At 43.7% G+C, this 144,179-nt stretch overlaps 3 protein-coding genes across 13 annotated transcripts; 1 reads left to right on the forward strand and 2 right to left on the reverse strand.

The window, feature by feature from the left end:
• Nucleotides 1-5,840: 5,840 nt before the first annotated feature.
• Nucleotides 5,841-66,179, forward strand: LOC121536666 (glutaminase kidney isoform, mitochondrial). Of its 7 annotated transcripts, none has more exons than XM_041844080.2 (18): nucleotides 5,841-6,269; nucleotides 21,093-21,189; nucleotides 22,775-22,896; nucleotides 28,279-28,435; nucleotides 28,912-28,991; nucleotides 30,642-30,805; nucleotides 37,342-37,400; nucleotides 47,778-47,810; nucleotides 47,990-48,048; nucleotides 48,452-48,518; nucleotides 49,051-49,101; nucleotides 49,772-49,948; nucleotides 51,129-51,260; nucleotides 53,987-54,079; nucleotides 62,490-62,551; nucleotides 62,765-62,841; nucleotides 63,083-63,146; nucleotides 63,377-66,179. In XM_041844080.2, the coding sequence occupies exons 1-18, from the start codon at nucleotides 5,950-5,952 to the stop codon at nucleotides 63,525-63,527; spliced, it is 1,965 nt and encodes a 654-aa protein (XP_041700014.1). In that variant the 5' UTR covers nucleotides 5,841-5,949; the 3' UTR covers nucleotides 63,528-66,179. The 7 variants fall into 7 exon arrangements, with proteins under 7 accessions (XP_041700014.1, XP_041700015.1, XP_041700016.1 ...); XM_041844081.2 differs by having other exon boundaries at nucleotides 47,781-47,810; XM_041844082.2 differs by having other exon boundaries at nucleotides 28,279-28,408.
• Nucleotides 66,180-66,584: 405 nt separating this feature from the next.
• LOC121536664 (signal transducer and activator of transcription 1-alpha/beta) lies at nucleotides 66,585-98,961 on the reverse strand. 3 transcript variants are annotated; one of them, XM_041844078.2, is made up of 26 exons: nucleotides 98,771-98,961; nucleotides 98,293-98,553; nucleotides 94,868-94,995; nucleotides 92,516-92,660; nucleotides 90,405-90,500; nucleotides 89,935-90,024; nucleotides 89,656-89,734; nucleotides 87,466-87,575; nucleotides 87,179-87,330; nucleotides 86,872-87,030; nucleotides 80,374-80,466; nucleotides 80,159-80,218; nucleotides 79,849-79,878; nucleotides 79,668-79,758; nucleotides 78,458-78,499; nucleotides 78,241-78,324; nucleotides 78,012-78,110; nucleotides 77,732-77,867; nucleotides 75,869-75,924; nucleotides 75,693-75,784; nucleotides 75,383-75,522; nucleotides 75,014-75,199; nucleotides 74,691-74,766; nucleotides 74,212-74,247; nucleotides 67,146-67,239; nucleotides 66,585-66,937 (listed from the first exon to the last, which is right to left on the reverse strand). In XM_041844078.2, exons 3-26 carry the CDS (start codon nucleotides 94,993-94,995, stop codon nucleotides 66,914-66,916), a joined length of 2,298 nt encoding a protein of 765 aa, XP_041700012.1. In that variant the 5' UTR covers nucleotides 98,293-98,553; nucleotides 98,771-98,961; the 3' UTR covers nucleotides 66,585-66,913. The 3 variants fall into 3 exon arrangements, with proteins under 3 accessions (XP_041700012.1, XP_041700013.1, XP_045062484.1); XM_041844079.2 differs by lacking the exon at nucleotides 74,212-74,247; XM_045206549.1 differs by lacking the exon at nucleotides 98,771-98,961 and having other exon boundaries at nucleotides 98,293-98,615.
• An 8,731-nt stretch (nucleotides 98,962-107,692) lies between these two features.
• On the reverse strand, nucleotides 107,693-131,282 carry LOC121536667 (signal transducer and activator of transcription 4). Of its 3 annotated transcripts, none has more exons than XM_041844089.2 (23): nucleotides 131,151-131,282; nucleotides 130,488-130,616; nucleotides 129,352-129,487; nucleotides 120,786-120,884; nucleotides 120,189-120,360; nucleotides 119,650-119,735; nucleotides 118,743-118,894; nucleotides 118,324-118,482; nucleotides 117,805-117,897; nucleotides 117,620-117,679; nucleotides 117,334-117,354; nucleotides 116,912-117,005; nucleotides 116,555-116,596; nucleotides 115,351-115,434; nucleotides 114,363-114,461; nucleotides 114,090-114,225; nucleotides 113,727-113,779; nucleotides 113,410-113,504; nucleotides 112,203-112,339; nucleotides 111,644-111,838; nucleotides 111,316-111,359; nucleotides 108,328-108,419; nucleotides 107,693-108,100 (listed from the first exon to the last, which is right to left on the reverse strand). In XM_041844089.2, exons 2-22 carry the CDS (start codon nucleotides 130,613-130,615, stop codon nucleotides 108,351-108,353), a joined length of 2,154 nt encoding a protein of 717 aa, XP_041700023.2. In that variant the 5' UTR covers nucleotide 130,616; nucleotides 131,151-131,282; the 3' UTR covers nucleotides 107,693-108,100; nucleotides 108,328-108,350. The 3 variants fall into 3 exon arrangements, with proteins under 3 accessions (XP_041700023.2, XP_041700022.2, XP_041700021.2); XM_041844088.2 differs by having other exon boundaries at nucleotides 111,644-111,835; nucleotides 116,555-116,599; XM_041844087.2 differs by having other exon boundaries at nucleotides 116,555-116,599.
• Between the last annotated feature and the right edge of the window lie 12,897 nt (nucleotides 131,283-144,179).

Below are 144,179 nucleotides of genomic sequence, written 5' to 3' on the forward strand. Positions count from 1 at the left end.
TAGGTAGAGGTAAAGTGACTATGTATATATAATAAACAGCGAGTAGCAGCAGAGTAAAAAAAGAAAGGGGGGGGGGGTAGCCATTTGATTAGCTGTTCAGCAGTCTTATGGCTTGGGGGTAGAAGCTGCTAAGAAGCCTTTTGGACTTGGCGCTCCGGTACCGCTTGCCGTAGCAGAGAGAACAGTCTATGACTAGGGTGGCTGGGGTCTTTGGCAATTTTTAGGGCCTTCCTCTGACACCGCCTGGTATAGAGGTTCTGGATGGCAGGAAGCTTTGCCCCAGTGATGTACTGGGCCATACGCACTACCCTCTGTAGCGCCTTGCGGTCGGAGGCAGAGCAGTTGCCATATCAGACGGTGATGCAACCAGTCAGGATACTCTCGATGGTGTAGCTGTATAACTTTTTGAGGATCTGGGGACCCATGCCAAATCTTTTCAGTCTCCTGAGGGGGAATAGGAATTGTTGTGTCCTCTTCCCGACTGTCTAGGTGTGTTTGGAACATGATAGTTTGTTGGTGATGTGAACACCAAGGAACTTGAAGCTCTCAACCTGCTCCACTACAGCCATGTCAATGAGAATGGGGGCGTGCTCGGCCCTCCTATTCCTGTAGTCCACAATCATCTCCTTTGTCTTGATCACGTTGAGGGAGAGGTGGTTGTCCTGGAACCACACTGCCAGGTCTCTGACCTCCTCCCTATAGGCTGTCTCATCGTTGTCGGTGATCAGGCCTACCACCGTTGTCACGCCCTGACTCAGAGGACGCTTATATGTTGAGTCAGGGTGTGTATATTCCTTGTTGTGATGTTCTATGTTGTATTTTCTATGTTTAGATCTAGTATGTCTAGATCTATGTTGGCCGGTGTGGTTCCCAATCAGAGGCAGCTGTCGCTCGTTGTCTCTGATTGGGGACCATACTTAGGCAGCCTATTGGCACTAGTGGGTTGTGGGATCTTGTTCCAGTTAAGGTATGTTGTGTTGTGCTGCCTTGGACTTCACGTTTCGTTTTGTTTGTTGTTTTGTCATTGTGTTGAATATTTAATAAACATGTACGCATATCACGCTGCGCCTTGGTCCGTCCTGTCGATGAACGAACGTGACAGAAGATCCCACCAAACGAGGACCAAGCAGCGTGCCCAGGAAGAGCGAATAGCCATGTCACAGGTGGGCAAATGGTGGTCATGGGAGGAGATATTTGCGGGGAAAGGGCCATGGGCGAAGGTAGATGCCCAGGCAGGAGAGGAGAAACGGCGCCAACCGTGCCGACGACGGAGACCCGAGAGGCAACCCCAAGAAAATTTTTGGGGGGGCACACGGGGTGGATGACGAGGCTACAGGAGGCTAAAAGGGAGAAGGAAAGTGTAGAGGCACGGTGAGAGGAGCTGGTTAGGCAGCAGAAGGAGTGGTGCGTGTCGCCAGTCCGGTCCGGCCTGTTCCTGCTCCCCGCACTAAGCCAGTGGTGCGCATCGCCAGACCGGTCCGGCCTGTTCCTGTTCCTCGCACCAAGCCAGTGGTGCGCGTCGCCAGCCCGGTCCGGCCTGTTCCTATCCCTCGCACCAAGCCAGTGGTGCGCGTCGCCAGCCCGGTCCGGCCTGTTCCTGACCCTCGCACCAAGCCAGTGGTGCGCGTCGCCAGCCCGGCCCGGCCTGTTCCTGCCCCTCGCACCAAGCCAGTGGTGCGCGTCGCCAGCCCGGCCCGGCCTGTTCCTGCCCCTCGCACCAAGCCAGTGGTGCGCGTCGCCAGCCCGGCCCGGCCTGTTCCTGTTCCTCGCACCAAGCCAGTGGTGCGCGTCGCCAGCCCGGTCCGGCCTGTTCCTGACCCTCGCACCAAGCCAGTGGTGCTCGTCGCCGGCCCAGCCTGTTCCTGCCCCTCGCACCAAGCCAGTGGTGCGTGTCGCCAGCCCGGTCCGGCCCGTTCCCTCCCCTCGCACCAAGCCAGTGGTGCGCGTCGCCAGCCCTGCCCGGCCTGTTCCTGTCCCTCGCACAAAGCCAGTGGTGCGCGTCGCCGGCCCGGCCTGTTCCTGACCCTCGCACCAAGCCAGTGGTGCGCGTCGCCAGCCCGGTCCGGCCTGTTCCTACGCCTCGCACCAAGCCAGTGGTGCGCGTCGCCAGCCCGGTCCGGCCTGTTCCTGCTCCTCGCACCAAGCCAGTGATGCGTGTGTCCAGTCCGGCACGGCCCGTGCCTGTTCCACCAGTGCCTGGTTCGGCACCGGTCAGCTGTTTTACTCCGGAGCCAGAGCAGTCCGCTCCACCGGTGCCCAGTTCAGCTCCGGTCAGCTGCTCCACTCCGGAGCCAGAGCAATTCGCTTCTCCGGGGTCCAGTCCAGCTCCGGTCAGCGGCTCCACTCCGGAGCCAGAGCAGTCCGCTCCACCGGTGCCTGATCCAGCTCCGGTCAGCTGCTCCAATCCGGAGCCAGAGCAGTCCGCTCCACCGGGGTCCAGTCCAGATCCGGTCAGCGGCTCCACTCCGGAGGCAGAGCAGTCCGCTCCACTGGTGCCTGATCCAGCTCCGGTCAGCTGCTCCACTCCGGAGCCAGAGCAGTCCGCTCCACCGGGGTCCAGTTCAGCTCCGGTCAGCGGCTCCACTCCGGAGCCAGAGCAGTCCGCTCCACCGGTGCCTGATCCAGCTCCGGTCAGCTGCTCCACTCTGGAGCCAGAGCAGTCCGCTCCACCGGGGTCCAGTCCAGATCCGGTCAGCGGCTCCACTCCGGAGCCAGAGCAGTCCGCTCCACCGGGGTTCAGTCCAGATCCGGTCAGCGGCTCCACTCCGGAGCCAGAGCAGTCCGCTCCACCGGTGCCTGATCCAGCTCCGGTCAGCGGCTCCACTCCGGAGCCAGAGCAGTCCGCTCCACCGGGGTCCAGTCCATATCCGGTCAGCGACTTCACTCCGGAGCCAGAGCAGTCCGCTCCACCGGTGCCCGGTCCAGCTCCGGTCAGCGGTTCCAGTCCAGACCCAGACGTCAGCCCCTCTCCAGGTTCGGGGTCTCCCACACCAGGGTCCAGACAGGGCTTGGAGTATAGTGGGAGGAAGGAGAGGGGAAGCAACGCGCCGAGGTCTAGACCAGACCAGGGGCGCAACAGGGAGGCGAAGAGTGAGAGGTCGTCACGCCCTGAACCGGATCCGCCTCCGAGGCGGAATGCCCACCCGGCCCCTACCCTGTTATGTGTATGTTGTGCGGTCGGAGTCCGCACCTTTGGGGGGGGGTACTGTCACGCCCTGACTCAGAGGACGCTTATATGTTGAGTCAGGGTGTGTATATTCCTTGTTGTGATGTTCTATGTTGTATTTTCTATGTTTAGATCTAGTATGTCTAGATCTATGTTGGCCGGTGTGGTTCCCAATCAGAGGCAGCTGTCGCTCGTTGTCTCTGATTGGGGGCATACTTAGGCAGCCTATTGGCACTAGTGGGTTGTGGGATCTTGTTCCAGTTAAGGTATGTTGTGTTGCCTTGGACGTCATGTTTCGTTTTGTTTGTTGTTTTGTCGTTGTGTTAAATATTTAATAAACATGTACGCATATCACGCTGTGCCTTGGTCCGTCCCGTCGATGAACGAACGTGACAACCGTTGTGTCATCGGCAAACTTAATGATGGTGTTGGAGTCGTGCTTGGCCACTCAGTCATGGGTGAACGGGGAGTACAGGAGGCCTCTTCTCTGTTTCTCACACAGCACTTTAACAGTGAGCTAACAAGACTGTACAATACATTCCTAAGATATTTTGGTGCTGACAGAGTATTGTCCAATTTAAAATGTCAATATAAGTATGCCAAATTCCATGGTTGAGGAATGGAACTGACACTGTATTTGACCAGCTGGGGGAGAAAGAGTGCAGTAGTAAAGTAGTATAGTTGATTCAAAAACCACTGTAGCATTATGACTATAGAGTGTGCTTCTAGGTATATGCACATTTCTCTGTGAGATGGCAGTGCGAGACCATTACATCTACATAAAAAAGTAATTGCAGTACCCATTCTAAAAGAGAGGGAGCACCCTTTTGTCTCTAATCACGTACATACCAGTTAGGGGCACCCTCGGAAAGAAAGGAGTGAGACCTTTCTAGAAAAGGAACGACTGTGACGCATGCCTCATTTCTCTGTAACCGCAGAAGCAAAAGAGCTCATGGTGTGTGTGTGAGTACTCTTTCAAAAGGAAACCCCTTTACACAGTCTCCCTTCCTCTCTCCATTGACAGAAATGGGTTAGTTGGGTTTTATAAGGTCGTAAAATATACACCCTTATGGTGGTGAATAATGGTTAATGCAGTGTTCCAGCCCACATAGTATTAGACTGGAGAAGTATTAGACTTTAACCCAGTAATGAGTTGGCACTGTGAGAACTTAACTCCAACACACAACACTAAATTTCACTATATCAGCTGATCAACTGATAGTAGCTAGACAGGAAGTGCACTTTACTGCACACTCTGAAGAGAGAGACAGAAAGTGTGAGAAAGGTGTGTGTGGGGGGAGAGAGAATACAGTAACACCTTATTTGAAAGTAAAGTAAGTGCCTCTCCTTCTCGCCATCCTTCCCCTTTCTCTTCTACAGCCGTCAGCGATAAGAGGCTTTGCCCTAAAACGGTCTGCAATCCAATTTCCTCATTTGGGCACCTCATCTGCATGTAGTGTTTTCCAGTGGCGCTGCCTGGCCGTCACAGCAAGAAGCAAAGCTATATAATACATCAGCAGGCATGTGGTCCTGTGGGACTGATCCAGCCAATGTCACGTCATTGAGAGAATGTGTGATGTATAGGATGGTCATGGTCATCATGGCCATACTGTTCATTATTCAGTCAAGTTCAAGTTTCAAGTTTTCTTGTCACGTGCACAAGCACAGTGAAATGCCAGTCAGCCTTCCCTTCTATGAGAGGGCTGACTGAACAATATAGAGGCCTCTTCTCTGTTTCTCACACAGCACTTTAACAGTGAGCCAACAAGACTACAATACATTGCTAATATATTTTGGTGCTGACAGAGTATTGTCCAATTTAAAATGTAAATCTAAGTATGCCAAATTCCATGGTTGAGGATGGGAACTGACACTGTATTTATCCAGCTGGGGGAGAAAGAGCCTGCTTCAATCTGTCTCTCCCAGTAGACAAGGGTTTGTTGTCACAACTCACTGCTCCATGGCTGAATGATAATAGCTGAGCTTTTATATGTTTTACTTCTGAGAGTAGGCTGGTATATTCGGCCTAGGCTTACATTATTAGGCTATCATTAGATGTAGCCCCCTGTAGCTCAGTTGGTAGAGCATGGCGCTTGCAACGTCAGGGTTGTGGGATCGTTTCCCACAGGGTGCCAGTATGATAAATGTATGCACTCACTAACTGTAAGTAAGCAGTTAGCTTCTGCTAAATGACTTAAATGTAATGATGTACATTTGTTTCCATTCATCATCTATGTTATATTGAAAGTCTTTCAAGATATTCTTAGATTACGTTCATTTGAAAAGAGCAACTAAAGCTACAGTAGACCTAGCTACTGTAACATTTTCTGTACAAACTGAATGACCTCCACATGGATGTCATCCTTGTTTTGAACATAGTGTTTTATGAATATGAATTGTGTGATTACAGTTTCACATGGGAAATAAATCGGTATTCGGCACGAGCAATAACTTTCATCAATGCCCTTCAATACTTAAAATATTCCCCGCCCCTAGAGAACGCCAATTCGTCAGAGGAAATGATGCAGGACAAAATTATGATAGAAACCAAGACCAGCCAACCAAAGAGCGCAACCAATCCGCCATAAAGACACTTCCACCAATAGGATATTGAGGGGGCGTAAGAGAAGGGATTTTATTCATTTTACAACGCCAGCGGGTTACAGTGCTAGTCATTGCGCTCTCTGAATGTTAACGTGGGACGGTGACTTGCCTATCTTTCAATTTCGGGTTTTAGGATTTTTCAGGCAGAAATTCTCCTCAACTTGCTCGAAAGGATTGAAATGTTACAGTTTAGGTTTTCGACAGTGCTGAAGGAGTTGTTTCAATCCAACCTAAAGCGCCCTTTGACAGGTATTTCAAGAAATAAAACGTCGGTACCAATCCACTACTGCTCCACCAACGCCTCTCTTGATGTCCAAGTCAGCTTCAAATTGAAGCTTCTCGGTGCGGGTGTCCACCGCCCTTTGCTTTGCGCCGCACCTGGGACCCGGACCTACTGCACGAAGACCGAAGGTGCTGCTATACCTGTGACCGAAAGTGCTATACCGGTGACTGACCAGGAGAAGAAAGATGAGACTGCTAAAGAAGCAGCGGCGGAGAAGTAAGTTGAAGGCATTTAGGGTGGGCTCCACATTATCCACAAATTGTAGAATTTGTCATAGTCTAAATGAGTCTATGAATATTTGACTGTAGGCTACCAGTTTTTATAACCGCACAATTTTGTAACAAAGCGCGCCAATTGGTGTCTTTCTATTCCTTTCTTTTGATTACAAACTTGTAGGCTAATTATCCCATTAGCTAGCCAGTGACGTTCCTGAGCTAAGCTACTCAAATCAAATAACATTATTGGTCGCATACAAATATTTTGCAGATGTTATTGCGGGTGTAGCTAAATGCTTGTAAAAATAAATAAATAAAAAAGTGTTATTTTACATGGTCAGCCATAGTAGTACGCTGTTCCTGGCGCAAATTAGGTTTAAGTGCATTGGCCATTGCTCAAGGGCATATTTACAGATTTTTTTTCACCTTGTCGGCTCAGGTATTCGAACCAGCGACCTAACGGTTACTGGCCTAATGTTATAACCGCTAGGCTACCTGCCGCCCTACTGAACTTATCAATGTTAAATTAGGATTTATAATCATGTAATACACTTCTCGAACGTGTATCCACTTTTTCAGTTCTTACAGTGTAGCATGCTTATCTTGATAAGGCCAATACAAGCGCGCGCACGTTTGTTTCCCTCATGGAAGTGTGAGAGGGGAGGGGTACATGGCTGTTATCAAATGGCTCCAGTCCAAGATTGGCTTTGACTTTGTGAACATGGCAGCTTTGGAATGTCAATTGTCATTCCCTTTCCATAAACACAGCCCATATAAAGAAAAAGTTGTTTATCTTGCTGCCAAAACAGCAAAAGGGTGTATTTCAGTGACACCTGATTGCAAACAAGTGACATGGTAGGCAAGGCCTACTCCTGATAAAGGTACATTGAATTATGAAACTTTCAAAAAGAGTGGAAATACACATACTTCGACATGTAGAATGGGAGTCATAGCCCGAAAGTGGCTCTGGAGTATTAGCCGACAGACTTAGCTCATCTTTGGAGATGTCTCCCCCATGTATCCCTCTGCAACTCATTTTCCAGCATGACTCACTCCTAAATAATGCATTGTAAGCTACCACAACACTGGGGTCAATCTGCTGTCCTTCTCTCCACTACATTTCCCCCTAATACTTAACCTTTTAAATGACTCATCAAAACAACTTGTGAAACAACAGTTGCTCATATGAACAATTACTTGGCACCATGGTTTATCAATAGCCAAAGAGGTATTGTTCTGTACTCCTTATCTCGAAGTAGACACTCCATTTGAAGTTTCGATTGGGAGGAGAGGGCACAATGTGTTCTTGACTGACCGTTTGTATAGCGGTTATAAATAAGTACATTTTTATTTCATTTAACCATTATTTAACTAGGCAAGTCAGTTAAGAACACATTCTCATTTACAATGACGGCCTACCCCGGCCAAACCCTCCCCTAACCCGGACGACGCTGGGCCAATTGTGCGCCGCCCTATCACAGCCGGTTGTGATACATCCCGGGATGGAACCCGGGTCTGTAGTGACGCCTCTAGCACTACGATGCAGTGCCTTAGACCGCTGCGCCACTCAGATCCCTTAATGCCTAATCTTAAGAGCTATTTTTTTTGTTGTCACAGGCCAGTGTGTGTAATGCTTTTAATCAGTGGCCTCTTTTCTTCTCATGGGGGAGGGGTGTCTGCGTGTTTGTTGAGAGAGGGGGCAGACACACAAGGTGTGTGTTTGATAAGCATGTTGGGGGTGGGCTGGGAGGGGATGGGCTGGTGGTGGTGTTAGAACAGTAAAAGTGCCTGATCTATTGAGTGCCAGTGTTAGGTGACACACACACACACACACACACTTGCATAGCAGTGTTGTAAATATGGGCATTGCCTGGCCTAAATACAGACGCGCGCGCACACACACACACTTGCCTATTGTTGCTGCTGCTGTAACACAGTGAGGGGATGTGCCCATTGAGGGGTCAGTTCCACCTCAGGCAGGGAACCCTACCCGTGGCCAGGTCATGTAACCAGGCTCATCCCCAGGAAATCAATGCACACAGTCCTCATTTAGTTAAGACTATTGACTCTGCGTAGAGGCCCAGGGGAGAATGAGGGAGGGAGAGAGTGAGTGGTGTGTGCTGTTAAAAGTGGGATGCACGTTTTCATGATATTACTACTAGCGGGGGGGGTCATGAGGGATATGATGTGAGAAAGGTATGACGTTAGTGCTATGTGGATGTTTTGGAGTGGAAAAAGTCATATGAGCGTGCTCCTCACTGCTCCTCACTGCTCCAACTGTTCACAGCTACAGTACATAGAGCAAGCATCACATGTACTGTTGGATCCTACTGACGTGACCTCATGAGACAAGAATGTTATTGAAATCTGGAAAGAAAAGTAAGAACTAAAGCAAATACCGTTCTACGACTCAAGAAGTTAGTGAGTGTTTGTTACACACAGTCAAGTAACACGTTACAATGCTTGAATTGTTTTAGGCATGTAGGCAAAGTAAGGTAACTGTTCAGTGTTAGTTATATAGCCTAGTGTAGTTACTGTGTAGTAACAAGTAGTTAGACCAACACATTCCTCTCTTGTTTAATGCACAATTTAAAGGGGAATTACACACAAAAATTGAAATGTTTTTTTTTTTTTTCATGACGCAGAACATCCGTTTTCGTTGTTTCTCAATGACTAATTGTAATATTGAGAGTAAAAAAACTATAAAAAAAAAAAAGTAAATATTAAACTGAATTATGAAAAATACAAAGTATAATTTTATTGGGCCACCTTTGAGTTGTTTATTAACCATTATTTTACCAGGTATATTGACAGAAAACACATATATTGTACCCCAAGGACCAGGGGAAGAGTTTCAGGGTAGAGGAGAAGAATGTGCCTATTTGAAAGCTATAAAAAACAAAATGGTAGCTTCTGACATATTTCATTATTATTTTTAAGTAGCACTCATGCTAGAAAAGGTTGGAGACTCCTGGACTAGGGCCATAAAAATACTGTAACTGTTACAAATATAACATCGGTTCAGACCTCAGACTAACTACTTTTAGAGCTCTACTCCCAAGAGAATCTGTAATATGAGCTCTGTTGGTGGGGTTGAGTAGCTGGTTTGCGGTGCATCAACTGAAGTTGCAGAGTTTTGTCTCTGTTTATTCTCACACTTTTGACAGAGAAAATGGGAGTGCAATGAGTCCGTGATGCTCACCAGTCCTTTTAAAGGGGATTTCTTGCTACACAGACAGCCATCTCTCTCACAGCCTCAACATGTGCGTCACGTGTGGCTTACGAGGACAGTACTTCATTTTCTAATGAAGGCAGAAAACCGCTGGCCTCAATGGTAGCATTTTACCCCAATTCTTAACGCTTTATTTATTTTTATCGTAGCCGCATGTAGATGTAGTTCATGGATTTGGGTAAAATCCACTGCGTCACAGGCAATGCATGTAAATGCAGATTCACAAACTCCCTAGACTCAGCACATTGCAATTATGTAACAACAAAAAGGGGTTACTGAGATGCGAAAGGGAGTTTCTTTGTGTGTGGTGCAGGTTGCAGGTAGATGGGGTGATTAGCTGTCAGCAACAGCAGCATCTGGGTAAAGATGGCGGACAGATCTCCGGTTAGGATTCAGCCCATAGAAAGCAAGACTTAAACTATTTTGTAAAGTGTATATACAGTGTATTCAGACCCCTTGACTTGTCCACATTTTGTTACGTTACAGCCTTATTCTAAAATGGATGAAATTGTTTTTTCCCCACATCAATCTACACATAATACCCAATAATTACAAAGGAAAAACTGATTTTTAGAAATGTGTGCAAATGTATTAAAAAAAACGGAAATATCACATTTACATAAGTATTCAGACCCTTTACTCAGTACTTAGTTGAAGCACCTTTGGCAGCGATTACAGCTACAAGCTTGGCACACCTGTATTTGGGGAGTTTCTCCCATTCTTCTCTGCAGATCCTCTCAAGCTCTGTCAGGTTGGATGGGGAGTGTCGCTGCGTAGCTATTTTCAGGTCTCTCCAGAGATGTTAGATCGGGTTCAAGTCCTGGCTCTGGCTGGGCCACTCAAGGACATTCAGAGACTTTTCCCGAAGCCACTTCTGCGTTGTGTTGGCTGTGTGCTTAGGGTCATTGTCCTGTTGGAAGTTGAACCTTCGACCAGTCTGAGGTCCTGAGCGCTCTGGAGCAGGTTTTCATCAAGGGTCTCTCTGTACTTTGCTCCTTTCTTCTTTCCCTCGATCCTGACTAGTCTCCCAGTCCCTGCCGCTGAAAAACATCCCCACAGCATGATGCTGCCACCACCATGCTTCACCGTAGGGATGGTGCTAGGTTTCCTCCAGACGTGATGCTTGGCATTCAGGCCAAAGAGTTCAATCTTGGTTTCATCAGACCAGAGAATCTTGTTTCTCATGGTCAGAGTCCTTTAGGGGCCTTTTGGCGAACTCCAAGCGGGCTGTCATGTGCCTTTTAATGAGGAGTGGCTTCCGTATGGCCATTCTACCATAAAGTCCTGATTGGTGGAGTGCTGCAGAGATGGTTGTCCTTCTGGAAGGGTCTCCTATCTCCACAGAGGAGCTCTGTCAGAGCGACCTTGGCCAGCTCTAGGAAGAGTCTTGGTGGTTCCAAACTTCTTCCATTTAAGAATGATAGAGGCCACTGTGTTCTTGGGGACCTTCAATGCTGCAGACATTTTTTGGTACCCTTCCCCAGATCTGTGCCTCAACACAGTCCTGTCTCGTAGCTCTACGGACAATTCCTTCAACCTCATGGCTTGATTTTTGTTCTGACATGCACTGTGGGACCTTTATATAGACAGGTGTGTATCTTTTCAAGTCATGTCCAATCAATTGAATTTACCACAGGTGGACTTCAGTCAAGTTGTAGAAACATCTCAAGAATGGTAAATGGAAACAGGATGCACCTGAGCTCAATTTCGAGTCTCATAGCAAAAGGTCTGAATACTTATGTAAATAACGTATTTCAGTTTTTGTTATTAATTTTGCAAAAAATTCTAAAAACTTGTTTTCGCTTTGGCATTATGAAGTATTGTGTGTAGATTGAGACATTGTTTTATTTAATCAATTTTAGAATAAGGCTGTAACGTAACAACATTTGGAGAACTGTATAATCAGAATGTAGGCTACCTTTCGATCTTGCATAGGCAGAACAGGCTCCCCTGCATAGCCCTGTTGCCGTTAGCCTACACTTGTTGGTTACAATTTGCTATGCTTATCTAATGGTTTCATTCTCCTATCAGTGTAATAGTTATTTTTTATGAGCAGACAAACATCCAACATTTGTATTTCTCACAGTACGGTTTGTAGCACCAGAAAGGTCAGTGTAATTTGTCCTTATCAGTCTGGCTAAGTGTTTGTCCACTCCAGAGCACTAATACAGGATAAGAGCCTTGGAGCAGAATGGCAGTCTTACTGGGGCTATCTGCACTATGTACACTTATGTGGAATACACATTTGTGTAGGTGTGCATAATCTGCAGTATACACTCTTGTGCCATACATACTTGTGCCTTACCCACACACTTATGTCATATCTGTGCAGGATACACACTTGTGCAGTATACGTACTTGTAGAGGATCCACTTCTGCCGGCATATACACACTAACTGGGTGAGTAACTTAGGTCACTAACATCCCGGGGCTCAAATAAGTCAACGTGAACATTGGTGGAACATGCCTAAGTACGTTTTAAATAGAACAAACCTCCGCCAGGTTCCTCTATGTGCTCTCTCAAAGAGATCCACAAAAACAACTGGGAATGACTGGGCCTACAGGAGTCTTCAGACTATTGAATCAAGTCGAGTCATCTTCTTCAGCAGTGAACATTTTAGTTCCAAAAGCATTCCAAAAATGTGCTCTGGTGGAGATTGCTTGACTGAGCTGTACGGTTCTGTGTAGTGCCATGTGTAGTGATTGGAGGTCATTAGCTCAGTATCATTTCTTCCTGGAGGCTGTAGAATAGCCGGGGGGGTTGACTGGTGGACTGCTGCCCTTTCGCCTAATGAGAGGAGTGTTTATGACAGCGGGCCTACACACACACACTCACTGCTCATTGTGTTCGAGGCGACTGAGTGTGAAGACTAGACTTTGTTGGCATCCCCAGAGGCTCCCTTTTTTTCTCTCTTTTCTTCTTTCCCCTCTATTTCTTACACCAACAGACTCATTGGATAGTTACGCAGTTAGTCAGAGGCCAGCTAGCCTGGTTGCTATCTAACCTAGAGCTCACTCAGTGAATAATATATGTATGTGATATTTGTGTTTATGTTTGCTTCCCTTGCTTCCTTCCGCCATGATGTGGCCCATATTCCATTTATAGTACGGGATTAGGCTAGGTAGGAAGCTAGATTTATGCAACAGGACCGGAAGCTATTATAGTACTAAAGATGAGGAGATAAAGCCGTTAGCCCTGAGTCACCCTGCATGCCCGCTACTGGAAGCAAAAAACCCTCTGACAGACAGTTAGGGTGTGTCAGTTAAGTTGGCATAGTGTAAAATCACACACAAACCCATAAAAACACAGACCAAAACATTTGCACAGACACATACTGTACATCCATTAAAATATGCAAGGATCCGAACATATTTGCCTACTACACAGAAAGCACAATTATCTTTTTCACAACACAGAAACTGTTCTCAGCTACAGCCCGAATTGGGAAACATGAGGATTACTGTCAGAGAGCAATTTGTCATTATAAACACACAACACAATAGTGGCGAAGTCAGAGGCTAAGACTGAAAATGAAACCAGTCATTATAACATTAAGTGAGGTGTGGCAGGCTGGGTCAGCTGAGCAGAGTTATTCACAGTGGAGTGTGGCAGTGGCGAGCGCTGTCTCACCCAGCAGCTTCTGAGGCCTAGCTTTTAGTACCCGATCTCCGCAGGGGCCCGGGGGACCCGCGTTAGTGAAAGAGGGACGGAAGAGGATAAAGCCCCAGAGAACAGGAGTAAGAATAGAGGATTGTGGCATTAATGGGGAAGCCATAATGGAGGGAAATGATGCTTGGAAGGAGTGTTGGCAGAGGGGCCATTGGTGCAAGCTTTGTTCTGTATTGCTCATAGTGGATTTTAGTAAATGCAATGTAATCATGCCCAAAGTCTTCCATTGGACAAATGACATGTCCCATAATAACAACGTGTGTATTAGGACACATGGTGGCTATTTAGGGTTTATTGAAATTGTTTGCCCCAATTGGCCTTTGCCTGGGCCAGCTCAAGGGAAAAGTAACATTGGCCACTGAAGTATGGGAAGTATGATATGTAGTAAAGTAGGGCCAATATTTCTTCTGTGGCAAAAATGAAAACACAAAGCAGACCAAACTCTTTGGTCCTTCAAAAACCTGCTCTATGTAAAATATTGTGTGCAAAAGCTTGGAAAATAAATCAATGTGACTCTGGATGACAACATAATGATGTTTGTTTCCAACATTAGGGCTGTTTACCTAAAGAAGTTCAAACCGCTACGTGGTTTGTTTCCTTGCCATGATTCTAACGAGTATCGCGATACTGGTATCGTCGCGGTCCTACAGTGAAGTTTACATGAACTTCCCTCATCTGTCTATGACCACGTCAGAAAGCTTGTCCACATCTCCCGTTTTTAGATTGGGAGTGCGTTTTACTTCACTGCATTTCTACTGCAGGTGTTTGCTGTGTGGAAGAGCTTTTCTCAGACCCATGTTTGTGTGTAGCCTTAAAGCAGAATGCTTGCGTCAGCTGTTCTAATTCTAGAATACAGTGTCTCTCTCTCTCATTCACACTCTCATTCACTCTAAAAGAACAAACACTCGAGCCTGCGCCCGGGCAACCTCGTCCTCAGATGGGCAAACACACTGGAATAGTTTCTAAGGCCCGGTCGATTAGCAGGCCGTCCATCCACTGTAGCCTAATCATTATTGACCTAACATCTGTTGCTAAAACGTCATCCATCTGTTAAGTAAGAGATTGGTCTCTATGGTACAATTAGGAAGAGTATGAGTTTGACATAACATTGTCAACCTCTGAGTCAGACAAATAACAGCTAAAAAAGCTTCTAGGTTAAAGCCCGATAGTTCGTAATTGTTTCCTTTTACATATCTCATTTCATAAAGCATCACAAACACGTGAAGTAACGGGATGACAACTAATGTCAATACTAGTTATTGCTATTAGGCATATATTAGTCATGTACATGTTATGAGATGATTACTAAGTGATTGATTAATCAGACGTCTACTTTACAGCCCGGATTACCCACTTTAGACCACGATCAGACTGAGAATAATTTGGGACAATCTCCAATACTTGTTGTAACACGTGAGCTTGATGAGTCAGAGTGAGTTGTAGGAGTGTGGATGGTGGACGCGATGGCCTATGGTACTGTAGGAGGAACCAGGCAGGAACCAAGCAGGACCCAGGGAGGAAGTGAAGCATGCCAGTCCGGTGTGAACACATCCTGCCCTCAGCCACGCTCCAGGGGGGAGAGAGGTACTTAGTGCAGTACCTGTGTAAAATAACCAGGGCCCCTGTTCCAAGAAATGACACATGTCCTCCGCCCTAGCACTTTCTACTCTCTCCCGCATTTTTTCCTCCCATATTTTGGAGCAAAGGTCCCCTCATGTATGCAGCAGTCATGGAGGCAGATGGTTGGATGCGTTTACTTCCAAGTGACCGCTCGGTGGTCAAATCAAAAGCAAAACACCTTCCGTTTCCTGGTAACCGGGCCTCTGCTTTTGCACTTAGTCGTCGAGGCGTGGTTTTCCACGTTTCGATCTTTTGTTTGTTTTATTTCCTACTGTGTAATTGTCTGTGGTGAAAAAAAAAAAACGGACATTCTGCAAACAACATTGTCGTGTGTTTTAAGAAATTGCCATTGCTAAAATCTCTGCCCTGTCTGTTTTTCTCCTGACATTCTTTCCTCATGTCTCACTGGCCTGTTCTTCTCTTTCTGCCCTTGCACTCTCTTTCGGTGGTCATCCATTTTCTCTTACCATATACAATGATTGTTTAAAGCAAAACTACCTAAACTATTGCTGATGGTGAACCTGAACAATCAAAAGAAATGATATTGTAAGCCCCATTCAGTAGGTATAGCCAGATGAAAGCTGTGTCTCTCCAGTAGCTTACTTTTATTCCCGGTAAAACACAGTTCTCAACAGCGCATAGATGACAATAACCTAGCAAATTACAGGTTGTGACTCAACTAATAATGCCTAAAATCATGCAAGCCATTTTAGCATTTGAATGCTGAAGGTGCAGCGCAGATGTGCAAGATCAGGAACAGCCTACCTGGCGTTGGTTAGCGTGCGAAGCTGGGCACAGTGCACAGTGCACAGTTTGACTAGGCTACTGATATTCCCTAGGGTTGTTCGGCAGGCAAAATGACTTGTAGATCAATGACTGTGTTGACATGCTTATGTTTGCAACACAGTTGCATGCTTATTCGACACTGAAGGAGAAGACGCATCAGTTGTCACAAAAGATGAGGTATCTTCGGAAGGTAGAAAGTAATGGTTTAGTAATGGTATAGTTTTAACCATGGTTTTAGGTTATACAGTGGTTGTTTACTTTTTTTTTTTTTTTACAAACATTGGAGTAAAACAAGCTTCTATTTTGGGATCTGATGGGGTACGACAGTTGAACTAAGCTCATGAGGCATTTATACGTTATATTTTTCAACAATCAATTCATATGAACGTGAACCATTAACATGCACCCCCCCAAAAAAAACATTCTGCCCACTGTTTCCGTGTTTGTCCCTCAAAATCGTCCCGCATTTGTGCTTTTTAGATGTGGTCACCCTAATTTCACCGATGGAAACATTGCTACTGCGATATGTTAACACCATCTTTTCACATGTGAGGAGAATAACATTATTTAAACCCAACAGTTTTCTTACATGTGAAACTGCAAGTTTGATTTTCAAGTGATTTGTTTTTCACATGTGAACTTGCAATTCCACGTGATAAATATTTAAGCTCAACATGTGAACATTTGACATGTGTTTAATTTTTAAGGGTAAACTTGATTAAACTTGTCGTTCGATTTTTCTGTAGGCTATTGATATTGTTCGTTCTCTCTCATTATTAGTCCTCTGGCTACCTTATGTTTCTAGGCTATTCAAATAACATTTTGAGATGGAACGTTACATTCATTGTTTGCTCAGGAGAAAGCCATGCATAAAACAATGAAGCGTAGCCTTCAGTCATATTCACAGCCTTTCGAATGGAGAGTAAAGAGACTATAAGCAAAGTTGTTTTTTAAACAGCTAGACAGAAGATAGTGAAGGAGTGTCCGTTATTAAAATAAAATAAAACGTTTAGCCTATTGCCTAATACTCATGCATCCGACAGAGAGAGGGCTAAACAATATTTTCATGAACATTTATTACTGGGTGTACATTGGCATTGGGCAAGGTCAATACTGTGTCTGTCTGGCGCAGCCCTGTTGGACTTTCTCCAAGCAGAACATCCCCCTACGTGCTGATCTAGGATCAACCTACCACTGGATGGCATTATCTCAACAGGGTTCAGCGCTTTGGAGCAGGAGTCAGTGACCTGCCACGTAATATTTATTTTAGATTTATTTTACAGGGACAATGCACATCGATCAATATTTCTGTAAATGCGCCAGATTCAGTTACCCAATTTGTATCTGTAGTCGATGGCGGTGAACCTCATAGTGAACCCTGGGAAATTATTGGCTGAATCCTATCCTGAATGATCCTAAATGAATACTCTACATACTGTATTTTAATCCTCTAACGGAATTCTTCAGCTAAAACACGACCATAGTCACCTTGACATGAGCCAGCTCTTGGATATTTCTGGCATCTGTGTCTTTGTGACTCAGCAATCTGATGGTTTGGATGTCTGTGGCTGATCTATTGGCAATGCTGTATTAGGGCTCTTCACTGCTGAGGTGCAAGAAACAGTTGGGTTGTCTTATTCTTAGGAAGATGCAACCACCTGGGGCAAAGACTTCAGATCAACGTTAAGTGTTGATTGATACGTGATTCGGTTGTCAACAAACATCAATTCAATTGAACAATTCAACAAACCTTGGAACACTATTATAGATTTGGTTTAAACCTAGGGCAAATTGAGACAAAACCGTTGTATGTTCAGTCAACGTGAATTAATATCTTGATATGGTATGGTGACTCAGCAAGTTTTTTTTCTGCTGGTGGGAAGAGATCCATCCATCTGAGATGTAGCATTTGAGCCATGCTGGTTTTTAGTCAGACTGATGAAAGGACAGTTACCATATCTTCTGAGCAAGGGCAATCAGTGCCTTACTTCTGGCGGTTGTTTGCCAGTCCCACCATTGTAAGGGTTCTGGATTCTGCAGTAGATTATATAAGAATGTATGTCTGCCTGGTAGTTTGTAGCCGGTGGGTCTGGGCTGAGTTGGCTCTGTGGTGTGGTTAGTGGCGTGTGAACGAGACCAGGATGTTGTCTTTATTAATCCCATCAGAAGGGCTGGACTGGCGGGGGCATTCCTGGAATGTTGCTGCTGCACCCTGACGCCACTGATGTGGCATAGAGAGCAATAGTAATGGCGTCTTTTTGTAGGCACTAGCTCCACCATGGTTCGTTAGACAAAGCCTACGGGGAAATGAATTGAGTTTTTGTAGGGTTTTGGGATAAACACCAAAAATAAGGTCTGTGGTAAACAGGTTTAGGAGACCTTGTACGTTTTGTTCTATGAGATAATCTTCATCAGCGAACGTCACTTTCTTTGGTGAATTTTGAAGCATTTATGTAATTTTAAAAAAGCACAGACTTCATCATTCATAAAGGTCATGTTAACTGACTGATATTATCTAATGGAACAAAACGTATATAATATCTCCTAAGCCTGTGTTAACCTCTGACCTTATTTTCAGCTTTTATCCCAAAACATTTTTTCCCCATTAATTTCCCCCATAGGAATGGCTGAACGAACCAGAGGTAACTAATTTTCTATATTTTTGACTACAAGCTGGCGAGCTCTATTGGCAACTGGCAATCCCACATCACAGTGGGGATGGCAGGCTGTGTGTGCTGAACAGCATGCTGTATGTCAACTCTGAGTAAGGGAGTGAACTGGACAGTGTGTGTGTGTGTAACCTATACTCTCAGAGGGGATGTGTGACTCAATCTGCTTTGTACTCAAAGTGGGAGACAATGCTGGGAAAGTAGGCTGGATACTGTGGTGTGTGTGTGTGTGTGTATCGCTCAGTCAGTCTGACCTACAGAGATGAGTGTGTCCTTAGTCACCCCACTGCAGCCAGCCCAGTGCAGTTGTCCCCCTCCCTCTTTCTTCGCTATTCTCTAACTCTGTTCTCTTTGTCTCGCTCTCTCTGTTCTTTTTTGTCTCTCTCCCTCTTCTCTCGCTCTTCTCACTCTTTACTCATGACTAATTTCTCGGTCTAGAAGGACAATACATGGCTGATGTTAAGCCCGTAGCAAAACACAAATGGAACCTTATGACTCAATACTAATATGACTCAAAACTCAATACTTGCTCAATGTGCTCTTTCCACTAATAGCAAGCATAGAGAGAATGTTAGTTTAACTGTGTTTACCTTTGTTTTGGTAGCCACAATTGAACCATAACATATAGGCTTTCCTGATGATTCTCAGAAGGTTTCTGCTGTTTTGTAACTCTTCCAGTGCATGGCTGTTTCTCTCCAGTGGTGGGGTGTCCATATCTGGTGGTACCTCTAGGGAGAGTATGATGATGACACCAATGGTTATTCCCAGGAGCATGACAAAGAGTTGGATTCCTGTTTTGTGTGTTAATGTCTCATTTGTTTTTGGATGTATTCTTTCCCTCTCTTTCTCTCCCTCGTCTTGCTTGCTTTACATTTGTCTGTAAGTATATTATTATTTTTGTCTCTCAGATAGATATCGTTTTTCTGGCTTGCTCTTCTTCCTCCTTCTCCTCTACCTTCCATCTTTCATCCTGCTCCTCATCCTTCCCTCTTGTCTGTGACAATTGTGTGACGTATTTCCCAGTTCCTCACTGCACTGCATACCTATGGATCAGACATCCAGAAGAGATAGCAGAGATTTGATGAAAAGCGCCTCAACCTCCCATCTCCTTGCAACACTAGCCATGCCCAGAAAACCAGATGTGACTTATTCTCAGACACCAGAAACGACAGAAAGTACTCATAACTGCCATGTAAAAACATTACGTCAACTAATGACTTTGAAGGACAGACGCCCTTGGCGAGATTGTATTCAAACAGTGGTAACTCGGCTGGCAAGTGACTGTTTTGACGGGTGCCGTGAAAGTGGTAGACTCGTCTGTCGCTCCTGGTAACTGTGCCACTGCCATACACAGTCAGTCGCTGAGCTACAGGTGGCAGAATGTCACGGCCTTGGCAGCTCCCACTCTGCTTTGCCAATGCAGGCAACCGCAAGCCCTCTCTAATGTGATAGAACATCAATAGGGTTAAGTAACCACTTTATTTAACCACGGGAACACACAGACGCATATATGGACGCTCTCACACATTCAGGCCTTCCAACACGAGCTTCAGAAATCCCTCCCCAAATGTGATAATACCACATCAACAGCCGCTAGATAAGCCCTTTATTTAACCTGCCAAGAATGGATCTGGACACACACACACACACAACTGGTTGGCCACCTTCTGCTATTTTCCTTTCCTCCATTTCCTTTGGTTCATGTAACTCAAAAATGATTATGTATTCCAAGCAAACCTTTTTGGCCAATAAGAAAAACATTTTGGGCTCCAACCATGGAAGTGGAACTGTTATGTCCGGGATAGCCAAAACTTCAACAAGTCGTCTGAGGATCGTCATTTTCCATGACTGCAGTCTTTAGCAGAATCTTCTAGCAGAATCTTCTTTAATACTGCACAAATTATCGAAATGACACTGTCAAACTGAGAATCTGAGATCAATAAAAACGACCTTGTCTTGAATCCATCAATAGCCTAGGTGTGTGGAGACACACGTATTGTACAATATGAGGAGGAAATTATAGTCCCAAAAAACGTTCCAGTTTCACTGACTCACCCAATGATGCTCAGCTCACTCACCGGCGATGGCCAATGCGCTCGTGCCAAAAGCCTATTTCACTTTTGTTTTACTCTGTAAAACAATGCTTTTTGCTCAATAGGCCTATTTAGATGCTGATAAAATGGGGCAGGAGAATTACTGAGGAGGCAACTCAAATGAACTCTGATTGCTTTTATTCCATTTTTTTTTTCATTGCAAACAGTAAAAAAATATAAATAAACTTGTCACGAGAGGTACCGGATCCTGGCAAAATAAGTTCCGGAACGAAACAGTTCAAAACAGCGGTGCCGGACTCTGTTCCGGCAGGATCCGGCTCAAATTAAGCACTAGTGTTTGTGTTGACACAGCATGCTTTTGAATGCAGGATGGGTGTCATGTTTGGCTGATAAATGTACTAAAATGGGAATAAAATTGAAATTTCTACTTCAAATGGATGTCAACACATCAGAGCATGTTGACTTGAATGGGAATATCAGTTGTTTTAAATTACACTGTCAATCTTCCATAGGAAACTTATTGAAATCATAGAAATATAGATAATAGAATAGACATTCCCATGGAAATTGACAATCGGTGGGTGGACCAGCGGCCATCTTTGTGGTAGTAATTTGGTACATCAATTTACGTTTCAATGATGTACCAGCTCAATTGCAGTGGTCTGAAGGGGACATGTCCATTCTATGAGTTATATTTCTATGATTGAAATGACACCCACCCTGTATTTCTAAAGGTATTATTAAAGGGGCTGCTCTCTGACCTCGTGTGTTTCTGTGTGTTCCTCCCCTACAGGAGAAGGAAGGCAGGCATCCTGCCCAGTCTGGAGGACCTGCTCTTCTACACCATCGCAGAGGGCCAGGAGAAGATCCCCGTCCACAAATTTCTCACTGTGAGTCATACACACACCATCCTAACCCATTTTCATTATTAGACACCATTGTTATCAGATGCCATTATTAAAGATTATTTGACGCTGTAACCATCATCTTCATCGATATCATCATTATTATCATTATCATCAATGTTATCATTATCATTGTCATTATATTTACAACATCATATTCAGAGCGACACAATTGCACATCATCACTATCGTAATTACATTTTAATAACATTAACTACATAAGGTTATATTGATCATGCTACATATATCAGCACCACCACACAGTTTTCCATTGTCGCCATCGTACATTATCATATTATTTCTATATACATTATCATGACGAATTTATTTCATAAGAGTTCGATCACTGCTGCCCTATCTCCTGTCTAGAGATAATTGAAGTGAGTCCTCAGACAGAGTGATGGGGAGGTGGTTGAAGGGTGTGAAATCTATTTCCCCCGGCCCTATCACGACATTTAGCCATTTGTCCTCTGTGTCACACATCACAGATTGATGCGCTGCCAAAAGGTTGTTGTGAGAGAGACACACACAGCGTCCTTTATTACTCCAGCTTATCTAATCTTATTGGCCTATTTATCGCCACAGTGTCCTCTTCACTGCTTTCTTTACACTCTTCCCTGGGTAGGAGGAGTGCGTAACAGAACCTTGCACACAGTCATTTATGTTTTTGTGGTAGGGCATTATCCAACGTTCTCATGTGTCTCCTACACAATCCCTTTTTAGGGAACTAGAAACTGTGCCCATCTTCTTAACCAGGGATATTGGGTTGATAGGAACTCTGCCCAGCTTGGATTGAATCATAGTCCCATAGTATATCAATTAGTTGTTGGAACTACTGTAGATGATTGGAATAACAGCTAGAGCAGGCTCTCCCCACTGGTGGGTGTGCTGGACATGCTGTAACATCCTCAAACAAGTGTATGAACATCTAGTTCCAAAACTTAAATACTTTTCTGTTGTGTGCCAAGGGAGTTGTGAATATAGGTGATTCTGTTGGAACTTGCAGTCCAACCCCTCTGACTATTGTTGTTATGATGCCAAGAATCATAATCACCTATATTTACAACAGCCATTGATTATTTCACAATTTCATGAAACAAATCTTATGGGGAAGAAACTATTTTCCTGACAGTTTTTCCCAACACGGCGGCATAGTTAATGGCATAGGAGAAGATGATCTGAGGGCCAGCATCAATCCACACCTAGGACCAACATATGATTTGAACACACTCACGCACCCAAACCAGGTATAAGGCCAATATCGGCTGATAATATTGGTGACACAATATATTGGCCTGGTCTCTAGGTCCCAGATCTGGTTGTACTCTTGCCAACTTCATTGCTGTTTGGCATGACAATCAGTGACAAGGAGTTGCTGTGATAGTACAAACAGACTTGGGCCTCCTTTCCTTCACGATCACAGAGAGCTAATCAGGTCTGATCAGTGCTAATAAAGGAGGAGAGACGAGGAAAGGCCACTTTTCATACGACTTTCAACACCAAGGACGTTTTTATGTTCCACTTTGGGCCCATCAAGGCTAAACCAGTTTTGTTACTATCCCCCCCGCAGGCACTAAAGGCCACAGGATTACGCACAGGAGATCCCCGGCTGAAGGAATGCATGGACACCCTTAAAGTCACCCTGAAGAACACCTCGGACGGAGTCATGCTGGACAGACAGCTCTTCAAGAAGTAAGTCTTGTTCCCCGGTACGAATCAGAGACGCTCAGTAGTGTTAACGATATATGGATCGATAGAGAGTGGGACGTCAATATGCTGTTGCAATTCCAGAGTTGGCTACTCTTTTCACAATATTGTACCCACCCGAACAAGGCTTTTCACATGGTCTCTTTCAGCACTGTTCAAGCAACTATGCTGGATGCGTAACCCGACCAGCTCAGTTTGGCTCAGCTCGGCTCGGGTCAGTAGTGTGAAAAGCCCTAATGAGGGATGATTAAATCATGACTGCGAGTCGTTGTGTCTGTGCAGACAGAGCTCCGGTTCCTGCGTGTTTTCCTCATCTTAACAGCTCTAGCTCATGAATCATTCATCCCGTCTCTACTCTGGGTTAAGATAGAAACCATTATTCACGTCTCGCCCGCCTGTGCCACGCTGGTGGCCACGCTAGAGGAAACCCAGTGACCTACTTCCTGCCACAATGTCACACGGCCCAGATTGGACCTAATTGTTGACATCCTGTCCTGAACCTTGTCACCTCACGTGAAACTAACCAATCCCGGTGATGTCACTTTGTTTCTGTGAGCCACCTGTTTTGAGATGCATTGTAAATACATTATAGGTATTTATACATTGTTATAATTTCTTACGATAAGCCATGATGAGCTATTATGAATGCTTATAGCATGTCTTTAATGTATATTACCACCGCTGAGTAATGCTATATGAATGCATTTGTTGTCTTTAGGCCACAAAAGGCTGTGAAGATGGGCCCTGAGCTGTTATGAATGCTTACGGAAATCTTATAATGCACTATGCCATAGTGAACACGATGTGATAATAGGCAATCTAAAGTGCATTCATAATGCATTATAACGGGTGGCTTACAGAGAGAGTTACCCCAAACCCTTCCAGAACGGGTTGTATCAGACACAGAGACCCCACCAGAGCCAATAGGATGTTGTGTTGTGTCGTTCAGGCAGAAAGCTTCTGCTCATGTATAGAGCCATGACACAGGACATGTGTAGCTAACAGGGTAAAGGATGAACTTACTCAACTCCCACATAAGCAGAAGTTCAACAGTGAGCTACAGTATGTTGTGCCTTGAGCTGTGTAGTTAGCTAATACGTTTTAAGGTGGCGTTAAAGACGTTTTACACGTTCCTACGTGCCAACTCCGACTAGGGTAAGGCCCCCACTAGGTCTCTCACCAAAGCAAAGTGCAATGGACAGCTAAGCTTGACTACGGGAGGAGATCAGGTCACGCGCACACACAAGTGATAGTGATGGGGAAAAATCAATACAGTTACATATCGCAATATTATTTTGGATGATATTATATCGATACTTTGACTCCAAGTATCGATTTGTAGTCTAGTCTATTTGATTTATTTATTTTTGCTGGGTAGTGTTAGCTAGCGTTAGTCGGCTGTACCTATGCCAAAACTCTGGTATTTCTCATCCTATAGATTGTTCTCCATCTTCTCTTTAAATAGTGGGCCAACATGTTTTCAGCACTTTTTTTTATTTCCATGACTGATCAAAACTAATTTTCTCATGTGCTCTGCAGCAGGCATATAGTGAGCAATATGTTTGGAACATCAAATCACAATAAACTCGCAGTATCGAATCGCAATAAATATAGAATTGTGAGAATCGCAATGCATATCGAATTGGCACATACAGTGCATTCGGAAAGTATTCAGACCCCTTGACTTTTTCCACATTATGTTACGTTACAGCCTTATTCTAAAATGGATGAAACTGTTTTTTTCCTTCATCAGTCTACACACAATACCACATAATGACAAAGGAAAAAATGGGTTTTTAGAAATGTTTGCAAATGTATTAAAAATGAAATACCACATTTACATAAGTATTCAGACCCTTTACTCAGTACTTTGTTGAACACCTTTGGCAGCGATTACAGCCTTGAGTCTTCTTGGGTATGACGCTACAAGCTTGGCACACCTGTATTTGGGTTTCTCCCATTCTTCTCTGTAGATCCTCTCAAGCTCTGTCAGGTTGGATGGGGCACATCACTACACAGCTATTTTCAGGTCTCTCCAGAGATGTTCGATCGGGCTTCAGTCCGGGCTGTGGCTGGGCCACTCAAGAACATTCAGAGACTTGTCCCTAAGTCACTCCTGCGTTGTCTTGGCTGTGTGCTTAGGGTCGTTGTCCTGTTGGAAGGTGAACCTTTGCCCCAGTCTGCGGTCCTGAGCGCTCTGGAGCAGGTCATCAAGGATCTCTCTGTACTTTGCTCCGTTCATCTTTCCCTCGGTCCTGACTAGTCTCCCAGTCCCTGCCACTGAAAAACATCCCCACAGCATGATGCTGCCACCACAATGCTTCACTGTAGGGATGGTGTCAGGTTTCCTCCAGATGTGACACTTGGCATTCAGGCCAAAGAGTTCAGTCTTGGTTTCATCAGACCAGAGAATCTTGTGTCTCATGGTCTGAGAGTCCTTTGGGTGCCTTTTGGCAAACTCCAAGCGGGCTGTCATGTGCCTTTTACTGAGGAGGAGCTTCCGTCTGGCCACTCTACCGTAAAGGCCTGATTGGTGGAGTGCTGCAGAGATGGTTGTCCTTCTGGTAGGTTCTCCCATCTCCACAGAGGAACTCTGGAGCTCTGTCAGTGACCATTGGGTTCTTGGTCACCTCCCTGACTAAGACCCTTCTCCCCCGATTGCTCAGTTTGCCCGGAAGAGTCTTGGTGGTTCCAAACTTCTTCAATTTTTAAGAATGATGGAGGCCACTGTGTTCTTGGACCTTCAATGCTGCAGAAAGTTTTTGGTACCCTTCCCCAGATCTGTCGCTCGACACAAGCCTGTCTCTGAGCTCTACAGACAATTCCTTCGACCTCATGGCTTGGTTTTTGCTCTGACATTCACTGTCAACTGTGGGACCTTTATATAGACAGATGTGTTTCTTTCCAAATCATGTCCAATCAATTGAATTTACCACAGGTGGACTGCAAGTTGTAGAAACATCTCAAGGATGATCAATGGAAACAGGATGCACCTGAGCTCAATTTCGAGTCTCATAGCAAAGGGTCTGAATACTTATGTAAATAAGGTATTTCTGTTTTTTATGTTGAATAAATGTGCTAAAAATGGGGTATTGTGTGTAGATTGATGAGGCAAAAAATAATTTAATCAATTTTAAAATAAGGCTGTAACGTAACAAAATGTGGAAAAAGTCAAGGGGTCTGAATACTTTCCGAATGCACTGTAAGTATCGTGATCGTATCGTGAGGTCCCTGGCAATTCCCAGCCGTGGTGTGTACACACACCTGTTACTCAAAGACAAACGAGCTTGTTTATAGCCACAAGCTTGTTTATAGCCACACACAGACACATGCACATGCACACACCGGGCCTGACAGTTGTCATTAGCGGCCAAAGCTGTGTGTCTTATTTATAAGCTTCTGTGACAAAGGGAAATCACTTAGCAGTGCATGAGTACACTCATTCGTTCTCCCTTCCTCATCTTACCTAACATCACGCTCTGGACACCATTAAGCCATACCGGCCACCTAGCACAGGGGTTCCCAATCTTTTTCACTCAGTCCCCCCTTCCGGCAATGTGGAACATCCCACAAACATTACAACAAAATCTATGGGCTAAAAAACCTAGCTAAAAAAATTTTAGTTGACATGGGCTAGTTTATCTGGACAAGTTATAAATAGCTCTCTAAGGTATGCAATGAGGGGGGGTGTTAGGAGGCTGGCCAGGGTAACATTGACAGCCACTGCTGATGGATGGTAGACTAGACAGGGGGTCCGGACCTCCTGGAGAAGCAGAGCCAAACCACAGAAAGTATATGTACTGCAGTGTTAGTTTGTAGGCTCCAATGACTCAGTTGATTGGCGTGCAGTGCTTGCAACACCAGGGTTGTATTCATTAGGGCACACTAGCAAAAGGTTTTGTTATGGAAAACATTTCTTATTGGAGAAGTTCAGGTAGTCCCTCCCTGTTTCCATCAGTTTTCTAACGTTTATTGCCTAATGAATGTGACCCAGGGTTGTGTTCTGAACGTTGCAGATGGTAATGTCTTGTGTAGAGCTCACATGATTGCTCGGCTGGTGCCATGTCATGTGTCGTGTTCGCTGCCTGCTCTTCTGCCCAGTGTCATCCATCACCACAAATGAAACGTAATCCATGGACATAATAAATATCTGTGTGTGTGTGGCGATGATCACCTATTTTAAGACACCGGGGCAAGGTGGCAACGAGGGTTGATGGCACTACTATACAGTCGCACCGAAACTGGTCCGTCTGTCTGGAGTCAAACTGGTCTCCATATCTACACACTGTGCCCAGTTATGCCCATGCCAGTCTTCCTGTTTTCATCTGCATTTAGAGGAAGTGCTGCTTGGTACAATAGGTGTCCTTGTGGTTTCCACATCCGGAAAGGTCAGAAAAGTTTGTGTGTGTACAGTTGTTCTTTCTGGGTGGTTCCCTAAAGACAACACTTCGTTATTTCCCTGTCGTTATTTCCCACCCCCCTGGAATAGTTTGTCCCTAGAACATTTATGTAACTGCAGCCTGCTAGCTGAGTCTCCAAGGCCTAGCCGATAGCTCCCTGAGGGACATGGATGGAGATGGAACTATGGGATGTCTCTGTCTCCTGGATACGCCTGGGTGTTAAATGCTTAAATTTGTTAAATGCTAATAATGGCTAGCAACGCTCTCCTGAGGACTGGCGGCACTTTAAACACAGTATCCTACAAGAAACCATGCATTCAAACCTTTTAGATAAAGTATGGTTATCGATTTGTTCGTCAAGGATGGAAGAGAGAGGCAAGGTCTCAAGGATCTTTTGGAATACAAAACATGTTTATTAGACATTCATAACAAACAAAATCAACAGCTAGCCTAATAAACATGCCACCTCACCTTTTCTTTTTAATAGGCCATATACTGTGCTCATTGAGATAAGCATCTTTATGAATGTTCATGTAGCACTCACAAAGCTACAGTAAGTGAGTTTTGTTTATCTTAAGTTAACCAGTCATGTGACCATGGCGTTGCAGTTGGTGTTAACTGAGAGCATCTGGGAATACTTATATTAGGCCTATGTTGGGACTGCTGGAGTTTTTTTCCCCTCCTACTGGTGTGGTTGTTGCTTTACAGTCATGGAAGGTATGCACTTACCCATAATGTTTTTTGTGTGTGTGTGTGTGTGTGTGTGTGTGTGCATGCGACGCGTTCATGTGTTTTTGTTTGACTATCAATTTCATCCTGTGGTCACATGCAATAAAAAAGTTAGTCAGTTTACAGTGCCTATTTTGTTGCTCACTATGGCTATGTTAGCTCCATGCTAACTACCTGAGCAAAGAGGGACTCATGTCGCGTAATGTCCAAATAACCTCTGCCCTCCTCCTGTCTCCAGGTGTGTCCAGAGCAACATAGTCTTGCTCACCCAGGCCTTCCGCAAGAAGTTCGTCATCCCTGACTTCCAGTCCTTCTCCTCTCACATCGACGAGCTCTACGAGAGTGCCAAAAATCTGACCGAAGGCCAGGTTGGTAATCAGCCCATCCTGGGGGAGGTGGGTGGACGCCATCCTTCTCGTCGTTGCTGTAGTCTGCCCCTTTCACCTTTTCTTTGTCTTCCACCTCCTCTGTGGTATTGTCAATGGCAGATCTTGTGTGTAGCTGGAGTTTTCGTATGTATCCTTTTCTTCTCTGTGTGCTTACCTGTACATGCTTAGAAAAAAGGGTTATTCGGCTGTCCCCATAGGAGAACCCTTTTTGGTTCTAGGTAGAACTGTTTTGGGTTCCATGCAGAACCCTCTGTGGAAAGGGTTTTACATGAACCCAAAAGAGTTCTACCTGGAACCAAATAGGGTTCTTCAAAGGGTTCTTCTATGAGGACAGCCGAAGAACCGTTTTAGGTTCTAGATAGCACCTTTTTTTTCTAAGAGTGGATGTACATTATTAGGGGACAGCAGATATATTTTTGTTAAGGGTCTTACACGAACAGTTTGGATTACAGGTGTTGGAACTATTTCTCTGTCCACCACAGGTTGCAGACTACATTCCCCAGCTTGCCAAATTCAGCCCGGACCTGTGGGCCGTGTCTCTGTGTACCGTGGATGGACAAAGGTTAGACTCCATTATGTACTTATGAAGCTGTTGTTATTATTATTATCTTTAAGACCAACAGTTGGCAACACTGAAAATGCCCACGTGTCCGCTATTTGACAGCTATACATATACCCAGTGATAGGATATCACAAGGCCATCTGAACTGGGATAAGGGCCAGCTAAACTTCCAGTAGAAGCCAAAGATTACGATGTGAGGTCCACAGTTTCGTTCTGGTGCACTCATTGGTAATAGAGATTGTAAATGAACAACCAATCTTAGGGTGTGTGTGTTTGTGTCTGTAAACGACACTATCTCTCCGCTTTATAATGTTTGTTGTAGGATAGAAAGTCATAAAGATAACATTGGAATGAGGTGTTTTGTTATGTTTGGTTTTCATGACTCATGATTTATGATTTACAGCATGCACTAACAGCATGTTGAAACACCATGATGCACTAACAGCATGTTGAAACACCATGATGCACTAACAGCATGTTGAAACACCATGATGCACTAACAGCATGTTGAAACACCATGATGCACTAACAGCATGTTGAAACACCATGATGCACTAACAGCATGTTGAAACACCATGATGCACTAACAGCATGTTGAAACACCATGATGCACTAACAGCATGTTGAAACACCATGATGCACTAACAGCATGTTGAAACACCATGATGCACTAACAGCATGTTGAAACACCATGATGCACTAACAGCATGTTGAAACACCATGATGCACTAACGCATGTTGAAACACCATGATGCACTAACAGCATGTTGAAACACCATGATGCACTAACAGCATGTTGAAACACCATGATGCACTAACAGCATGTTGAAACACCATGATGCACTAACAGCATGTTGAAACACCATGATGCACTAACAGCATGTTGAAACACCATGATGCACTAAATGGGGAGGGGCAGTTATGTGGATGCCTTTTCTTTCTCTGTCTATCTATTCCCTCTCTATCTATCTCTTTCTACCTACCTCTCCCTCTCTGTTTGTCTATTTCCGTTCTTCATCTTTCTTTCCTTCTATCCTGTCTCTTTTTGTTCTGTCTGTATGCCATCAGCCACAATCTCTCTCTCTACCTCTCTTTTTCACTCTCTTCCACCCCCTCCTGAGCGTCTCACTTTTTCTTCTGTCTTCTCTCCCTTCCCCTTTGTTGACGGCCCATGAGTGACGATGTCTGGTCCTAGTGACAGACCTTCTGTAACAATATCTTAACTCGCTCACACCTCCCCCCCCTTGATTATATAGTTTGAAATACAGTGTTGATAGAGTCATCATGCTCTCCAGATATTGCACATTGCTTAGTATTCAGCCTCAGCAAGAAAACCTCCCCGGTTTAATAGTTCCTGCATGCACACAGCCGTTCTTGGCAGAGTTTAGGCAAATATCTGCATTGAAATTATATTTTTATGACACATTTCCTGAGTTCTAACTGTCCTCAAGCCGTTCTTGTGATATCAGTGTTATTATTACCTTAACAGAGCTTCTCTTACATCAGTTATCATGTGAAGTGATGACATGATGTCACTGACACATACAATCAATTAAGGTGTGTGGTTTCTGATGTGTAGGAAGTCTTAAAGATAACAGTTAAGTGGGACTGGATTAACCTGTACTTAAGCCTGCTTTTGTTTCTCCTCAGACACACGGTAGGCGACACCAAGGTCCCCTTCTGCCTGCAGTCGTGTGTGAAGCCGCTGAAGTACGCCATCGCTGTGCATGACCACGGCACCGAGTACGTGCACCGCTTCATCGGGAAGGAGCCCAGCGGCCTGCGCTTCAACAAGCTGTTCCTGGACGAGGACGGTGAGCTGGGAGGGACACACATAGCTCTGTTTCTCAGAGCTGATCCTGCTGGGGCATAGAATTAGACTAGAATGACTAGAATGGGGAAAGCCCCTCAGATCACGCCAGGGACCAGTTTGAATCCAAATCACAATAATGTTGAATCCAGATCACAATGATCCTGTGTTCCGTTCAATTCTATATCCCTGTCATCAAATGTTATTTCAAATCATTACCAGTCAGATAAATATGCAGGTACAACTCTGTGTTGCAGTGGATTGGTTTTTCCACCTGTGTCCAGAAATCTAAAATACAATTTTTATTTTATTTTTCTGAGCAGTATGACGTAGCTAGGTCATAGATCGACGTACTTCATAGCCACTTTGCCTTTGAACGCTCCCCCATCACCCCCGTCCTCTCGCCATCCCTTTCTATTTGATTATTCCTCCTCTAAGTGCTTTTGATGAAGAGCCCACAAGTGATGTCTCTTTCCCCAGTCCCCTCTGTCTACAGATCGATGCTTCGAGCGTCATCATCCATCCAACACGATTATAGATGCCACTGCTTTCTAAGGGCTCTCCAGCTGATGACGCAACCACCGCGGAATACAAGGGGGGCTGTTTGGTTGTAAATGTTGGCATCGCCAATAAAAAGAGTGGGGAGAGGCCGATAAAACGTAATGAAATGAATCAGTGTCTCCTTGAGCTCCCTTACGCCACACCACCCCCAACCGCCTAAGACTATTTTCAGTCCAACCTGGCCTTTCAACAACTGTTGCTATGGCGACGGGATGAAACTTTAATGATTCAGAGGCCATTCCCTCCCTCTGTGCTCAGTAGGGGTTGGCTGACGTATGATGAGGAGTAAGGGATCTCATACCGTGTCCTCCTGCTTGCTTTTCCACCTATGATTGTACGTGTAGCGCCCTCTCGGAATACCAGTAGAAAGATCAATGGTGACCCAGGAATGGAAGAAATAGAACCTGTCAAGAGCCGTTTGTGTGGTCGTCCAGTCCCCCAGTCCCCGTCCCCCCCTAGCTGGCCATATGGAAATCTCAATGTTTTCCTACACACACATTATGTATTCAAAGTAAAGGTGACCTTCGTTCCCTCAACACATTTCACTACCAAATGGAGGATACACTTCACTGCCCTCCTCACCCCAAGAAAGAGGATATGCCTGTGCTGGTAAATCCGAGCAAACGTGCTTAACCTGCTTAACAAGTCACATAATAAGTTGCATGGACTCACTGTTCAATAATAGTGTTTCACATTTGTTTACTACCTCATCTCTGTACCCCACACATAGAATTATCTGTAAGGTCCCTCAGTCGAGCAGTGAATTTCAAACACAGATTCAACCACAAAGACCAGGGAGGTTTTCAAATGCTTCGCAAAGAAGGGCACCTATTTATAACTTAATTTTTCCAGCATAACAGCAAATCCCTTTATTGTATGGGACACTTTTAAATGTGCCTTTTAAACAAAAGCAATTTAGGTCAAAAGAGTCCATACTAACAAAGGAAATAGAAGGTCTAACAGTACAGATATATAGCAATAAAAACTGTAACATAGAGGATCAGAATTAATTACAGAAAAAACAAAAATAAATGGATGAACTTATTCAAGAAAGATCAAGTGTAATATATTATAAAAATAAAGAAAACTGGATGGAATATAGGGAAAAATGCAGAAATGCTACCAAAAATAATTTACTGAAACTTTACAAATTACGGAGTCACCCATGATTCACCAAATCATATTTTGAAGGAGGAAGCAAAGTACTTTAAGCATATGTTTTCGTTTCAGTCGCCTCCATTTCCTCTAACTGAAGCTAATTGTATGGATTTTTTTTCTATTGATAATGTAAAATTAACAGCCATACAGAAATAATCTTGTGAAGGTGAAATTATAGAGGAAGAACTTCTGGATGCAATTAAAGACTTTAAGTTGTCACGCCCTGGCTCTGGGGACTCTGAAATGTTGAGCCAGGGTGTGGATTTTCTATGTTTAGTTTCACGGTGTAGCTGCTATGTTGTGTTTTCTATGTTTTGGGTTTTGTTCTAGATCATATAGATCTATGTTGGTCAGGGTGGTTCCCAATCAGAGGCAGCTGTTGCTCGTTGTCTCTGATTGGGAGCCATACCTAGGTAGGCTGTTTTCAGCTATTCTTTGTGGGATCTTGTTCCTTTTGGTTTGTGTTTGTACCTTAGGACTTCACGTATCGTTTGTTGTTTTGTTCGTGTATCATTATTTAATAAATATGTTCACCTTCCACGCTGCGCCTTGGTCCTCTGTACCCGACGATCGTGACAGAAGATCCCACCAGAACTGGACCAAGCAGCGGGTCCAGGAGCCATCGCCAGGGAAATCCCTAGCGGATATCCAGCGCCTCCTCGACTGGGTCAAGCCGGGTGAGGAAGAGAGGGGCTTGACGTGGAAGCAGAAGGGCGAAAGGCTGGCGAGAAGTATGGAGACCTGGTCCACGGGTAGGAGTGAAGCCCATACATTTTTTAGGGGGGGGGCTAACGCCGTGGACAACGGGCCAGCAGGAGACCGCGACAGAGCGGCCCAGCGGGTTGGCAGAGGAGGCCGCCAGGTTAAGGGGGCCACTGGTCACTAAGGGGAAGGAAAGTGTAGAGGCACGGCGAGAGGTACTGGGGTGTGTTACCAGTCCGGTCCGGCCCGTTCCTGATCCCCGCGTAGGGCCAGGGGTGTGTGTCCCCAGTACGGTCCGGCCTGTTCCTGTCCCTCGCATCGAGCCTGTGGTGCGCGTCGCCAGCCCGGTCCGGCCTGTTCCTGCTCCCCGCATCGAGCCTGTGGTACGCTTCGCCAGCCCGGTCCGGCCCGTTCCTGCTCCCCGCACCAAGTCAGTAGTGCGCTTCGTCAGCCCGGTCCGGCCCGTTCCTGCTCCCCGCACCAAGTCAGTGGTGCGCTTCGTCAGTCCGGCACGGCCCGTGCCTGCTCCCCGCACCAAGACTATGGTGCGCGTCGCTAGCCCGGCCCGGCCCGCTCCTGCTCCCCGCACCAAGCCTATGGTGCGTGTCGCTAGCCCGGCCCGGCCCGCTCCTGCTCCCTGCACCAAGTCAGTGGTGCGCTTCGTCAGCCCGGCTCGGCCTGTTCCTGCTCCCCACACCAAGCCAGTGGTGTGCGTCGTCAGCCCGGCTCGGCCTGTTCCTGCTCCCCACACCAAGCCAGTGGTGTGCGTCGTCAGTCCGGCACAGCCCGTGCCTGTTCCACCGGTGCCTGGTCCGGTACCGGTCAGCTGCTCCACGTCGGAGCTAGAGCAATCCGCTCCACCAGTGTTCAGTCCAGCTCCGGCCAGCAGGGCCAGACCGGACCAGGGGTACTGTGGGGGGTTAGAGAGGGAGTGGGGATCATGCCCAGAGCCGGATCCGCCGCCAAGGCGGAGTGCCCACCCGGTCCCTCCCCTGTGGTGTTCTGTTGGCGCGGTCGGAGTCCGCGCCTTTGGGGGGTACTGTCACGCCCTGGCTCTGGGGACTCTGAAATGTTGAGCCAGGGTGTGGATTTTCTATGTTTAGTTTCACGGTGTAGCTGCTATGTTGTGTTTTCTATGTTTTGGGTTTTGTTCTAGATCATATAGATCTATGTTGGTCAGGGTGGTTCCCAATCAGAGGCAGCTGTTGCTCGTTGTCTCTGATTGGGAGCCATACTTAGGTAGGCTGTTTTCAGCTATTCTTTGTGGGATCTTGTTCCTTTTGGTTTGTGTTTGTACCGTAGGACTTCACGTATCGTTTGTTGTTTTGTTCGTGTATCATTATTTAATAAATATGTTCACCTTCCACGCTGCGCCTTGGTCCTCTGTACCCGACGATCGTGACATAAGTCCGGGAAAACTCCGGTTGGATGGCATACCAGTTGAGGTATACCAAACCTTTTTTGATATACTCAGGGGACCGTTATTAGCATGTTTTAACCAATCCTATGTAAATGGTAGATTATCAGACACTCAAGAAGGTGTTTCATTATTACTGAAACAGAATACAAGTGGGAAATATAAAGATCCTGTCCATTTAAAAAAATTGGAGGCCCCTTACACTTCAGTGTTTTCTAATGATCAATTAGTCTTTTAAAATTATAAACTTGGATTAGCAAACACAACGTGCCATTGGAACACATGACTGATGGTTGCTGATAATGGGGCTCTGTACGCCTATGTAGATACTCCATTAAAAATCAGCAGTTTCCAGCTACAATAGCCATTTACAACATTAACAATGTCTACACTGTACAGTGGGGGGAAAAAGTATTTAGTCAGCCACCAATTGTGCAAGTTCTCCCACTTAAAAAGATGAGAGAGGCCTGTAATTTTCATCATAGGTACACGTCAACTATGACAGACAAATTGAGAAAAAAAATCCAGAAAATCACATTGTAGGATTTTTTATGAATTTATTTGCAAATTATGGTGGAAAATAAGTATTTGGTCACCTACAAACAAGCAAGATTTCTGGCTCTCACAGACCTGTAACTTCTTCTTTAAGAGGCTCCTCTGTCCTCCACTCGTTACCTGTATTAATGGCACCTGTTTGAACTTGTTATCAGTATAAAAGACACCTGTCCACAACCTCAAACAGTCACACTCCAAACTCCACTATGGCCAAGACCAAAGAGCTGTCAAAGGACACCAGAAACAAAATTGTAGACCTGCACCAGGCTGGGAAGACTGAATCTGCAATAGGTAAGCAGCTTGGTTTGAAGAAATCAACTGTGGGAGCAATTATTAGGAAATGGAAGACATACAAGACCACTGATAATCTCCCCTCGATATGGGGCTCCACGCAAGATCTCACCCCGTGGGGTCAAAATGATCACAAGAACGGTGAGCAAAAATCCCAGAACCACACGGGGGGACCTAGTGAATGACCTGCAGAGAGCTGGGACCAAAGTAACAAAGCCTACCATCAGTAACACACTACGCCGCCAGGGACTCAAATCCTGCAGTGCCAGACGTGTCCCCCTGCTTAAGCCAGTACATGTCCAGGCCCGTCTGAAGTTTGCTAGAGTGCATTTGGATGATCCAGAAGAGGATTGGGAGAATGTCATATGGTCAGATGAAACCAAAATAGAACTTTTTGGTAAACACTCAACTCGTCGTGTTTGGAGGACAAAGAATGCTGAGTTGCATCCAAAGAACACCATACCTACTGTGAAGCATGGGGGTGGAAACATCATGCTTTGGGGCTGTTTTTCTGCAAAGGGACCAGGACGACTGATCCGTGTAAAGGAAAGAATGAATGGGGCCATGTATACCAAAATACCAGCAACAGTGTGTGAAAACCTTGTGAAGACTTACAGAAAATGTTTGACCTGTGTCATTGCCAACAAAGGGTATATAATAAAGTATTGAGAAACCTTTGTTATTGACCAAATACTTATTTTCCACCATAATTTGCAAATAAATTCATTAAAAATACTACAATGTGATTTTCTGGATTTTTTTCCCCTCATTTTGTCTGTCATAGTTGACGTGTACCTATGATGAAAATTACAGGCCTCTCTCATCTTTTTAAGTGGGAGAACTTGCACAATTGGTGGCTGACTAAATACTTTTTTCCCCCCACTGTATTTCTGATCAATTTGATGTTATTTTAATGGACAAAAAAAATTGCTTTTCTTTAAAAAAACAAGGACATTTCTAAGTGACCCCAAATTTTTGAACGGTAATGTCTGTGTGTGTGTGTGTGTGTGTGTGTGTGTGTGTGTGTGTGTGTGTGTGTGTGTGTGTGTGTGTGTGTGTGTGTGTGTGTGTGTGTGTGTGTGTGTGTATGTATGTATGGTGCACATCTGCGTAGCAATCTGGGCCCATATCCTCAAAGCTTCTCAGAATAAGAGTGCTGATCTAGGATCAGTTTAGCCTTTTAGATCATAATAAATGTATATGGACAGATCCTAGATCAGCACTCTTTGTGGATACGGGCCCTGGTCTTTATCATCCCCTGGCTGCGTGGGCCGTGTGCCACTGTTCTCAGAATCCCCTGGTGGAGGTGCCAGGATAGCCATGTCAATTTGGTGACCGTTTATGTAAGGGGATTAAGACTCACTGCAGCGAGAGAAGTGGCCTTGACATTTTGACATTGAGCAGGACCCAGATCATTTGATTTGTTTAGTGTTAATTTCACTTTGCCCCTAACCCTGACAAATCTCATTAGTATCTAAGTAGTCCAAAAGAAAGTGTTGGTCTGTCATGTTTGAATAACAATAACAAACCTGATTGATTCAAGTGTAGGCTTGCATCTGTTCTCAGTGCTATATGCCAAATGACATTTGCAGATCCATTTAATTATAATACATTTAAAAAAAGGTTTGCTAGATTATTAATGGATTGTCTAGTGTCGACAGTGGTATGTGTTTGATATGGTTCTATGAATTTGTATGTAATTTTACAATGAAAGCCACGTCTCTCAAACATTCTTCGTAGCAAGAATATCTTAGTCCATTTTTGGAAAGGGTCTGGGAGGAACCCTTCCCACTCGAAGTCAGTGAGATTTGTAATCAATATTTTAAGTTATTGTATTTTGTTGTTTTTTATTCCAGATAAGCCCCACAACCCCATGGTGAACGCCGGCGCTATTGTTTGCACCTCACTGATAAAGGTAAGAATCCACTTGTGTTTCTGTGTATTTTTACTGTCTGTCTTTCATAGTTCATACCAATGACCTCAGGCCCAGATAAGGTACATTTGCCTTGTTCACTCTGTGCCAGCTTCAATATTTGATTAGCGACGAGCACCGCTATCTAACACAGGGGTCTTCAACCTTTTCTTGCCCAGGGACCCCATCATATGTTAGCAATTAGGTGAATGATAATGTCAAGGAGAAGTAATCAACATTTTAAATGAATAGATTTGGTAGATTTGTTTTTAATTATATTGACCTCCCTACAGTATAATTGGAATAGGAAGTGTAAACTCTAACATAGCCTATCATCTAAAAAAGGTAACTCCAAACCATTTTCGCTAATAGCAGCGGTTTAGCTGGTTAAACAAAGGGTCAAGTAAGCTTACCAGCAGCCAGAGGCACTTGCCGTGACTGGTACTAGCAGGTGCTTTTTCAAAGCCTATGTCAGATATAATGAGAGTAATTAACTCCAATGAGGGTAGTTTGCTCAATATTAGAAGTTAAATAAAGTTGGCATCATTAGAAATAAGATATACTCCTCTTTTCTACTGTAAGTATGTAATTCAAAATTAGTTTATTCTGTTATTGCTTCATATATTCATAAAAACAGAGTCAGGTTCAGTGTGGTAGACAGATAACGTGTGACTGTTTGGAACGGTCCATTTCTCAAGGGGGTTAACCTAGTTTGTCATCATCGTGTGTTTGTCTGAGAGAACGACTCTTGACTAAACAGAGAGGTATGAAGTCGACTCCTAGGTGATTGCCATGGCGATTAAGGCCTGTCGTAATCCTCCCTGAGAGGGACTTAGGGCAGCCACACTAGGACATGATTTTGCCGCCCCCGGTGATAATAACCTGGATGGACAAACAGAAAGGCAGACAGACACAGACGAAGCTGTGTCAGAGAGATGATGGAGCGCTTTAGCTGAGCCCGATAAGCAGGGTTTCCGTTATTAACGAACAAGACAAGTAACGAACAGTCAAATCACTAGCCTATGTCAATCTACTATCCCCTATAGTAAAAAAGTTGACCTATTCTATTGGTCAGCTTGTCGTGAAAGAAATAGCCTATTCCAAACAGACAAATTAATACAACCAGTAGGCCTAGGCTACATAAAAATATGTTAAAAAGCAATGAGGCTGATACAACCGATCAGAACGTTTAGCTTAAAATGTTGATAAACTATTATATCTTCAAATTATAAGCGCAGCAATGCAGACAAGGCAGTAGGCTAGGCGCGAATGTTCATTCCATAATGCAATCAGTGGGAAAACACTTGTCAAAAGCACACCACACATGTGAGCGGTTTCATGTGACAGAGATGAAAATATCCATTAGAAATTTAGAAAGAGGGGAGATCTAAAGATGCAAAGACTAGCATGGGTTGCAAATTGATTTGAAAACCAATAGAACATGAGAGAAATAGGCTACTGGTTTCAATGTCTTATGCCACGGATATGGTCGGTTTCGTAATATGTAGTAAAACGTTCACGTTTCAAACAATTAAGTATATGTTTTAAAAATGCATACTGCCTCCAGCTCATTGCAAAGTAGTGTGTGACGTGCTAATGAAACCTGCCTTCTGTTACCTATGCACAGGCGATTGGGAAGCGCGCTTCAATTACCAGTTGAGAAATAAAAATAGTAGCTAATTTTAATCATGGCTATCAAAACTGTTTTTAACACGTGTGTGTGATAAAGAAGATACATAACGAATATACACACACACCAATTTAATTCCACTAAATTATGCAAACTTACCTGTAGACCGATAAGCATGACTGGTCAAATTTATTTCAAAGGCCGGCTATTACCGGCTAACGGAAACCCTGCCGCCAAGGTTATTCCATCTACTTGTTTGTTTCCGTGAAGAAAAGAGAGCGAACCAATCTTTCCTCTTTAAACAGGCATTGATCCTGAGCAGAAGCTAGTCCTAGCTTTTGGTGTCCCTCTGAGGTTTTCTACACTCTTAGAAAAAAAGATACTAGGAACCTTAAATGGTTCTTCAGCTGTCCCCATAGGATAACCCTTTTTGGTTCCAGGTAGAATTATTTTGGTTCAAGGTAGAAGCCTTTTGGGTTCCATGTAAAAACCGTTTCCACAGAGGCTTCTACCTGGAACCCAAAAGGGGCCTACCTGGAACCAAAAAGGGTTCTCCTATGGGGACAGCTGAAAACCCCTTTGGGAACCATTTTTTCTAAGAGTGTAGTCATTAGCTTAGCCCCAGGCTTCTGTGCCTCTCCTCACCCGTCTAGACCTAATAAACTCTCTCTCAACTCATCCTCTCACTGTTGTCGTCTCTCGACTCCTGAAGACAGGAAGGTGTCGCCCCATTTGTCTGCTCTCTGGAGAGGATGGACCAATAGGAACAGAGTAAAAGAGAACTTCACAGAAATTGTCTGTTCTCGTTGCTTGTACCTTTGATGCATGTTGAGACTCATTGAACATTAATATGAGGCTTGTTTTGTTGTGGAATTGACCTTTATGTTGTAGGTGCTCCTCTGAGGACTAGGCTACTGTTTCTGGGACTATAGGACACGTATGTTGTCTGGTAGCCTGGTCTCAGATCTGTTTGTGCGGTCTCCCCATCTTCTATGGTCATTGGCGTGACATTGACTATAGGAGTTGGCAAGACAGCACAAACAGATCTGGGCGCAGGCTTGTTGTTGACCCGCCACTCACTGTCAGACCCCACTCCTCTTGTTGTGTCGTCTCCACACAACTGTGTCCGTCCTGTTTCTCACATTCCCCAGGTAAAGTGACGAGTCTCCTTTATACTGTCGGTAGATACAGTATAATTCAAATCCCATATCTTTATTTTTACTATCTGATCAGGTTATAAAGTTTGTGTCCATTTTCCTGAAGACCTCCATGTTCTCCATAGTACACACAGTAGAGCTTATTTACTGTGGCCCAAAGCGGTCAGTAAGCTCAGAACAGGGATGACAGTGTCCAATCAGAACGTAGAAGGAAGTGTCACCATCTAATCAGTGCCTAATCCGTTACGCCGTGTCCAATCAGACACCAGCCAGAGCCAGACCAGCTCGTGTCAGAGTTCCTCATTAGAGTGATTATATACTGCACATACAGTGCATTCAGAAAGTGTTCAAACCCCTTGACTTTTTCCACATTTTGTTACATTACAACCTTATTCTAAAATTGATTAAATTGTTTTTTCCCATCATCAGTCTACACACAATACCCCATAATGACGAAGCAAAAACCGGTTGTTAGAAATTTTTGCAAATGTATTCAAAATAAAAAACGGAAATATCACATTTACATAAATATTCTGATCCTTTGCTATGAGACTCGAAATTGAGCTCAGATTCAACTCCTTGAGATGTTTCTAAAACTTGATTGGAGTCCACCTGTGGTAAATTCCATTGTTTGGACATGATGTGGAAAGGCGTCTATATAAGGTCCCACAGTTCACAGTGCATGTCCGAGCAAAAACCAAGCCATGAGGTCGAAGGAATTGTCCTTTGAGCTCCAAGACAGGATTGTGTCGAGGCACAGATCTGGGGAAGGGTACCAAAAAAATGTCTGGAGCATTGAAGGTCCCCAAGAACACAGTGGCCTCCATCATTCTTAAATGGAAGAAGTTTGGAACCACCAATACTCTTCCTAGAGCTGGATGCCCGGCCAAAATGAGCAATTCGGGAGAAGGGCCTTGATCAGGGAGTTGACCAAGAAACCGATGGTCACTCTGACAAAGCTCCAGAGTTCCTCTGTGGAGATGGGAGAAACTTCCAGAAGGACAACCATCTCTGCAGCACTCCACCAATCAGGCCTTTATGGTAGAGTGGCCAGACGGAAGCCACTTCTCAGTAAAAGGCACATGACAGTTCGCTTGGAGTTTGCCAAAATGCACCTAAAGGACTCTGACCATGAGAAACAAGATTCTCTGGTCTGATGAAACCAAGATTGAATTCTTTGGCCTGAATGCCAAGTGTCACGTCTGGAGGAAACCTGGCACTATCCCTACGGTGAAGCATGGTGGTGGCAGCATCATGCTGTGGGAATGTTTTTCAGCGGCAGGTACTGGGAGACAAGTCAGGATCAAGGGAAAGATGAACGAAGTAAAGTACAGAGAGATCCTTGATGAAAACCTGCTCCAGAGTGCTCAAGACCTCCGTGGGCGAAGGTTCACCTTCCAACAGGACTACGACCCTAAGCACACAGCCAAGACAACGCAGGAGTGGCTTCGGGACAAGTCTCTGAATGTCCTTGAGTGGCCCAGCCAGAGCCCGGACTTGAACCCGATGGAACATCTCTGGAGAGACCTGAAAATATCGACGCTCCCTATCCAACCTGACAGAGCTTGAGAGGATCTGCAGAGAAGAATGGGAGAAACTCTCCAAATACAGGTGTGCCAAGCTTGTAGCGTCATACCCAAGAAGACTCGAGGCTGTACTCGCTGCCAGAAGTGCTTCAACAAAGTACTGAGTAAAGGTCTGAATACTTATGTAAATGTTATTTCATTGTTTTTAAAAACCTGTTTTTGCTTTGTCATTATGGGGTATTGTGTGTAGATTGATGAGGGAAATTAACAATTTTAATCAATTTTAGAATAAGGCTGTAAAGGTAACAAAATGTGTAAAAACTCAAGGGGTCTGAATACTTTACCGAATGCACTGTACATTACATACATATCTTAAGCCATCATCGTACTGGTCTTTTACTAAATGGAACTCGCTTTTACATGTTTTTATTATGGCAACTCATTCTGATCATGAAACAACTAATCTATTATAATGTCCTCCCTTTCGTTTAAATATTATGCACCATATGATAAACACTGTCGTAGTGTGGTGGCAGATGGAAATGTCCATGACTTTTCCTAGTACTAGTGTGTCCTACCAGACTTAGTGGTGTGTGACTGATGGACACGAATCGGCTATGGAAATCGAGACTCGCATGTAGGCCTACCAAGCAACTAAGTGTATACAGAGTATGCACACACACCCACAGAGAGATACTCCCACATACAGTACTTCTACATGGAAACGAGCACGCACACCACATACTGTACACACACACACACACACACACACACAGATACTGAAAGGGATATGTTTTTATCGGGTTAAGCCACGCATGAAGTTGATTTGAAAGGTGTTGTGTTACCCTGTCTGGGGGTCCATTTTATTCCCATGTGAGTTTTTCCACAACATTACATGTGCAATGTACGTAGAACAGCTACTCGTGAGCAAGCTGCATTCTCCTTTCATTGAAAAGGTCATATAATGTGGGTGGGATCTTTCTGTTCACACATTCATCTGCGAAACGTCGAAAAACCCAGTGGTTTTGTCTTTACTTGTCGTCTATGTGTCAGTTAATACATAACTGTATGTCTGTGTCCCTCTCAATGACCTGTCTCTCTCAGTATGTACCCGCATGTGCATCATACCGTAGCATAGTGTAGAGCTGATTACATCACTCTTAGGAAATATGTCGGGCTTACACACCCCACTGTATGTGTCCATGACAACGCCACCGGGGCCACACCCCGATTATGTAACCATGGTTTTGAAGGCTTCTTGTGTATTTTTTTGTGTATGTTGTTGCATATTTTCCAGACTTAGGAACTGTGGGATATTATGACCACTGCTGCCATGTCGTTGGTAAATGACGTTGGTAATTTTACTTCCTTTTCCATTTTCTCCCTCCCCCCACCATCCCCTCTCATTGAACAAGCCCGGATGGAAAAGATAAATCGATAGCCCCATTTAGCATCTCTTTCAACATACCACTGTAATTTTTGTTTTGTACTGATACATATGTTACAAAATGTTAGAATGCTGTCTGGAAGCAAAGTATAGCTGTAGTATTTTTCTCTGGATATATGAAGCAGGCTGAGTTCAATAGTCAATAGACATGCATGCCTTTGTTTTTGCCATGTCTTGCAAAGCTAGTAATAGTAAAGAAACAAGAGCATACTATGTCAAGTGACAAGGAAGATTGTTAAGAAAACATCCTCAGTACAACTTTTCCTCCCTTGCACCTTCCATCCCTCTTCGCACCCTCTCTACCTCCTGCTCTTCTGTTTAGTCACCCAGGCTGTCAACACTCCATGCTAATAAGCCCTCCTGATCCCCAGAGCTGTTCACAGGACACGTGTTAGCCTATAATAAACACACACACACACTGCACGGCACTAAAATAAGTGTTAAATAGGGCTGTGACGGTCATGGAATTTTGGATGACAGTAATTGTCCAGCCAAATGACTGCAGTCTCCATAATAACCGTTCAAATAGCAAAACCAAACAAAAAAATAGATTTATAGATCTTTTTTTATGTAGACGCATATTTTCTCCTTTTCCTCCGCTTCTGACTACATGTGCTGCCATAGAAATATAATGAATAGAACGGCAATCACCAAGTCATTGATGGCATAATGGGTGGACTGGCGGCAATTACGAGTGTACCCATAGCAACAAAACCTACGCGTGCACAGCTATGTGGCAAAACCGACAGGGTTGGCTTAGATTGTTGACAACATGTAAACTAACATGTACATCTCCAGATGTTTATTGAAAACATAAATACACTGAACAAAAATATAAGTGTTGGTTTCATGAGCTGAAGTAAAAGATCCCAGACATTTTCCTTACGCACAAAAAGCTTATTTCTTTCAAATGTTGTGCACAAATTTGTTTACATCTCTGTTCGTGAGCATTTCTCCTTTGCCAAGATAATCCATCCACCTGACAGGTGTGGCATATCAAGAAACTGAATAAACAGCATGATCACACACCTTGTACTGGGGACAATAAAAGGCCACTCTAAAATGTGCAGTTTTGTCACACAACACAATGCCACAGATATCTCAAGTTTTGAGGGAGTGTGCAATTGGCATGCTGACTGCAGGAGTGTCCACCAGAGCTGTTGTCAGAGAATTTAATGTTAATTTCACTACCATAAGCCGCCTCCAACATCGTTTTAGAGAACTTGGCAGTACGTCCAACCGGTCTCACAACTGCAGACTATGTGTATGGTGTCGTGTGGCTACCACAAGCCGCCTCAAACATTATTTTAGAGAACTTGGCAGTACGTCCATCCGGCTTCACAACCGCAGACTATGTGTATGGTGTCGTGTGGCTACCACAAGCCGCCTCAAACATTATTTTAGAGAACTTGGCAGTACGTCCATCCGGCTTCACAACCGCAGACTATGTGTATGGTGTCGTGTGGCTACCACAAGCCGCCTCCAACATTATTTTAGAGAACTTGGCAGTACGTCCATCCGGCCTCACAACCGCAGACTATGTGTATGGTGTCGTGTGGCTACCACAAGCCGCCTCAAACATTATTTTAGAGAACTTGGCAGTACGTCCATCCGGCTTCACAACCGCAGACTATGTGTATGGTGTCGTGTGGGCGAGCGGTTTGCTGATGTCAACGTTGTGAACAGAGTGCCCCATGGTGGCGGTGGGGTTATGGTATGGGCAGGCATAAGTGACGGACAACGAATACAATTGCATTTTATCGATAGCAATAAAACATTTTTTAAGGTATCTGTGACCAACATATACATATAAAAATTACCAGTCGTGTGAAATCCATAGATTAGGGCCTAATTTATTTATTTCAATTGACTGATTTCCTCATATGAACTGTAACTCAGTAAAATCAATGAAGTTGTTGCATGTTGCGTTTTTATTTCGTTCGGTATATATTTGCACAATGAGCACTTGTTGTCTCTCAAATACATCATCAGTTGTTGCTAGCTAGTGAATTTTTGCCATATTAGCGTTGACATTAACTCATTCAAAACACCTCAAAACAAGACATGGTATAAAGAACAAGATAAAACTAGCTGAAACGAGCCACCTACGATTCCCCACATGGCAGCTTCTTGTCATTGTTGCTAGCTATCTGACCATTCAGAATCATAACAAAGCACGGCTTCTGGCCCCATCGAAACGCGCATCATTTTTGTGACGTTGCCAACCCATCTATTGAAGCAAAGAAGGAAATCAAAGCAGGAAGTGTACCCATCAATATGTGCTGTGATTTGTTGATTCAACTCAACTGACATTACAAAAAATACATTCCATTGCATGAGATTATCAGTTAAAGCTGCGACATGGAACCTTTTGGGCGACCCTACCAAATTCATATAGAAATGTGAGTTATAGATCTGTCGTTCTTATTGAAAGCAGTGGCCTCCTGTAGCTCAGTTGGTAGAGCATGGCGCTTGCAACGCCAGGGTTGTGGGTTCGTTTCCCACGGGGGGCCAGTATGAAAAATGTATGCACTCACTTAACTGTAAGTCGCTCTGGATAAGAGTGTCTGCTAAATGACAAAAATGTAAAAATGTAAAGCAAGTCTAAGAAGTGGTAGATCTGTGCTATGTGAGTTATTTCTATGCTTCCCGTTCTTAAGTTTAGTTTTGGAACATTCTACATTACCATGGAAATTATTGCATCACAATACCAGGCAGCTATTGCGAGTGTACCCATGAGTTTACCAGTCAAATAGGTTGTTATCAATAAAACATCACAATACAGTATAGAGTGTACAATTTGGCTGCTAGGGTGAAAGGAGACCCCCAGCTCCGCTAAAACCATTGACAAGTAGCTACGTGCCGCTTTCAAAGGATTGTTAAATAAATGTTATAACTATTTGGTTTTAAAATCATCACCTCTTGAAGAGCATAGTCAGAACTACACATTTCAGATTATTCCATGCAGAACAATTGCGCACATTTCTCTATCATCAGAGTTATGCAAGTATGACCTATTGCCAGGATTAGAGGTTCCAAGCCCATTTATTCATTGTTTGCTACAACACCTTTCTTGTTTCAGCAAGGGGCAAAAAAGTTTCATGTTGTTAAAAGTCCATGTTATCACAGAAACGGACTCAACCGCACGAATGCCTGGCCGTCCCGTCTTCAGTCAGCTGTTTGTCCCCCCCAAAAATATTAAAATAATAATATATATATTCTATTTTTTTAACGGTTAATGACGGTTATTCTTCATCCATAACCATTGGTTATATGTTAACCATGACGTCGGTTACACGATTATATGTAATTGTGCCAGCCATAGTGTTACATTTATATACAAAAGGTTATTATGACAGATCATCTTAGTTCTTTAATTTAATTCCAACCAAAGCCCACTCATTAACTGTCTTTTTGTGTCTATTGACTCTATAAATTCATTATACAGTGCATTCGGAAAGTTTTCAGACCCCTTGACTTTTTCCACATTTTGTTACGTTACAGCCTTTATTCTAAAAATGATTAAATTGCTTTTGTTCCTCATTAATCTACACACAATACCCCATAATGACTAAGCAAAAACAGGTTTTTACACTTTTTTCCATACCCTTTACTCAGTACTTTGTTGAAGCACCTTTGGCAGCGATTACAGCCTCAAGTCTTCTTGGGTATGATGCTACAAGCTTGGCACACCTGTATTTTGGGAGTTACTCACATTCCTCTCAAGCTCTGTCAGGTTGGATGGGGAGCGTCGCTTCACAGTTATTTTCAGGTCTCTCCAGAGATGTTAAATCGGGTTCAAGTCCGGGCTCTGGCTGGGCCACTAAAGGACATTCAGAGACTTGTCCCGAAGCCACTCCTGCGTTGTCTTGGCTGTGTGCTTAGGGTCATTGTCCTGTTGGAAGGTGAACCTTCGCCCCAGTCTGAGGTCCTGAGCGCTCTGGAGCAGGTTTTCATCAAGGATCTCTCTGTACTTTGCTCCGTTCATCTTTCCCCACAGCATGATGCTGCCACCACCATGCTTCACCGTAGGGATGGTGCCAGGTTTACTCCAGACGTGACACTTGGCATTCAGGCCAAAGAGTTCAATCTTGGTTTCATCAGACCAGAGAATCTTCGTTCTCATGGTCTGAGAGTCCTTTAGGTGCCTTTTGGCAAACTCCAAGCAGGCTATCATGTGCCTTTTACTGAGGAGTGGCTTCCGTCTGGCCACTCTACCATAAAAACCTTTTTTTGCTTTGCCATTATGGGGTATTGTGTGTAGATTGATGAGGAAAACATTTATTTAATCCATTTTAGAATAAGGCTGTAACGTAACAACATGTGGAAAAATCAAGGGGTCTGAATACTTTCCGAATGCACTGTACATCTCTCTTTCTCTGTAACTATTTAACACCCGTCAGATTTGCTTAATCCATGTTGAAGTGTATATGCTTGCCTAGGTCTCACCGAAGCTCAGTTAACTTTGCATTTATAATGCATCAAACTGATCATTTTTGTAGTTCTTGTTATTATTTAAGCCAATGCTTATAAAGTGTTTTCTTGCTACTTTCAGTCTGCTGTAAACATTTTCTCTTTGTCCAACAAACTTGACTTAATACTTTTTCTATTGCTTTTCAGCAGGGAGCGAGCAATGCTGAGAAGTTTGACTATGTAAGTAAACTCAAGTTTTTAATACCACATTTTGTGGTTTGTGGCAGCTGTTTGGAGTTGTATGGGGTATTTTGTGGTTGTTTTAGGTAATGTATGTTTCAAACTTTTTTGCTAACTGATTTAGCTTAGGTTTGTACTGTCTTGTGTTGAGAGACATATTGTCGTTGTTTTGTTTCCAGGTCATGAACTTCCTGAATAAGATGGCAGGAAACGAGTATGTAGGCTTCAGCAACGCCACGTAAGTAGAAAGTGGCACCCTATTCCCTACATAGTGCACTATGTGGGCCCTGGTCAAAAGTAATGCACTAAATAGGTAATAGGACGCCATTTCAGATGCAGCCCAATTGTCTGGCCTTCTTCTCCTTTCCGGACCCCTCTCCATTATTAATTATTGTTTACACTGCCGGCATGCCATTTATATGTGATGGCAAAGTCTTGAATATTAATGTTGTTTACAGAAGTGAATCACAGTAGGCTCATGATCTCATTTGGAAGAGGGTTTTTAATTATGACGGCAATGAAGGAATGTGGTGAAAGAAAACAAACACCAACTCACATGGGTGCAGACGCGCACACACACACACACTGTGGAACGTTAGCTCTTCTCACTGATGGGGTGTGTTGTGTTCTTTGTGACCCAGATTCCAGTCGGAGCGCGAGTCAGGAGACAGGAATTTCGCTATCGGCTACTACCTGAAAGAAAAGAAGGTCTGAGCCGTGATGCTATCTCTCCCTCTCATTCTGCCCTCTTTCCACTCCCTCTTCCCCTCCCCTTTCTCTTACTTGGCACTGTTTGCTGTTCCCATTCTACAATTCACTAAGTCGCTTTGTTCACAACTGGAGAGCTGCCATTTAGTCATTTAGCAGACACTCTTATCCAGAGCGACTTACAGTTAGTGCATTCATCTTAAGATACTGTAGCTAGGTGGGACAGCCACATATCTCAATCATAGTAAGTACATTTTTCTTTAAAGTAGCTGTCAGCAGAGTCGGTGCTAGTAGGGGAAAAGTATTTATTTATTTTGACTTAGGAGCTACTCTATCTTTCCCTAAATAAGGAGTAACTAAACTTAAGCCCCCCCTCTCTCTCTCTCTCTCTCTCTCTCTCTCTCTCTCTCTCTCTCTCTCTCCAATGTATAATCTAAGGTTGCTGAAATACAGAACAGCACACCAGTCATGTCAAAATATATTGCATGGATGTAATCTGTTCATTCATCATTCTCTATCTCTCTCTATGCAGTGTTTTCCTGAGGGGACAGACATGACGTCCATTCTGGATTTCTACTTCCAGGTACGTGCAAACAGACAGCCCACAACAACTACACACTGCCAGTGGAGGGAGAAATGGGGAGGAAGGACTTATTGTAATGGTTGTATTTTCGAAGCCCCCTCCTCTCCCCCTCTCTCTTTCTGGGTCTGGTGACTGTGACTTTGCTCATGTGCTTCTCTGGCTAAGGGGGGAAATGTGTGCAATGGGATAGCTGTGTTGATGTCACATCCCTTTGGGTGTTGACAGCCTTCCTCTCTGGTGTCACTCTGGTGCTGGCAGCCCACTGACGGATAGGCTCCGGTCATGCTGGTCATTTGGTAATGTTTGCCTTGGCCCACTGAGAACTCACATAACCTGGAGCCTTTCCTAAAACCATAGAAGGACAAGAGAGAGGAGTCGTTGTAGTGGGTACATTATACTCTATGCATTTATGCAAAATGTACTTTGATTATAGTATAGTTTTTTCATTCTCTATGCATACACTCTATTTTGATTATACTGTAGTACGTTTTCACCCAGAGTGGGGGCAATATTGTTACAGGAGAAGAATTGAGTATGTAATGCCCTAGACTCACGTTTGACTGTCATATATTTATTCTGTGTGTATGTGTGTGTTATATTCATTTATTTATGTCACTATGACTGTTTGGCTTGATCTTCATTTGTGTTGTAACTGTCTGTGTCCCTCCAGCTATGCTCCATCGAAGTGACCTGTGAGAGCGCCAGCGTCATGGCGGCCACCTTGGCCAACGGCGGCTTCTGTCCAATCACGGGCGAGCGCGTGCTGAGCCCGGAGGCAGTGCGTGACACACTGAGCCTCATGCACTCCTGCGGCATGTATGACTTCTCTGGCCAGTTCGCCTTCCACGTGAGTATACTGTACCTCGCCATATTCCACAGTGGCTATTCCTTGTCTCCCATCCTTTATCTGCTCTGACAAAAATAACTTTAACTTGGCCTGTGTTTTCAGAAAAGTGCAGATGGAAGAGAGTAGACAAGAAAAGGAAGCCATTTTACACTATTCAAATCAAATCAAACTGTATTTGTCACATGCACCGAATACAACAGGTGTAGACCTTTACGTGAAATGCTTACTTACAAGCCCTTAACCAACAAGGCATTTTTAACTAAATTCAGTTAAGAAAATATTTTTCTAAATAATCTAAAGTGAAAAATAGTAAAAATAACAATAACGAGGCTATATACAGGGGGTACCGGTACCGAGTCAATGTGCGGGGGTACAGGTTAGTCAAGGTAATTTGTACATAGGGGTAGGGGTATTGAGATGCACCCAGAGTGTCAGACCACCACATTGACTTTTGTGGTCTAGTCAAAGCACAGCTTATTATGCCCAATATTGCCACTCTGACAGATTCTGCCTTTTCCTTCCCCCTCCTGCCCAATACGGCCCTTTTCAGTCCCATCCAGCCGGTCTCTGCCCCACAATGTCCCCAATTGCCCTCCACTGGGCTCCAGTCCCTCCAGTCGCTGTCCTTGCCAGAACAAACCAGGCCAATGGTCTACCAATAGCCCCCATGGAGGATTATCCAATCAGATGTTACGCGATTATCCAGTCAAGTATTCCCACGCAAAATAGAGACACGTGATCGTATACAAATGTAAACAAGGTTTGAAATGATTATGTTTTAGTCAAATATTATATCTGTTTGGGCTTCTTGCGGTCAATTTGCAATCTACAAATTATTTGTAATTATGTTCCGGCCCCCAGACCATCCGCTCAAGAAAAAATCTGCCCTGCGGCTGAATCTAGTTGATGATCCCTGCTGTAGGTCCTATGCTTTCTTTCATTGCTTTCACTCTGTGTGTCTGTCTCTCACTCACTCTTAGTGTATATAAAGCCCTGGGCCTGTATTCACCACGAGTCTCAGAGTAGAAGTGCTGATATTGGATCAGTTTTGTCTTAGATCATAATTAATAAGATTATATGGACAAAGGGGAGCTGATCCTAGATAAGGAACTTTTTACATTTTGGGCCCTGATGTCCACAGAGTTGTGGGTAACCTCTCCCTGTGTCTTTGTGTCTCTAGGTGGGCTTGCCAGCCAAGTCGGGCGTGGCAGGGGGCATCCTACTGGTGGTGCCCAACGTCATGGGCATCATGTGCTGGTCTCCTCCACTGGACAAGCTGGGCAACAGTGTCCGAGGCATTCAGTTCTGCACGGTACGGGGACACACTGACACCTGCGAATACACATGCACTCAATCCCCCCCCCACACATATTACCACTACCACCCTCACACATGATCATATTTCTGCATCTTATTATCTCTCGCCCTCTCTCCTCTCCCGCTCTCTGAGCCATATTCTGAGCCGCCACGGCATATGAATCCTTCTACCATGAGAAATGAGCTCTTCTAGCCGAGCTACTCCTCCTAAAGCATCTGCGATTTACATACCTTTTGCTCTGACAAGGCCTCACAGACACATCTTATTTAGTGCATTGCCCGGCCCATTATAGCTTCTTGTCATCTCTTTCTTCTCCCCCCTAGTAATTTTTCTCTTCCCCGCCATGCATTATTCATTCATAGGTCACTGTCTGATTCCTTTATTTTGCTGCATCGCGGGGGAAGTGAGATGAATGCATACAGTTTGATTCAGAACCTAAGCTATTCTTCATTGTTCCTGCAGGGAAACTCATTGTGCAGCCAGGAGTACATAAGACACAGACACATAAAACAATTTCCCAAGTAATACTCTACTCTCTACTGTCTACTCTACTCAAACAAGTAAAAAAATAAAATTGGATGGATGCTATTTTCTGTTTGTGCCAACTAAGCTGGTTATGGAATTTCACCCAATTGTATGCTGTATGACTTATGTTGCATAACAAGATTTCTGAATGGTACATACTGTATGTAGATGTATGTTTACTTGTGATATCCCATAGTGAACTAGTAGGTGCTTTCTCATTGAGGCCCAGTCATTGCGGTGGGGTTTCATACAGGTACAGATACAGCTATGTGTTGTTCCAGCTATGAGCCGTAGAGAGAGGCCCCACGCCAGTCTGCTCCTTAATAACAAAGTGATGAATGAGTGATTTAGATCTCACGGCTAGAAAACAATGCCAGGAATCACTGTCAACATGATGTTGAAGAACACAATGTTCTTTAACACCATAACTGCCATAGGCCAACGGCCAGTGACGTTTGATTTTGTAAATAAAATAAATTGGACCCCTAAAAAAAGCTACCTCCTGCTCCTTCCCTGATTTTTACTTACAAAATGTTTGTATTTTTGCATTGCTCATTTCTCAGAATTTTTTAATCACAAACAGAAAATTATTTATAGCCTTTAACTGTTTTTTTCACACCTATTCCCAACTTAACCCGCCAAGACAATGCGCTGTAGGACGTTGGTACCCAGCCAGGCGCTAATGTGTCTCTCTCTCCTCACTGAATGAATGACAAATGGATGAATGGGTGATAATTGTGCACTTTACTTCAAAATTGAATTCAAATTAGGCCTAACTGAATGATAAGGAAGGTGAAGAGCTTGATTTAATTTAGAAAGACAATAGTGTAATGATGAGTTTGTGTTATGCCTATTTATCAGCTTTGGCGCTCATGTTTATAGCAAATAATTTGAATGCGCGCCTTGCGGGTTGATATATCATTCTCTTTTATGTTTTACTTTGTAAAAATAAGCTGTTACTGTTTTATTTACTATAACTCTATTACTAATCAAATGTATTGTAAGGGAAACGAAAACATGCTGTTGCAGTAGGCCTTTAGAATAATGCAAAACATATCCCTAACTCTATCCGAATTGAGTAGCAAGGGGAAACAAACGATGCCAGTCAGCCTGCGCAGCCGGCCCATTGAAACTACACCGAAACTAATTTCACACATAATAAGAGTTATCCTAAAGACAAGATTAAATTGACAATAGTCTGAGTGACAATATTATCAGTTGTCAAATTGTACATGAAGAGATGGGCACAGCTTGGAATTGACAGATGCAGGGAAAGGAGTATCACTTTATCAAATCCTCCTTCAGTCACATGCAGGTAAATCGTTTTGATTTCTATATAGTATCAGAAAGGGCATATTCTGCAGTTTCTATGACACTTACCTTACCATACATATTTCCAAATAACATAATACTAGTACTAGTAACATAATAAACAAATAAAGAAAAATTAGACATTTTCTTATTACCACAATGTTTCTTTAGACCTGCCAAAACGAAATGATAACGATTTCTTTGTGATGGATTTAAATCTTGAACTAGTGTTTTTTCATTTTTATTTATAGACTAGGGTAACATAAGCTAATAAAAATGTTATTTGAAATAAGTTTTTTTGTATTCTAATATTACGACCTTCATAAACACAACCAAATTATTATTCTGCCGATAGCATATATGAAATGTATTTATTAGACTGTTAGAATGTTGATGCGTCATTGGCTGAAAGGAGGGTCCATCAAGGCTAGGTGTTCTCTAGCGGTTACTTATATGCTGAAAGGCCCGACGGTTCTAATGTTAACTCTACCTACTCGTGACCTGGCGTTGGTCTAGTGGCAATGGTTAGCGTCACCGCCTTCAGCATATGACATAATAATATGCCATAATTTATCCAAAGCGACTTACAGTCATGCGTGCATACATTTTTGTGTATGGGTGGTCCCGGGGATCGAACCCACTACCTTGGCGTTACAAGCGTTACAAGCGCCGTGCTCTACCAGCTGAGCTACAGAGGACCACATGTACGACAATGTCCGCGTGGGATCGAATCCCAGTCCCACCGCTATTCTGATACACGCTTGAGTTTAGATTTCTTTCTGTTTCTTTCTCTCTCTGTCTTGCTCGCTCGCTCTGTCTCTCTTTTTCTCTCTGTCTCTCACTCCTTCCGTCTGACCATGACGCTCTCATTCTATGCGTTTCAGGACTTGGTGTCTCTCTTTAACTTCCACAACTATGACAACCTGAGGCACTTTGCCAAGAAGCACGATCCTCGCAGGGAGGGAGGCGACCAGAGGGTGAGTACACGCAGTCCCAACCATCCCCTCCACACACACCTTTACACAAGCACACACACGCACACAGACCCACCCCTCTTCCATTGTTACCACACCCTCCCAGAACAACAGAATGTGCCTGATATAATGGTGCTAAATTGTCTGTAGCCGAGTATCTAAGGGTTGCTAATGAGAGTTCCTAAAGAAAGATTGTTGCCCTAGTTATTTAGATAGCTACAGTACACTCTAATGTATTGACATTTGGATTATGTTTGTGGATGTTTGATAATTGTATATATATTTTGGGGAATTTACTTGTTAATCTGGTTTGCCCTTTTGGAGGGGATTGTCATTTAATTTAGTTTAATCTCAAGGTTTTCAGTAAGCTTTGGCATGCTTGGTAAAAAATAATAATAATTAAAGGTTAGGATTGATTTTGAAATATCCTTTCCTTTTGATCTAAAAATAGTGTTTTAATCAGAGTGTGTTTAGAGGCAAGGGGCATCTCTGTCAGAGCAAACCTGACACACACACATGCCAAACAGTCATAGACACAATAAAGAAAGGCCTACACACAGTCCATTACATAGTTACAAAACTTAACACATTACCAACCACGCATAGATAGTAAGTCAGTCAGACACACACACACACACACACACACACACACACACACACACACACACACACACACGTAGAGCAGCCGCACTCGTGGCATGTGCTGGCAGACCCGACTAATCTGTTATCCCATGTTGCTTGAAACAGCAGTTTACCTTCGGACCCATGGATTACGAGAGCCTTCAGCAAGAGCTAGCTCTCAAAGACTCTCTGTGGAAAAAGGTGGTGCCCACTGAGTGCCACGAGGACAGCTCCACCACTGTAGTCTATAGGATGGAGAGTGTCGGGGAGCGCAACTAGGACCCCCTCTCTCCTCCCACCTCCTGTCTCCTTTCTACGCCCATATATGACTTCATATATTTATATATATTATCAAGAGGATTATTTATTTCTATGAGGTTGTTTTTTTGTTTGGCGGATTGTAAAACATAATGTAATGTCACATTATGTACTGGTGATGAATGATAATTGATCCTACCTGAGTTACTCTACCTTTTTTTTTCTGTGTGTCCTTGTGTGTTTATGGGGGTCCTGCAGAGCCGAGGGAAGCCCTTCCGGCTGCCTGTCTAGAATGTCGGACTTTAGGGGCCTGAAGGGATTGCCTGGCTCAGATTAAGGCTTTGCATGTAGACTTGATTCGTCATTGCATGTGTACTTCAATATCTACTGACAGGTTTGAGGTCCTGAATCTGTCAAACATGCCAGTGTGGGTATTAGGCACAATGTAATGTGTTTGTTAACCAAAGCGAGGGAGGTTTTCTCAAACCAAAAGCCAAGGGAGGATGTGGAGTGTTGTGATTTGAAGTGTTTTGACACATAGAAATGTAATGTATCTCATGATATTTCTATGCGTTGACAGGCTCTTAAGGTTACTACAAGCTCAACTCAGTTGATCTACGTGCGTGCGTGCACATGGGTGAAGTGGGATTTTTGGAGTAGCGGACACCTTTTGGTAACAGGATATCCTTGCCGGTCCCACTCCCATTTTATATTTTGGTCTTACATTTCTTTGAAAACAAGGAAGAGTAGCCTTCCCTTGCTAATAGTAAGTAGCTAGCTGGCAGCCTGGCTATCTGGCTTTAGCCTGGCTAAAAACATAGCAGGCTAGCTAGTCTTTTTAGCTTCCCACATCTCCATGTGAAATAATCAGATTTATAATTTAGAAATAGGCCCTGGCAAATATTCTTATACTTGCTGGTGTAACCGAAAACATTATCCCAGTTTGATATGCTGTTTGTGTATTAATTCTCATATCAGTTAAAAATAGAACGTCAACATGTTTTGGTCATGGAGTAAAAAAAGCACATGGCTAGCTAGTTGGCTACAGCAGGTTCTACCATTTCACAATAGCCTGGAATCACTAGTTATTTTTTCTAAACAAAATACCTTTTGGGGTAGGTTCTTGTTTGGTTTACTTTTTGAACAGTCGCTGAGATTATATTTGGTTATCAATGCAAAATAGGCTACTTTGATGAATAGCCTATATAGCCTACATATCAGATCAAGGAACCAAGCAATAATACTGCCCCCACGGCTGCGGAGGTAATGATACTGCGTGTCTCTTCAGGTAGTAAAACAGTATGTGGAACTCCAGAGCGTATTACAAGGAGCTGCCCCTTTTGTGATGAAAAACGACATTGCAACACCGATATTTGCATCTGCGTAGAGCTTGTAGTAAGCTTTAGAAGAGCAAACTATGAGATTATAATAAGGCACTTATCAGGCGTGACACTGAGACTATATCAGTCGGACCATTCTAACTTGCATACAGGCCCTTTACCTTTCACATACCAGCAACGTTGTCAGTGTCAGCATCTCACACGAGTTGATTCTCAACTGCTGTTGAGTGGACCGTAGCTTTTCATCAAGGTCGTAAAAGGTGATGCATTCAACCCCCTTCTGTGTGTGTGTGTGTGTGTGTGTGTGTGTGTGTGTGTGTGTATTTGAGTGGTCCATGCACGTGTGTGTACCGTGTTGATCTAAGCTGTGACGCATGCCGAGGGGACATTGACCCTGGCTGTGACAGACAGACCGACAGACACCCCACAAGCCGTTAGTTTTCATGACATAGCCTAGTAGAATCCTGCTGGATCTATTCCATAGGCAGTTGCAGTATGTATATGTCAGATGGCATATCATGGTTATATAGGTCATACGTGTATATATATTGTACAAGTCAGTATACCATTGAGATAAAGTGTGATCACACATTGTTACCAATTATATTTAATCCGTATTATTACTGTCAATAACGCTTAGCTACCCTTAAAGTCAAAGGGTAAACCAGTTATCTTATCTATACTGTAGCTTAAGAATGCATCATATTTATTTCCATATGTACTGTATCTATAGTTTTGCCATAGACTGTATTGTTTGCCTGACATGCTGTGTGTGTGTGTGTGTGTGTGTGTGTGTGTGTGTGTGTGTGTGTGTGTTTTGGGGGATTGTTATCTTGCAGTAAGCTTGACGAAACTCAACAGCAGCTCAGAACGGCAAGGGAATCAACTTATTTCACAAACGTTCATAATTTGGCCACATTTGCACATGTCAGCCAAGGCCTTGGGTGTCCTGCTGCTGGGGTTGTTGTTTTTCTTTCAATGTTTTTATCCAATCATGCTTGAAACTGAACTGTTGAATGGGTATACGCTTCAGTAGCCCTATGTTACCCGTGAATGTGGTCTTCTTCTTGTGGGTCCATATAAGTCTATGGGGCCCATACCGGCCAAGGTTGGGGTCAATTTGAATTGAAGTCAATTCAGGAAGGGATTTAAATGTAAAATTCATAAATGGAAATATATATATATATATATATATATATATATATAGCTTCTCCCTTTGTTTGTTGACAAGTTACTGAACATAGATGACCTGTTTTCAATTATTTAATTGGAATGTATTAATTTAATTGGAATTCCTGAATTGACTGACTTGACTCCACCCTGTCCCATATACTTTTAGTTAGCTTTTAGCTTAATTTAGCATCAGAATTTTAGTTAAAATATCTATTTGTTGTTTTGTCATGTCTATATGCTTGGACTTCAGTTATAATTGTGATTTGGAACTAGAACTACTATTTCACTGAGGATGTTTGTTTTTTAAGTGTAGGCCTTTGAGATTTTGTCAGTCAGTGTGCGGTGCAAAGCTTTCACAAGCCTCTGTCACTGTGGAGGGAAGCTAGCCTAGCAGCTAACAGTAACCTGCTTGCTAATGCTAATTTACCCAATAATCAGTCCTGTTAAATTAATCCTATTTATTTGTACTGGAATTGTATCTTTTCTTTCTGCTACTTGTGTTTTCTGAAACACGTTTGAGTGGGTTTTCTACAGTCTTGCCCATGTTGACATAATATGGAGAATGCAGTGGCTGAAAGCCTGCAGGACTCACACGCCTCAACTATAGACGAGTTTCACTCACTACTGCAATTTGGAGTTAGGTTGACGTTAGAGGCTACAGGAGGAAGTTATGTGGCTTACTTGAACTCTAAGGGAATGTGAACCTTTCTACGTTCCAGCAAAATGTGACAAATAACCCCAATCAAATTTTACACACGTTTTTTTTAATGCCGTACCAGTATTTTCATTAAAATTTATGATTTTTATGATTTCACACCAACATGTTTGTAATGTTTCCGGCAATGTCATTATTTTACTATTTCTGTTTTTGTTTCAAATGGTCCTTCTGGCATGCATATTTTTGTATGATTTAATAAATGTGTTTGAATCCCACCTTGATATTTTAAAGTTCATTTTAGTGTGTTTTTTTTTCTTTCAGTTTTTCAGTTTTTTCTGTTTTCTGTGCCTTGGCGAAAACAACTATAGCCCTCCAAGTCTAAAATGCTATACACACCAGCAGTCTACAGTTTTAACTTATTGAGAGTGTATATCATTGCATTTAACATTAAAACTTCTCTTGAACTCTTCAGATCTTTACCGAATCTAACTGGAATGTTGATTTATCACTCTAACTCAAACTGGTTTTGGTGTCTTGGACAAAAAAGGGAGTTGCGTTATCCTCATAGTAAAGACACTGCCTCATGGTTTGGATGAAAACACTAGGTTTTTGTCTTGTTTTGGGGGGGAAAGCAATACTTAGCTCTACTGCTATCTGTATAGAGGCCTGTATTGCAAATACAAGCAAAGAGCTTCAGTAGTTGTAATGCTAGAAGTGTGTTGCAATGACAGGTGAAGTGCTTGTTGAAATCGTGTTGCCTTGCTGCCCCATGTTATAAACCAATAAAGTACTATAACCAATGAATACCTGTTTGTCAAATTACCACAACTGAAACTAAGTGTTTTACTGGTTAACAGGAGATTTTGTGATAGCACTTTATGATATTGTTTCCACTGGTATTCATTTACTAGGAAATTGTGTGGTATCAATTGGTACTTTTTTATACTTACTTTCAACACAATTGGTAATTTCGTATCTGGTTGGTACTAAAACGGTGCCTAGTGGTTTTAATGAATCCTAAACAATCTGCAACAATCAGTAATTTAAAGTTAACTAGTTGGTTATTATTGTGTAATTACCATTTTACCATATAAATCCCAAGTAAATACCTGGTCATGTCTGTGTGATAAATACTTTGAAAGTGCAGTTTCTGTGGCTAGGTTTGACTCTTCTGGTCACAGTTCAACCTGAGCAGGTAAAAGAGAGGTGAGGGGGTGGGTGATTTGGGGAGGGTTCTTGTGTGGTATGCAATGCACCCTTTCACCCCTGAGATCAGAGTTAATGGAACCAATCAGAAGAGACCCCCAGAATGCATTGTGCTTGATCTGTGTGAGTTTGGTCTGTATGCTCGCCCTCCGGTCATTGTTCTGAACCAGTTTGTACTTGGTGAGTTGAGTGAAGTCAAGTGTGCTCTCGTTGCTGGCAACTGTGTTCCTTGCTGTACTATGTCTGTCTGTATAGTATGGTTATTGTATTGTATTTCTGTTGTAGCCATTCTTTTTCAGCCTGTCAAGGAACATCCATCACACTCATAACAAACCTGATTGAAAAGTCACTTTCGGCTTCAGGGTGATAAGGGGGTAATAACTGTCAAAGTAGTTTTAAGTTATTTAGTAATAAGTCAAAAGTAGCCTCTTTTGAGCCAGTTCTGTTTTAATATGTTAAATTGTATACACTTTTGTATACATTGTAGCCATTTTTGTATGGGAATGTGCTGGACTACCCTTGACATGCTGTGCTCGCTTGTTGTGTGTTGCAGTGTGATCTCACCTACAGTGACCTGTGTCTGTGCAGGGCTGGGCTGACATAGGCCAGATTGGATTCAAACACACATTATAATACCTGTGTGGGGTAGATGTAGTCACGCAATTCTATTTCTATGGTGGTGGCAATTTTGGTCACACGCCAATGGTGTTATATTTCCCCTATTGGCACGATGCTCAGACGATAGGGCGTGTCTAAGTGACTCTTGACCTCTTAATGGTCAAAATAATCGGTCTGAAACACCTCCCTGGCCCCATATGAACAGTGTGGTTCAGATATTCTCTGCCTCACATTGGGTGTGTATACATTTGTGTTTATATCAAAACTAGCTTACATAGCCCATGTTTGTTGATGACGGTGGGTTAGAAAAGGTTGCTACCTTTTTGTGGTAAATAATGCAAGTGACTTCAATGGCTAATTTCTCTGAAAGGGGGAAAAAACATTAGATTCACAGGAACACATCACATAGGATGAAGAAGCAATACTTCAAGCCGCAGCGCCATACTACTTGTCAGACATAGAGAACTGATACTGTATTCTGGTTGTTGGGGTGGGATTTGTGTGCGGGGTCTGTGGCTGGCTTTTGACCATTTTATTGGATTCCTCATGTCTTACTCAATAGTAGGAAGAAGTTGGGTCCAAATCGAATGTTGGTTACTATATTTATTGAATATTATATGAATCCTATCAATTAAAAGGGCCAAAGTGGGTGCAATCAATTAGCTTAATTTCTCAGATCAAATTCCATTTTAAGAAAATGATGTTGCAGCAATGTACATTTTAGCTGCTTCTAACTACAGAAACGATTTCAGAACAATCTGAGACGATGGGTGTCATGGCTTGCTGAAATGACATGGAACGACTGCTTTGCTCGCTGCTGTTCTGTTCATTTCCGTATGTTCTACTGCTACCTCATTTCTTATGTTATTTTCTGATCTAACTAGTTATTGTCTGCTACTGAGTTGTGTGACACTGATCTGCTAAATGCCTGTGCTCTACTCTATTCTACTTTGTTCAGTTCTGCTAACTATGCTACTTACGGCTATGCTGAGTTTTTCCCTGCTTTATTCTGTTCTGATTGGTGTTCTACTGTGATGTGGAGCTCCTTTATATTCTGTTCTGTTTCGGGCAGTTGTGTCTCTGCATTCTGCAGCCTCATCAAAATGCATCTGAGATGTTACAGAAATACTGCACAACATCCTCCCCAAGCTAAAAAAAAACTAAATTGGTAATAACTCCATATTGCCATTAACTAATAATGCATTAATTGATTGTTTTACTGGTTTGTTGTGAATGTGAAGCAAGGGTTTTATGCTTTTGATACCCCAGCACTGTTTACTGTTTTTATTTTATTTTATTCACTCATTTAATTCACTCCAATACAGTTGAGTATCTAAAGCATCTAATTCCGATCCAAACAGTGGTTCACATAATTAGACTTTGAAGTTTTGATGCTCTACCCACTACCACCACCACCCAAATGGAAAAACAAGAGACAATTTACTGAAGGCAATGTCACTATGCCTTCAGTAATGTTTCAGCACCCTCTTGTGGTTGATTATCTGATTATATTAGAGAACGTTACTGCAGACCCATAGCCTGCAATGCAGCAGAAAAGCCACACATAGTCTGCTAAAGCTTCAAGTTAGTAAACGGACCACAAGATAATTATTTCTCCAATCAACTCTTTAGAAAACACTGCCAGAATCCAACCATAGTATCTGGTCTGTAGTCAAAGCTGGTAGCTCCTCAAACATGACTCAAGGCTCCTTAAGAAGTATTTTATTGACTGGGTGGCAGAATAGAGGACCTTGGCTAATAAAGCTGTCAATATCCCCTGTAGCCTACAGCTCGAGCCAGGACTCCGGTCACGGTTTGCCTGGGGCTGGAGTTTACTCACTCTTAACTCCTAAATCTTCTAATACAGGTAGCTTAGTGGTTTAGAGCATTGTGCCAGTAACCGAAAGGTTGCTGGTTCTAATCCCCGAGCCGACTAGGTAAAAAATCTGCCGATGTGCCCTTGAGCAAGGCACTTAACCCTAATTGCTCCTGTAAGTCGCTCTGGATAAGAGCGTCTGCTAAATGACTAAAATGTAATACACTCACTACTAGCTATTGGTCTTACTAACTGCTCACAGTGGTCTCACTGCACACAAATGGTTAGTAGAACATTTTTTTAATTGATATTTTTTGGGATGATATTTTGACAACAATAAAGTCAACAGGTCATATGATAGTTTTTAATGTGTTATTATACGGCTAATGATATAGGATGTAGCCTTTTTTCATGCTGCAATTTTTCTCAAGACTGAATAGATGCTATTCAGTCAAAGTCATTGAGAGATGCTTAGACATTATTATAAGGGGTTAATAAGTACTTCTGGCAAGTCTTACAATGCATAACATTCTACATAATTAAAGTAATACTGCCATTGCTTTTGTAAGGAGTTGATTGGGATCTAGAAGTCCTGATTGATATGTTTGGCAGACTCCGCTTCTCTTTTAGCTGGTGAAGGACTGTGGTAGGGTACATATCCCCACACCCCCTGCCTGTGTGTGTTTGCCAGTTTCCACAAACTGCTTTCCTCTTTCTCTCCAGGTCAAGTCTGTCATCAATCTCCTGTTTGCCGCCTACACCGGAGACGTCTCAGCACTAAGGAGGTACAGTACGCAGCTCTCTTACACACAGATTACACACACTGACAAACACACATTGACACAAAATAAAAATGACTGTTTTTAAATTATGTTCAATTCATTATACTTGAGGAATTATACATTTGTTCCTAATGATCAATCTGCTTTTGTATCTCTGATTGACTTCTGTCTTCCGTCTCTGTGACACTGCTGACCTTTCTGTCTGTGTGTATGCAGGTTTGCCCTGTCCTCCATGGACATGGAGCAGAGGGACTATGACTCCAGGACGGCTCTACATGTGGCAGCAGCAGAAGGTGCGTCTCACAGCCTTCTTTTCCTGTCACACACAGGGACAGGTTGTGTGTGTATGTCTGGGTCCTCTGGGAGTGATTGGCAGACTCGGCCCCCTCTGTGTCGTAGGGGTTAATTTGCTGTCCCTCGGCAGCTGCACTGCGTAGTGTGTGACGTCTTTGCTGCAGTGTGTGAGAGAGGAAGTGCGTAGGAGTGTGTGTGTGTTTGTTTCTCACGTATCTCCGCCATCTGCTCTACTTTCAGGACATGCAGAGGTGGTGCGCTTCCTCTTGGAGGCGTGCAAGGTGAACCCTGTTCCCAGGGATAGGTAAGCCCACAGAAACTTTGTCTGTCTGTCTTGTGTGTGTGTTTAGGGTGGATGAGAGACAGTATCATATAGTTGAGTGAGAGTAAGCGTCTGCAATGTACAGTCTAGAATACAATGTACACGTTTGTACCCTTTCATTTTCACAACTGAAAACTCATGTTAGCTCCCAGAACTATGCCTTTGTAGGCCAGTCTAACCCCAGTCAGTCACGCTCATTATCTTCCCTGTAGGTGGGACAACACTCCAATGGAAGAGGCCTTGCACTTTGGCCATCACGACGTGGTCACCATCCTCCAGGACTATCAAAACAAGTACAACCCACAAGAGGCCCCCAAGAAGGTCAAGGAGACAACGGAGAACAACCTGGATGGCCTGCTGTAGTGTAGCCTTGCAAGCCAGCAGGCGGCGCCACACTGCTTTTATATCATCTGTACTATACTAGACTGCTGTTTTTGTGGTGGGATGCGCTTTTTGGAGTGACTTGTCGACTTTGTATGATAACAGTCTCGTATTTCTGAACTGTGTGTTTGATTGAACGTGTTTTTTTAAATATATTTTTTTATACTCCCTTGTTTTACCGTAAGCATTTTGCTTTACCTTTGTCATGCGCTTTGCACCTTTTGCGACTGTGTTGCTTATATTTGCTGTATCTTTCCTATCTCTTTCCTCTTCCTCCATTAGTCCTTTCCCTCACCAAGTATGTGTGGTGTGTGTGTTAGGGTCCCAAATCGAAGTGCACAATCTGATTGAATCTTTGTGACAATGGTGTACAATATAAAGTGATATTATTATAGATGTTCTCCTACATGTAAATTGTATATTTATGTACTGTTAAAAGTTAATTGATTTCATGATATCAAGGACCAATACTTACTGTAATTTAATGTAATAGATAATCTAGCAGTTTGGTCTTTTTCCTGGAGGGCCACAATGTCCATTAATCTAATGCCAAATCCGGCACTCTCTATGGAGTGATATGATGTTGAATCTGAAATCAAATGTATGTTGGCACTAATGTCACTCCATACCATTCTAGCTACAGTGATTCGTTAATGCCTGGTTGGACAGATGTTAAAATAAACGGTAGCTCCTAAGGACATGATGGGCCACCACTAGGGTAGAAGCACTATATGGTCCTGTAGCCTACTTAGTACTTCTGTAAACAAGTATAGGATGCCAGATGTTACCATGCTTCCACTAGTCCGGGTCAAACTTATCTTGACTTTTATCAACCCCACTGCATAGGAACTGTATGCCCTTCAGCTTTCATTTCAATTACATTTTTCTATACTTTACTTTTTTTGGGACGGGCACAAGCCCCTTATATATATTTGTATATTCTTTGTCTAGTGTTTTTTCTGTTATGATTTTCTCATTTATAACAATGGAATTGTACTTCCCTATAGCTAAATACTGTATGTTATGCGCACAACACAGGTAGTTGTCTGTTGTAGAGAGGAGGTAGCTAAATCAGGAACCACCGATAGAACAGGGGAGTATCTGTGGCCCATGATAAAACACTAGGCTGGCGTCACTTGTCTGATGCCATACAGATGACTTTCTATCAAACCAATACAACAGGACTGAAGCCTACATGTAAACCACCGTAGCACTTTTCTGAAAGTAGTAAAGGAGGAAACCAGTTGGACATGTTTGTGTAAAAGAGTGAGCTAACGTGTTAAGTACATTAACATATGGCAGTTGACATTTAATATAGTAAACAAATCCTCTTAGATGTCGTCATCTTTTATGAATAAGCTTGTGCCTGTGGCCAGGATCCAATTTTCCCACAGTAGTAGTTAAGATCAGCTGGTGTGTAAAGGACCATATAAAATCATCTAAATGAGGGTTATTCAGGATTGGAATTATGGCATAGTTAGCATAATAATCAGTTTAAGAAATGAATGGAAAGTCATGAATTACTTATTGTATTTGTATGTTATGCTTTGCTACTTGAATATGTACAGTAGTATTGTATCCTGTATTATTGACATGTACAAAAAACAGTTAGTTGATTTAGTGTGTCAGTTTTGTGGATAGCCCCTCATGAGGTCCAATATGAATGTCAAATCCATACAGTTGAGGAATGATGCACAGTATGACATGAGCGATACCAAATATATAACCACTGCAGTCAATTTACAACCTGTTTAAATTTTTCAATTGATTCATGTTAACACAGCATGAAGCAATACTGTACAATAGATCAAATCAACAGCAGTGGTAGGTCTTATGGGGAAAACACTATGTCGCATAAGAGCAGCTTAATTGACACAATGGAGAATAACCTTGACCAACGTTCTAATCCAGATAGATAATGAATACACAGATGGAATATCCGGTAGATTGGAAAACCCTGTCCTCTATGTACATAACATCTCCATCACTACTTGTTTGTCGCTGTAAGGCAACTTGACCAGTTTTCAGCAACTCCCCAGATCTGTGTGTCTGAGATGGTGACATTGTGTATAGAAACATTTCAAATGAAAGCCAAAGAATGAGAAAGATAACATGTTGCCACAGAAATTCAACCTCGTTCACCACTCCCCTTAGTCTGGGAAACACCAGACATGAACCCTCCAACCAATCACATCCGTAACACTGTCATACCTGTTCCTGTAAGTCACGGTTCACAAAATCGGACATTGGTTTTGTTATAACAATGCCTGTTGTAATGGATTGGTGGTTCAGTGAAGGGCAACCTTGCCTGAGACCTGATAACTTGTGTCAGCTGCCTAGGCTTTAGCTCAGAGGGCTAACAATCTTGTGGCTTGTGGGAGACCTGCGTTCGAACCCTTGTATATCATATGGACATATGGTTCAAGTCCGGTGTCACCAGTAGTTGCAGACCAGTCTAAAGTTCCAACTAAAGACAGTTCTGAATGTATTGCTGAATATGGATGTCCTTTTCTGTTCTTATTTTAAGGCATACTTGATGTGAAAATGTGCGATTTGCTCCTGGCAGTGGAATATATATACACACATATATTTATTTTAATAAACAAGGTTAAATAAAGCAAAGCTATTCAGGCATGTGTGAGCCCTCTTCTTTCTCCTTAAATTAAACAGTGAAGTCCAAACATTATTTATCATTCATTTCTATTGGGCACAAAATAATCTGAAACAACCAAAACAAACAGATGCATCCAACAAGTGTGTAGAGTCACAAACTTGGAATCATTCCGTGCTATGAATATAGAACCACATACTAAACTTGACTACTTAAATACACATAAGGGAATTTGTCACATTTACTTTTGGTTCCCTGAAATGGAGGGAATATGTACAAAAATAGTAATTTCTAAACGGTTCACCTGATATGGATGAAAATACCCTCAAATTAAAGCTAACAGTCTGCACTTTAATCTCATAGTCATTGTATAATTTCAAATGCAAAGTGCAGGAGTACAGAGCCAAAACAACAAAACATTTGTCAAATGTCCCAATACTTTTGAAGCTCACAGTATAACGGCTTAACCGTTTCACTTTATAAGTTATTACACACTACATATGCATTCACAAAATATTACCGTGTCCCACAAGTCACATAGAATGACATTCCTTATTACAAACAGCTGGATTTGAAGCCCCAAAATCTCATGCATGTACATTAAACGACAGACTCGGTATGTATACAGTTTTAGTTGTATTTACAAAGGAAACCCAACAAATGTCTTAAACTTAAATACCATCCTTTTTCTGGGATGTCTTCAGATCAGCTCGGGGGGTAACAAGTTTTTCCAAGGGCGCTGCCTGAAGAGGGCAGGTTAGTTTGGGAAGGCAGTGCACATCTGAAGAGAGAGGGACAAAATGAGAACTACCAGGATCAGGGAAAATAATGGGCTGCATCTCAAAAGTGGAATGCTGCACTTTTGTGATTGCATTAAGTGTGTACTGTCACATTGTAAAAATGCATGAATTATCCCTACCCTTGCATGAAAGGTTTGGAAATAAATGCTCCAGTTATGACACTCGTCCAGCTGATTAGCTGAAACCTACCACAGTATCAATTTCAGGGTTCATAATCGTGGTCAGTTCTCCGTACACTTCAGGACTCATGGGCAGCAGGGTATCCTGTAGTCTGGAGGGGTGGCTGAGGAGAAACCGAACCCAACCAACAGTGAGTGACACAACCAGGAGAAAATATAGACTTTAGACGTGAATAACTCAAATCAATAAAACTCAAGTCTAGCCGAAAACTAGAGGTAATTTGGCATTTACTGTACCTTAATGTTTTATCATTATTTCTTTACACCTGAAATGAAATGTAAACACTGTAGCTCAAGCAAGGAGTTTGGATTTATAGTGAGTGTCAGTTTACGTTTGCTCTGCCTTCTCTCTTGAACGCGGAACGAGGAAGAGCTCGGATTTGTTGTTTTGAAAGTGTATTGGGAAGATCTTAGTAGCTACCTAACTTTTTAGTTTGGATCCCGTGACATCAGATGCTGGGATTGCTAGTCTCTGTCCAGTGATCCTGCCAACCTAGGATGGGTCTGAGGAGCTATTTGGCGTTGCAGCTAGCCTAGCTGCTAGCTAGCTAGCTAGCAGCATATCAAGCTAGCGGAGTTTTCTTGAGGGCTTGAACGCAGCCCGCGACGCGGTTAGCCATTGTGGCTGGGACCGCAGATTGTTCCGGCTTTGTGGCTGTCTAGATCCCTGCTGTTTGTTGTTTCGAATCTTCCCTGTGACCTGCCCTGTCTGGAACTGCGAGGAGTAACAGCGTAACCTACGTTGCTAGCTACCATGACAAAGGCCAAAGCCGGCAGGAGTACCGTTGTCGAGGACAGTGGTGTCTCTCTATCACACGTGAATAATTTTTTTAAACGACAAAAATAGTTCTACAAGCAGTTGTTACAACAACAAGAAAATACCTTCAAGTGCTTTGTCCAAATACTGGTGGATTCGACTAATAAAATAATGGACGACCTGAGCAGAGAGGTCCAGGACCTAAAGAACAGTTTGCAGTTCTCCCAGGGTCAGCTCGATGAGTTGAAACAGGAAAATGGCACGATTACATCAATCTGTAAGTCATTGAGAGAGGACATCAGTTCTATGTGTGAATCCATGATAACAATGGGACAATCATGGCGTAACAACATGGTTGTGGACGGAATTGCAGAGTCTCCACATGAGACCTGGACGGAGTCTGAGGACAAAGTGAGGGAAATTATCTCTGAGAAATTGAAGATGAACCACAGGAAGATTGAGGTGGAGCGTGCCCACAGGACTGGAAAACCCACCACCGGCCCAGGTGACAGGCCCTGGCCGATAATGGTCAAGTTCCTGAGGTTCAAGAACAAGGTAGCTGTTCTGGAAAGAGCCAAGAACTTGAGAGGAACGTATACCTTTCTCAATTAGGACTATCCTGAAGCTGTGCGCCAGAAGAGGAAATAACTTATCCCAGCCATGAAAGCTGCCAGAGCGCGTGGGGACATTGCTTACATCCGCTTTGACAGGCTCATTGCCCACCCTCCCTCCCAGAAGCCTGGAAGGTATGAGAGAGCCAAGCCTATGGGTTCGTAGCTTCAACCCCGCAGCACACACACACACACACCAATTGATTAATGGACTGCTGAATGTATATATTTTCTTATCTTGCTTTGTTTGCTTTTTCATTATTATGTCTATCTCTGATATGCTACCCAGGAAAGGGCTGAAAATAGCCCATATTAATATATGTAGCCTTAGAAATAAGGTTAATGAAATCAATAACTTGCTAACATCATATAACATTAATATATTAGCCATTTCTGAGACTCACTTAGATAATTTATTTGATGATACAGCAATAGCAATACAAGAATATAACATCTATAGAAGAGACAGAAATGCTTATGGGGGAGGTGTAGCTGTATATATTCAGAGCCATATCCCTGTAATGCTTAGAGAAGATCTTATGTCAAGTGTTATTGAAGTGTTGTGGTTGCAGGTTCACTTGCCACATCTAAAGCCTTTTCTTTTGGGGTGTTGCTATAGGCCACCAAGTGCGAACAGTCAGTATCTAAATAATATGTGTGAAATGCTTGATAGTGTATGTAATGTAAACAGAGAGGTCTACTTTCTTGGGGACCTGAATATTGACTGGTTTTCATCAAGCTGTCCGCTCAAGAGGAAGCTTCTTACTGTAACCAGTGCCTGTAATCTGGTTCAGGTTATTAATCAACCTAGCAGGGTGTTTACAAACACTAGAGGAACAAGATCATCCACATGTATCAATCACATTTTTACTAATACAGTAGAACTTTGTTCTAAAGCTGTATCCGTACCCATTGGATGCAGTGATCACAATATAGTGGGTATATCCAGGAAAGCCAAAGTTCCAACAGCTGGGCCTAACTGTATAAGAGATCATACAAAAGATTTTGATGTGACTCATATGCGGATGATGTAAAAAATATTTGTTGGTCTGATGTGATTAATAAGGAGCATCCAGACGCTGCACTTTATTAATTTATGAAATGGCTTCTTCCAATTATTGATAAACATGCACCTGTTAGGAAACTGTTAGAACTGTTAAGGCTCCATGGATTGATGAGGAATTGAAAAACTGTATGGTTGAAAGAGATGGGGCAAAAGGAGTGGCTAATAAGTCTGGCTGCACATCTGAATGGTTGAGTTACTGCAAATTGAGAAATTATGTGACTAAACTCAACAAAAAGAAGAAGAAACTGTATTATGAAGCCAAGATCAATGATATAAAGAATGATGTAAAAAAAAACAGTACTTTAAATGAAATTATGGGAAGAAAGACGAATTCAACTCCATCTTTCATCGAATCAGATGGCTTATTCATCACAAAACCATTTGATGTTGCCAATTATTTTAATGACTACTTCATTGGCAAAGTGGGCAAACTTAGGCAGGAAATGCCAACAATGAACAGTGAGCCATCGTATTCAAGCATAAAAAAACAAATAATGAAAGAAAAGCATTGCAAGTTTGAATTTGGTAAAGTTAGTGTGGGAGAGGTGGAAAAATTATTGTTATCAATCAATAATGACAAACCTCCTGGCATTGACAACTTAGATGGAAAGCTACTGAGGATGGTAGCTGACACTATAGCCACTCCTATATGTCATATCTTTAATCTGAGCCTAGAGGAAAGTCTTTGTCCTCAGGCCTGGAGGGAAGCCAAAGTAATGTTGGAAAAAATGGTGTTTGACCAAATACAATGCTATTTCTCTGTAAACAAATTAACAGACTTTCAGCATGCTTATAGAGAAGGGCACTCAACATCTACTGCACTGACACAAATGACTGATGATTGGTTGAAAGAATTTGATATGAAGATTGTGGGAGCTGTACTGTTAGATTTCAGTTCAGCCTTTGATATTATTGACCATAACCTGTTGTTGAAAAACCGTATGTGTTATGGCTTTTCAACCTCTGCCATATCGTGGATTCAGAGATATCTATCTAATAGAACTCAAAGGGTTTTCTTTAATGGAAGCTTCTCTAATGTCAAACATGTAAAGTGTGGTGTACCGCAGGGCAGCTCTCTAGGACCTCTACTCTTTTCTATTTTGACCAATGACCTGCCACTGGCATTAAACAAAGCATGTGTGTCCATGTATGCTGATGATTCAACCATATACGCATCAGCAACCACAGCTAATGAAGTCACTGAAACCCTTAACAAAGAGTTGCAGTCTGTTTTGGAATGGGTGGCCACTAATAAACTGGTCCTGAACATCTCTAAAACTAAGAGCATTGTATTTGGTACAAATCATTCCCTAAGTTCTAGACCTCAGCTGAATCTGGTAATGAATGGTGTGGCTGTTGAACAAGTTGAGGAGACTAAATTACTTGGCGTTACCTTAGATTGTAAACTATCATGGTCAAAACATATAGATTCAATGGTTGTAAAGATGGGGAGAGGTCTGTCCGTAATAAAGAGATTTTTTGACACCACACTCCAAAAAGCAAGTTCTGCAGGCTCTAGTTTTGTCTAATCTTGATTATTGTCCAGTCGTGTGGTCCAGTGCTGCAAGGAAATACCTAGTTAAGCTGCAGCTGGCCCAAAACATAGCGGCACGTCTTAGATTTGTCACGCCCTGACTCTAGGACTCGTATTTGTTGAGTCAGGGTGTGTATTTTCTGTGTCGTGTTGTGCTATGTTTATTGTCTATGGTTAGATCTAGTATGTATAGATCTATGTTGGCCAGGGTGGTTCCCAATCAGAGGCAGCTGTTGCTAGTTGTCTCTGATTGGGGACCATACTTAGGTAGCCTGTTGGCACTAGTGGGATGTGGGATCTTGTTCCGTATAGGTTTGTTGTGTGTACCTTAAGACTTCACGTATCGTTTGTTTGTTGTTTTGTCGTGTGTTTATTCGTTTAATAAACATGTACGCTTATCATGCTGCGCCTTGGTTCGACCAGTCTTTAAACGATCGTGACAGAAGATCCAACCAAATGAGGACCAAGCAGCGTGTCCAGGAGCAGACAGCCTGGACGTGGGAGGAGATCCTGGACGGGAAGGGATCCTGGACTTGGGAGGAGATTCAGGCCGGAATGGATCGCTGTCCTTGGGAGGAGACAGTGGAGGCGCGCTATAGAGAGGAGCAGCGGCAACGCAGAAGGTGCCGGCCGAGGAGGAAGCCCGAGAGACAGCCCCAATAAAAATTTTTTGGGGGGGCTAAAAGGGTGGTTGGCGGAGCCTAGTGTTAGAGCAGAGCCAACTCCCCGTACTCATGCTAGGAAGCATGTGACTGGGCAGGCTCCGTGTTATGCGGAGCTACGTACTGTGCCGCGAGTGTTCCGGCACAGTCCTGTACGTCCTGTGCTAGCACCACGCACGTGTCGTGCGAAGATGGGCATTCAGCCAGGACGGGGTGTGCCGGCTCAACGCTCGTGGTCTCCAGTACGCCTCCTCGGTTCCGTATATCCTGCGCCGGTGCTACGTACTGTATCGCCAGTACGCGTGCACAGCCCCGTACGTCCTGTGCTAATGCCTCACACATAGTGTGGATGTAGGCATCCAGCCAGGACGGGTTGTGTCAGCTCTCCGCTCCAGACCTCCAGTCCACCTCCACAGTCCGGTACGGCCCGTTCCTGCTCCCCGCACCAAGCCAGTGGTGCGCGTCGCCAGCCCGGCCCGGCCCGTTCCTGCTCCCCGCACCAAGCCAGTGGTGCGCGTCGCCAGCCCGGCCCGGCCCGTTCCTGCTCCCCGCACCAAGCCAGTGGTGCGCGTCGCCAGCCCGGCCCGGCCCGTTCCTGCTCCCCGCACCAAGCCAGTGGTGCGCGTCGCCAGCCCGGCCCGGCCCGTTCCTGCTCCCCGCACCAAGCCAGTGGTGCGGCGCGCCAGCCCGGCCCGTTCCTGCTCCCCGCACCAAGCCAGTGGTGCGCGTCGCCAGCCCGGCCCGGCCCGTTCCTGCCCCTCGCACCAAGCCAGTGGTGCGCGTCGCCAGCCCGGCCCGGCCCGTTCCTGCCCCTCGCACCAAGCCAGTGGTGCGCATCGCCAGCCCGGTCCGGCCCGTTCCTGCCCGTTCCTGCCCCTCGCACCAAGCCAGTGGTGCGCGTGTCGCCAGCCCGGTCCGGCCCGTTCCAGCTCCTCGCACCAAGCCAGTGGTGCGCGTCGCCAGCCCGGTCCGGCCCGGCCCTTTCCTGCCCCTCGCACTAAGCCAGTGGTGCGCGGCGCCAGCTCGGTCCGGCCCGTTCCTTTCCCTCGCACCAAGCCAGTGGTGCGCGTCGCCAGCCCGGTCCGGCCCGTTCCTGTCCCTCGCACCAAGCCAGTGGTGCGCGTCGCCAGCCCGGCCCGGTCTGTTCCTGCTCCCCACACCAGGCCAGTGGTGCGCGTCGCCAGTCCGGTACGTCCCGTTCCTGCTCCCCGCACCAGGCCAGTGGTGCGCGTCGCCAGTCCGGTACGTCCCGTTCCTGCTCCCCGCACCAAGACAGTGGTGCGCGTCGTCAGCCCGGTCCGGCCCGTTCCTGTCCCTCGCATCAAGCCAGTGGTGCGTGTGTCCAGTACGGCACGGCCCGTGGCTGTCCACTCCGGAGCCAGAGCAATCCGCTTCACCGGGGTCCAGTCCAGCTCCGGTCAGCGGATCCACTCCGGAGCCAGAGCAGTCCGCTCCACCGGTGCCCAGTTCAGCTCCGGTCAGCTGCTCCACTCCGGAGCCAGAGCAATCCGCTCCACCGGGGTCCAGTCCAGATCCGGTCAGCGGCTCCAGTCCAGAGCCTGAGCAGTTCGCTCCACCGTCGTCGGGTCCAGCTCCAGTCAGCGGTTCCAGTCCAGACCCAGACGTCAGCCCCTCTCCAGGTTCGGTGTCTCCCACACCAGGTTCCAGACAGGACTTGGTACGTCGTGGGAGGAAGGAGAGGGGAAGCAGCGCGCCGAGGTCCAGACCAGACCAGGGGCGCAACAGGGAGGTGGCGAGTGCATGGAGCCCCAGACCGAGGGTGATTGACCGTCATCTTGAACTTCTTCCATTTTCTAATAATTGCGCCAACAGTTGTTGCCTTCTCACCAAGCTGCTTGCCTATTGTCCTGTAGCCCATCCCAGCCTTGTGCAGGTCTACAATTTTATCCCTGATATCCTTACACAGCTCTCTGGTCTTGGCCATTGTGGAGAGGTTGGTGTCTGTTTGAGTGTGTGGACAGGTGTCTTTTATACAGGTAACGAGTTCAAACAGGTGCAGTTAATACAGGTAATGAGTGGAGAACAGGAGGGCTTCTTAAAGAAAAACTAACAGGTCTGTGAGAGCCGGAATTCTTACTGGTTGGTAGGTGATCAAATACTTATGTCATGCAATAAAATGCAAATGAATTACTTAAAAATCATACAATGTGATTTTCTAGATTTTTGTTTTAGATTCCGTTTCCCACAGTTGAAGTGTACCTATGATAAAAATTACAGACCTCTACATGCTTTGTAAGTAGGAAAACCTGCAAAATCGGCAGTGTATCAAATACTTGTTCTCCCCACTGTATATATACACTATGCATTCCAGTCTCTCTTGGCTAAGAGTTGAGGAAAGACTGACAGCATCACTTCTTCTTTTTATAAGAAAATCCCAAATTGTTTGCATAGTCAACTTACACACAGCTCTGACACTCACACTTACCCCACCAGACATTCCACCAGGGGTCTTTTCACAGTCCTTAAATCCAGAACAAATTCAAGAAAGCGTACAGTATTATATAGAGCCATTTATGCATGGAACTCCGTTCCATCTCATTTGCTCAAATAAACAGCAAACCTGGTTTAAAAAAACAGATAAAGCAACACCTCACGGCACAACGCCTCTCCCCTATTTCACCTAGATAGTTTCTGTGTATGTATTGATATGTAGGCTACGTGTGCCTTTAAAATGTTTTTATGTAGTTCTGTCCTTGAGCTGTTCTTGTCTATTAATGTTCTGTATTATGTCATGTTTCATGTGGACCCCAGGAAGAGTAGCTGCTGCTCTTGCATCAGCTAATGGGAATCCTAATAAAATACCAAAATACCTTCATTTGACTTTTCATTGTACTGTGTATCTAAAACCAATGAAAGCCTATATAAAAACACTAGAAGGTGTTTCATAACAAGAATCACACTTACACTTCAGACACAGAGATAAGTTCTTTCTTAATGTAGCCAGCCTCAGACTCACTCTCCATCTCCATTGGCTCAGCAGCTGGGAAGGTCAGTTATACACGTTGAGGGGTCATAATCAGAACCAAGACATTACCAGTGGCCAGTATTTCAATGGGGAAAATGGTGTGGCACAACAAACATATGAAAGGTATGCTACAGTATGCAGTGAATATTGTGGATAAATAGCTTTGACTGGAATTGAAGTCCACAACACCATTTGTACCTTTTCAACTACTCAATCTTTCCTCAAAATACATACATTTCGGCTGTAGTAGAGAGTTAGTTACCTTCTGTGGGGCGGGTGTAGTAGCGTGCTAAGGCGCTGTCTTTGGGGATGCTTGGGTAGAGGTAGACGAGAGGGTTCTCAGGGATGTTCTCGGCAGCCATCACCTTGTAATTGTGGAGGATGTCAGCGAAGGAGACGGCGGCCAGCTCCTTCTTAGTGTAGGGCTCCACCGTTCGGAAATGGACGTCTGTATGTTCATAGTTATACATAAATGAACACACAGAATGTGATATGAGGATGTGTTCTCATTCAGATTACCTGGTAAAATAATACAAACTGAAACCCATATACAAGAAGAGACAGACGGACACATATTCATAATGTGTATGTTACAGAATAGCTACAAACACACACACACACACACACACACCGTCATTGGAGTGCTCTACCCAGGTAAAGGTGATGGCTCCCTCCCGGCTGCTCTCGCTGAAGCGCAGCAGGAAAGTCCCAGGCTTCTTGTCCTTCAGCAGGGCCTTCTCTCTCTCCTTACTGACAAAGCCCATGATGCACCTACCTCCCAGAGAGATTCAATGGATTATAGCACAATAAAGTATCTTTTCACAAATACAATGTAGACCTAAGGCTTCAGAAAGGCATACTGAAATAATGTGAGTTTGATTGGTGTGTTGGTGAGGTATTCTAGACATATTCAGACTAACTGTGTGAATCGAAGCTCTTACCCATCATTCCACAGACACAGCAGGTGTCTCTTGATCAGGTCCAGGATTCCCTCGATCCACAGCCAGAAGGGAAAGCTCTTTCCATTCACATTCTGCTCAGGCAAAGACACACTCACTACACAGCTCATAGTAAACACAAAGGGGTTGGCTAAAACAACTTAAAGTGTGATGCTCACCTTGCAGAACTTGGTCCAGGGGATGAGCCCATTAGGATTTCCTGCTGCCTCTCGACCTGTCACAGGAGGGTCCTAGTATTATTGGTTCACTTTATTGGTTCACTTCAATGGAATGACCTTAGCTTACACTTATGAGCATTACATGACATACAGTACCAGTCAAAGGTTTGGACACACCTACTCATTCAAGGGTTTTTCTTTATTTTTACTATTTTCTACATTGTAGAATAATAGTGAAGACATCAAAACTATGAAATAACACATATGGAATCATGAAGTAACCAAAAAAGTATCAAAATATATTTGAGATTCTTCAATGTTAACTAATTAACTTTTAACAAGGCATACCTGTTAATTGAAATGCATTTCAGGTGACTACCTGATGAAGCTGGTTGAGAGAATGCCAAGAGTGTGCAAAGCTGTCATCAAGGCAAATGGTGGCTACTTTGAAGAATCTAAAATCTAAAATATGTTTTGATTTGTTTAACACTTTTTGGGTTACTACATGATTCCATATGTGTTATTTCATAGTTTGATGTCTTCACTATTATTCTACAATGTAGAAAATAGTAAAAATAAAGAAAAACCCTTGAATGAGTAGGTGTGTTCAAACTTTTGACTGGTACTGTATGTCATAAGCTGTTTACATTTACATCGACTCTGCTGTCCTAGCTGTAGGGGGAAGCTGGTTCCACCATTGGGGTTCCAGGACAGAGAAGAGCTTTGACTGGGCTGAGCGGGAGCTGCCCTCCCGTAGGGATGGGAGGGCCAAGAGACCAGAGGTGGCAGAACGGAGTGCTCGAGTTGGGGTGTAGGGTTTGAGAATAGCCTGAAGGTAAGGAGGGTAGTTCCTCTTGCTGCTCCTAAGGCACCATGGTCTTGTAGTGGATACGAGTTTTGACTGGAAGGCAGTGGAGTGTGCGGAGGAGCGGGGTGACATTGGAGAACTTGGGAAGGTTGAAAACCAGGCGGGCTGCAGTGTTCTAGATAAGATGCAGGGGTTTGATGGCAGCAGATGACAATTGCCTGGATTAGGTTGCTATTGAGGTGGTGGGCCAACATCCAAGCGGAGATATCTGCCAGGCACGCAGAGATGCGTGTCGCCACCTGGGTGTCAGAAGGGGGGAAGGAGAAAAGTAGTTGAGTGTCATCCGCATAGCAATGATAGGAGAGACCATGTGAGGATATGACGGAGCCGAGTGACTTGGTGTATAGAGAGAAGAGGAGAGGGCCTAGAACCGAGCCCTGGGGGACACCAGTAGTGAGAGTACATGATGCAGACACAGATCCTCTCTATGTCTCCTGGTAGGTGCGGCCTGCCAGGTAGGATGCAATCCAATAGTGTGCAGAGCCTGAGACGCCCAGCCCTGAGAGGGTGGAGAGGAGGATCTGATGGTTCACGGTGTCGAAGACAGCGGATAGATCTAGGAGGATGAGAACAGAGGAGAGAGAGTCAGCTTTGCCAGTGCGGAGAGCCTCTGTCACAAAGAGAAGAGCAGTCTCGGTTGAGTGACCCGTCTTGAAGCCTGACTGGTTAGGGTCATGAAGATCGTTCTGAGAGAGTTGATCAGAGACAGCACACTCAAGTGTTTTGGAAAGAAAAGAAAGAAGGGATACCAGTATATGGTGAATAGATCTTAAGCAACAATTGTATTGTTAGCCTTTATCTAAGATGAGTTAGCCAAATCAATTGGCTACCTAAACTCATTTGCCGGACATGAGTGTCAAGAAAAACTATTGGCCACCTCACCTATGTATGTCTAACAACTAGCGCTCCTTTAAATCACAGTTGGCTTTGCTGTGGCTGTGTCGTTGCACAAAACCACTCCTAGTCACAATAAGAACTCCCTCTCCCAGACTCACCCAGGAGCTTGCCTCCCAGCATGCTCAGCTGCTCGTCGTTGAGGCCTCGCTTGGTTACGGAGGAGAACTGCCAGCTCAGCACCTTCAACAACTGGCTCCAGGTGGCCTCGGGAGGGCTCAGGAAGAACGACAGATTCTGAGGAGGAGGAAAGAGAGGGACAGAGATGATTAGCTGAGCTGGGGTGGAACAAACGCCTGCACATCCAGTAGCTCTTCAGAAATTGGTAGCCCATGGATCACATGACGGAATATATTTTGTGAGGTGAGAGGGGTTGGGTACCTTGGGCTCACTGGTCAACATGTTGTACCACATGACTGAGGCCCAGGCACAGGGCAGCTGGCTAATGTTGGAGATGACCACAATGGGCAGGGATGTCGTCTGGACACACACACAAGTGCACATCAGTACAGACAGTAAGGTACCATGGTATGTACTACTCAGAAACATTGCTCCTATGACTGTATAGCACGTTTATTGAAAGCTCCACAAACTAAACTGTTGTTCTCACCTCCAGGTTGACCTGGAGTCCTGGCTGACAGAGTTGTGTCTCAAAGCTGATGGAGTGGAGCTCCTCTGTCACTATGAGAGGACCCTGAGTGGACACACACACAGTTAGGTTTTCTATTGACATCGATGATATGCTAATGCAGACTGTGGTTTAGCATAGATACAGCATTACCACACGCATAATGATACAAATTAAAATAATTGTTACATTTCCTTACGTCGTTTGTTCTGTTGCCTGTAGCCTTCAGCTCCTTTGGTTGCTGGGGAAGAAAATAATTGTAGTTGAGATGCCACCTGCAGCACATGAATATTGGTATGACATATACAGTATACCGTACACTGAGTGTACAAAACATTAAGAACACCGGCTCTTTCCATGACATAGACTGACCTGGTGAATCCAGGTGAAAGCTATGATCCCTTATTGATGTCACTTGTTAAAATCCACTTCAATCAGTGTAGATGAAGGAGAGGAGACAGGTTAAAGATTTATTTTTAAGCCTTGAGACAATTGAGCCATGGATTATGTATGTGTGCCATTCAGAGGGTGAATGGGCAAGACAAAAGTTTTAAGTGCCTTTGAACAGAATATGGTAGTAGGTGCCAGGTATACCGGTTTGTGTCAAGAACTGCAACGCTGCTGGATTTTTCACGCTCAACAGTTTCTCGTGTATCAAGAATGGTCCACCACCCAAAGGACATCCAGCCAACTTGACACAACTGTGGGAAGCATTGGAGTCAACATGGGCCACCATCCCTGTGGAACGCTTTCGACACCCTGTAGAGTCCATGCCCCAATGAATGGAGTCTATTCTGAGGGCAAAAGGGTGGGGGGTGGGGTGCAACTCTATAGTAGGAAGGTGTTCTTAATATTTTGTACATATTGCTGTGACCGGTGGTAGGTACAGAATTAGGGGACCCAAACCCGAGTCGCCCAAGGCAAGAATGCTTACCACAACCCACTCTCTTAGGAGAGTTCGTAACAGACTAACGACCACTACAGTTTGGCCAGACAACAGCATCTGGATTATGGAGCACCCTGCCAACCAGTGTGAGAGAGTACAGTACCTTTCCTAGCGTCAAGGCAAACCTGAAAAAGTGGCTAAAGGCAAACCAGTCATGTGAACATTAAGACATTCCAACTCTTAAGATGACAGATACTGTAAGACCAAGGGACATTTAAACTGTAATGTAATATTATCATTATATTGTCTATTGTTGGATATTTAGATTGTTATATATACTGTATATATTAATAGTGTGTTATATTGTAGCATTGTAATGACGCATTGATGTTGATTGTTTTCTGCCCAGGGACTACAGATGAAAACGAGCTTTCTAGCAGAATCTGGTGAAAATGGCATGGTTGTACAAATAAAAAAATACAGTATATGACACAACAACATTGTATCTTGTGTCAATTCATACCAGGTGTCTGAATTCTGCTGCCAAGCTTCCATTGGACTCCTCCATGTTCATAACCTTAGTATTAGTTCCTAAGATGTTGAATTTCCGGAACCTGGAAAATGACATCAATTTAGAGGAAATGTAATCACTGCTAGGCTTTTTCAGGTATAGGTTTTAAAATGAAGAGAAAATGAATTCTTACCCTCTCACTGAATTCCTCTCAGTGACGTCCCTAAAGAAAGACAACACACATCAGTGACTCAAGCTTTGACTCTTGTCATTGATCAAATATAATGAAATATGTTGAATATAAGAATAGTAGTATCATTTCTGTTTATCTCTATTACTCTATTATAGATATGCTGCTTATGAAAGGGGTCATGAATTACATTTGAAAAATTACTTCTGAACGCGCGGTGTCATCTTAATAAGGGGCCTTCAAGGTAAAAGGTTACAGAATCAAGTATACTCTCAGGGCAGTTCACTTCTATTATACACACTCATTCACTTACTTGTCAAACAGAGCTTTGACTTTGAGCTGGTAGTTGAATTCCTGAAGCTTCACCAGCAGTCTGGGGACAACATTGACACAAGATTGTTAAAATAAGGTTGTTTAGGTTGGCAGGCTTTTGCTCCAGCCCTGCTATAACCCAGCTGATTCTACTAACTAATCACTATACAGTATTGCACATTGAGTTTGGAGTGTGTGTGGCACTGGCTCCCCCACCTGATTTTGACAGTGAACTGCACCCCAGTCTTCAGCACCAGAGGTCTTTGGGGTTGAGTGGGCATACAGGGCTGTCTCTCCACCACCATAGAACTGAAAGACAGACACCACAGAAACATACTCTCAATCATCTGATAGTCACACTCCTATGACACTCCACTAAAGCCTAGTCTAGACATTAACTCTGGGAGCTAACTCAAGTCTTCTGGGATGTATTAGGAACCAAACAGAAGCAAACGGAACGAAACAGGGAGGGACCTACCTGAATTTGTCCAACAGAAACTCTAGTTTTTACTGCAAAACATTTTCTGTTTGTAACGGTTTGGACTAATGATCACACCCCAGGTCTCAGGCAAGGTTACCTTCCATGCGAGCGTAGTTCACTGAACCAACTCTGCTACATAATAATGATAGATAATAATGCCACTTAGCAGACACTTTTGTCCAAAGAAACGTACTAAACATGTATGCACTCACTGTACTGTATGTGTATTAGGGTTTAATATTTATTCTGTCTGGAAGAAGTCCTTTTTTTACATGTTTAAAATGTTATTTTCCATGCTGCAGGTCTAGGTTAATGTTAGCACAGTGTATTGCTAGCAGAGGCAAGTGCATAGTCGAAATAGCTAAGAGATGGGGCGGCATTGTCATGGGGCGGCAGAAAAGGATTTGAGACTGACGTCGGAGCGGGAAAACAACGTGATAAAAGGGAGGAATATACAGTGAGTAAAGGAAAGGACATTTATTCAACTGTGAAGACAAACTTTAGAATAAATGTGCTAAATGAGCATGATAGCAGATAACCATAGACTTCCAGTCATTCCGCTAACGCTAGTTAGCACAGGCTCGCGAAACTACCTCCAACTTCCTTCATACTGGACATAGAGACATAAAAATGGTATCGACAAGTTAATCTGACTCTGGGGAAGTAGACAAAGGGCATCATTGCCAAAATCCCAATGTATCCCTTTAAGGATGGTGGAATCAGGATATGTGGAGACTTCAAAGTCACAGTTAACCCTGTGTTGTCTGCTGAGCAGTATCCGCTACCACACATTGACAACCTTTTCGCAGGTTTAGCTGGAGGTCAAAAGTTCAGCAAGATCGACTTCTGCGAAGCCTACTTGAAGAGGCACGTGGATGAAAAGTCAAACGAGCTGCTAGTCGTTGTGACACTAAAGGGGGTCTTCAGGTACTGTCATCTACCGTTTGGAATCACAAGTGTGCCAGCACTGTTCCAGAGGGCGATGGACCAAATCTTGAGTGGATTGCCAGGAGTACAATGCTACCTGGATTACATCCTCGTTACTGGGAAAGACGAAGAGGACTACCTCCAGAACTTGGATGCAACCTTGCAGAGATTGAAGGACTACGGCCTGTGAGTTCGTACGGACAAATGTGCATTCTTCCAATCATCAGTTGATTACGTTGGACACGTCATCGACGCCACGGGCCTTCACAAATATCCATCCAAGGTCAAGGCTATTTTGGACACCCCAGCTCCTAAGAACGTGAGCCAACTACGTTTTTTCCTGGGGTTGATGAATTACTACGGACACTTTATTCCAAGCTTAGCAACAAAGCTGAAACCTCTGCATCAGTTGTTTTGTCAGGACAAAACATGGAAATGGACAGAACAATGCGAGGAAGCATTCATGAAAACACTATTGAAATCTGAAGCACTGACACACTTCGACCCGTCATTGCCCATCCAACTAGCTTGTGAGGCTAAACCAATTTGGTGTGGGAGCAGTCGTGTCCCATATCATGCCTTCAGGTGAAGAGAAGCAGATTGCTATCGCATTGAGGACATTGAACAAAGCAGAAAGTAACTACGCACAGATAGAACGAGAAGCCCTAGGCATAGATTTTGGAGTGCGTAAATTTCACCAGTATCTGTACAGGAGGAAGTTCACCCTTCTTACAGATCATTGTTCGCTGACGAACATCATTGGACAGCATTCTGGGATTCCATCACTTGCTGCAAGCAGAATGCAAACGTGGGCTTTGTTAATGTCAGCACACACCTACGACATCAAGTATCGCAAGTCAGAACTGCATTGCAACGCAGATGGACTTTCCAGGTTGCCACTACCTGTGGTCAAGCTGGAGTCACCCAAGTGGACATCTTCCACTTCAGGCAAGTGGAAAATGCACCAGTCACTTCAACACAAGTGCGAAGAAACACCAGAAATGACCCGGTGTTATCTGAAGTAATGGACATTGCCATCAAAAGTAAAGCCGCAGGAGATGCTCCAGAACTGAAACCTTACCTTTCCAGGAGAACTGAGCTGTCAATACATCTGGTTGTCTGCTGTGGGGGAGGAGAGTTATCATTCCGCCTTCACTGAGGAAACCAGTGTTGCAACAGCTACACTCAGGTCATTGTGGAATGGTTTGCATGAAGGAAATCGCACAAAGCTACTTCTGGTGGCATTTTTGGATGGAAGCATTGAGGAGAAAGCAAAAACATGCTCCTCATGTCAGAAGGTTTGCAATGTACCTCAACTTCTTCATCCGTGGGATTGGCCGAAGGAAGCATGGCAACACATACACGTTGACTTCGCAGGTCCATTCGAAGACAAAATGTTTCTCATGGTCTTTGATGCTCATAGCAAGTGACCAGAGTTGCCATCATGAGGTCTACTACTGCTGAGAAGAGTGCTTAGTCAGTTCGGATCACCACTCCAACTCATTAGCGACAACGGACCGCAGCTAGTGTCCTAAGAAATGACTACGTTCCTACAGGTGAATGGTGTACAGCATATCAGGTCCACCCCGTACCATCCATCTAACAATGGGCTGGCAGAGAGGTTCGTACAGACCATGAAACATGCCTTAAAAGTGTCTCAAGGTCAAGGGACACTGCAACAATGTTTGAACAGCTTACTGCTATCCTACAGGAACACGACTCACGCAACCACCAAGGCTTCGCCTGCATCGCTACTCAAGAAGAGAGAGTTATGCACAAGCTTCAACCTACTCAAACCTCTGAACGCAAAGGAGATGCGAACGCGATGTCAACAGGACAGTCAAGTCAAACGTTGTGAACTGAGAGCAAAGAACAGAGCTTTTAACCCTGGATAAACTATCTTAGCTAAGAACTACCTCAACGGGCCAAAGTGGGTTCCTGCTACAGTCATTGCTCCAACTGGTCCTGTGTCCTACACTGTCCAGACTGCAGATGATGTCATCTGGAAAAGGCACACATATCAGTTACTGTTGAGTAAAGCCACACCGACAGAACCACCAGTCGTGAGTGGTCTAGAACTGTTACTGGGTGACACCCTGACCCAGTAGTCGTCACCTAGGGCCTCACAGTCACCTTCTCGGGACTGTTGTTCATAATGGGGACAATTTAAGTAAGAAAGTATATAGGTTGTATGTTGGGAGCTTTTGGGAAAGAGCACATTTAGAAAGATATGGCATATAGAAGCAAACCAGATGGACATCATGAAAATGATCGGAGAGGTTGAGAGTAGAAGAAGTTCAGGAGCAAAAACAAATAAAATAGAATTATTGTAAAATTGACTGTGTCCATAAGGTGTAGATAGTAAGTATAGGCTGGAAGTAGAGGCCTGGGCATTGTTGTTCACTAATTTACCCCAAGTAGGGAAAGGATGGCGGGGTTGAAAAATAATAAAGGGGAGTATATATATAAAAAAAACATGGGGGATTGGAAGTGATGCAGACAATTACATTGATAGATTGTAACTTATATCTGCAATATTAAGCTGATCTAACCCCAGAAAGAAAAAAAAAAGAAAAGAAAAAAAATTAATAATAATAATAATAATTTAAGTAAGAAAGGAGGAGATGTGGTGTATTGGGGTTGTGCAACAGAGCATCATGGGAGTTGCATGTGTTGAGACTGAACACGTTCTAGATAAATGTTTTAACAGATTCCTGTCTCCAGTCTCATCATTATTGAATTGTTATAAAGACGTGGTTATGAAGCCCAGGAGACAGAACAAATATGATGAGGTTATTAGCCTACAGCCTAGTGAAAATGTAATTCGTTTTAGATGTCAGCCAGCTTGTTGGCCCTTTTCTATCCCCTGCACCTGGCTATCGGGGGATTTCAGAAGGTTGTGGTATTGTGGTGACTTTGTCAAAGGGAACAACTTATCTGATTCTCCGCTAAACAAACAGACAAGCAAGTAGGCCTAGTAGTGGAGATTCAGCAACATGGATAGCACCCGTGCACTCTTTTTGTTATTGTAACATTATGGATCAATGTTGCAAATGTCTATTTCCTCGAGCACGTTTGTGAACACAATGTACCAGACATTTTGGTAACAGTGAGTGGCTCCTGTTTATATTGTGAGACTCTGCCAGTGCCACAAAGATAGTTTGAAGATTTGTGAATGTGAGATGGAGATTGCCTTCAGGAACTGCGTCAAGAGGTTGCGTGTAGCCTACACATGATAGTCAGCAATGCAATTTATAGAAGTTATGTTTTCTATTGGGGACTTTACATTGAGTTTGCAAAATATGGTAGGCTGCTAGCGATGTGAGGACTTGTCTAATGTAGGCTATGAATGAAGCCAGATATTGATATGTCCTGTTCATTCATGCAGGTATTCGCAAAGCATATTTAGTATTTTTGCATTAGTGCTGCATAAAATGTGTATATTATCGGTCCACAGGACCCATCAATATTTTTCTCGGGAATCGGGAAGGAGCTTGGTCGGGAAGTCCCGGTATACTGATTAAACCCTAATGTGTATGTGATTGCTACAACATTTTACATTTCATTTTCGTCATTTAGCAGACGCTCTTATCCAGAGCGACTTACAAATTGGTGCATTCACCTTATGTTTCCAGTGGGACAACCACTTTACAATATTTTTAATTTTTAAAATGTTTTCTTCTTCTTTGGGGTGGGGTAAGGGGGGGTAGAATGATTACTTTATCCTATCCCAGGTATTCCTTAAAGAGGTGGGGTTTCAAGTGTCTCCAGAAGGTGGTGAGTGACTCCGCTGTTCTGGTGTCGTGAGGGAGCTTGTTCCACCATTGGGGTGCCAGAGCAGCGAACAGTTTTGACTGGGCTGAGCGGGAACTGTGCTTCCGCAGAGGTAGGGGGGCCAGCAGGCCAGAGGTGGATGAACGCAATGCCCTCGTTTGGGTGTAGAGACTGATCAGAGCCTGAAGGTACGGAGGTGCCGTTCCCCTCACAGCTCCGTAGGCAAGCACCATGGTCTTGTAGCAGATGCGAGTTTCAACTGGAAGCCAGTGGAGTGTGCGGAGGAGCGGGGTGACGTGAGAGAACTTGGGAAGGTTTAATGGCACAGGCAGGGAGCCCAGCCAACAGCGAGTTGCAGTAATCCAGACGGGAGATGACAAGTGCCTGGATTAGGACCTGTGCCGCTTCCTGTGTAAGGCAGGGTCGTACTCTGCGAATGTTGTAGAGCATGAACCTACAGGATCGGGTCACCACCTTGATGTTAGCGGAGAACGACAGGGTGTTGTCCAGGGTCACGCCAAGGTTCTTTGCACTCTGGGAAGAGGACACAATGGAGTTGTCAACCATGATGGCGAGATCATGGAACAGGCAGTCCTTCCCCGGGAGGAAGAGCAGCTCCGTCTTGCCGAGGTTCAGCTTGAGGTGGTGATCCGTCATCCACACTGACATGCAGGGATGCGATTCGCCACCTGGTTATCAGAAGGGGGAAAAGAGAAGAATAATTGTGTGTCGTCTGCGTAGCAATGATAGGAGAGGCCATGTGAGGATATGACAGAGCCAAGTGACTTGGTGTATAGCGAGAATAGGAGAGGGCCTAGAACTGAGCCCTGGGGGACACCAGTGGTGAGAGCACGTGGTGCGGAGACAGATTCTCGCCATGCCACCTGGTAGGAGCGACCTGTCAGGTATGACGCAATCCAAGAGTGAGTCGCGCCGGAGATGCCCAACTCAATTTGCCCAATTTGGAGAGGGTGGAGAGGAGGATCTGATGGTTCACAGTATCAAAGGCAGCAGATAGGGTCTAGAGGGATAAGAGCAGAGGAGATAGAGTTAGCTTTAGCAGTGCGGAGAGCCTCCATGACACAGAAGTGCAGTCTCAGTTGAATGACCAGTCTTGAAACCTGACTGGTTTGGATCAAGAAGGTAATTCTGAGAGAGATAGCAAGAGAGTTGGCTAAAGACGGCACGCTCAAGAGTTTTGGAGAGAAAAGAAAGAAGGGATACTGGTCTGTAGTTGTTGACATCGGAGGGATCGAATGTAGGTTTTTTGAGAAGGGGTGCAACTCTCGCTCTTTTGAAGACGGAAGGGACATAGCCAGCTGTCAAGGATGAGTTGATGAGCGAGGTGAGGTAGGGGAGAAGGTCTCCGGAAATGGTCTGGAGAAGAGAGGATGGGATAGGGTCAAGCGGGCAGGTTGTTGGGCGGCCGGCCGTCACAAGTCGCAAGATTTCATCTGGAGAGAGAGGGGAGAAAGAAGTCAAAGCATAGGGTACAAGAACATAGACATAGGTGACATAGAGCGGGGTCTCACTTGACAATGAGGTTCTTGAACAGGACGAGAGCGCGTTCCTCCAGAGTGCTTTTTCCCTGAGCGATGGGGTCTTTCTCGTATGTGTACTTCTGTTCCAGCTCCTGAAGCTTCTTCAGCTGCTGGCGTACCTGCTGTAAGCCCTCTGCCACTGCAGTGAACCTGCACACCCACACACGCATGCGCACACACACACACACACACACACACAGTTATGGTTGAAAGTGTGCTGTTGAAAGTATCTTACAGGGTCTAAGGTTAGGTGTAAGGGCAGTGGCAGGAGCTGAGGTGGACAGGAGGCAGGGCTGACCAGGTTTGTAGCTGGTCTAGACAGGCATTAGGTGGACCACCAATACACGCAATCTGCTGTCTGTGCTTCCATTCAGGCATCTCCTCCATCACCAGGGTGTACTGGATCTGCTCGGCCAAGTTCAGGATGTCAGCTATCTGATGCACCACCGCCTATAGGTCGGGAGAAACAAACACCACAAGCTAACCATACATCACAAGCTAACCATACATCACAAGCTAACCATACATCACAAGCTCACCATACAGCGTACACACTCGGACACACACGCATCCACGCACACACACCTCTCTGGTTATGTTGAGTTTGATGAACATCGCACTGATGACCATCTCCTCTTCACGGATCTCTTTCTGTACCACCAGTGACAGTGTCATCCCATTCACCTCTTGTTCCACTGACAAGTACAGAGAGTCACAATTGATATAGCATTAAGCATTCCCAATTTGATATTAAAAGAAAGGTCTAGAATTTCACAGCACAGATACTTCAGCCCGGAAACTAGTTTTTAGTACAGTAGGAGTAAGTTGTTATTTCAGTGCCTTCAGTGCCACATTGGCGAAAGCATAGAGCAGGGATCATCATCTAGATGATGACTGCAAGAAGCCCAAACAGATATAATATTAGACTAAAACAATCATTTCAAACCTTGCTTACATTTGTATATGATCAAGTGTCTCTCTATTATATGTGGGAATACTTGGGAAAAGATTTACAAACATTTCTGAAACTATTCAGACCCGTTGACTTTTTCCACATTTTGTTATGTTACAACCTTATTCTACAATGGATTAAAAAAAAATAATAATCCTCAACAATCTACACACAATACCCCATAACGACAAAGCGAAAACAGTTTTTGACATTTTAGCAAATGTATTAAAAATAAACAAAAATACCTTATTTACATAAGTATTCAGACCCTTTGCTATGAGCCTCGAAATTGAGCTCAGGTGCATCCTGTTTCCATTGATCATCCTTGAGATGTTTCTACAACTTTATTGGAGTCCACCTATGGTAAATTCAATTGATTGGACATGATTTGGAAAGGCACACACCTGTCTATATAAGGTCCCACAGTTGACAGTGCATGTCAGAGCAAAAACCAAGCCATGAGGTCGAAGGAATTGTCTGTAGAGCTCCGAGACAGGATTGTGTCAAAGCACAGATCTGGGGAAGGGTACCAAAAAAAGTCTGCAGCATTGAAGGTCCCCAAGAACACAGTGGCCTCCATCATTCTTAAATGGAAGAAGTTTGGAACCACCAAGACTCTTCCTAGAGCTGGCCGCCCAGCCAAACTGAGCAATCGGGGGAGAAGGGCCTTGGTCAGGGAGGTGACCAAGAAACCGATGGTCACTCTGACAGTGGTCTAGATTCCTCTGTGGAAATGGGAGAAACTTCCAGAAGGACAACCATCTCTGCAGCACTCCACCAATCAGGCCTTTATGGTAGAGAGGCCAGACGGAAGCCACTCCTCCGTAAAAGGCACATGACAGCCCGCTTGGAGTTTGCCAAAAGGCACTTAAAGACTCCAGACCATGAGAAACAAGATTCTCTGGTCTGATGAAACCAAGATTGAACTCTTTGGCCTGAATGCTAAGCGTCACGTCTGGAGGAAACCTGTCACCATCCCTACGGTGAAGCATGGTGGTGGCAGCATCATGCTGTGGGGATGTTTTTCAGCGGCAGGGACTGGGAGACTAGTCATGATCGAGGGAAAGATAAACGGAGAAAAGTACAGAGAGATCCTTCATAAAAACCTCCTCGGGACCTCAGACTGGGGCGAAGGTTCCCCTTCGAACAGGACAATGACCCTAAGCACACAGCCAAGACAACGCAGGAGTGACTTCGGGACAAGTCTCTGAATGTCCTTGAATGGCCCAGCCAGAGCCTGGACTTGAACCCAATCTAACATTTCTGGAGAGACCTGAAAATAGCTGTGCAGCAACGCTCCTCATCCAACCTGACAGAGCTTGAGAGGATCTGCAGAGAAGAATTGGAGAAACTCCCCAAATACAGGTGTGCCAAGCTTGTAGCGTCATACCGAAGAAGACTCAAGGCTGTAATCGCTGCCAAAGGTGCTTCAACAAAGTACTGAGTAAAGGGTCTGAATACTTATGTAAATGTATTATTTCTGTTTTTTATTTAGTAATACATTTGCAAAAAATGTCTAAAAACCTATTTTTGCTTTGTCATTATGGGGTATTTTGTGTAGATTGATGAGGGGAAAAAAACATTTAAATCAATTTTAGAATAAGGCTGTAACGTAACAAAATGTGGAAAAAGTCAAGGGCACGGTATGTATTTTTGGGGGGCTCAATAAAACTTGGGGGGGCCAAATTCGGCCATTGGACCGCCAGTTGGGGAACCCTGACATATAGCATTAACAGATCTGGGACCAGTCTAGTCTCGTGTCCCAGACCCAGGCTGTTGAAATAGACTAGGACCAGGCTTAGAGGCTATAACTCCTACAGTACCTCGGTTCTGCAGGGTCTTCTTCTTAAAGTCATGTTCATCCTGTAGGTCCTCCAGTGACTTAATCTCCTGCTCTGCATCCTGAAGAGGACAGAAGTCACACTTGGTTTTTCATGGACATCGATGATGTTTGTGAAAAACATTTTCTATCCTACTCTCCCAGACTGTTCAACTGGCTATTTTTCATGTAGAATGACAATACAATGGACAGTGCCGTAGTAGTTTGCATGACAAAAAAAACACATAACCAATATCACATGGTAATGGCCAAATGAGCGCACCTGAACTTGGTTCCTCAGGTCTTTGACTTTGTTGTTCAGCTCTTTCTGTTTCTCCAACACCACATTATTTTGTGTGGACCCAACGTTTTCCTGACAAAAACAGTTACAGACAATATGGTCTGTTTTCACACTCTGAAATGCTACTTCTGTTGCAGCAATGATTGAACATAAAATACATCATATCAGAGGCGGTTTACTTTTTATTTATTTATATATATATATATATATATATATATATATATATATATATATATATATATATATATATATAAAAAAACACACACACACATACTGCTAAGAAATGTGCTGAAATATCACAGTTCATGGCTAAATTGTCCATACAATAACTTTTCTAGAAAACACATAAGAGGATGCATCATAATCACAATTCAGAACATGTACACACTACAACAGACTATACCCCCACATTTCCATAAAGCAGTATGAAAAAGGCAAGATCAGTGTCTCACCTCTTTTTTTAAGGCGGATGCCAGGATTTTCTTCTCCTCTTTCAGACAGTTACATATAGTTATGGCCATGTGCAAAGGGTCCGCCTGAAAGTGGTCCTGGGAAGACAGTTAATCAACTTTAAAAGTTGAATGGGTGTTCCTCAAGGTTCTGTTCCAGCACCACTGTTCTTTTTCACATACTTGCTAGTTGCTACCTCTTGGAAATGTAATTAATAAAAAGGAAATGTCCCTGCTATGCTGATTATAAACAACCTGTCAACCAAACCAGATAAAACATTAAAAGGTGCAATATGCAGAAATCGCACCGCCATTTCCTGGTTGCTAAAATTCTAATTTCAGTTTATGTGGCAAAACAAGCAAGTGTAGAGAATCATTGAACCATCTAAATTGCTGGGAATATTATTTTCAATAACCAAAAATATTGTATTTTCAGCTGTTTGAAGCTGGGGTACAAAACCGAAAGTGAAAGAAGCAAAAACTAAACTTACAAACGAGAAACACAGAAATAGCGCACATACAACATATCTACCACTTCTTAGACTTGCTTTCAATGAGAATGACAGATCTATACCTCACATTTCTATGTGGATTTGGTTGGGTCCCCCAATAATTTACGTATTGCAGCTATAAGCTTGCTAAATCAAAAGGCTTCTGTAACAAAGGACTGGATAGCCAGTTCCTGTTTGAAAACTCAAACAATACAATAGTTACTTATTGCTTTAAAGAACCTCAAGATACACTATATATACACAATAGTATGTGGACACCCCTTCAAATTAGTGGATTTGGCTATTTCTGCCACACCAGTTGCTGGCAAGTATATAAAATCGAGCACACAGCCATGCAATCTCCATAGACAAACATTGACAGTAGAATGGCTTTACTGAAGAGCTCAGTGACTTTCAACATGGCACCGTCATAGGATGCCACTTTTCCAACAGCCCTGCTAGAGCTGCCCCGGTCAACTGTAAGTGCTGTTATTGTGAAGTGGAAACATCTAGGAGCAACAACGGCTCAGCCGCAAAGTGGTAGGCCACACAAGCTCACAGAGTGGAACTGCCGAGTGCTGAAGTGAGTAAATAATTTTCTGTCCTCGGTTGCAACACTCACTACTGAATTCCAAACTGCCTCTGGAAGCAACATCAGCACAATAACTGTTCGTCGGGCACTTAATGGAATGGGTTTCCATGGCCGAGCAGCAGCACACAAGCCTAAGATCACCATGCGCAATGCCAAGCGTTGGCTGGAGTGGTGTAAAGCTCGCCGCCACTGGACTCTGGAGCAGTGGAAACGCGTTCTCTGGAGTGATGAATCACGCTTCACCATCTGGCAGTCCGACGGACTAATCTGGGTTTGGCGGATGCCAGGAGAACACTACCTGCCCCAATGCATAGTGCCAACTCTAAAGTTTGGTGGAGGAGGAATAATGGTCTGGGGCTGTTTTTCATAGTTTGGGCTAGGCCCTTTAGTTCCAGTGAAGGGAAATCTTAACGCTACAGTATTCAATTACAATCTAGATAATTCTGTGCTTCCAACTTTGTGGCAACAGTTTGGGGAAGGCCCTTTCCTGTTTCAGCATGGCAATGCCCCCGTGCACAAATCGAGGTCCATACATTAATGGTTGGTCGAGATCGAACACCTTTGGGAGGAATTGGAACGCCGACTGCGAGCCAGGCCTAATCGCTCAACATCAGTGCCCAACCTCACTAATGCTCTTGTGGCTGAATGGAAGCAAGTCCCCGCAGCAATGTTCCAACATCTAGTGGAAAGCCTTCCCAGAAGAGTGGAGGAGGTTATTGCAGCAAAGAGGGGACCAACTCCATATTAATGCCCATGATTTTTGAATGAGATGTTCGACAAGCAGGTGTCCACATACTTTTGGTCATGTAGTGTAGTTTCTGTCATTACATCAGATTGAAATATTGTTGATACCCTCGATCCTGATTGGCCCTGATCTGACATTAAAACACCATCTCCAGAGCAGCATTCTTTCTTAGAATCAAAGCACCAGTCTTGCGGAATAATACTCAATAGCCAGTGCCTGAGTGTTTTTACCTTATAAATCCATGTCAATCCTTACAAATGAATACCGCATTCCACCCTGGCCTTACCTGCAGGTTGCGTTTAATCTTGCGTATATTGTGTTGCAACAGGAAGTTGTTCTCCAAGGCGAAGCAGCTGTACTGGTTGTCCAACTGGCCCAGGAGGTCATGGAAACGGACCGTCGCCAGGGAAACACTGGTGGCCACCATGTCCCTGCAGGAGGTGAACCAAATGGGGCAGGATTTTGAAATCTATTGTCATCATTTAAAATGATAGCAACCAGCCCACGGAACACAGTACAGTGGGGAAAAAATGTATTTAGTCAGCCACCAATTGTGCAAGTTCTCCCACTGAAAAAGATGAGAGAGGCCTGTAATTTTCATCATAGGTACACGTCAACTATGACAGACAAAATGAGGAAAAAAAATCCAGAAAATCACATTATAGGATTTTTTATGAATTTATTTGCAAATTATGGTGGAAAATATGTATTTGGTCAATAACAAAAGTTTCTCAATACTTTGTTATATACCCTTTGTTGGCAATGACACAGGTCAAACGTTTTCTGTAAGTCTTCAAAAGGTTTTCACACACTGTTGCTGGTATTTTGGCCCATTCCTCCATGCAGATCTCCTCTAGAGCAGTGATGTTTTGGGGCTGTCGCTGGGAAACACAGACTTTCAACTCCCTCCAAAGATTTTCTATGGGGTTGAGATCTGGAGACTGGCTAGGCCACTCCAGGACCTTGACATGCTTCATACAAAGCCACTCCTTCGTTGCCCGGGCGGTGTGTTTGGGATCATTGTCATGCTGAAAGACCCAGCCACGTTTCATCTTCAATGCCCTTGCTGATGGAAGGAGGTTTTCACTCAAAATCTCACGATACATGGCCCCATTCATTCTTTCCTTTACACGGATCAGTCGTCCTGGTCCCTTTGCAGAAAAACAGCCTCAAAGCATGATGTATCACCCCCATGCTTCACAGTAGGTATAGTGTTCTTTGGATGCAACTCAGCATTCTTTGTCCTCCAAACACGACGAGTTGAGTTTTTACCAAAAAGTTCTATTTTGGTTTCATCTGACCATATGACATTCTCCCAATCCTCTTCTGGATCATCCAAATGCACTCTAGCAAACTTCAGACGGGCCTGGACATGTACTGGCTTAAGCAGGGGGACACGTCTGGCACTGCAGGATTTGAGTCCCTGGCGGCGTAGTGTGTTACTGATGGTAGGCTTTGTTACTTTGGTCCCAGCTCTCTGCAGGTCATTCACTAGGTCCCCCCACGGGGTGAGATCTTGCGTGGAGCCCCAGATCGAGGGAGATTATCAGTGGTCTTGTATGTCTTCCATTTCCTAATAATTGCTCCCACAGTTGATTTCTTCAAACCAAGCTACTTACCTATTGCAGATTCAGTCTTCCCAGCCTGGTGCAGGTCTACAGTTTTGTTTCTGGTGTCCTTTGACAGCTCTTTGGTCTTGACCATAGTGGAGTTTGGAGTGTGACTGTTTGAGGTTGTGGACAGGTGTCTTTTATACTGATAACAAGTTCAAACAGGTGCCATTAATACAGGTAACGAGTGGAGGACAGAGGAGCCTCTTAAAGAAGAAGTTACAGGTCTGTGAGAGCCAGAAATCTTGCTTGTTTGTAGGTGACCAAATACTTATTTTCCACCATAATTTGCAAATAAATTCATTAAAAATCCTACAATGTGATTTTCTGGAGAAAAAAAATTCTCAATTTGTCTGTCATAGTTGACGTGTACCTATGATGAAAATTACAGGCCTCTCTCATCTTTTTAAGTGGGAGAACTTTCACAATTGGTGGCTGACTAAATACTTTTTTCCCCCACTGTCTCTTAGAAGGTGTTAGGTGAAGAGTTTGACAACCTGTACATCAACAACGAAAGTGTCAACCACATCGCAACCTTGATACATCTCTTAATCTTCCTTTCAGTTTTCTTATTACAGTAGTTGGCGCAGGCTTTCACAGCAATCATCTACCCATGCATCTAGATCAGGCAACGCTAATTTCCTGCAATTCTACACATTTTGCCATAGGCTGGAGAGAAATGATTGAGTGAGAGTGACTACAAGTTTAGATAGCTGGCTGCTAGACTAATTTACCATTCTAAAAAAAATTTAATCTCACATGGCTAATTGAGCGACTGTCAGCTGATTCACAAACTAATTTCAAAATTGCACTTTGTGCATTTTATACTATTCTAACTCTCAACAGTAAGTTGACATTTTATTGGGGGGGGGGGAGAATTGATCTGCGGCCCGCCAGTTGCCTATCCCTTACCTAGAATAACAAACAGTAGCATATTCAATCATGAGAACAGTACACAGGCTTCAAACACACCTACACGTACTGACTGTGTAAATTACAGACTTAGTCAGCCACTGCTACTCACTCACCAGTCATGGCTCTCGATCCAGGCACTGAGGTACTGGCGGATCGCCATAGGGAAAGTATCATCATACAGCTGGTCCACCTGCTCCAGGTACTTGGAGTCTAATTTCTGCAGCTGTAACCACTGTGCCATCTAGGAACCAGGGACAGAGAAAATCATTGTTTCCCCCTGTACCATTCCATAGGCACCTCAACATATGGTGGTCAGAGGATAACCAGTTACAGTACATAGCCTACTGCGTGTCATATTTATCGACAACTGCACATAGAGGCTGCTTTGTAATTCTGAGGTGCTTAGTTTCAGACGCTGTGATCAAATTTATACCACTTCTACAGATGACACACAGCCATTGTCAAGCCTAATCCCGCACCGGCTCTCGACGTCACCGGTCTAATATTAAACTCACCAACTGCACTTGCTTCCTGACTCCCTGCGTCTACATTATATCCATGTACAGTGGCTTGCGAAAGTATTCACCCCCCTTGCCATTTTTCCTATTTTGTTGCCTTACAACCTGGAATTAAAATAGATTTTGGGGGGGGGTTGTATCATTTGATTTACACAACATGCCTACCACTTTGAAGATGAAAAATATTTGTTCTTGTGAAACAAACAATAAATAAGATTTTAAAAAAGAAAACTTGAGCGTGCATAACTATTCACCCCCCCAAAGTCAATACTTTGTGTAGCCACCTTTTGCAGCAATTACAGCTGCAAGTCTCTTGGGGTGTCTCTATAAGCTTGGCACATCTAGCCACTGGGATTTTTGCCCATTCTTCAAGGAAAAACTGCTCCAACTCCTTCAAGTTGGATGGGTTCCGCTGGTGTACAGCAATCTTTAAGTCATACCACAGATTCTCAATTGGATTGAGGTCTGGGCTTAGAGTAGGCCATTCCTATACATTTAAAATGTTTCCCCTTAAACCACTTGAGTGTTGCTTTAGCAGTATGCTTAGGATCATTGTCCTGCTGGAAGGTGAACCTCCGTCCCAGTCTCAAATCTCTGGAACAGGTTTCCCTCAAGAATTACCCTGTATTTAGCGCCATCCATCATTCCTTCAATTCTGACCAGTTTCCCAGTCCCTGCCGATGAAAAACCTCCCCACAGCATGATGCTGCCACCACCATGCTTCACTGTGGGGATGGTGTTCTCAGGGTGATGAGAGGTGTTGGGTTTGCGCCAGACATAGCGTTTTCCTTGATGGCCAAAAAGCTCAATTTTAGTCTCATTTGACCAGAGTACCTTCTTCCATATGTTTGAGGAGTCTCCCACATGCCTTTTGGCAAACACCAAACGTGTTTGCTTATTTCTTTCTTTAAGCAATGTCTTTTTTCTGGCTCCTCTTCCATAAAGCCCAGCTATGTGGAGTGTACGGCTTAAAGTGGTCCTATGGACAGATACTCCAATCACCTCTGTGGAGCTTTGCAGCTCCTTCAGGATTATCTTTGGTCTCTTTGTTGCCTCTCTGATTAATGCCCTCCTTGTCTGGTCCGTGAGTTTTGGTGGGCGGCCCTCTCTTGGCAGGTTTGTTGTGGTGCCATATTCTTTCCATTTTTTAATAATGGATTTAATGGTGCTCCATGGGATGTTCAAAGTTTCTGATATTTTTTTAAAACCCAACCCTGATCTGTACTTCTCCACAACCTTGTCCCTGACCTGTTTGGAGAGCTCCTTGGTCTTCATGGTGCCCCTTGCTTAGTGGTGTTGCAGACTCTGGGGGCCTTTCAGAACAGGTGTATACATACTGAGATCATGTGACAGATCATGTGACACTTAGATTGCACACAGGTGGACTTTATTTAACTAATTATGTGACTTCTGAAGGTAATTGGTTGCACCAGATCTTATTTAGGGGCTTCATCGCAAAGGGGGGGAATACATATGCACGCACCAGTTTTCCATTATTTATTTTTTAGAATTTCTTTTTAAACAAGTTTTCTTTTTCATTTCACTTCACCAATTTGGACTATTTTGTGTATGTCCATTACAAGAAATCCAAATAAAAATCAATTTAAATTACAGGTTGTAATGCAACAAAATAGGAAAAACGCCAAGCGGGATGAATACTTTTGCAAGGCACTGTACATCAGGGTTGGTCTCAGTTCAGTTTTCACTTCTGAAAATTCAGGAAGTTAATTGAAAAATCCTCACAGAAAACAATGTATAATTTAAATTAATTAATTGCATTTTAATTCACTTCCTGATTTGAAAACTCTGACATACAGTCAGCTATAAGCTTCTTTAGTCTTTGAAGGGTTGAGGAAGAGAGTCAGCTGCTCTATAGTACTGCTGGGTAACACCAATGTTGCCTAATGGGATAATGGCTGAACTGTTTTTCATTGAACTTCTTAACTGCATTCTGTGTATATTTCAGTGAAGGGGTAAAGTTTAAACAAGCTTTAGTAGCTAAAGTAGCTAGATTGGAATTCAATTGAAGTGCATGTCAATTTCCTGCAATGTCACAACTTAAGCCATTGTGTAAAGTACTTTAGTAAAAATACTTTAAAGTACTACTTAAGAAAATTGTCAAATTCACGCACTTATCAAGAGAACATACCTGGTCATCCCTACTCCCTCTGATCTGGTGGACTCACTAAACACAAATGCTTCGTTTGTAAATTATGTAATTGTTAGAGTGAACCATTGAGTGTTCTGTGTCTCTTATCAAGATATATTTCTAATTAGAGTTTCCTGTTCCAAATGAAGAATGTACAACCATTATCACATGCTGATTGATTGAAGCAAACTATATTCAATCAACAGCTATGATTGCGGTTGTGGTGGCTTTTTCTAAACCTGCATCTTTGAAGTATTGCAAGATCAACTTTGACCAGCTGAAGTGTTTTTGTATGATTATGAATATGGTTCAAGCAAATACATTCTGAAAACAGCATTGCAAGACTAAAAGAAAAAAAAACATGATATAAATATGTTCAATTACTGTACCACACTTGTAGTTATTACACATGCATTTCCTCAGTATGCAATTAATTATTAGGTGGCCTAATCACTTTTGCCAAATTAATCTGCACAAGTGACATTATGCAAAAATATATGTGCCAGTAGCTGCCAGTGAAACCTAATACAATTTTCAAAGAAAATTATTCAAAAAAAGCATTAGAAGAAAATGGCAGAAATTACATGTTTTCTTACAAAACCAAATTCTATGAACAGACAATCTATTTTGTGACAATAATTTGGAAAGAAAATATTGACACTATATTTGACGGTTTCAATAATATAAGAAAATTAAATGGTTATTATTACCAAGTAAAACAAACACGTTTTGTATACTTATTTCAACACATCCCTTGATTTGACGCTATCTATGACACAAAATTCCCTGCATGCACAATTGCGTTTTTGGATGTGTTTTACCCGATATTTATTGATTGCAGTAACTACCAGTTACAGTAAGCGGTACCTACCTTGATTAATGTTGAAAACGGTACTAAAAAGGTGAAGTCAAGATAGATGGGAAAAGGTTCCTCCAATAACTTCCCCAGCCTTGTGCTTCAGAAAACATGTGAACATTTAGGTAGGCAGGCTATTGCCAATAAAATAATTCTGTAAAGATCAACTTTCACATGAACAGCTGTTTATTGGCACAACCCATACGGGTCAGTAGAGAACCAATGAAAGTCCAATGCGCGTTTTACCGCTGTTCTTTTCGAGCAACCTCCCTCAGCCTGAAATCAGAAACGCAACTTATTCAGACCGTAAATAGAAACTTAACATATTATTGAACAAAAGCTTTGAAAGTAATGTCACAGCTATTTTGGGTAGTTCATCCTGTACTGCAATGGAATGTTCAACATTTTAAAAGCAATATACATAACTCAAAAAGCTGTCTTGCTGACTATAGTGTATTTATTACAAATGCTTGGCAAAGTAAAACGGTCGTACCTTCATTTATCTTAGCAAGCGCTCTGCAGGTTCTGTCGGCGGGAGTGGCCAAAAATGATGGAACGGCTGTGTAGAAACCATGTGGTTTCCGAGAAAGCGAAAGTAGATAGTGCAGCGCCACATAGGAAACAGCCGGAAACGAAACTAGCTCAAATTCCAAGTAGGTATTTTTTTTTCAGGAACATACAGTGCACTCTGGAAGTATTCCGACCCCTTGACTTTTTACACATTTTGTTATGTTACAGCCTTATTCTTAAACTGATTAAATTGGCTGGGCCACTCAAGGACATACAGAGACTTGTCCCAATGCCACTCCTGTGTTGTCTTGGCTGTGTGCTTAGGGTCGTCGTCCTGTTGGAAGGTGAACCTTCAACCCAGTCTGAGGTCCTGAGCGCTCTGGAGCAGGTTTTCATCAAGTCTCCCAGTCCCTGCCGCTGAAAAACATCCCCACAGCATGATGCTGCCACCACCATGCTCCACCGTAGGGATGGTGCCAGGTTTCCTCCAGAAGTGACATTTGGCATTCAGGCCAAAGAGTTCAATCTTGGTTTCATTAGACCAGAGAATCTTGTTTCACATGGTCTGAGAGTCTTTAGGTGTCTTTTGGCAAACTTCCAAGGGGGCTGTCATGTGTTCTTGGGGACCTTCAATGCTGCAGCCATTTTTTGGTACCCTTCCCCAGATCTGTGCCTCAACACAATCCAGTCTCGGCGCTCTACGGACAATTCCTTAGACTTCATGGCTTGGTTTTTGCTCTAACATGCACTGTCAACTGTGGGACCTTATATAGACAGGTGTGTGCCTTTCCAAATCATGTCCAATCAATTGAATTTACCACAGGTGGACTCCAATCAAGTTGTAGAAACATCTCAAGGATGATCAATAGAAACAGGATGCACCTGAGCTCAATTTATTTTGAGTCTCATAGCAAAGGGTCGGAATACTCATGTAAATAAGGTATTTCTGTTTTCTATTTTTAATACATTTGCAAACATTTCTAAAAACCTATTTTTGCTTTGTCATTATGGGGTACTGCGTGTAGATTGATGAGGACAATTTTTTATTTAATCAATTTTAGAATAAGGCTGTAACATAACAAAATGTGGAAAAAGTCAACGGGTCTGAATACTTTCTGAATGCACTGTATTTCTCATAATAGGCCAACCACATAAAATCATGATTTAGTCTGCCTATTTTTATATTGAGTAGTTTCTTATATGGATCTGAAATATATACAATAAAAGTTTATCCCTCAAGTCAAGGGGAAATAAGCTTGGCCACTTGCCCCTGCACACTTGATCAAGTATGCAAAACCATTGAATATAGGCCTACAAGAGAGATCATGATTAAAAAACATAAATGCCAAGATGATGGTACAATTCAGACAGTCAATCAATCAATTACAATATCAGAATGTCCTTTGTCCCATTATAGGCTACAGTCATTATAAAACTGTAAACTTGGATCCTGATTGGTTGATAGCCGCAAGTTATTCACAATAATCCCAGGCAAGGAATTACAATTCCTTGTCCCCAGGTAATTCCATTTGAATGATCAATATCATCGTGACAGCACGTACAGTGTCATTGAGGCCATCTCCATTTTGAAGTAGTCAATTTTCTTCTTCTTTTGTGTTTGAAAAAAGCATAAAGCTAATATTGGTGATTTACTGCCACTTGCAGTACTGGAGTCCTGACCCAAATCTTGTGTCATTGATTTATTGTGGCCACTAGAATGCAGTGATATACTGTATCTTAAATACATTTAAAAACCATAGTTAACCCAATTTGAAGAAGACAATGCTCTGATCATTGGCTGATCGCTCCCAACCCATAGGAATCTCCACCTAGATATTTTTTCATAACCCAACCCTGATCTGTACTTCTCCACAACTTAGTCCCTGACCTGTTTGGAGAGCTCCTTGGTCTTCATGGTGCCGCTTGCTTGGTGGAGCCCCTTGCTTAGTGGTGTTGCAGACTCCGGGGCCTTTCAGAACAGTTGTATATACGCACCACTTTTCCGTCATTTATTTTTTGAAACACGTAATTTTTTTCATTTCACTTCACCAATTTGGACTATTTTGTGTATGTCCATTACATGAAATCCAAATTAAAATCAATTTAAATTACAGGTTGTAATGCAACAAAATTGGAAAAACACCAAGGGGGATGAATACTTTTTCAAGGCACTGTATCCAAAGAAATGGAAATAGAAACAAAGGTAAAACAAATGAAAATGCAAACGTCATTTCAGCTGCTTGATGTGATGTGAGTTAGGTTTAGTTGGCTAGCTAGCAAAGGAGAAGTAGCCAGCCTGCATAGCGACCTTTTTTGCGTAAGACGGACCACCAGTCCGCTTGGCTAGCAACTTCAGAATCTCTGAACTATTGGCTTTTGCCCATACTATTCACCTTAGCAACGCTAGTTAGCATTAGCAATGGCTCCAGAAACGACCATCAACTTCTTTCAAAATGCACACAGACATATAAAAAATGGTACCCATGAATTCATCTGACTCTGGGTACATAGAAAAAAGGGTTTGATTGCCAAAATGTCAAGCTTTCCCTTTAATATAATTTTTTCATATGTTGGCAACCATTTAATAAAGTAACTCGAACCCGCAGATTATCGTGAGTAACACTCTTAAGGGCCGTATCCGGGCACTCTGCTTCATGTGAGAACAGCCCTCATCTGTGATTCATGATAATCCCCGGGTTCTCATACCTTATTGCTTAAATGACAGATGAAGGGTAGCTTGATCTTTTTGCGGTGCATGGACGAGTGCATAACCACCTGTGCCACAAACCTTTGGTAGAGGCCGTAGGCCCAAAGTAGGCCTACAACACTATACATCATGCTACACTGTCTTGCAAAGTAAACCCTGTAAATTAGTTTACACTTTCTTACAGAAACTACTGTAGATCCGCTGATCAGTGAAATATGAGGAAGCAAGCTCTCCGACCTTCAAGGCAAAACAGTAATTTAATAAATGTACAGCCCAAGGTACTTTCCCATTTTATGACAATAGAAGGTACAGTAGCCACTTGATGCCAACAATGTAGCTGGTCAAATGCCATGAGAATCAGTTATTTCCACATGAATAGTCACGTCTGCATTTGAATCATTCAGGAAATATTTCAACATAAAGAGGAAATGTTGCACTTCTGAAGAGCCATGACAAGAAACAAGACTTAAAGCTTACTTGGGAATCTGGTTCCCTGTTAAATTTTAGACAGCAAAATCAGTAATCTAACCATGGGATACAAACATTTTTGATTTTTTTTATGGGGGGGGTATTCCTGGTATTCCTTAAAGAGGTAGGGTTTCAAGTGTCTCCGGAAGGTGGTCAGTGACTCCGCTGTTCTGGCGTCGTGGGGGAGCTTGTTCCACCATTGGGGTGCCAGAGCAGCGAATAGCTTTGACTGGGCTGAGCGGGAACTGTGCTTCCATAGAGGTAGGGGGGCTAGCAGGCCAGAAGTGGATGAACATAGTGCCCTCGTTTGGGTGTAGGGTCTGATCAGAGCCTGAAGGTAAGGAGGTGCCGTTCCCCTCACAGCTCCGTAGGCAAGCACCATGGTTTTGTAGTAGATGCGAGCTTCAACTGGAAGCCATTGGAGAGTGCGGAGGAGCGGGGTGACATGAGAGAACTTGGGAAGGTTGAACACCAGACGGGCTGCAGCGTTCTGGATAAGTTGTAGGGGTTTAATGGCACAGGCAGGGAGCCCAGCCAACAGCGAGTTGCAGTAATCCAGACGGGAGATGACAAGTGCCTGGATTAGGACCTGTGCCGCTTTCTGTGTAAGGTAGGGTCGTACTCTGCGAATGTCGTAGAGCATGAACCTGCAGGATCGGGTCACCGCCTTGATGTTAGCGGAGAACGACAGGGTGTTGTCCAGGGTCACGCCAAGGTTCTTTGCACTCTGGGAGGAGGACACAATGGAGTTGTCAACCGTGATGGCGAGATCATGGAGCGGGCAGTCCTTACCCGGGAGGAAGAGCAGCTCCGTCTTGCCGAGGTTCAGCTTGAGGTGGTGATCCAACATCCACACTGATATGTCTGCCAGACATGCAGAGATGCGATTCGCCACCTGGTTATCAGAAGGGGGAAAGGAGAAAATTAATTGTGTGTCGTCTGCGTAGCAATGATAGGAGAGACCATGTGAGGATATGACAGAGCCAAGTGACTTGGTGTATAGAGAGAATAGGAGAGGGCCTAGAACTGAACCTTGGGGGACACCAGTGGTGAGAGCACGTGGTGCGGAGACAGATTCTCGCCATGCCACCTGGTAGGAGCGACCTGTCAGGTAGGACGCAATCCAAGAGTGAGCAGCGCCGGAGATGCCCAATTTGGAGAGGGTGGAGAGGAGGATCTGATGGTTCACAGTATCAAAGGCAGCAGATAGGGTCTAGAAGGATAAGATCAGAGGAGATAGAGTTAGCTTTAGCAGTGCGGAGAGCCTCCATGACACAGAAGTGCAGTCTCAGTTGAATGACCAGTCTTGAAACCTGACTGGTTTGGATCAAGAAGGTCATTCTGAGAGAGATAGCAGGAGAGTTGGCTAGAGACAGCACGCTCAAGAGTTTTGGAGAGAAAAGAAAGAAGGGATACTGGTCTGTAGTTGTTGACATCGGAGGGATCGAGTGTAGGTTTTTTGAGGAGGGGTGCAACTCTCGCTCTCTTGAAGACTGAAGGGACATAGCCAGCGGTCAAGGATGAGTTGATGAGCGAGGTAAGGGAGAAGGTCTCCGGAAATGGTCTGGAGAAGAGCCATTGAGCCAGAGGGGATAGGGTCAAGCGGGCAGGTTGTTGGGCGGCCGGCCGTCACAAGTCGCAAGATTTCATCTGGAGAGAGAGGGGAGAAAGAAGTCAAAGCATAGGGTAGGGCAGTACGAGCAGGACCAGCGGTGTCATTTGACTTAATAAATGAGGATCGGATGTCATCAACCTTCTTTTCAAAATGGTTGACGAAGTCATCCACAGAGAGGGAGGAGGGAGGGGGAGGAGGAGGAAGATTCAGCAGGGAGGAGAAGGTGGAAAAGAGCTTCCTAGGGTTAGGGGCAGAGGCTTAACATTTTGAGTGGTAGAAAGTGGCTTTAGCAGCAGAAACAGAGGAAGAAAATGTAGAGAGGAGGGAGTGAAAAGATGACAGGTCCGCAGGGAGTCTAGTTTTCCTCCATTTCCGCGGCTGCCCGGAGCCCTGTTCTGTGAGCTCGCAGTGAGTCGTCAAGCCACGGAGCAGGAGGGGAGGACCGAGCCGGCCGGGAGGATAGGGGACATAGAGAGTCAAAAGATGCAGAAAGGGAGGAGAGGAGGGTTGAGGAGGCAGAATCAGGAGATCGGAGGGAGAAGGATTTAGCAGAGGGAAGAGATGATAGGATGGAAGAGGAGAGAGTAGCGGGAGAGAGAGAGCGAAGGTTGCGACAGCACATTACCATCTGAGTAGGGGCAGAGTGAGTAGTGTTGGAGGAGAGCGAGAGAGAAAAGGATACAAAGTAGTGGTCGGAGACTTGGAGGGGAGTTGCAGTGAGATTAGTAGAACAACAGCATCTAGTAAAGATGAGGTCAAGCGTATTGCCTGTCTTGTGAGTAGGGGGGGACGGTGAGAGGGTGAGGTCAAAAGAGGAAAGAAGGAGGCAGAGAGAAATGAGTCAAAGGCAGACGTAGGGAGATTAAAGTCACCCAGAACTGTGAGGGGTGAGCCATCCTCAGGAAAGGAACTTATCAAGGCGTCAAGCTCATTGATGAACTCTCCAAGGGAACCTGGAGGGAGGGCGATAAATGATGAAGATGTTAATCTTGAATGGGTTAGTGACTGTGACAGCATGGAATTCAAATGGGGAGATAGACAGATGGGTCAGGGGGAAAAGAGAGAATGTCCACTTGGGAGAGATGAGGATTCCTGTGCCACCGCCGCGCTGACCAGATGCTCTCGGGGTATGCGAGAACACATGATCAGACGAGGAAAGAGCAGTAGAAGTAGCAGTGTTTTCTGTGGTAATCCATGTTTCCGTCAGCGCCAAGAAGTCGAGGGACTGGAGGGTAGCATAGGCTGAGATGAACTCTGCCTTGTTGGCCGCAGAACGGCAGTTCCAGAGGCTGCCGGAGACCTGGAACTCCACGTGGGTCGTGGGTGCAGGGACCACCAGGTTAGAGTGGCAGCAGCCACTCGGTGTGAAGCGTTTGTATGGCCTGTGCAGAGAGAAGAGAACAGGGATAGACAGACACATACAGTGAGGGAAAAAAAGTATTTGATCCCCTGCTGATTTTGTACGTTTGCCCACTGACAAAGAAATGATTAGTCTATTATTTTAATGGTAGGTTTATTTGAACAGTGAGAGACAGAATAACAACAACAAAATCCAGAAAAGCGCATGTCAAAAATGTTATAAATTGATTTGCATTTTAATGAGGGAAATTAGTATTTGACCCCCTCTCAAATCAGAACGATTTCTGGCTCCCAGGTGTCTTTTATACAGGTAACGAGCTGAGATTAGGAGCCCACTCTTAAAGGGAGTGCTCCTAATCTCAGTTTGTTACCTGTATAAAAGACACCTGTCTACAGAAGCAATCAATCAATCAGATTCTAAACTCTCCACCATGGCCAAGACCAAAGAGCTCTCCAAGGATGTCAGGGACAAGATTGTAGCCCTACACAAGGCTGGAATGGGCTACAAAACCATCGCCAAGCAGCTTGGTGAGAAGGTGAAAACAGTTGGTGTGATTATTCGCAAATGGAAGAAACACAAAAGCACTGTCAATCTCCCTCAGCCTGGGGCTCCATGCAAGATCTCACCTCGTGGAGTTCTAATGACCATGAGAACGGTGAGCAATCAGCCCAGAACTACACGGGAGGATCTTGTCAATGATCTCAAGGCAGCTAGGACCATAGTCACCAAGAAAACAATTGGTAACACACTACGCCGTGAAGGACTGAAATCCTGCAGCGCCCGCAAGGTCCCCCTGCTCAAGAAAGCACATATACAGGCCCATCTGAAGTTTGCCAATGAACATCTGAATGATTCAGAGGAGAACTGGGTGAAAGTGTTGTGGTCAGATGAGACCAAAATCGAGCTCTTTGGCATCAACTCAACTCGCCATGTTTGGAGGAGGAGGAATGCTGCCTATGACCCCAAGAACACCATCCCCACTGTCAAACATGGAGGTGGAAACATTATGCTTTGGGGGTGTTTTTCTGCCAAGGGGACAGGACAACTTCACCGCATCAAAGGGACGATGGACAGGGCCATGTACCATCAAATCTTGGGTGAGAACCTCCTTCCCTAAGCCAGGGCATTGAAAATGGGTCGTGGATGGGTATTCCAGCATGACAATGACCCAAAACACACGGCCAAGGCAATAAAGGAGTGGCTCAAGAAGAAGCACATTAAGGTCCTGGAGTGGCCTAGCCAGTCTCCAGACCTTAATCCCATAGAAAATCTGTGGAGGGAGCTGAAGGTTCGAGTTGCCAATCGTCAGCCTCGAAACCCTAATGACTTGGAGAAAATCTGCAAAGAGGAGTGGGACAAAATCCCTCCTGAGATGTGTGCAAACCTGGTGGCCAACTACAAGAAACGTCTGACCTCTGTGATTGCCAACAAGGGTTTTGCCACCAAGTACTAAGTCATGTTTTGCAGAGGGGTCAAATACTTATTTCCCTCATTAAAATGCAAATCAATTTATAACATTTTTGACATGCGTTTTTCTGGATTTTTTTGTTGTTATTCTGTCTCTCACTGTTCAAATAAACCTACCATTAAAATTATAGACTGATCATGTCTGTCAGTGGGCAAACGTACAAAATCAGCAGGGGATCAAATACTTTTTTTCCCCCTCACTGTAGTTGACAGGCTACAGAAAAGGCTACAATAATGCAAACGAGATCGGAATAAAATTAACTAAACATCTGGGGAAGCGAGAGAGTGGGGCCTCCCTCACTTAGCTTTCACTGAAACACTCAAATATAAGTCTCCCAACTTCCACTTTAGAAATTATAATTGTTGTAAACTACAGCGGTTCAATGTTTCCTAGTAATAGACTAACTTAGTTTATTCAGCTAGCTAACTTGGTACAGTATTCTTCCGTGAAAACCGCCCAGGGCACCGTATCCTATGACGCCATAGATAACTAGCATGCTAGCATCCAATAACACACGGTTTAGCACCAATACTTTGTTACAACAAACTACCAATAGTGTGTTAACACACTAAACAGATCATTTATGTCCGTGTCTAGTTCCTTTCATAACGCAGAAATAATTAAACGTTGGCTAGCTAGCACAAGGTCAGTCATGTTAGCTACACAAGTGGACTACACATCTCGAATGTTCAGAAAGTGAAGCTTTACGTTGCAAAATTCTCATTGACTAAAATTATATTGTATTTAGTTGCTACAGTACTGCTAGCTGGTAGTGTTGGCTAGCTAGCAATGGCTGCAGCTTCTACCGCCCCTTACCCCACCCAAAAAAAAAACAAAAAACATTGTAAAGTGGTTATCCCACTGGCTATAAGGTGAACGCACCAATTTGTAAGTCGCTCTGGATAAGAGCGTCTGCTAAATGCCGTAAATGTGTTGACTTTGTTTGAAAAACGGCATCGCTGCGAACGAATGTAGCTGGCTACAACCTGATAAGCAGTCATTAGTCAATTAATAAAAACAAAGGAAATTAATATTCCATAGGTCAGAGTACTCTTTATTCAAGGAGAGGAAATCTGATGAAAAATATTGCTTTGTCCAGTACAATATTTTATCCATCCTCTTATTGTTGACCATGGACCATTACAGCTATCTATATGTATACCATTACTCAGTAGTAAAGACAATAGGGGAAATCATATGTAGTTAAACCCTTTTTCTACTGGAGAGGCCTTGGGCTCTTAGTGCAAAAATATCAAATTGGTAGCTAAACTAATGAAAAAGACAATGCGAAAATAAATATTTATTCTTGATAGAGAAGTTTAAGACATATAGTCCAACAATAACAGACAAAAAATTACTGAGAAACAGAAATCAACAGCATTATACAATACATTTCATAACACACAATTAAATACGCACAATACAATTAAAGATGTCAATTTATGAGAAGTGATATAACACACTGGATGTACCACTGCATTTAATATCTACTTTACGCTTACAACATATTATACATTTGTATTCATGACAATGGGCTCAAAGACAATACTAGCAGTTGGATAGAACAGCAATATATTGTGATGAGATGTAAGAAAATGCCACATCCAGTGGGCCTCAGTAGAACACAAGTCGTAGAGGAGTTACTTGGCATACTCCGCAGGTCATCTTGTGTTACTCGGAGTACAGAGAACTCAGCTGTATATAAATAGGAAAGTAAAAGTCAGACAAATGCATAACTGATGACAATGCAACTAGAAGATAAAGATTGTTTTGAGTTTCGGCAGGTTCAGTCCATTTGGAGACTGGCTTAGCGGCAACTGCGTCTCTGCAATGATGGATGAGTTGGCTACAGTTGATAGGCCTGCAGTATGGGACTAGGCTAGCTGCTGTGTGACTTTAGGTGGGGAGGTTACTGTACTCACGGTAGTCTCAATCTCCAAGGGGCTTAGGTGCTGGGTGAGTTCGTCCAACATCCCAGGGGACATGGGGGTTCTGGGGAGTAGGAGGTTTGGCACTGGGGGCATCAGCAGTGGAGAGAAAGAAAGCAAGATGGACATAAGCCAAGGAAATGGTTTAGACTAGAGAAACATAGGATATTTAAAATAATATATCTAACAGTGGCGGTCGGTGCTGTTTAAGAGGGAGGACGATTATTTGTTTTATGAGCATGGGCTTATTTCTATTACAGCATATTGGATGACGTCATTCATATTCCATTCACCCAGCTCAATGTAATATCGATAGGTTTAAGCTACTACATGATACTAACATTTTCCCTATACCCATCATGAGGTTGCTACAACCAAGCCTATAAATAAAAGTTTACAACGTAGAAACAACAGGTCGAGAGAAAACGTTGAGTAATCAAGGTGACACAGTGACACATTCAATACCGCCTTGCACACTCTTACCTGCATCTAGCTGATTTAGGGTGTAATCATTAGTCCAACAGTTGCAAACGATTGGACAAATTCAGGTATGTTTATTTCCGTTTCGTTCCATTTGCTTCCGTTTAAGAACCGTTTTTCAACAGAATCGGCGGAATTAATACACCCCTGATCATATGCAAACACTTCACTTTCATAGCAGCCACATACAACCAGCATGATCACTTCACTCGTTGTATAATTCCTTCTTGCAGCTACGCGCTCTCCTCTTCTCACCTTTTCCCTTCGCTTGTGCATAACACATAAGCTGTCTGTGACCAGGCATAAAAAAAAGACTTTCAAGCCAAAACTTCATTTCAGAACTGCTAACCTCGACACACAGCCTACATCGCTGTCACCATATTAGCACTACAATCATGCAGTATAGTGTACAGTCAGTAAGCAGTTTAGCAGTTACACTGGCGGGCCCCAATGTCAATAAATTAATAAAAACAAAAGCCTTGACTTGGAAGAGTTCCAGTGTTGGATAGCCATAGCCAGCTAGCTAACATAACTCTGTTTGAACCGGGTGTTTGAGTAAGCTAAACTAGCTAGCTGCATTCACTAGCTAAGTTAAAGAAAATACAAAAGAAATAGAGCTAGCTCTCTCGCTCTCTTACTTCATTTTTTAAGAAATTAATTTCAAAATTGTTCAACTATTGTCTTTCTCTTTGAAACAACGACTCACCACATTTTATGCACTGCAGTGCTTGCTAGCTGTAGCTTATGCTTTCAGTACTTGATTTATTCGCTGATCCTTTGATTGGGCGGACATGTCAGTTCATGCTACAAGAGCTCTGATAGGTTGGAGGACATCCTCCGGAAGTTGACATAATTACTGTGTAAGTGTATGGAAGCGGGTGAGAACCATGAGTCTCCTAGGTTTTTTATTGAGGTCAATGTACCCAGAGGAGGATGAGCTGTCCTCCGGCTACACCATGGTGCTACCATACAGGGTGCTGTTGAGGCTACTGTAGATCTTCATTGCAAAACGGTGTGTTTCAATCAATTATTTGGTGACGTGAATATATTTAGTATAGTTTTATCTAAAAAGGATAACTAATGTTATTCCTCCTCTGAGGAGGAGCCTCCACTGACTAACATACACTACATGACCAGAAGTATGTGGACACCTGCTCGTCGAACATCTCATTCCAAAGTCATGGGCATGAATATGGAGTTGGTCCCCCCTTTAATGCTATAACAGCCTCCACTCTTGTGGGAAGGCTTTCCACTAGATGTTGGAACATTGCTTCCATTCAGCCACAAGAGCATTAGTGAAGTAGGGCACTGATGTTGGGCGATTAGGCCTGGCTCGCAGTCGGCGTTCCAATTCATCTCAAATGTTTTGGATGGGGTTAAGGTCAGGGCTCTGTGCAGGCCAGTCAAGTTCTTACACGCCAATCTAAACAAACCATTTCTGTATGGACCTCGCTTTGTGCACGGGGGCATTGTCATGCTGAAACAGGAAAGGGCCTTCCCCAAACTGTTGCCACAAAGTTGGAAGCACAGAATGATCTAGAATGTAATTGTATGCTGTAGCGTTAAGATTTCCCTTCACTGGAACTAAGGGGCCTAGCCCGAACCATGAAACAGCCCCCGATCATTATTCCTCCTCCACCAAACTTTGCAGTTCGCACTATGCATTGGGGCAGGTAGCATTCTCCTGGCATCCGCCAAACCCAGATTTGTCCGTCGGACTGCCAGATGGTGAAGCGTGATTGATCACTCCAGAGAATAAGTTTCCACTGCTCCAGAGTCCAATGGCGGCAAGCTTTACACCACTCCAGCCGACGCTTGGCATTGCGTATGGTGATCTTAGGCTTGTGTGCGGCTGCTCGGCCATGGAAACCCATTTCATGAAGCTCCCGATAAACACTTCTTGTGCTGACGTTGCTTACAGAGGCAGTTTGAAACTTGGTAGTGAGTGTTGCAACAGAGGCAGTCGATTTTTACGCGCTTCAGCACTTGGCGTTCCCGTTCTGTGAGCTTGTGAGGCCTACCACTTTGCGGTTTAACGGTTGTTGCTCCTACACATTTCCACTTCACAATAACAGCACTTAGCGGACCGGGGCAGCTCTAGCACGGCAGAAATGTAATGAACTGAGTTGTTGGAAAGGCGGCATCCTATGACGGTGCCACATTGAAAGTCACTGAGCTCTTCAGTAAGGCCATTCTACTGCCAATGTTTGTCTATGGAGATTGCATGGCTGTGTGCTCGATTTTATACACCTGTCAGGAACGGTGTGGCTGAAATAGTCGAAGCCACTAATTTGAAGGGGTGTTCCACATACTTCTGTGTGTGTTATATATATATATATATATATATATATATATAAATAAATAAATAAATAAATAATACTGTACATGTACCTAATATATCCTACAATAGGTGTATTTCAAATACACATCTTCGGCACAGGTCTGCATGCAATGTCTGGTCTGCACAAATTATAAGATCATAACAAACTGTTCTGTACTCACTGCAAAGGAGATGGGGATCCATGTAGATGGTATGTATGGAAAGACTGCAAGAAGATAAAATAGGAGAATATGGCCATTTTAGTAAAAATAATAGATAATTGCATGTTGTGCACCAACCACCCCCCTCTCCCCTCCCCCAGTAACTAGATACCACACAGGTATTCATAAAAAACATCCCCAGAAAACAATGAGAAAATGTTGCACCCCCATAACATACTTACTCTCATTCATAGAGAAGTTGCTGGAACCCTAGTTGGTCAGAATTCCTATATCTAAAATACAACCCAAAACCCTCTCCATCATAAACATGTCTCGGCAGCCATCTTGCCTTTGCTCTGCTGACTTTTGTAATGTCGTCTGAAGGACTCGTCTTTGGGGATGTCGGGGTAGAGGTACTTGAGCGGGTTCTCGGGGACCTCTCCGTCTGCGATGACCCTGTAGTCCCGGATGATGTCGGCGAACGGGAGAGCGCTGAGGCGTGATTTGGTGTATGGCTCCACCGAGATGAACTTAACCTCTCCTGCTGACACAGACACAACCAAAGAGCCAATCAGAGTTGGATGTTTACAGAATAAATATTAAGACACTGGAAGTTTAGGTGCTAATTCTTTATGTCAAATTTGGGATTTGAATGTTGACCGCATGGTTCAGATAAAATATGAATCCATTTATTATCTTATGAAACCACCACATTATCTTAGGAAAACAATATGATTTTACTAATGGGTGTGGGGAGGTGTGACCCCTAATGAGGTCATTTCTGGACAATATGTATCTCCATGAAGGGGACCCTTTTTGGCTCAAGGGCAGATGCAAAAGTTCCATATAGCCTCTTCAAGATACATGTTTCACGACACCACAGTAATTGACAACCGAGCGGGCCTCACCACTGTCGGACTGCTCCACCCAGGTGAAGGTGATCCCACCCAGGTGGCTCTCGCTGAAGCGCAGCAGGAATGTCCCAGGCTCCTTGTCCTTCAAACGGGCCCTCTCTGTCTCCTTACTGACAAAGCCCATGATGCAGCTGAAGAAGCACAAGCAAACCACACCATAAATTACACCACTATTACATTATGCATTAACACCCACTAATGTAATAGAGTACACAGTGTTCTAAAGCCCTCTGAGTGAATAGATTAAATCCATTCAAATGGAACTGAACCTAATGATTCACTTCCTGATTACTGCAAAACTAGAATAGTGTAGGCTTCAGTATCGGTGTATCGGCCCGCTATGCAGTTTTATGAAGGCTACCGTTTGTAAAACAGGTAGTTGCATTGGCTTGATTGATTCCTGACAAAAGCTTAAGACTATAATAATATCAGCTACCCAAGTTCATCAGGAGTTATCTGGAGCCAATTTGCAATGAGAATCTATGTATTTACACACTGGGAAATGCAGAAGTATTTTCAATCTTCACTTTGAATCAGCTCGTCAAAAACGGACAAATACAAACTTGAAATCACTGATCATCATGACAATTTAGCAGTTGAGTAGTCTAATTTAATTCAATATTGTCCATTTTATTTGGACCCGTCCTGTTTTTAGGATATGGTGTTTTTTTAAAGTCATATTTTCATCAAAGCAAATGTTTTATTTGATATGGGGCGCCATTTAGGCTATTTGATATGGGGCACCACAATTTTGGCTATTTAATGATGTAAAAAGTGTGTCATGAATTTGTTCTCCAGTCTGTAGGCTACAGAAAAACCACAGAGGCTACTACTCTTTCTATATGCTACATGATTTATGTTAGATGTATTTGACAGAGAGTTGTTGGAGCGCCACAGCGCTGCATCTCTCCAACAGCACCTTGGAGAGGCGCGCTGGGCATGGGTAAGCTAAATATTTTTGCGCCCCTGCCTTTGGCAAAGTGGGCACTGCTTATCATGGGGCGTCATCAGCACTCACCTAAATAGCCCATATGCAAATTGGTGAGAGAAGTTTTCATTGTTTTTGGGCAGAATTATGTGAGGTGTTATATGTTGTTGGAAGTGCGTATTTTTGGTGAGTTTAGCTCGCAAAATGCCGCCCTCGTCAATCTCCCTAAGGGGAAGGGGATAGGGGTTGTTTCTGACAGGCCCCAAATCTCACTTGTCGTTCCAGATGGGAAGCAGGTGCTTCTTGATGAGATCCAGGATGGAATCCAGCCACACCCAAAAACTGAAAGGCTTCCCGGGAATATTCTCCTGGAAAAAGCAGACAGAATGGGAAAGAGAGATGAGAAAATATCCTTAAAAGTATATGGCATCTTTCAGAAAAAAAGAGCCTCAAGTTATCAATTTAATTTGACCAATGAAGTAGGCTGAGAGGAAGTGAGGCATTATTAATTGTTGATGGAGAATGACTCCACTAGGAGCTGAAATGAATAAGTCAAGTCAAGATGGAGAATGTAGGACTGCTTGACCTACCTTGCAGAATTTGGACCAGGATACCTGACATTCATTGTGGGAGGCTTGCTGACCTACAGTGAAGATTATTCATATAATTCTGATGATCAACAAACCAGTACACATTCATACACTAAGAATGAATATTCAGCTATTCTTGAACAAAAATAACACAATCCTTAGATAATATAGAATGATTCCATACTTGTGGTGGTTGGAAGTCAGACAGATTCTAAATCATCTCTGATAATTCACATTGCTGTTCTGCCAAACTTGAAAATACTTGGGAGGGTGCGCTGTTCCTCATGAACTGGGCAAAATAATGGTGTATGTATGCCAACAGTGTTTTATGCTCTGATGAAGTGTACCACTGGGCCGTCGTACCCATGAGTTTCTCCCCCAGCATGCACAGCTGCTCCCTGTTGAGGCCCTGCCCAGTGTAAGTGGAGAACTGCCAACTCAGCACCTCAGCGAGTTGGCCCCAACTGGCCCGCGGAGGACTGGCAAAGAAGCCCAGGTTCTATAGCGAGAGAGAGAGAGAGAGGTAGAGGGTTAGAGAGGTGAGGAGAAAGGGATAAAAGATAACACCTAAAACAATGGTAGCGTGTGTTTGTGTGTGTGTGAGAGAGAAAGAGAGAGAGAGAGATCTCAGCGCACCCTGGGTTCGTCAGTCAACAGGTTGTACCACATGACGGAGGCCCAGCCTCCAGGCAGCTGGCTAACGTTGGAGATGACCACCAGAGGAAAGGAGTAGGTCTGCAGAGAGAGAGACACACACATACGATCCCTCCCAATGTGTTCTCCAATCTCAAAACATTTTTTTTAAAGGCTCAGTGTTATCCTTGCAAGGGGAAGGTGCTAGAGTACTGAAAACAGGGGTGCCAATAATTTGTATTACTAGTTAAACAAAATCTCTCTGAGCAATTGTATTAGTATAAAATAATAATATTTCCTTTTTCTTGAGCATGCAAGTAGTCCAATAATTATGGACCTGACTGCACCCACACAAAGTATATGCTTACTGTTACGGAACTGAATAGACATCCTACTGTTATACTACACTCTCTGGGTCTAGGGAACCTAGGCTTGCCTAATTGTTCTGTAACCTGACTTGATGTGTGCATTAATATGACAAGTAAGCATATGCGACCAGGTGTTGAATGCATGTACCCAGGACACAGCAAAATTACAGAGTTCAGGGCCAGCCCAAGCGGATTATTATTTGTTCAGATGGTGACGAAAATAAACAAACAAAAAGGAAAACTACAAAGAGGCATACCCAAATTAAAGACTCAAAGCCAAAATAAAGGCCTCATGTCCACCAAACAAACAAGCAGCCTCACGGCTCTGACTGACGATCACCTTGATTGCTTGCACCTGTGGGCTTATAAAGGCTTGGCACAGCATTTAAACCCTGTTGGTGCTGCCCCCTGGGTATGGAGTGTGGAAGTATTTAATCATGCTCCTAAGACTTAAACTACATAACCTAACATTAGACAAGGACTAATGATGACTGACAATGTATGCCAGGAAGACTATGTGGGGGTTATATGGGGTGTGTGAGGGATTATGTGTGGAGTATTGTAAGAATGTGTGTGGGAGTGTCGTATACAGGACGTGTGAAGGAGTGTGCAGACTGACTGACCTCCAGGTCGATGTTAATGCCCTGTATGTTGAACTGGGCCTCGAAGCTGAGGGAGTGGAGCTCCTCCGTCACAGAGAGAGGACCCTGGAACCAGCAGAATACACACACACACACACTTTACTAAACCTTTTCCTCAGAACGCATGAAATACAGTAGCCAAGGGCTATTAAACCTTTTTTGTTCAGTGAGTGACCCACTAAAAAGTTTCCTACATTTCAATGACAAACATGACAAGCTCTATCAACAGGATAAGGAATTTAACAAAGAACATCATTCCATAACAAGGCTGGGAAAACTCCAGAGAAACAATCTCCAATGAAGTAATAATATTTTCTCTACAGTATATGAGTAATAGGGGGAAGTTTAATAGCGGTATTCATTCAGTCAATTTCTGGATAAAATAAGGATCCTATATCCTAGTCTTTAGAGCATGTGAAGGAAGACTTGACCCATCTTGTTGAGTCATGTGAATAAAAAGGTCAAATAAACTCCTTTTTGTATATTCAAACGTCAATCTATGATTTTAAAAAACTCAGAAAGAGTACGTTGTTTAAAGTTTACAAGGTTTTTCATCTGCGATAAATTATGGTGCCATCTCGAAACGTACACAAACAAACGCACCATTGTCCTGAAAAGGAGTTCAAAATTAAACTTCAAATTGAGGGAACAACTTTGTAAATCCAAGGTAATGTTGCCCTCTACTGTTTCAAGAAAGCAACTACCTTTTCTTAATGGAAGTGTTTTTGAGTTGTGTTTTTAACTCAGGCAAAATAATTGACCTCTAAAAATAAATAAATCATAACTCTTAATTCACCTCAGTGTCCAATTACTTTTATTAAATTACCTCTGGTTGACCAGAATTAATATTTTTTGTAGTTGTTATTTAAAGACTTATAGTTGCTCCCCAAAGCAGTTCTAAAAGGCTAACATGGAAAACAAAGGTTTGCACTAGTAACCACAGCCACAAAGTCAAAATTGGCTATATCGCCAAATCAGATTTTAAGAAGATACATTTTAGAAATAGGCAGCGTTTATGAGTTTGTGGCTGTGGTAACTAGTGACAACCGCAAACAAATCTGAAGGTCAAGCTTTTCTAAAGTTCACTGTGGTAAAGTGTCACCTTTTGATAGGCTTGAATCACTGACCCTTCACCGTCATTTAGGGAAAAACAAATAGTATTGTTCAACTGTCATATTTCTCTCACCTCGTTCACCTTGGCGCCATTAACATATTTCTTCTCTTTCAGCTGCTGAAGATACAAAAAAATAATTTTGTATTAATTAATTAAATTCATAATAAATATACAGAAATGCATAATCAAATGAACTATTCACACAATTGAATGTACAGCTAGGCCAGGGCGATCATAAGAAATACGTTTTGCAATATAATAGGGTCATTGCAAACATCCAATATGGCTGCTGCAGCCAGCCAGCCCCATTGGACCAAATTAGTTTGAGTACACTAAAATGTTTCACTAAACCTGTGGATTAACAGATTGAGTTTTAATTATTATAAATATGTTAGTGTGTTAGTGGGGACAGTGAAGGTGAGCGGTTACCAAGTGTCTGAACTCTACAGACAGACAGCCATTAGAAGATTCCTCCACGTCCATTACTTTGGTGTTGGTAGTCAGGATGAAAAACTGACGATGTCTGAATGGAGAGGGATGTGGTAAAGCCATAGTTAATCGTCTGAACTAAGCAAACACACACACACACAAAATGAGCTAAGATGCATGGCAAACGCATGCAGAGGTAAAAACAACTCAAATTCAAGTTGAATTCCAGGCAACTAAAAAGGTGATTATTCTGTTCACTTAAACCGGGTCATCTGATTTGTAATCAAACATGGCTTCTCATATTTCTCTTTTTGTCAGTGTTCGATCTCATCCCTACTTAGAAGCTTAGATATTGGCCTAAATAACAATAACAAGAAATCCCCACGGAACAGCCCACATTGAGATTGCACAGGTATACTCACACACTGCCAGGGGGGAGGTCCCTACACAGGAAAGAAAATATAGAACATAGCAAATTTACTCAGTAATGTAGTGCCAGCTTGCTTATGAAACATTCCGTTTATAGAACACAGTATATCCATGACATGTTCACACACAGTATGTGTAACAGAGCTTGCAAAGAGCAACCACTGGTTCTCTCACCCTTTAAAGCGAATGTGCCACATATTTCTGTGTTACATTGCTACCAGTGTACAAACATTGGCTAAGAGATGGATATTAAAATGTTTTTGCGGATGTCTAACTCACTTGTCAAATATTGTCTTCACTTTCAGTTGATAATCCACCTCTGGGAGTTTGACCAGCAATCTGGATATACAACGTGATCAAACAGAAATACTCAGCAAAAACATACATTTAATATGCACTCACACACACACAACGGATTGATAAGCACCATTGAGTTGTGTTGCATCTTGATACACATACTGTACCTGACTTTGGTGGTGAACTGCACCCCAGTCTTGATAATGAGAGGTTTCTGGGGGTGGGTTGGCATCCATGGCTGCTTCTCCACCACAAATGAGCTGTGGAAATTGCACAAAGGATGAAACAAAGATGGCACCCAAGAGAACTACAATAGCATGATAGCAGTTGTGTACACCACCTAGATTTGGGTGGAGGCAATATAAGTCACAAGTCCATTTCCCTGTCAACAAGACCATTAATTTAGTTTTTTGGGATAATTATTTTGTGATGGATATTTGATTCATTATTTGACTTTAAGTGTAGTTGCATCTTAAAGTTTGCAGGTCTTCCATTTACGTTCAGTCTTTCTAAGTTCACTTTAAGGCACAAGTGTGGTAATTTAACCAAAGTGAGACTCTGGCAGACAATTTATTTATTTATTATTGGTTTTAACTGGTGCCGCTGAGTCTAAAGTAGTCTGACATTATGCATTTAGTTAGATTAGGTAGGTATTTGACCACAGGTGTGTTCGTTGAGGTTAGTACCTTTTGATGAGGTTGTAGATGAGGTGTTTGACCTGCTCCTCCATCTGCGGTCTCTGCAGGGGGATGGGGTCGCTCTCATAGGTCACCTTCAGGATAAGCTCTCCCAGTTTGTCCAGCTGACGTTTCATCTGGAACAGACTGTGGGCTGTCAGAGTAAACCTGGGAGAGCGAGAGGGGGAAAGGGGACAAGCAATTAAAATCCCAAGTTACTGTATTTTGGGATAGAGTTAGGAGTTAAGCGATAACACAAAGCTGATCTGAAAATGACTGATTCTGGCGATTCAAACTAGGGCGTGTATGTGTTCAGTGTCTTTCTTTATTAGGGCTTTCTTTACTAGTGTGTGTGTGTACAGTATATGTACGTGCATGCATGCATACGTGCGTGTGTGCGTTCATGCATTCCTGCACGTGTGTTTTACCAGTTCTGGAGCTGGTCCAGTCCAGTGAGCGGTGGGCCACCTATACAGTTGATCTGCTGCCTGCGTTTCCACTCCATCAGTTCTAGGTTCAGCTGGGAGGCTATCAGAGCGTCAATCTCTTTTATCACATCACTCATCTTAGACAGGATCTCCTGTGGCGGAACAATAAAATATAAATACTGGTCCGGTCTTCTGTGTGGCTCAGTTGGTAAGCGCATGGTGTTAGCATTCCCACTGGGGCCAACCCATATGAATATGTATGCACTAATTGATGTAAATAGTATAACCCCAAAGTGAATTCAATTATTATTTGTTGATATCAAAACTGACTGAACTGTTTTGCAATGTTAATCAAACTTGCAATTTTGTGCTTGACGCCATGGTGCTCTCCATGTGTCGCAGGCCCCAAAAAAGGGAAGGCTTTAACAATTTTATCTATATACTGTAGATAAATATTCATATAGAGTTGTATAGACTTAAACTACATCAGACAGCAATTGCATAAGTACCTACCATGGTTATAAATGACAAATGGTGGCACCAACTCAAATAAACGCATATTCACTCGCAGATAAGGCATCGCAGATAATAATGATAATAATAATATAATATGCCATTTAGCAGACGCTTTTATCCAAAGCGACTTACAGTCATGCGTGCATAATTGTTATTTTTTTTTTGTGTATGGGTGGTCCCGGGGATCGAACCCACGACCTTGGCATTACAAGCGCTGTGCTCTACCAGCTGAGCTACAGAGGACCACGACTGTTTAGATAGAAGATAAGGGCTTCGACTGTTTACACGCGTCACAGGAAGCATATTGTAACAACCAGAGTGTAAAAAGGTGCAGCTGATAAAACATAGCTGATTGCTGGTTTATCTAATGTATATAACAGTGTCTCCACACCTTCCTCTTAAAGTCCAGGTTGTTGAGCATCTCCTGCAGTCGGGTCACTTCCTGTTTCATCACCTCCGTGTTCATGTCCGCCGGATCTGAAGGACACAAACACATCTAATATGACAGCGAAAAGAACATAGTGGTAACACTTTAAAGGGGCAATCTGGGATTGGTACAAACATTTTTGACTTTCAAATGAATGCAGTATAGCCATTGATTCTTGAAGAATATAACAAGTGGTGGGGTGATTGCTATGTTGTTTTTCAAATCCCAAAATGCCCATTTTAAGCCTATATGCTTATGACAAGTCTTATAATGCATTATAACCTCATCATAATGCATTATACCTGCAGGGCTTAAGTAAAGTCTTACCCTTAGTTATTCAATAATTCCACCACATCAGGCCACCAGAGGGCAAGGCGCAGCTATTGCCATATTACTTACAGCTCTCCGATATTATAGGATAGCTATCAAATCATCTCAGATCTTCGGGGAGTCCATAGGGGATAGGAGCTGAAAGTGGATTTTAGATTGGCCATATAGCTGACCTCGAGACTGGATAGTTTTGAAGCGGAAGTCAAAGTCGTCTTGCATGTCCTCTAGATATTTCACTGCCTGGTCCATCATCTGCACACTACTCCTGATCACCGCCACCCTGTTGTCAATGTTCTTCTGTCTCTCGAAGGCCACGGAGTTCTGCATAGACTTCTCCAATGGGCCCTGTCAAGAAGATATTGAGGTGAAGTAAACCACACACATACAGATGTAGGATCTTAATTTGAGGCAGTTTCCTACAGCAGGAAAATAATCCTGCAGCAACAGGATACTGTTTGTGAATTATTATGTGGATTATAATGAATGGGGTCGATACATTTTTCGTAAAAGAAAATGACAAACTTTAGAAGCCTTTTTAAACCTCAAATACACTACAAGTTTAACATTTCCTGCATTGCAGGAAAGTCATCCTGCAACAGGGTGATCAAATTAAGATGCTACATCTGTATGCACACACACAGGCCTTTCTGTTGCACTTTAGTCTTAAATCTTCCTGTTACTGCCTCTGTTTTCCGAGGTATTTTGAGGAAAGAGAGATCAGAGGGAAAATCATGGGGGTTTCCTGGTGACGTAATAACAGAGTGACACACCTGTTCCTGTTTGCTGGCTGTGGAGATGATACGACGCTCCTCTCTGAGGCAAGTGGAGATGACCCCGGCCATGAGCAGAGGGTAGGCTTTGCATTTCAGCTGAAAAGGAACATAGACATATGAACACACACACACCCCTAGAGACCTTGTCAAGATATTTGAATCTCTCGGCGAAACTGCTAATGTGTTGGGTTGACAGGCGCTGGAATATTATGCTGCTGTCTACGCCTCTTGACATATGCAGGCCCCTGCCTGCATGCGATCTAAACCCGGTCCCACCACACTTCTACACACTACCCACTGGGCACAAACTGGTTGAATCAATGATGTTCCAACGTAATTTGTCAACGTATTTAACTTAAACTGTTGTTATGAAGGTAAAATTTCAACCACATGAATATGTCATCATAGTAACCAAATTTCAACATAGACAAACCTTATATAAATATGTTGAATTTTAAAACAACGTCAGATCTTTAACGTTATATCCACTATCCGAAGAAGAAAACTATAGGCTGGGCAGCACCTCCTACTGGAGAGTTGATCTATCTACAGCTACCCTTTGGTCTCCCATCCAGGGTTTTAACCAAGCCCAGCCTTGCGTAGCTATTTTTGTCACTGACTAATACCAATGAGCTATAGTGAGAATGATTGTTGAGCAATCTCCACATAAAAACTAAATAGATTTATTGTTGCTATCGAAGTCATTCCAAAGGGTAGGTTTAACAGAGCAAATTATGAAATGTGACCATACTTTATCACTCAAATATCATCAATGATGCTATTTAGGACTATATAGCATTTGCAAAGTCATCAACAGCTATTGCTTAAATTGAGGATTCAACAAAAAAAGCTCTGATTTGAAATTGTAGGATATTGAATTGTGTTTTATTGTCAAAGCAACCAAATATCAATATTTGAATGAGATGGATCTTCTGCTTGGATAGTTCCATCTGTGGAACTGTCTGGCTTTAATTCCAGTTGGTTTTCAAATTAATAATTGATATTTGTTGGATTCCCGTCACCATCTCAACCAAAAATCTAAGTTAAAGAATATGACTAAGCCAGTTGCTCAGATGGACAGCAGTAGATCCATCTCCTTTAAAATGTTGTCAACCAAACACAATTCAATAATATTAAGTAATCTAACATTCAACCTTAAAATGAGTAACACATCCATGGCCATATTGAGGTTACTGAAACTATAAAAGTAATGTTATGTAATCATATAAAGCTTGCATGTTCACGATAGCATGCATAGATCGTCGCAGGTCTGTGGAGAGCTTCACAATTGCTGTAATAATCTGCGTAGAATCTCAAACGGCATTGATCACTTGCACCATGTACTTTTCATGTAATGTCAACTGCAATCCAGGTCATTTGGTCCTGCTATTACATTAAGCACAGTGATAACACAATCTGTTGTATAAATAAACAAAATATCTGACATCGTATTCCCATTTGAACTTTGCTGTGCTTTTTAAAATGGTTGAAAGTATAGTGATAGCACATTGGAAATTCAACTAACTTTTGGCTGTCTTTTTGAGTGGGTGAATATTGGTTGTAATCTCATTGATCAACGTCACTCCCAAATGTTGTATCAATGCGGAGGGCTCTGTATAGCTCAGCATTGACATGATTGGTTGACGGTAGGTGGGGGTGGGAGTTCCTGCATAAACACAAACTCACTTCCTTGACAACTTCCTTCACAACAGCTCTGCTCAACTGCTCTGCAAAGCACAAGAAGTATGAATGCCCTGACTTCTGCAGAGGCCGTATCGCCGTAAATGCTGTACGGCCAAAGCAGATGCCAGATTGACCATGCAGAGCCTTTTAGGTTTGCCCTACTTTCTCCTTAGAATGTATAGTGTCTATTGACCAATAAGGAAGTATTTAATTTAATTTGAAAGGTGTTTTTCCAGACACTGTACATCCTTGAATAACCTGAACCCACTGTACTGTCATTGCTCTCCACCGACACACCACAGAGAAAGTATGCCATCAGGCGTGTGAAGAATCAGGTGTGCCATTAGGTGTGAAGAAACAAAATGAATAATTCCATTGGAATGAGACCATACCAGGTACAGTGGGGAAAAAAAGTATTTAGTCAGCCACCAATTGTGCAAGTTCTCCCACTTAAAAAGATGAGGCCTGTTTTCATTTCATTTCAATTTATCATCATAGGTACACGTCAACTATGACAGACAAAATGAGAAAAGAAAATCCAGAAAATCACATTGTAGGATTTTTAATGAATTTATTTGCAAATTATGGTGGAAAATAAGTATTTGGTCAATAACAAAAGTTTCTCAATACTTTGTTATATACCCTTTGTTGGCAATGACACAGGTCAAACGTTTTCTGTAAGTCTTCACAAGGTTTTCACACACTGTTGCTGGTATTTTGGCCCATTCCTCCATGCAGATCTCCTCTAGAGCAGTGATGTTTTGGGGCTGTCGCTGGGCAACACGGACTTTCAACTCCCTCCAAAGATTTTCTATGGGGTTGAGATCTGGAGACTGGCTAGGCCACTCCAGGACCTTGAAATGCTTCTTACGAAGCCACTCCGTTGCCCGGGCGGTGTGTTTGGGATCATTGTCATGCTGAAAGACCCAGCCACGTTTCATCTTCAATGCCCTTGCTGATGGAAGGAGGTTTTCACTCAAAATCTCACGATACATGGCCCCATTCATTCTTTCCTTTACACGGATCAGTCGTCCTGGTCCCTTTGCAGAAAAACAGCCCCAAAGCATGATGTTTCCACCCCCATGCTTCACAGTAGGTATGGTGTTCTTTGGATGCAACTCAGCATTCTTTGTCCTCCAAACACGACGAGTTGAGTTTTTACCAAAAAGTTCTATTTTGGTTTCATCTGACCATATGACATTCTCCCAATCCTCTTCTGGATCATCCAAATGCACTCTAGCAAACTTCAGACGGGCCTGGACATGTACTGGCTTAAGCAGGGGGACACGTCTGGCACTGCAGGATTTGAGTCCCTGGCGGCGTAGTGTGTTACTGATGGTAGGCTTTGTTACTTTGGTCCCAGCTCTCTGCAGGTCATTCACTAGGTCCCCCCGTGTGGTTCTGGGATTTTTGCTCACCGTTCGTGATCATTTTGACCCCACGGGGTGAGATCTTGCGTGGAGCCCCAGATCGAGGGAGATTATCAGTGGTCTTGTATGTCTTCAATTTCCTAATAATTGCTCCCACAGTTGATTTCTTCAAACCAAGCTGCTTACCTATTGCAGATTCAGTCTTCCCAGCCTGGTGCAGGTCTACAATTTTGTTTCTGGTGTCCTTTGACAGCTCTTTGGTCTTGGCCATAGTGGAGTTTGGAGTGTGACTGTTTGAGGTTGTGGACAGGTGCCATTAATACAGGTAACGAGTGGAGGACAGAGGAGCCTCTTAAAGAAGAAGTTACAGGTCTGTGAGAGACAGAAATCTTGCTTGTTTGTAGGTGACCAAATACTTATTTTCCACCATAATTTGAAAATAAATTCATTAAAAATCCTACAATGTGATTTTCTGGATTTATTTTTCTCAATTTGTCTGTCATAGTTGACGTGTACCTATGATGAAAATTACAGGCCTCTCATCTTTTTAAGTGGGAGAACTTGCACAATTGGTGGCTGACTAAATACTTTTTCCCCCCACTGTATAGACACATTATTTTTGCATAACCTAAAGTCTACTATGACAGTGCGAACAAGGAGACATTTACTGTAAAAAGACCAGGCCTACATGGGCTGTGTTCATTAGGCACAACATTTAAGAAAGAGTGAAACATGGAGGTATTACCTGAACTTATTCAATAAGAAATGCTTGTTTTGCTACAGTGTACCCTAATGAACAAAACCTTGAATGGACTTGCCCTCTGTACCCCTTAATTTGTTCCTTTAGTTAGTTTAGCGGTCTCTGTGATCTGAACCCAGTTCAGTGCAAAACTTGTATCAAAAACCACATGCATCTTGACATAATTTATCTGGTTTTGCGAAATGCCACAGATTCTGTCAAGGCCTCTGTGACAAAAGGGAACATTTTGATGTGAACATGTGAAACCTGATTTCTCTTTCAGTCTTTGTCTGTGACCAATGACAGGAGGGTGATTCAGTCTTGAAAACCCACGCGATACCCTTTAAATCATCACAATGATGACTACAGCACAAACAAACAACGTCAGCTCAGCAGCGTAATTCGGCCTACTGTATTCAGAGAAGGACAGTAAAACCCCTCTTTCATCCCTCTGACTTTGTTAACTGATCAAGAGAAATCCCCTTAGAAAAATAGGTGCTGAATGGGCGGCTCAAAGAGTGTAGGAAAGGCTATCTAGAACCTAAAAGGGTTCTTCGGCTGTCCCCATAGGAGCACCCTTTGAAGAATCATTTTGGTTTTCAGAGAGGGTTCTACATGGAACCCAAAAGGGTTCTAACTGAACCAAAAGGGGTTTTACCTGGAAGTTGGCTGGGGCGGCAGGTAGCCTAGTGGAAGCAAAAGGGGTTTTACCTGGAAGTTGGCTGGGGCGGCAGGTAGCATAGTGGTTAAGAGCGTTTGGCCAGTAACCGAAAGGTTGCTGGTTTGAATCCCCAAGCAGAATAGGTGAAACATCTGTCAATGTGCTCTTGACCAAGGCACTTAACCCTAGTCGCTCTGGATAAGAGTGTCTGCTAAAATCAAAATGTTTTAATGTCAATGGTTCTCCTATGAGGACAGCTGAAGAACCATTTTGTAACCTTTTTTTCTAAGAGTGTAGCTTTGGATGAGACATAAGCACTGCAATCTTGATTTCCAGTACTAATGTATTCGCATAGTGGGTTGAATGTTTTTTTTCATTCAGTGCCATACAAGGTTAGGGTCAATTCCATCACAACCAAATGCAATTCAGGTATGAAACATTGGACAAGGGTTTATTCGATTCATAAAATGCATTTGCATAGAATTCCCTAAATTGACTGAGTTCAAAAGAATGGACCCCAAACAATGCTTGTATACCTTCAAGGAAGACTCAGCACAAATTATTGCCTAGAAAGAGATATTTTCTGTCTGTCCTCTGTGCGTCATAGACATTACACCTAAACAATAACAAAACGCACATCGCCACCCCAAGCCAAACCTCTCGATGTTCGTGCTACAACTTCCTCTGAGAGGCATCACACGATCTGCACACACATATACACACATGAAATGGAGGTGTGGAAACCACAAGGTTCTGCTGAGGTATGTCTTTCCTACATCAGTTAGTGTAACACAGAAATGTGGCCCCATGGCCATCAGCCTCAAACAACCATTTTCGATTCCTGTTAGTGTTTTAAGGTACAATTCTCAGAGAATCAAAGAAATATACTACCACCAGTCAATGTCCTGAGACCTCAGCAAGACTACGAACATGTTTCTTTGATTCGCCTCAATAGGGTAAGAGGTCAAATTATGACTGGGACAACAATAACATACTTATCAGTGAAAGAATGCTCAGTATGAGGAAGACCAATACACGCGTAAGCCAATCTCTAAAGCTATAACAAAAACAAGTTAACAGCCATTTATCATCTTTCACTTCCCTATCCATACTGAACACACAGACTACACCAGCCATACTCAACTGATGTACCGCCATCTGGATCCGGATCCAGAATTGAGTTTTTTGCAACAGTCTGGCTTTTAATACTTATATATATATATATATATACACACAAAAGTATGTGGACACCCCTTCAAATTAGTGGATTCAGCTATTTCAGCCACACCAGTTGCTGACAGGTGTATAAACTCAAGCACACAGCCATGCAATCTCCATAGACAAACATTGCCTTTAGAATGGCCTTACTGAAGAGCTCTTAACGCTACAGCATACAATGACATTCTAGATGATTCTGTGCCTTCAACTTTGTGGCAACTGTTTCAGCATGACAAAGCCCCCGTGCACAAAGCGAGGTCCATACAGAAATGGTTTGTCGAGATCGGTGTGGAAGAACTTGACTGGCCTGCACAGAGCCCTGACCTCAACCCCTTCGAACACCTTTGGGATTAATTGGAACGCCAACAGTGAGCCAGGCCTAATCGCCCAACATCAGTGCCAGACCTCACTAATGCTCTTGTGGCTGAATGGAAGCAAGTCCCCGCAGCAATGTTCCAACATCTAGTATAAAGCCTTCCCAGAAGAGTGGATGCTGTTATAGCAGCAAAGGGGGGACCAACTCCTTATTAATGCCCATGATTTTGGAATGAGATGTTCGACAAACAGGTGTCCACATACTTTTGGTAATGTAGTGTACTTCCCCAGAGTCAGATGAACTGATGGATACCATTTGTATGTCTCTACATCCAGTATGAAGGAAGTTAGGGTTTTGCTTGTAGAATTAGGGTTTCGCGAGCCAATGTTAACTAGCGTTAGCACAGCTGTTACCATAGACTTCCAGTCATTGCGCTAACGCTAGTTAGCAACTTCCTTCAAACTACACACAGAAACATAAAAAATAGTATCTATGAGTTCATCGGACTCTGGGGAAGTAGATAAAGGGATGAATTGCCAAAATCCTTAAGTATCCCTTTAATTTACTGCTGCTGAGAGTTGTAATAGTAGAATGCACAAGGATCAATTTCAAAATCTGGTAGTGCATGGGCAGTTTTCCTCTTGTTATGTTATTCACTGACAGACCTTAGAGATATTTTATTTTATTCCTGTCAGAAATGTCCAGTTGATCAACTACTGGCCATGTTAGCTAGATGGGGAAGTTAGGCTAACCAGCCATCTAAATATTGTAGTTATCATGGCCAGATTACGTTCCCAGGGGCTTCAACCCCTAGAGGGCCCCCATTGACTCAGGTATCAAAACATGGCAAAATGTGCAGAATTGCAGGAAATTAGCTTTAAAAATGCTAAATTTTCTCTCCGCTCCATGGCAAAATGTGTAGAATTGCAGGGAATGAGCTTTAAAACTGCAAAATGTTCTCTCTACCAACAAGAGGGGTGGGAACAGTTTGAACAGTTGGGGTCACATGGGTTGCGAGGCTGGGGTTTGGTACTAAGCCGATAAACTACAATATCCATCCGGACCTTTGCCATCTAGGAGATATGTGTGACCGGACCTTCTCAAATAGTAGTTGATTAACCTTGGACTACACAGTGACACTCCCCATTAGCGGGAAATTATGGGTTGGTTGTACTAAAATCACCTCAATGCTTGAATACATAAATTACAAGGACAGACTGTTTGATGTTATCAATGTTGGATTTGCATGGTGTATGGTAGGCTGGCAAACTGATTTAGCGCAGCGTTCAGTCGGGTTTTAACTAGGTTAGGTGTATGCAGGGCTCTAAAGTGCGACCATTTTGGTCACATATGCTCCTAAATAATTTGCTGTGCGACCTGGATTTTTATTTTGAGAGCACTAGTTCGACTACAAAAAACAAATATATCACCCAGAATAATTGTTGTTATGATTAGGCTTCGCTGTACCGCTGTCGCCGAGTGCCATACCACACGGTCCTGGACACAGCAAATCAAGTGCACTTATAGGCCTACGGCTGGCCAATCGGAGAGCTCAAATTACAGTGTCTGCAGATTCCTCGAGCACACAGCAAAATTTATACTGTGAGATTTCTAAATTTTTAAAACCATCACTAGAGAGACTGTCAACAACTACAGCAAAGAGCTGCTGTTTTTATGAGTGAGTTCATCTTTACGTTTTTACTCAGCACTGTAACACTTTTTATTCAACCCTTTTATAAGCCATAACATTAGCTTCTTCCACTCGCACTTCAACCAGCACTGCAGCTGCAATGAATGAGTAGGAAAGTGTATCGAAATGCTTGCATTGTTATTATCAGCGGCTTTTGTCCATTTTAACATCAATAAATATTTCACTTTCTCTGGGCATAGGAGTAACATGAATTTGTGCATGAGGCAGAAGTAATGCGATGCACGTGTCGCCATCAGCGGGAAGACGGTGTCAGCAGAGGGAGGGAGAGCGGAGGGATGGTGAGAGGCGGACCCTCTGCTGCTCTCTCCCTCCCTCCCTCTGCTGAAACTGACCATCAGAAGCAGGCACCATCAGTCCAGTAAAAAAAAAAAAGCTAATTATTTACATGTATGCTTACACAAGTAATAGAACAACTGATCATATACCTCAACAACATTGGCAGGGCAATTCAAGCATAGCCAATATGCAGTGATAATGTATTGGGCTTATAGCCTACTGCACAACCCTCATTGCTACAGAACTGTTTTTAATAGGTTATTGTTGCATAGGCTTATGTAAAAAAAAATCTGAGCGGTAGATTTCAGCATGCAGGTATTTGTATCAACATTTTAGCTTTTTATAATAAACAATGCCTTTAAAGGGTTATTAGTTTCTAGGGCACAGCATGTGCTTCAAACGTAGCTAGAATGCATATAGGCCCAATAAAGGCTATCTAAATCAATGTACAAATCTGCTTTTCTGATGCTCCTAAATGTTATGTTGTGCGCCTAACTTTTTTAAAATTGGAATCACCAGTGCTACCGATTATTGTTTTGATTGTTTTTGCCCGGGGTGTATGGTATTGTAAGGCAGGTTGTTGTGGCACCTGTAACTGCTGGTTGATGATCTTCAGGTTGTGTCTTTGTAGGAAGTTCTGTTCCTGAGAACACTGCCTGTCCAACTGAGACAGGAGATTGCTGAGGAGAACTGTCGCCATGGACTCATGGTTTGCGGCCATATCCCTGAAAAAGGCACATACAAAGCTAAGATAAAGTGTATCTAATTTCACAGTGTTCAGTGCTCAATCAAAATGGGATTAATAAGAACATGTAGAAGATACACTGAGTGTACAAAACATTAGGAACACCTGCTCTTTCCATGACATAGACTGACCAGGTGAATCCAGATGAAAGCTATAATCCCTTATTGATGTCACTTGTTAAATCCACTTCAGTCAGTGTAGCTGAAGGGGAGGAGACAGGTTAATGAAGGATTTTTAAGCCTTGAAGCAATTGAGACATGGATTGTGTATGTGTGCCATTCAGAGGGTGAATGGGAAAGACAAAATATTTATGTGCCTTTGAATGGGTTATGGTTGTATGTGCCAGGCACACCGGTTTGTGTCAAGAACTGCAACGCTGCTGGGTTTTTCACACTCAACAGTTTCCTGTGTGTATCAAGAATGGTCCACTACCCAAAGGACATCCAGCCATATGAAAAGATTTAGCTGACAGCTAATTTACATCTGCAGTGAAAACATTATGTATAAACAGACATTTTAGAAACAGAGATCAGGGACCTAGCTGTGGGACCTGATAATATTTGTAAAGTACCTATTAAAAAAAAAAAAAAATTGCACACAGCCCAGTTATTGCACCAATTGAGATTGTACATTTGTGTGTTTTAGTGTGTCTCGGTTGCATTAAAGAAAGTCACTGTGGCCTTTAAGGTTCAAATCAATGACAGCATATCTTATTGGACTTTATCCTTTTTTATTTGCCTGAGATGCGAAGGCTTTGAAGCTGCTGTGTTTCAGTTCCTGAATATTCTCAACAGAAACCCAACAAACACACATTCACAGACACACAAAAACACACAGACACACAAAGACAGACACACACACAAAGACAGACACACACACACATATATATATCAGACACACAAAAAACACACAAAGACAGACACACACACACACATATATATATATAAAAGACACACATAAAGACTGGCACACATACTCACCAGTCCTGGCTCTCAATCCAGTCGGAAAGCACCTGCCGAATGTCCATAGGGAAGTTTTCATCGTAAAGGTAGTCCAACTGCTCCAGGTATTTGATCTCTAGCTGTTGAATTTGTTTCCATTGATTCATTCTGTGGTACAATGCCAACAACACAAAAGCAAATTAAAATAGCCAAATCAATTGCACTTCTGTGAGAGTCATTGAAGGAGCAGTGCTTGTAGAATTAAGCTTATTTTTGTCCAGATACGTAATAGTTTATGATAGTGTAGACTATTCAAAAAGAGCAGTCTACCTTTTATAAAACTGTGATGCATATTGTGTTTCATTTACGTATCACAGTGCATATACAAAACAAATTGAAAGTATTATGAAGCTGTTTATCTCTGTCATTATCCAGTAATACAATTTATTCGACGTGGGCTAATGAATAGAATAATAGATCAATCGTATTCCCAGCCCCATAAGGCACCTCTATTACTGATGCTCGTCGACTACAGTGCGTGTCTGTCAGTTACCACCACATCCGACTTCTTGTAATTCCCATTTTACAGCAGCATAAACTTCTCCTACCTTTGTTTCTGTAGCAGACCTAGATAAAAACGTTCTGGTCATTGACTATCAAAACATAATTGTTTGTGAGACGTCACTGTTTGTGAAAGCCTACCTGTGTCTTTGGACTCGGTGCTCAATCACATAAATATCCACGTTACACAAGAGAATGTTATTCAGTTGTTTCCTCTTAAAGCCTTCGTGAGTTCCGAACAGAGACTCATTTTATATTGTTCGTCACGTTATAGGCCTGTCTTACAGGTTTTGTCTTCTCCCTCCCACGCAACCTGGTCTCAGAGCATTTCGTATTATTCTGTACATAAATCCGTTTCGTGTGATATCTTATTTTCATATGATTACAAAAAGATAGATGATCGGGTGGATGGGTGGTTGTTCAACGTAAACGTCTAGCTTTTGGGTTGCAAGTTCAAATCTTATCATGGACAATTTCAGCATTTTAGATAATTAGCGACTTTTCAACTACTTACTACTTTTTAGCTACTTTGCAACTACTTAGCATGTTAGCTAACCCTAACCTTAACAATTTTAGCAAACCCTTCACCTAACCCTAACCTTAACCATTTTAGCTAACCCTTCCCCTAACCCTAACCATAACCATTTAACCTAACTCCTAAACTTAACCCTAACCTTAACCCTAACACTTAACCCTAACCCGTAGCCTAGCTAACGTTAGCGAGCTAACTAATGTTAGCCAACTAGCTAGAATTCGTAACATATAATATGTTTAGCAAATTTGTAATATATTTAACTATTTGCAAATTCGTAACATATAAGACATTTAGAAAATTCGTAAGATATTGTACATTGTGCAAATTCGTTACTTATAATACGAATTGTAATTCATAATATATCTTACATAATGGGTGATGGACATCCACAAATGAATACATACCATACAAACATAACATACAGTAGTATCATACTAAATGGAGTGTCTCTGATTTAGTACAGGATAATACGACATTCTCTGAGACCAAGTTGCCCCATGACAAGCTCTGTGGCTAATTCCTAATGTACTGTATGGGTAACTGCATTTGTGGAGTGTTTCTGGAAGTGGGCGTGGCTAGATCATCAGCAATGGGTGTAACTATTAGTTTTACACAAATCATTATACATTGAGAAAATAAAACTGACGATTGTTTATTTTTATTAAAAGTACTGATGGGTGTACTGTTGCTTGTATGCATATGCGTGTTCTTACTGTGACTGCTTGAAGAATTTTGAAAAGAATGATGGGCAAATATGGCTAAATCCAGGTGTGCAAAGCTCTTAGACTTACCCAAGAAGACTCACAGCTGTAATCAATACCAAAGGTGTTTCTATAATTTATTGACTCAGGGAGCTGAACACTATATTTTAGTTATTCAATTTTTACAGTACCAGTCAAAGGTTTGGACACACCTACTCATTCAAGGGTTTTTCTTTATTTTTACTATTTTCTACATTGTAGAATAATAGTGAAGACATCAAAACTATGAAATAAAACATATGGACTCATGTAGTAACCAAAAAAGTGTTAAACAAATCAAAATATATTTTATATTTGAGTATAAAATTAGCTACCCTTTGCCTTGATGACAGCTTTGCACGACTTGGCATTCTCTCAACCTGCTTCACCTGGAATGCTTTTCCAACAGTCTTGAAGGAGTTCCCACATATGCTGAGCACTTGTTGGCTGCTTTTCCTTCACTCTACGGTCCAACTCATCCCAAACTATCTCAATTGGGTTGAGGTCGGGTGATTGTGGAGGCCAGGTCATCTGATGCAGCACTCCATCACTCTCCTCCTTGGTCAAATAGCCCTTACACAGCCTGGAGGTGTGTTGGGTCATTGTCCTGTTGAAAAACAAATGATAGTCCCACTAAGCGCAAACCAGATGGGATGGCGTATCGCTGTAGAATGATGTGGTAGCCATGCTGGTTAAGTGTGCCTTGAATTCTAAATAAATCACAGACAGTTCACCAGCAAAGCACCCCCACACCATCACACCTCCTCCTCCATGCTTCACGGTGGGAACCACACATGCAGAGATAATCCGTTCAACTACTCTGCGTCTCACAAAGACACGGCGGTTGGAACCAAAAATCACAAATTTGGACTCATCAGACCAATGGACAGATTTCCACTGGTCTAATGTCCATTGCTTGTGTTTCTTGGCCCAAGCAAGTCTCTTCTTCTTATTGGTGTCCTTTAGTAGTGGTTTCTTTGCAGCAATTCGACCATGAAGGCCTGATTCATGCAGTCTCCTCTGAACAGTTGATGTTGAGATGTGTCTGTTACTTGAACTCTGTGAAGCATTTATTTGGGCTGCAATCTGAGGTGCAGTTAACTCTAATGAACTTATCCTCTGCAGCAGAGGTAACTTTGGGTCTTCCTTTCCAGTGGCGGTCCTCATGAGAGCCAGTTTCATCATAGCACTTGATGGTTTTTGCGACTACACTTGAAGAAACTTTCAAAGTTCTTGACATTTTACGTATTGACTGACCTTCATGTCTTAAAGTAATAATGGACTGTCATTTCTCTTTGCTTATTTGAGCTGTTCTTGCCATCATATGGACTTGGTCTTTTACCAAATAGGGCTATCTTCTGTATCCCACCCCTACCTTGTCACAACACACCTGATTGGCTCAAGCACATTAAGAAGGAAAGAAATTCCACAAATTAACTTTTAACAAGGCACACCAGTTAATTGACATGCATTCCAGGTGACTACCTCATGAAGCTGGTTGAGAGAATGCCAAGAGTGTGCAAAGCTGTCATCAAGGTAAAGGGTATATTTGGATTTGTTTAACACTTTTCTGGTTACTACATGATTCCATATTAGTGTTATTTCATAGTTTTGATGTCTTTGATGTGGTTTCAGCATGACTATGTGATCACGCTCTCCGTAGCCGATGTGAGTAAGACTTTTAAGCAGGTCAACATTCACAAGGCCGCAGGGCCAGACGGATTACCAGGACGTGTACTCCGAGCATGTGCTGACCAACTGGCAAGTGTCTTCACTGACATTTTCAACATGTCCCTGACTGAGTCTGTAATACCAACATGTTTCAAGCAGACCACCATAGTCCCCGTGCCCAAGGACTCTAAGATAACCTGCCTAAATGACTACCGACCAGTAGCACTGACGTCTGTAGCCATGAAGTGCTTTGAAAGGCTGGTCATGGCTCACATCAACACCATTATCCCAGAAACCCTAGACCCACTCCAATTTGCATACCGCCCCAACAGATCCACAGATGATGCAATCTCTATTGCACTCCACACTGCCCTTTCCCACCTGGACAAGAGGAACACCTACGTGAGAATGCTATTCATTGACTACAGCTCAGCGTTCAACACCATAGTGCCCTCAAAGCTCATCACTAAGCTAAGGATCCTGGGACTAAACACCTCCCTCTGCAACTGGATCCTGGACTTCCTGACGGGCCGCCCCCAGGTGGTAAGGGTAGGTAACAACACATCTGCCACACTGATCCTCAACACGGGGGCCCCTCAGGGGTGCGTGCTCAGTCCCCTCCTGTACTCCCTATTCACCCATGACTGCATGGCCAGGCCCGACTCCAACACCATCATTAAGTTTGCCAATGACACAACAGTGGTAGGCCTGATCACCGACAATGATGAGACAGCCTATAGGGAGGAGACCTGGCCGTGTGGTGGCAGGATAACAACCTCTCCCTCAACGTGACCAAGACAAAGGAGATGATTGTGGACTACAGGGAAAAAAAGAGGACTGAACACGCCCCCATTCTCATCGACGGGGCTGTAGTAGAACAGGTTGAGAGCTTCAAGTTCCTTGGTGTCCACATCACCAACGAACTATCATGGTCCAAACACACCAAGACAGTTGTGAAGAGGGCACAACAAAGCCTATTCCCCCTCAGGAGACTGAAAAGATTTGGCATGGGTCCTCAGATCCTCAAAGAATTCTACAGCTGCACCATCGAGAGCATCCTGACTGGTTGCATCACCGCCGGGTATGGGAACTGCTTGGCCTCCGACCGCAAGGCACTACAGAGGGTACTGCGTACGGCCCAGTACATCACTGGGGCCAAGCTTCCTGCCATCCAGGACCTCTATACCAGGCGGTGTCAGAGGAAGGCCCTCAAAATTGTCAAAGACTCCAGCCACCCTAGTCATAGACTGTTCTCTCTGCTACCACACGGCAAGCGGTACCGGAGTGCCAAGTCTAGGTCCAAAAGACTTCTCAACAGCTTATACCCCCAAGCCATAAGACTCCTGAACAGCTAATCATGGCTACCCGGACTATTTGTACTGCCCCCCCACCCCATCTTTTTACGCTGCTGCTACTCTGTTAATTATTTATGCATAGTCACTTTAACTCTACCCACATGTACATATTACTTCAACTACCTCAACTAGCCGGTGCCCCCGCACATTGACTCTGCACAGGTACCCCCCTGTATATATAGCCTCTCTACTGATATTTTATTTTACTTCTGCTCTTTTTTTCTCAACACTTTTTTGTTGTTTTACTCTACTTTTTTATTACAAATAAATGCACTGTTGGTTAAGGGCTGTAAGTAAGCACATTTCACTGTAATGTCTGCACCTGTTGTATTCGGCGCATGTGGCCAATAAAATTTGATTTGATTAATTAAGCATGCAGTGAAGGAGCGCCCTCTCCTTCTCCTCTTCGATGGGCACAAGAGCCACATGGACCCGGAGGTGCTCGCGGCGCCACTAAGGGAAGGGGTTATACTTCTTTGTCTTCCACCACACTGCACCCATGTCCTGCAGCCGCTGGACGTGGCATACTTTGGCCCTTTAAAGGCTGAGTTCTCCAAGGTAGCTGGAGACCTTAGCCATTTTGACCACTCCTACATGGTAAACAAATCAGAATTTACCAGAGTATTCTACTACTCGTACCAGCGATGCAAGGACATGCGCTATGTGGTGGAAGCATTTAAGAAGTGTGGCCTCTTCCCCTTTGACCCTTCAGCCATTGAAGGGTTCCGTTTAATGCCGTCTCGGTCCCTACCGGGTCCCACCACCGCCTCTCCTGGAACCAGCAGCACTGTGCCGTCCATCAGCACCTCCTCCCCAGTGACCACAGGAGGACCCTCAGCCCCTGCTCCAGTCCCAGCCCCTGTTCCAGTCCCAGCCCTAGCTCTAGAAGAGCACCCCCTAATAGAGGGGGGGGCTGATAGCGAAGGACCCGGGGGCACATCCTTACTGTCCTGAAGTATCGGCTGGACCGATACAGAAGACTCCCTGTGGTCGCCACATGCCTCACCGGGGAGGAATACATGCGCCAGTGGCAGGAGATGGGTGAGAAGGAGAGGGCCGAGGCAGAGGAGAAAGAGCGTCGGGCAGCCCTCAGAACACAGAGGGCACAGGAGAGGGCTACCATGGATGAGACCATTGACGCCATCGCCTCTGCTGGACCATCTGCTGGAACCACTCCTGACAGCTGCATCACCAATACCAGTACCTCCCAGTGTGCAACACCTGTAGGAGCCGCCGGAGTCCCCAGCTGCAGAAGAAGGCCACGTGCCTACTCTCCCGGCCACACCATCGTCGGCCCCTCAACCCCACCATTACAAACACCAGCTCCTCCAAGCCATCGTCAGTGGTTTTGTCCACAACCGGGCTGACGATGCGCACCCCCTGGCTTGGTGCGTGGAGCAGGAACGGGCCGTACCGGGCTGACGATGCGCACCCCTGGCTTGGTGCGTGGAGCAGGAACGGGCCGTACCGGGCTGACGACTCGCACCCCTGGCTTGGTGCGTGGAGCAGGAACGGGCCGTACCGGGCTGACGACTCGCACCCCTGGCTTGGTGCGAGTGGCAGGAACAGGCCGGGCCGGGCTGGCGACGCGCACCGTAGGCTTGGTGCGAGTGGCAGGAACAGGCCGGGCCGGGCTGGCGACGCACACCGTAGGCTTGGTGCGAGTGGCAGGAACAGGCCGGGCCGGGCTGGCGACTCGCACCCCTGGCTTGGTGCGAGTGGCAGGAACAGGCCGGGCCGGGCTGGCGACGCGCACCGTAGGCTTGGTGCGAGGGGCAGGAACAGGCCGGGCTGGGCTGGCGACGCGCACCGTAGGCTTGGTGCGAGTGGCAGGAACAGGCCGGGCCGGGCTGGCGACTCGCACCCCTGGCTTGGTGCGAGTGGCAGGAACAGGCCGGGCCGGGCTGGCGACGCGCACCGTAGGCTTGGTGCGAGGGGCAGGAACAGGCCGGGCTGGGCTGGCGACGCGCACCGTAGGCTTGGTGCGAGGAGCAGGAACAGGCCGGGCCGGGCTGGCGACGCGCACCGTAGGCTTGGTGCGAGGAGCAGGAACAGGCCGGGCCGGGCTGGCGACGCGCACCGTAGGCATGGTGCGAGGAGCAGGAACAGGCCGGGCCGGGCTGGCGACGCGCACCGTAGGCTTGGTGCGAGGAGCAGGAACAGGCCGGGCCGGGCTGTGGAGACGGATAGGAGGCCTGGAGTGAAGAGCTGCCACAACCCGTCCTGGCTGAATGCCTACCTTCACACACTCTGTGTGAGGCATCAGCACAGGACGTACAGGGCTGTGTACCCGTACTGACATAACAGCACGTGACACCGGCGCAGGATATCCGGGACCGAGGAGAGGCACTGGAGGCCACGAGCGTTGAGCCGGCACACTCCGTCCTGGCTGCATGCCCACCTTCGCACGACACGTGCGGGGTGCTCGCACAGGACGTACCGGACTATGCCGGACCACCCGTGGCACAGTACGCAGCTCCGCATACCCCGGAACCTGCCCAGTCTCATGCTGCCATGCCTGAGTACGGGGAGTTGGCTCTGCTCTCCATCCAGGCTCCGCCAACCTGCCTCCTGGCCCCCCAAACCCGGTGGCCTCCTCTCCTAATTCGCCCTGTGGCAGCCTCCTGCTGCCCAGTCGCCCATGCCGTGTGCCCCCCCCTAAAAATATTTTGGGGTTGCCTCTCGTCCGTCTGACGACGACACTGTTGACGCCGTTGCTCCTCTCTCGCCAGGGCCTTAACCTTAGCCCATGGCCCTTTTCCCCCGAGCATGTCCTCCCAGGACCACAATTGGCCCACCTGGGCCATCGCCAACCTCTCCAGCTCCTTACCCGGCGCTTCCTCCCATGTCCAGGCTGCCTGCTCCTGGACACGCTGCTTGGTCCTGGTATGGTGGGATCTTCTGTCACGATCGTTGAACGGAGTAGACCAAGGCGCAGCGTTGAAGGCAAACATACTTTATTATCCAAAGTGATAACACGAACAAAACAATAAACGAATAACGTGACGTCCTAGGTTAAACAACCAACACGGAACAAACCAAAAGGAACAAGATCCCACAACTATTGTGGGCAAACAGCCTGTTTAAATGTGGTTCCCAATCAGAGACAACCAGCCACAGCTGACACTCGTTGCCTCTGATTGAGAACCACACTGGCCAACATAGAAATAAAACACATAGAACTACAACACAGAACTCAAACACATAGAATCTACACACCCTGGCTCAACATATAGAGTCCCCAGAGCCAGGGTGTGACACCGTCTCCCCTGGTCACACCACCATAGCAGCCTCGTCTGGTGTCCCTGCCCCCTGCAATTTGAAAACACATGTTAAATTACGAAAAAATTACACTTATCTGTTTTATAAAACAGCAATGTAAAAAAATTTACATATCTACAGTCCATAGCACCAGCCCTCAAGTCATCTCCACCTCCTCCAAAACTTCTGCAGCTTCCTCCAGAGGTATTGATGTAAAAAAGTTGAAAAGGGTTTTCATGCAACATGCTCTGTCTAACACTACTTTTTCTCAAACTGCAGCACAGAAAACGAAGAGAAAAGCTCCACCGGTCACGCCACCCATGGCACCACTCTCAGGTATTTCATAATCTGTTTTTCTCTCTCTCTCTCAGTTGTATCAATTACTATTGTTGTTGGTTAACTTATACATTTTGCAAAACCATATTAATCAATTTTTATTATTATTTTATTTTTTATAAAAGAAGACACCACCTGCTGTGCTCGCTGCGGGGAGCATGATCCGCCTGCAAGCTCCCCTCAGGAGTGTAGATCCGAGGTGCCATGGGTGTGCTGTGACTTCTGCCAGCACTGGTTCCACTGCAGGTGTGTGCAGTGGGATCCAGAAGTAGCGGTGGAGCTGGATTTTTGTGATTTTTGTGACAATATAGGGATGGAGGTCGAGATTTAATTGTTTGTTTTGTTTGTGTTCATATGAAATTATTTATTTGTACAAAAAAATAAATGTCTAAAATATAATATATATATTTATTCAACCCATCTTGTGTATTTATTCCTTTATTTTATCTCTGCAACACAAACTCCAACAGTGTTTTCATTGTTTATGTCAATACACATAACTGAAATTAAAGTTGTATTTGATGTAAATTATTAATACTCATATTTTAGTATTCAACTGTTATCTACTTTCTCAAAACAAGATTAATCTGTAAAACAAACACTGAATATGTTGGTGAAGAACCAACAGGAGGGCGCACCGGTCCACAGGAGGGCGCACCGGGCTACGCAATGAAAAGTTGACAGGCAAGTCATAATTTCTTACCGGAAGGCTAGCCAACTAGTCAACTATCTAGTAAACATTTCGGATACGAGGTTAGTGTCTCTTTTTTCAACAAAATTAAACGGATATATCTTCTAATTGAACAAAATAGTAAGGTGGCTGATAACTGGGGACCGTATTCCAATAATACGGGACGTATTTTTTTTGCTAAACCGCTTATCTAAAAGCTGATAAGGGTGACCATACGTCCTCTTTTTCCCGGACATGTCCTCTTTTTGGACCAAAAAAAAATGCGTCCGGCCGGGATTTCTAAATCGCCCAAAATGTCCGGGATTCGGCTTTTGCTTTCTACAGTCGCCATTCATTGTGTGCGTTTTGGGGGTTTTGCTTTGCTTTGACCTTTCTCTTTAGGTCCCGCCTTCTCACACGCCACCATTTGTCGGTCATGTAGGCCTACGCAACATTGGTCAAACTGCATCTCAATCATTACCCTCACCATGGCAACAGCCAAGAGACAGAGCAGCAGCTTGCTTGTCAACAGTGGCACATGGCTCCAGAACAGCGTAAAAATGTCCAAACGCAAATGTAAATTCACAGACGATTTACATAGAAAATTCCCGTGTTTTCGTCTTGGTCGGGATCCGTGTGAAGCAGAATACATGACCTGCAAAGCTGGCACGTACGTGTCAGTGTCAAATAAAGGTGCTAGCGACCTAGAAGCCCACATAAGCTCCGCAAAACACAAAATTGCAGCTAAAGGAGAGAGTTCGTCAGGTAAATTAACTGACTATTTTGTGAGAGCAGGTAAAACAGAAGATGCTGTTACTGCTGCGGAGGGAGTTTTTGCATTCCACACCACGAAGCATGAAGCATCACAATAGCTACAGATCAATGGACTGCACGTCTGCCTTGTTAAAAAAGGCTTTCCCTGATTCCGAGACTGCGCGAAAATTTTCAAGCGCTCGTACTAAGACCGAAGCAATTGTTAACGCTGTGATAACACCACATTCTGTCGACATAGCTCTGAAAGCACTAGAAGACATACCTTATTGTGGTGTTTCTACTGATGGGAGCAATCACGGTGCTGTGAAAATATTCCCTCTGCTTATTCGGTATTTTGATTGGAAGAATGGTGGCGTGCAAAGTAAATTAGTCGAAGTTAAAAACACTCCAAATGAGACAGCTGGAAAATAATGGGATTTTTTCCAAATGTATTGCATTTACAGGTGTCAACTGCAATACAATGTTCGGGGGAATCCGGCGTGATGAAGAAGGAAAGAATGTTTTCGCAAACTTAAAGAAGTCATTGCAGAACAAGTCTTTAATCGGTGTGGGCTGCCCAGCACACGTCTTGAACAATTGTGTTCATTACGGGGCAGACACACTAGATGTCGATATTGAGAACATAATCTTCAAAATATGTCAATACTTTCACATCTACACTGTTGAATACAGAAGTCTCCTTTCTCACAGCAAGACAGAGCAGCCAGCAGCCATCGCGACTGTCATTATTCCCAGGTATTGAGAGGCTGCTACAGATGTTTCCAGCCTTGAAAGCATTATTTTTGTCACAGGAAAAAACACCCTCCTTGATCAATACGTTTTTTGAAGATGAGTTCAGTGAAATTTACCTCTGGCACATGCACATGCACTCACTCATGTGTGTGTTTCATTCACACATTCAGGAGATGGAAAGGGAGATCCATTCAATTGTGGAAGTGAAGAACCTTTTGAACAAAGTCCACACCATGCTTCTTGAACGCAAGACCAATAACTTAATGTCCCTTAAAGTTGAGGGACTATTGGCACAAAAGCACAAGGATGGACTTGGTAAGAATTGTGACCATTTCAGTGGTCAAGTACAGGGTCTGTACAGTTCATGCCTGGAGTATCTGGAGAAATGGATGGCACCCATGGAGGAGTTCTCCTCTTTCATGTGGATGGATCTGAGTGAGACACCTGACTGGAATGACATAGAAGCCTGTATCAAACATCTGGGAGAAAAGGGGGTGCCAATTGATGATGCAAAGTGCTTTGATCAGGTCACCAACCTGAAGAAATTCACAGAAAGGCAGTGGCGGCTGGCCGATAGAGGGCGCTAGGGCGCCGCCCCCTTAAATAAAATTATTTAAAAAAATAAAATAAAAAATAAATAAAAATAATAATAATAATAATAAAAACATCAGTATGTCAATATTTGTGTGTTTGAAATATGGAATGCACACAGTAATATGTGTAAGATATGATAGAAAATCATATTCGCAACCTTTCCTCTGCCTGTCAAACGCCTCGTCAGCTCTGGGCGATACAGAAAGTGCCCCGAGGAGGCGGGTCTACGTAGCAGTTAAGCCAATTGCTAATTTAAGATATGAATGTATGACATAAAATGTAGCTAATCAGCGATTTTAATTCGAATCCAAGGAGGGCGATTATTTTATCGCCCCAAGCTCGCCCCTGATAAAATAAGGACCGGGCTCCAGTGGCGCCATTTTTACTAGACGACAATGGCGAGCGCAAACGTTACTCCTCCAAGACCCAACCCTAACTCGGTGAAATCTCTCCTCCAAGATCCGTTTGAGAGGAGAACTTTGTCAGAGAAAGTTCGGGTGAAAGAGCTGGGCCCAGATCAACCTGACCTCTCAATCAGACAGCAGGCTAGCGAGAAAGGGAAGCAGTATATGCGCGGCTTCTCCCGTAGCTGGTACACCAGGAAGGCTTGGCTAGCTGGGTGCACTGATGCTAATGCTTTATTTTGCTTTCCGTGCTTGCTTTTTAAAACGACGGGGTCAGATTCAGCATGGACAGGTACCGGAGTGAGGGATATGAAGCACCTGTCAGAGAAGGTAAAGAAACATGAGAACACCAGGGCACACATGGACAACTCTGTAAAGCTAGCTGTATTAGGAAGGGTGAACATTGCTACGCAGCTGGATGACGGCCACAGGATTGCGGTGAGGAAACACAATGAGGAGGTGGATAAAAACAGGCACATTCTATCCAAAATTATCGATTGTGTGAAGTTCTGTGGGGCTTTTTGAGTTGGCCTTGCGTGGGCACGAGGAGACTGACTCCTCGGACAACCCCGGCATTTTCCGGGGCTTAGTGGATTTTGTTGCCTCCCTCGACAGTGTGCTGGAGGAGCACCTGAAGACAGCTACCGTTTTTAAGGGCACGTCAAAGACGATACAGAACGAGCTGTTGGACTGTATGCTGTCAGTGCTTAAGGATTACATCCTGGAGGAAGTAAAGAGTGCTGATTTTATCGCCATTCAAGCTGACGAGACGACTGACGTTTCCACCCACTGCCAGTTGGTGCTTGTGATACGCTACATCGATGCTAAAAGTAACGTCCAAGAGCGTTTTTTCGAGTTCATTTTGATCGAGAACGCAACCGCCGACACCATCGCTACAGCGCTGCTGGAGAGGCTCAGCACCATACTCTCACATGGACAAAAGGCCAAACTTATTGCCCAGGCTTACGACGGAGCAAGTGTGATGAGGGGAGCCACCGGCGGAGTGCAGCGTAAAATAGTGGATGTGTACGAAAATGCGCACTACGTCCACTGCTATGCACATCAGCTGAACCTCATCATGCAGCAGGCTACTTCACGCATCCCCAGGATCGGCACTTTCTTTTCCGACCTTGCAGGATTTTCTGCTTTCTTCTCCAGGTCTCCCAAGCGAACCACCGTGCTTGACGAAGTGGTTGCGCATAGACTCCCAGAGCCTCTACAACACGGTGGAACTTCCACAGTCGCGCTGTAAACACTGTGTACGAGTACAGGGATGACCTCCTAACGTGTTTCCAGACCATCAGAGACTCTGGGAACTTTGATGCCCCGACTGTCAGAGAGGCGGGGGGCTTTGTGAGGATGCTCGAAGACGAGGCTTTCTGTTTTTTCCTGGCACTGTTCCACAAGATCATGCCAAATGTGGACATGCTTTTCAGCCAGCTGCAGAAGAGGAACATCGACCCTGTCTTCATTAAAGCACTTGTCCAGAGGTTCACAGACAGCATGCTAACAATCAGGTAAATAACTATATTTACTATTGGCTGATAAAGATGTTGTTAGAAAGATGAATAGTTCACTTACAACAGTTTAAAAGCCTAAATGTGTCTGGTCATCAAAGTGAGTGATTATCATAGAGCCGTCACAATTATATTTGTTTTAGTATTTTAAAAAGGAAAGAGAAGACACAATCAGACGTTGATAATAATGCAGGAAAGTACTACACAGTTTGTAATAATTATTCAGGTGTCCACCAGGTCAATTTCTAGAAGAGGCCTAGTTGTTATTGAAGATTAACTTTATTGCTAAGTGCACAGCAGAACAAAATGATGTTGCATCCCTCTCACAAATGTAATAGAAAAAGGCTTTAAAACGTAATAACATCAGTTAATTATGTACATCACAGGTTAAAAGCAGTTACTAGACATAGTTTGTGTGTATATACACACTATCTGTCTGTCTGTCTGTCTGTCTATATATATATATATATATATATATATATATATATATATATATATATATATATATAAAAGTCACTGGTTGTGTGTTGAGGGGGGAATTACAGTGAGTTAAGAAGTCTGATTGCAAGTTATCAAATTAA

This window comes from Coregonus clupeaformis, chromosome 23 (assembly GCF_020615455.1).
Source record: "Coregonus clupeaformis isolate EN_2021a chromosome 23, ASM2061545v1, whole genome shotgun sequence".
In the NCBI taxonomy this organism is placed as follows: domain Eukaryota; kingdom Metazoa; phylum Chordata; class Actinopteri; order Salmoniformes; family Salmonidae; genus Coregonus; species Coregonus clupeaformis.

Bases quoted from the DNA above. Each gene is read 5' to 3' on its own strand.
- LOC121536666 (XM_041844080.2), top strand. From the start codon at position 5,950: ATGTTACAGTTTAGGTTTTCGACAGTGCTGAAGGAGTTGTTTCAATCC. The intron at 22,897-28,278 runs GTAAGTCTTGTT...TCCTGTCTCCAG, and splicing joins GACAGACAGCTCTTCAAGAA to GTGTGTCCAGAGCAACATAG. The intron at 54,080-62,489 runs GTGAGTACACGC...CTTTCTCTCCAG, and splicing joins GGGAGGGAGGCGACCAGAGG to GTCAAGTCTGTCATCAATCT.
- LOC121536664 (XM_041844078.2), bottom strand. From the start codon at position 94,995: ATGGCACAGTGGTTACAGCTGCAGAAATTAGACTCCAAGTACCTGGAG. The intron at 75,925-77,731 runs GTGAGTCTGGGA...CTCCTGTGACAG, and splicing joins GCTGGGAGGCAAGCTCCTGG to GTCGAGAGGCAGCAGGAAAT. The intron at 75,785-75,868 runs GTGAGCATCACA...TTGCCTGAGCAG, and splicing joins CCTGGACCAAGTTCTGCAAG to AATGTGAATGGAAAGAGCTT.
- LOC121536667 (XM_041844087.2), bottom strand. From the start codon at position 130,615: ATGAATCAATGGAAACAAATTCAACAGCTAGAGATCAAATACCTGGAG. The intron at 129,488-130,487 runs GTGAGTATGTGT...TGCCTTTTTCAG, and splicing joins TGGATTGAGAGCCAGGACTG to GGATATGGCCGCAAACCATG. The intron at 115,435-116,554 runs GTGAGAGAAATA...TGCTGGTTCCAG, and splicing joins ATGGCGCCAAGGTGAACGAG to GGTCCTCTCTCTGTGACGGA.